At 37.5% G+C, this 134,331-nt stretch overlaps 10 protein-coding genes across 13 annotated transcripts; 6 read left to right on the top strand and 4 right to left on the bottom strand.

Annotated features, from left to right (window-relative positions):
* Nucleotides 1-4,543: 4,543 nt before the first annotated feature.
* Nucleotides 4,544-21,322, bottom strand: LOC135470533 (adiponectin receptor protein-like). Its single transcript, XM_064749537.1, has 7 exons — nt 21,182-21,322; nt 14,221-14,648; nt 8,449-8,737; nt 7,882-8,062; nt 7,407-7,594; nt 6,759-6,952; nt 4,544-6,403 (listed from the first exon to the last, which is right to left on the bottom strand). Exons 2-7 carry the CDS (start codon nt 14,512-14,514, stop codon nt 6,278-6,280), a joined length of 1,272 nt encoding a protein of 423 aa, XP_064605607.1. The 5' UTR covers nt 14,515-14,648; nt 21,182-21,322; the 3' UTR covers nt 4,544-6,277.
* A 126-nt stretch (nt 21,323-21,448) lies between these two features.
* On the top strand, nt 21,449-37,131 carry LOC135471332 (leucine-rich repeat-containing protein 74B-like). Its single transcript, XM_064750524.1, has 17 exons — nt 21,449-21,592; nt 22,325-22,715; nt 23,410-23,604; nt 24,769-24,831; nt 25,366-25,475; nt 25,697-25,804; nt 26,034-26,127; nt 26,612-26,742; nt 27,330-27,416; nt 27,776-27,891; nt 28,179-28,257; nt 28,479-28,568; nt 29,024-29,038; nt 30,716-30,820; nt 31,377-31,535; nt 31,747-31,808; nt 32,826-37,131. The coding sequence occupies exons 1-17, from the start codon at nt 21,530-21,532 to the stop codon at nt 32,857-32,859; spliced, it is 1,902 nt and encodes a 633-aa protein (XP_064606594.1). The 5' UTR covers nt 21,449-21,529; the 3' UTR covers nt 32,860-37,131.
* A 794-nt stretch (nt 37,132-37,925) lies between these two features.
* LOC135470423 (nitrilase and fragile histidine triad fusion protein NitFhit-like) lies at nt 37,926-46,194 on the bottom strand. Its single transcript, XM_064749353.1, has 10 exons — nt 46,131-46,194; nt 45,022-45,426; nt 44,458-44,667; nt 44,064-44,174; nt 43,607-43,708; nt 41,427-41,589; nt 40,936-41,057; nt 40,162-40,335; nt 39,709-39,777; nt 37,926-38,368 (listed from the first exon to the last, which is right to left on the bottom strand). The coding sequence occupies exons 2-10, from the start codon at nt 45,379-45,381 to the stop codon at nt 38,264-38,266; spliced, it is 1,416 nt and encodes a 471-aa protein (XP_064605423.1). The 5' UTR covers nt 45,382-45,426; nt 46,131-46,194; the 3' UTR covers nt 37,926-38,263.
* Nucleotides 46,195-46,250: 56 nt separating this feature from the next.
* On the top strand, nt 46,251-55,045 carry LOC135470576 (transmembrane protein 43-like). The gene is made up of 12 exons (XM_064749596.1): nt 46,251-46,363; nt 47,783-47,944; nt 48,445-48,579; nt 49,015-49,109; nt 49,844-49,893; nt 50,183-50,252; nt 50,668-50,738; nt 51,039-51,157; nt 51,964-52,047; nt 52,657-52,758; nt 53,233-53,350; nt 53,596-55,045. The coding sequence occupies exons 1-12, from the start codon at nt 46,349-46,351 to the stop codon at nt 53,808-53,810; spliced, it is 1,236 nt and encodes a 411-aa protein (XP_064605666.1). The 5' UTR covers nt 46,251-46,348; the 3' UTR covers nt 53,811-55,045.
* A 2,643-nt stretch (nt 55,046-57,688) lies between these two features.
* Nucleotides 57,689-79,983, bottom strand: LOC135470536 (exportin-T-like). Of its 3 annotated transcripts, none has more exons than XM_064749541.1 (27): nt 79,908-79,983; nt 78,875-78,975; nt 77,835-77,920; nt 77,492-77,545; nt 77,024-77,093; nt 76,346-76,564; nt 73,278-73,361; nt 72,797-73,066; nt 72,306-72,385; nt 71,537-71,732; nt 70,892-70,954; nt 70,296-70,367; nt 69,766-69,894; nt 69,418-69,486; nt 67,861-67,980; nt 67,557-67,651; nt 66,641-66,806; nt 65,632-65,774; nt 64,693-64,978; nt 64,137-64,326; nt 63,071-63,138; nt 62,890-62,938; nt 62,218-62,333; nt 61,749-61,796; nt 61,329-61,400; nt 60,517-60,570; nt 57,689-60,126 (listed from the first exon to the last, which is right to left on the bottom strand). In XM_064749541.1, the coding sequence occupies exons 2-27, from the start codon at nt 78,935-78,937 to the stop codon at nt 60,100-60,102; spliced, it is 2,889 nt and encodes a 962-aa protein (XP_064605611.1). In that variant the 5' UTR covers nt 78,938-78,975; nt 79,908-79,983; the 3' UTR covers nt 57,689-60,099. The 3 variants fall into 3 exon arrangements, with proteins under 3 accessions (XP_064605611.1, XP_064605610.1, XP_064605609.1); XM_064749540.1 differs by lacking the exon at nt 79,908-79,983 and adding an exon at nt 79,601-79,682 and having other exon boundaries at nt 76,349-76,564; XM_064749539.1 differs by lacking the exon at nt 79,908-79,983 and adding an exon at nt 79,601-79,682.
* A 257-nt stretch (nt 79,984-80,240) lies between these two features.
* On the top strand, nt 80,241-84,894 carry LOC135471116 (large ribosomal subunit protein eL20-like). The gene is made up of 5 exons (XM_064750182.1): nt 80,241-80,274; nt 82,192-82,371; nt 82,659-82,788; nt 84,159-84,268; nt 84,722-84,894. The coding sequence occupies exons 1-5, from the start codon at nt 80,257-80,259 to the stop codon at nt 84,812-84,814; spliced, it is 531 nt and encodes a 176-aa protein (XP_064606252.1). The 5' UTR covers nt 80,241-80,256; the 3' UTR covers nt 84,815-84,894.
* Nucleotides 84,895-87,948: 3,054 nt separating this feature from the next.
* On the bottom strand, nt 87,949-90,032 carry LOC135471816 (death domain-containing protein CRADD-like). Its single transcript, XM_064751171.1, has 3 exons — nt 89,930-90,032; nt 89,048-89,355; nt 87,949-88,531 (listed from the first exon to the last, which is right to left on the bottom strand). Exons 2-3 carry the CDS (start codon nt 89,343-89,345, stop codon nt 88,224-88,226), a joined length of 606 nt encoding a protein of 201 aa, XP_064607241.1. The 5' UTR covers nt 89,346-89,355; nt 89,930-90,032; the 3' UTR covers nt 87,949-88,223.
* A 263-nt stretch (nt 90,033-90,295) lies between these two features.
* On the top strand, nt 90,296-103,191 carry LOC135470044 (complex I assembly factor ACAD9, mitochondrial-like). The gene is made up of 18 exons (XM_064748755.1): nt 90,296-90,596; nt 91,020-91,113; nt 91,754-91,855; nt 92,450-92,556; nt 93,084-93,184; nt 93,658-93,808; nt 94,222-94,324; nt 94,632-94,705; nt 95,372-95,447; nt 95,950-96,020; nt 96,486-96,605; nt 96,809-96,937; nt 97,153-97,232; nt 97,542-97,668; nt 98,123-98,200; nt 99,065-99,193; nt 99,409-99,481; nt 101,995-103,191. Exons 1-18 carry the CDS (start codon nt 90,366-90,368, stop codon nt 102,093-102,095), a joined length of 1,947 nt encoding a protein of 648 aa, XP_064604825.1. The 5' UTR covers nt 90,296-90,365; the 3' UTR covers nt 102,096-103,191.
* A 966-nt stretch (nt 103,192-104,157) lies between these two features.
* Nucleotides 104,158-110,435, top strand: LOC135470924 (serine/threonine-protein kinase Nek4-like). The gene is made up of 11 exons (XM_064749973.1): nt 104,158-104,259; nt 106,012-106,163; nt 106,478-106,744; nt 106,855-106,858; nt 107,058-107,147; nt 107,320-107,417; nt 107,666-107,773; nt 108,022-108,173; nt 108,418-108,649; nt 108,872-108,994; nt 110,219-110,435. The coding sequence occupies exons 2-11, from the start codon at nt 106,071-106,073 to the stop codon at nt 110,237-110,239; spliced, it is 1,188 nt and encodes a 395-aa protein (XP_064606043.1). The 5' UTR covers nt 104,158-104,259; nt 106,012-106,070; the 3' UTR covers nt 110,240-110,435.
* A 262-nt stretch (nt 110,436-110,697) lies between these two features.
* Nucleotides 110,698-116,147, top strand: LOC135471558 (uncharacterized). 2 transcript variants are annotated; one of them, XM_064750834.1, is made up of 7 exons: nt 110,698-110,762; nt 111,078-111,144; nt 111,941-112,038; nt 112,219-112,415; nt 113,129-113,183; nt 114,076-114,157; nt 114,481-116,147. In XM_064750834.1, exons 2-7 carry the CDS (start codon nt 111,115-111,117, stop codon nt 114,607-114,609), a joined length of 591 nt encoding a protein of 196 aa, XP_064606904.1. In that variant the 5' UTR covers nt 110,698-110,762; nt 111,078-111,114; the 3' UTR covers nt 114,610-116,147. The 2 variants fall into 2 exon arrangements, with proteins under 2 accessions (XP_064606904.1, XP_064606905.1); XM_064750835.1 differs by lacking the exon at nt 110,698-110,762 and having other exon boundaries at nt 111,007-111,144.
* Nucleotides 116,148-134,331: the final 18,184 nt, after the last annotated feature.

Consider the following 134,331-nt stretch of genomic DNA (forward strand, 5'->3'; position numbering starts at 1 on the left):
TCTCTTACAGTCTTCTGGTCCCAAAATGACAATTTTTTTCTGATTAGCTTTCATATTTATGTTCGAATTCCTCCGGCACTTTAAACAAATTCCGAAGATCATAATTTGACTGACGTGTTACTAGGTACATGTACCTCTGTGAATGTTTATGTAGTCAACAGTTTTACATAGATGTGGTAACTGCTCCCCTCATACATTTATACAGCTTTGATTTATTTACTATTTGCATGTTAATCCTTACATATTCCTTTGGGAACTGTTGTGTTAGGTTGTCTTGGAAATGGGTGTTGTTCTTACGGACTTGGAGTGAACCATGATGATCTACAAGTGGTATAAGAATGTCGGTCTTCACGCTTAGATTAAACTGTATAATAGTATATACATATATGAAAAATCCACAAAAATCCACATGATTTTGTGTATATATATATATATATATATGTGTGTAGGTAGACGTATTGTACATAATATCCTCAGAGCAGTCTTATTCTCTCGCCGCGCCAGCCAATCAATCGACAGCATTTCCCTTAAGCACCCATGGTCTGTGAAAGCTCTGTTTTCTATGGTACCGCGTACTTGTTCAAGGTGCCAATTTTAGTACTTTTTCATTATAAGGTACGCTGAGCGGATCAAACTTAAACGTCTTGATTTTAAATGTTACAATTCTAAGGGAAAGAGAAAAATGCTATTCATTTTATGCTTGGGCAAGTTACACTAAAATTAACTGAGAGCGCGTTACTACTTTCCTGTGGCATTTTTGAGAGCCTTTCGTGTGTAACTGCAGCCATATGCATGACATATTCTCTGCCTTGTCACTTAATCCAGCATGTCACTTAATCCAGCATTATAGAGTAATTTCACACAGGTAACCTTGCTCGAATGAGAAATCCTTCTGTAGATATCAATATTAACATCAGAGAGCCTTCTCCTCAAGTATTAATCTATAGCGTCGAAACAGACATTCGTACACCGGCCGTCAACCAATAAGGACGTTCCAGGTCAATACTAGCAAGGTCAGTTCCCAAACGAGACGAATAACATAAACCACGAGAGAACTAAAAGAAAGCAGATACAATATGAAAATAGGACGGAATCATGCAAAGAGAAACAGTCAACAGTTTTGTTTGATGCTGGAAAGACGCAAGGCATGATCTAGGCGACTGAGTGAAATCAGTATTCAAATCGTGTAGGCCCCCTACCATATTATAGAGAATCAGTTGTCGATAACATAATACGTATCTCAGTTGCGCTTTGATAGCAACTGTTCATATATCCAACGTGGAACTTATTAAATGAAAGTATATAAAACCGACGACCTGTTTGCTGAAGGGTGGTTTTGGAGATGTTGAAAGCAACAATCGGAGATAAAAGGGTAGTTTTTGATATAAGGCTCATATATGCCTCGAAAACACTAGATGCATCACATGTGGGTCAGCATGCTGATTAATAAAGAAATAAGATACTTCCCCACATCATCATTAGATACAGCGCGGTAAATTGCAAATGTGAATGTACATCCATCTCACGCATGCCAAAGGATTTGCAATTTTGGCTGAGACCCAAATTTTTCGTTTGTCATCTTTTACCCGGTTGGATTTCTTTTTAAGAAACATCGACACCGGCATAGTCGTCTGTTCTTTCATTTAACTGTTCATGCTCTGACGAAATAACAAAAAATTCGTTTTATATAAAACGAATGTGAAGAGTGTGCTGCCACAGTGTTAGATAAGATATTAGTTGTCTAATCAGACCCATCTTTGCGTCAAGCCCCTTTACCCAATCTAGCTAACCAAACATTTATCTGTGATAGCGTCATTTTGGAAATATCACTGTGCAAGGTTTTCCTCAAGAAGAAGCCATAGTTCGTCCAATCTTCGAAAACTTGAACAATAATTAGAGCGTCGAGTTTTGAGAGAAATTAGGCTGAACTCTCACTGCATCGGTTAATAGATTCGCGAATCTGCCAAATACTCCAGTATCAAGCCCTAAGCTAGCAATAGTTTGGAACATTATGAGAGAACTATGAGGTGCAGAGAAACAACTTTATGAAGCTTGCATCTTTAATGACACTGACAAATCCTTTTTATAGCGTCATTTTCATAATACTTGCATGCATAAATTCCACTGAAAAAAGTGCTATTGTGGATCAAAAGTTTGCGTGGGGCATGTGACACACGTTAATCAATCAGTCGGGTTTTCTGGGCCCAAACAACTAGCTCAACGTGTTTTCGATCTTGCTCGAAACCGATGGTATGCCTCGATGAGATGTTGTGTAGTCCTTGTCCATCTTGGTCTAACTATGGAGGTATGTATATATACCTACATGGTTTAACCCATACATAAAGCAAGAGAACGTATTATAGTAGGTTGATCTGTTGCGCTTTTATCGCCACTCCTTTATACATCGATCACAAGTAACAAAATGTTTAGTCTTTAGCCTGTCTGCTGTGAATATATATCCAGTACGCTGCAGATAAAAAAAATCCGTCCTATGACGATGAAGAGTCATTAGATGTGTGTAAATATACTGTGTCTTCCTGTCGTAGAGCCAGTCCATGCCGCCAAACAGCTGCAACCACTAAAACATCATGCCCAACACATCAGATATTACTCCTTACCCAGTCACATTATACTAGTATTTCTTGTTTCCTTGCTCTAACCTCTGACCCGGGTTTAATCCCAGGTATCTGGACTTCTAGACGCAGACCATTAGGTCACCGAAACGGTCAGTCATTATTAGGCCGGTTAGGAAGTTTAGGAACTTATACAAGATAGTGGAAATTTTCATGCCAATTTCTTACTCATAAGAGATAATGTGTACAAGAAGGTAACGAGTTTTGCTTCGTAACGGTCAGGGATTAAAATAGGCGTCTCTCTTAAAGGACAAGGCAGGACCTGGCTAAAACATATTTCAATCGAAAACAGGACAATCAGGCTTTCTAAAGAGTATAACACTTTATTAATTTAATGAGATGTCATCATGTAGAGCATCATGACAATACTGCACAAATGGCTGGTGTGAGTCGAGCAAGCCATCTTGAGAATTCTATCAATTCAAACGCGTTATCAGATTGCGCAGCCTAAACTGTGACGTAGCCTTTACCCATTCACTCCAAGAAGTGACATATGATAACACAAAACTATACTGCATAAGACATCATTTTTAGATCGTTTACAACGATTTAGCTACGTGTAGGCTAGCTGAAGGCCCATTTCCCAAAGTGTTGTGGGACTGGCCTGTATCACTTGCGCACCACCACAGACTTAAAATCAGTTGATTTACAAGCCGCGTTAATATTCAACGATAGTTGACAAATTATGTCAGGCAGTAGCATACTGTCTCGGTCCAAAATACATTTTTGTCGTCCATTTTGTTGTTGTTGTAGACCGTCAACTGCACACACGTTGGCGTTCTTGCTAGAGGGCATTTTGACCGGACCCCCATCTTAAAAGCCACCGCTACAAAACTGAATCATAAAATCCAGCGACAGTCGAATGCCTATATCAGCCTAGGTGGTACGTAGATTTGTTTCCATTTGTTTCTGAATTTAACACGAATCTTTAGGTTTACAACTAATAAACGAGAAATACCATCGACGTTGGAGAGCTAGAGTAAACGTGACGTCACTTTGCCCTCGATAATGGAGACATGCTGAAGCTGTGTCAAGACAAAGTTTCACTAAACTTTTTCTGGGTTGAAAAATGTAAAAAAAAAAAAAAAATTAATGCCGGTTTAAGATACTCAGAAATGTAGTCTTTCATTTGGACATAAACATTAGTCAGGTGTTGTCTTTCACTTTACGAGTTGCCACAAAACTGGGCATGACGCAAAATAAAGCACTCGCGGACGTACAGTAGCGTAATTAAGTAAGTAGGTTATTCGCTTTATTAAACTTTGTTCATAAGCCTAATAATAGTAAGCGGTAACACAGCAACCCTCGGGGCTGAATTTCTAGGTCTACTAGATAACTGCTAATCGGGTGCATAACCGCGAACAAACGGCTCAAGCGATAACCCTTACTGTAATACCCACACGCCTTTGCGAAGGCACGGCCAGTCAGTGTTAAATGTTTCAATGCAATTACTGCGCCAAACACTGTCCGCTTTTGTTATACTGAGTGTATGTTCACATCAGATACCAGCGTGATCCGTGCGTGTTTTGTTTATATAACGAACTGCAAGATTTCCATTCGTTGTTCTTCCCCAAGTGCCATACCTACTCCAGTTAGCAATCATGGCCAATTTTGATGAAAATATTTTTATGCGTGGACTTAATTTATGGCTCCTCGGGTCAAAATTGAAAATCAGCCGGATGGCGTGGAATACCAATTCGCTGAATTTGCTTGTTTTGTCTGAGATCACTTTGTATTACTGAGTGTGGATAAGGGGAATACTATCTTGCAATGATCTAATCTTTGGTTCACTGCTTTGGTCAACATGCAGTATATAGATAACGCTAGAACCAAGGTATATTTTTGGGAAAGGAAACGCGTGATGAACCAAAAAAAAATAAAAAAACCCAACAAGACAGATATGTGTAATCAACACTTTAATTCCAACCAATGGTCCTGTGCAAAGATTAAAATCAAGACCACTTTCCCCCTACATGTGCTTTAACTATGGGATATTCGTTTCACAATCTCAACCAAAACACTGCCCTCTTATGCCTGCAGCTTTACTGGTTTCATCACGGAAATCGTATCAACGTTTACGTTATTTTATTGGATTGGATGGCTACTTGCCACTATATACCCAATCTGATACAACATTGGTACAATGAATATATTCAATCTTATAAGGACTAAAACAATACACTTTTGAAGTCAAATGCAATGGAATCAGATTTGCATCTCTTCATCAAAACATAAATACAAATAAGGGCAGGTAAATAGGAAGCCACCTTGATTTGCAACAGAATTTTCAAAAAGTTTGCATTCTTTTTTATGTTATCCAGTGATAGGCCTAAACAGAAATGCACATTAATAAAAATAATAAAAGAACCTGCATGACCGAAAGACTAGACAATGAATTCTCACAGGCTCTCAATAAATTTAAAATCACTGGATGACCTACAAACATTAAAAACAAAAGAAAACTCAAAAGGTTAACAGCACTTTAAATTATTATTGGTGGCATCAGACTTAAAAAATTAAGAGTAAGACTGCAATTTTTTTTTAATTGTGATTTTTGTCTCTTAATTTTCCTTTTTCTTTTTAAAGGTATATACAGAATTCATAAAATGTATCACCTATTAACAATTATCAATGTCTGGCATGTTCGGACACCATGACGTGGGAAAGAAACACTGCTGTCAGATATTCCCTTGAAAGACTGGTGGTCAACTAGTTATTTCAAAGATGCTAACGATCCAGATTCTCTTCTTACGACATATTGAGAACAACCGGCAGATATAATAAAGTTATTCATATTACATGGAACAACAAAATGCTGGACAGAACTTCAGGGCCATCCCCAGTGCTACTTGTACATGACAGTTTACAAATACAAAGACAGTTACAAAACAATACTCAATACCATTTAAGAGGAATTCCAGGCATTACAAAAGGAAACAGGTAAGTGAAACAAAACTGCAGCAATCAGGTCTGCTTTTTTAAAATAAAAACTAACTCCATGACTGATTCAAATTAATAAACATATAGTACAGTTGTGTTGGGATGTCTTGCTTGATCTTCATGAACAGCACATGGCAGAATGAACAATTTTCATACCAACAATCTGCTTGGTCAAGAAATCTATTTTAAGCCTTACAAAATACTTCTTATACAAAAGAATATATCCTGGGCAATTCATGCTATCTATCAAATAGAAAATCTCCTAGACATATTATTTATCCATATACGTTTAACATAAAATTATTTACAATGTGGCAAGTCACTTGGTGAAAATGTGATAAACAGTGAGGGCATGTATGGTTGTGAGGTTGATTCCTCCTGCCAGCTGTGAACCTTCGTTCGCTGGAACATGATCCTATGCTTCCACACCTAGACATATGTTGCACGCAGCATAATATCAGAACTGGCACCAAAGTTGGCCAGAAAAGATTCTAGCTTATACTGTCTTACACCAATTTCAGCACAGTTCCAAACCATTTCAAAACAGATACATGCTTGCAAAATCTTTCATCAAAACTTAAGCTTTCATGGACACTAAGATTCATACATTCTGCAATTAATCAGAAACACACCACAATTCTATAGCAACTGTGCAGCTTAACTCCAAACTATTATAATCCAGGTGCACACTTGCAGAGGTAACTTTATTCCAATTCTGCATCCAAGCAGTCTCCGAGTGTTAGTCTGTAGTTGGCAATTTCTGAGATTCCGTGGTAATGTACAAAGGCTGCTGCCACAACAAACACATGAAAGATCTGATGGCTCTGGCCCTAAAAAGATAAAATTTACACTCTTAGTCCATACGAATCTGATTCAAGCCTTGATTCTAGTGAATGTCAACAAAAATCTTGAGTCGTCTTCATGCAATGACATCTTTACTTTATGAACAGAACACATGAATTTTGTGTATCAATGTGCAATAATTAATTGATTACATATTAAAAGTGATAACTCAATGGACTCCGCTGTATTTTGAAGATACTAACACACCATAACAAAAGAAAGACAAATCGGATTTGAACTTACGAGTTATAAAAACATGTTCAAATTATGAAGAAGTCACAAACTAATTACAGTAATGGAAAGGTAGCAGACTGAAGTCTTAACTGATATTATCTTGCTTACCCAGATGTCAAATTTTCCAGGGAAGAGCCTCTCTGGAATGCGAACAGCATAAATGACGGCACCGGCAATGTAAAGGAAAGCCATGAGGACCAACCAGCCCAAAGAAGCTTTGTTGATGGCATGGTAAAATCCGTCTGTTATCACGTAGTGCAGAGCAGGTATCACCCCACTCAAGCCGAGGCCTATAAACATACCTGTCAAAGATATGTAGAGGTGAAGTACTGCATATATCAATTTCATGTGTACAATGTATAAAGAAAGAACTCTGTCATACTAAGAAGTCACACTGTATCTCCCATAAAGCTTATAAATCCAAAACATGTTGTAACATGATGGATTCATAAATCTGGAAATCACATTATCTGAAGAGATTTTTAACGGATGTGGCGTAATTTAAAGAAGCTGTATTAATCATTTACTCAACAGAATTTTACAGAATATTGAACACCATTATGTCATTTACAAAAACTCAAGAAGAAAAAGTTTGACACCAATTAGTGTTCATTGGTAAAGAACTACTTATCTCTATAATCTTGTACCAGAATTATCATACCCATCATGGGTAATCACAAAAATGCTTTATAAGAACTGATTGATTGTATTATAAAAACATTCCACAACAATGTAAACAGAGCGCAAGTATCTTACCTGCTCTGACAACTCGGAACTCAGGTTGACTGAACTTGTCCCAAAGGGACACAACAATGCAACATGTTCCCAGCACAAATATCAGCACTAGATAAGCTATCTTTGGTTCAATGCGACAGTAAAAGCTATAATAGAGCCATGGTACAAATGACCCCATTGTTAGAAGAGCTATGCCACAGTAGTCTAATCTGAAACAGAGCAAAGAGACAAAAACTGATTACATGTCAAAAGCTTTCGATTAGCTTCAGGTAACTGTTCGTCAACTGATTACGTGTACAGTTACTGGTTTGTCTGATAAGTGTTTTATGCACTACTGAAGGGAAATGTCAACAGGCAGGAAACCTTGAGGAAACCACCACATATTAAACTTAAATCCAGGTACATCAAGGTATACGAAAGTGCAGTCAAGTTACCAGAATTAGACACATGTACAAATGTTTATCAAATTGCAAAAAAAAAGTGAAATGACACTTACTTGTTAAACAACTTGCCAACTTTCTCTGAGTGGCAGTAGACAGTGTGAAATATCCAGGAAAAGCCTAGACAGAGGATTGCTCCTGCGAAGAAGGCTGAGAAAACAGCTTTCTCCTGCCACTGGATCTCCACGGATGGCCGGGTTAGAAAGTAAGTTGCAATGCCAAGGAAAGCAATCATACCTGAAATAGATCAGTCACCCAAATCATAGATATAAATGCATGTAGGATTGTATGAAATTCACTAGATCAAGGTTGATAGCTGACAGGAATTAATTTTATATGCTGGTGGCACAAGATATCTAGATTATGGCCTGAGTTAAAAATGTCACTTCATGTCTATAGATGCTTTCATTTGAAGAAGTACAGAGTTGTTTCAACAATCAGCAATGTCTTCAGTCTAGTTAACATGAATCACATTTACATCTTATGCATTTGAAAGACCTTGAGTCAAGAATGGATCAATGCAGAAAGTGAAGAACAACAGATAACTGAGTTTAATACTATAAGAATCTCAGCCCAAACACCTGGCAAATGTATATATATATCTAATGTGTATATGTACATACCTAGTAAATGTGTCCATATATTTCCTGTTTCAGTGTGTATTTTGAAGATGGACTTAAAGCAGGCACAGAAGGAGTTAGTTGGGGGTCTATGGCCACTGAGTAAGAAGTCGTTGTCACGAAGCCAGTTGGGCAGGGAGTGGTGGTGCACAACCCGCCAACCTGCCTCCCACACTTTGTGGACAAACTCCTCTGCCTGCTCAGCTGCACGGCTGCACACAGACATGATCTCTAGCCGCGCTGACCGTGCAGCAGACAACTCCTGGGGAGGCTCTCTGGGCTCACTCAGAGGCTGTGGACGAAACACAAACAATCAGGTGGAAGCAATTTAATAATGCCTTAGGTGGCTGCTTTACACTTAGACCAAACTTAACGTACATGTAACAATATGACTGAGCTCTATACATTTTTATTGGCCTGACCTAACTGATCAGCAGTCTCCTACACCTTTCGGGCATCCTTGGTCTTTTTAGGCCCATGGGCCACTACTACTACTCTGAAGGATGCTAATAAAATAAATGAACTGTAGGTTAAATGTAAATACACAAAGGTCGCCAGCCACAAATAAATGTTAGTGTTGTAGACATGCATAGGTATACAAGACCATACATGCTGCTAAAAACAACCCTTTTATATGAATATTAGGCACACAATTAATACACGTTTCGGGTAAATGGAAAAATACAGAACACAGCAAAAAACCACAATATGTAAGCACCTCAAAGATTCTTTTAAATGTATTGTGACGTATGTATGTACGCTTGGGGTTTAACGCCGTACTTAGCAATGTCTCAGCCATATGACAAGTGGGAGTCCTTAGGTTTGTGGACATATATGGTGTCTTCTTGTGGCAGTCTGTGCTGCTGCCACTAAAGAATCATGCCAAAGACACCTGACAAGTCACCTCATCGAGTCACATTATACTGACACTGCCCCAACCAGTCATGTTTCCTTGCTTTAACCTCTTGGTGATGAGTGCCAAGCGAGGCAGCAGCAAGTACAATTTTTAAAGTCTTTGGTATGACCTGACCTAGGTTTAATCCCGGAGTCTGTCTATTTCGAGGAGTATGCTCCAAACATTAGGCCACTGCAGTGTTCAAGTTTCTTTTAATAGATCAAAATTATTACAAATTAATGTGTATAAATATTCAAACATCATCATCATGATTAAACACATTGCAATATGCAATTATATTCATTCACCTTGATTCATTGTACTACAGGTATTCATATCTCAAAAAAATTGAAAATAACTTTCAACAGTATTGTTTATCGACAAATTTCTAATCTTTGCAAACATCTGGCTTAAAAAAAAGGAAGAAAAAGAAATAACAATTTGAAGGATATGTGTACTTGTTAAGAATTTTTATTTTATCTAACTCCAAATGACACCTTGTGTTAGTGATGTAACAACCAATCAAGAAGGTAAACATTCAAACTAGGATAAAGAATGTTTGTTTGATTAACCTAAATTGTAGTCGAAAAAAGGTGGTGAACTTCTTCCTTATACTGTATGCTTGCTACACAAAGGTAAATGAAGACATAGCCACCAGGAAAAATCCATGGCTTATGATACATGTACATAGAAACACAAAGCCCTTCATTTGCTGATTGTACCCTACCAGTTTCGTTTGGTAACGCTCTATTCTACATGTAGTTTTAGAGGTGGGAAAAATGTCGCTCAATGACTTGACCTTAGTATGTCCAAGCACCAAGAGTCGCCAAGTGAGATTCTATGTTATTTAGTTACCTGTATCTGACTGGTGTTTAAGACTAGACAAACCTTCTGACATAAAACTGCAGCTAAAGATTTATCTACTCATTTCATTGGTGTTTTACACCACACTCAAGAATATTTCATTTATACAACGGCGACAATATGGCAGGAGGAAACCTGGCATATCCTTTGTTAGCATGGTAACAAAGGGAATGTCACGAAAAGTCCACGTTAGAAATACTACTTGTATATCCCATGGGTACTGTATATTGTTAGCATATTCTATGGGTGGTGACCATGGAAAAGTAAACAGCCACTAAATGTGAAATTTGCCATGAGAAATAACATGTCATGTAAAAGATGGGCTGTAGCATGTTCCAGTGGCTTTACATGTATCTGTTACCAGTATTTATCATTTGTGCCAGCATGAAGCAACAATGAACATGGTGTCATGCTCAGGTAAAAGGGCTTGTTATGTGACAGAAGTATAAATAGTACAAACTAGTACACTTAGACTTCTTCATTTGCCTTTTATCATTTGTTGTAACTGTACATGTAATACCCAATGATTACCCAGAAATAATTGTTGCTGAAGTATTGAATATTTCAATGTGCACCCTATCCAGACTTTATACCCTATGTATGCCTAAAAGGTAGTACATTTAAATGTACAAGCCCAAGACAATATATATCCTATCCTAAGTTGACACACACACTATCACTGTAGTACGTGTTAATATTTATACATGTTCATGTAGGTCAGAGATTTAAAGTTTAAATTGGTACAGCGGAACTGTTACAGTAAAGATTCCTTTTAACCTGATAGAAAACAAGCACACTGATAACAGGTATAACCTAGAACAGTAAAAACCCAGTCTCTAATGTTAGCAGGAAAGAAGTATGTTTTCACTAACACTGATGGGATATCAACGATGTGGAGGGCAGTGTACTTCCTTATTTCCCAATAAACATACTAAATTATAAACTGTATAAACTTCTGAAGACCTCCAATTTAACATGTTTAAAGCAGGTCAGTACTACAGCTATCAAGATCATATAGAGCGTGGCATGTAAACCAGGGGCAAAAGGTGAGACTTTGTACCTATGGGAGACAGTACAGCTACATCATTTGTGTGAAACACATGTGTCTTGGGATCATACCATTATGAATGGACTTTACCCTCAGGTCCCATGACATCATGCATGGACAATTTTTGCTTTGGACTAACTTGTATAATCATCTTGTTAATCTGTCACAGAAACTAACCTACTTTAACAGGTACCATAACTCTTAATTTACCTCATTATAATCAAATGTTTTGACAGGGTCAAAACACATTTTTGTTTGGATGCGTCCTGTGTGAGTTTTATTCACTATTGACTGATAAACAAAGAAACTAACTCGTTTTATGGCCAAGTCCCCCTTTCTAAAGCGATATCCTATTGTCCCTGTAGCGTCGGACATTGTTCTACCAGATGACCTCTTCCAAACAGTTGCAAATTCCTTTTAGCAGATGCAAATCATGCCATTTGGTGGCCATTAAGTATAATTTTTAAAGAAGATATTGCTTGTATACATGTACACACATATTCAAATTTAAACATCTCCGTTTTATTCAGATTGACTTACAGTACTCATAGCAATCTTTTCCATGTGTGAACCCGATGACATGTCTGTGACTGCTGATTAACGAAAGCTCAATGAAACAATTTTCACATGCAAATGTACATGAGAGGTAAGAGAGTGTTTCTGTATCCTTCATCAGTTTCAAGCACAACAGTTTCAAGAGTTTAGGTTATAACAAAGGGATGAGCGGATTCTTTCCAAGTTCATGTATATATGACTTTGGTTCACAATTACATTTATTACTTGGAATTGGTAGACCTACATGTACATGTATACCTTTGGATTTTAGCACATCCTGTAACAGAAATACTGATATTTCAATGCTGCATACTAACAAAATATGCATGTGTGTTTATGGATAGTAGCAGGTATTTAGATGAACATGTATGTATATACATATGCATGCATCTACCACTGTATGTGATCAACTGTAACAAGCATGTATAGAGTACATGTATATTGTACAATCCATCAGGTATTTCCCTAAGCTTTGTTCAACAGGAGCTGGCCTACTTAAATAAACATCTAGAATGTGTTGAAACTATATGTGTGTATATGAAAGGGCTGGACAAGGTATCAGGAAGTGTTGAGACTCAAATATGAATGAGGATAAAGGAGTGAAGAGGAAATCCTCATAATTTTGCACAAGTCTGTATGTCCCGTGTACACGGATATCTGGAAATCCATTACACATACAAGTGGTATATATATATATATATATATATATATATATATATATATATATATTTGTGTGTGTGTGTGTGTGTCCTCACACTGAAGTCCCTTAAAATAATCTTGCATCAGTGACCTTAATTTTAGCCCACAAATCAACATGCCATCTAAGGTCTTCCTTATGCACTGGTCTGACTGAATCACCTGATGTTGATCTGTAAATGTAGATAAATTAAACAGGGTTCCTACAGGTATATGAAAATGAAATTCAAGGAGTTTTCCAGGAGTTTTTTGTCATTTTCAAGGTTAGTTTAAACATACGATGGTGCAAATTATAGACTATATTTTAAGTCTGAATTATAGATGCTTTAATTTGCATGCATGTATATTGAATAGTATGCTGTATTGTATAATATCTGCCCTTCACCTCTGTAATGCGACACATTCTTTGACCCGGCCTTGGCTCAGTAAAAAAAAATGAACGCCATATATCAATATGCAGGGCTTCCTCTGGGTCAGTATTTTTTTTTAGCCATTGGAGTAACACAGTCTGACAGGAGAAAACCAGACGGTGTTAACAAAAATGATTTTACGCGTTATTTAATGCAAACCAACTTGCAACAATGCTGAACCTCATTTGTAGATTTCTGTCAAGTAATTGCCATACAAGTTACAACTGTGTTATTGTTTCGTCAACATGAGGCCGTTTGAAATGAATGTAAGTGGATTATTCTCATAAGAAAAATTATGAAAATCTGCTAAAAAACCCAGAAAACTCTCATGGTAGTTTTTATATAACGTTTGTGTTTTTTTCTTAAGTAAATAAATTTGTCGCCAAAAACATTCACATTTTTTCAAATTTTATTGCCATTTCAAAAAACTGTTCTAAATTTGCAACAAAGGCAAGTGCCAGCAGAAGCCCTGATGAGAGAATTATCAGCGAGCTCCCAATATACAGACTCGGCGATCAGCAGACAATATTTAAGTTCGGGACAAACTAAGATTTCCAAGGAGTTTCCAGGAATATTTATCTTTTTTAAGGACTTTCAAGTACTTGAAAATGAAATTGTATTTTTCAAGGAGTTTCAAGGACTGTGCGCACCCCGTTAAAAGGATGGAGATCTCCAAACAAAGAGCTGAATAAAATACATATTGAACCATATGGCCTACACTAAAACAAATGTACACATGTCTAAAGTTCATTTTATACACAATGTGGCAATGCCTAGATTATTTCATTGTGCATGTTTTTACAGATACAAATTTGCCTCAGACTTGCATTTTGTGAAAGATATCTGAAGACTTTAAGGAAAAATGTTCTGTGGCTTAACAGTGCTCTTGAAATTTCAGTAGACACATAAGAAAACAAGAGTTCAGGCGAACACAAAATATGTCCCATAAAATGCAAGGAAAATGGCTGGTGGTTACCATGACAACCACGGAAATGAACAAATTTGAGTTGCAACACACCATCATCTGTGTATCTATGTATCCATGTATTACACAAGTACATGTAGGTGAATGCAATAATGATGCCTGGTCTACAAGTACCCTTAAGTGTTTAGCAAGAAACTGACAAATTTTCAAACTTGTGTCATTCACATAAGAGCCTTCTATTGCTTACTGTCCAACGCCATAAGAACAGTGGAAGATTTCAAATGTTGTGGTTTCCACCACCTGCCAGATGTCAAGGTATCACGAAATATACATGATTGGTGCATAGGGTGTTTGGTTTATTACTGAGCTTGTTACAGTGTACCTGGATGTCAGAATCCTCAAGTAGTTTGCCAACCTCTTGCTGTTGGAGTCCTGCCCGGCTGGTTGACGGCAGCTCCTCCTCAGCATCGGAAAACTTGTCACTGTCCAGAGAGCCTTGGTCGCCATCAATGGTTGATGACGATGAATGTTCAGGCTTTGAAAGAATGTTCTGTCTGGTGCGAGCAATGCTCTTCTGTGGTAGAACTGTCACTGATGGAAACTCCTTGGTCAGTAAGTCTACTGGAGCATCCAAGTCAGAGTCATCCCCTTTGGGGTGAGAATCAGTGCTACTCATGCTGAACTGTCACAACAGTAACAGCACAATGAATGGCCAACTGGATATGGCCAAGCCTATCAACTGCTCCTAAAAGGAGGTTGGGAAAAGGACAATTCAGACACACGTTGTGTAGATTATCGAATGTTGCTCATCTGTAAACAGAAAATATAAAAAAAAGATTTTAAAAAAGGCATCAGTTAAAAGCAACATATACAGTTCAGTTCCATGTTTTGTTATTACAACGCACAAGTGATATGTATGTATTATTTTGTGGGTGTCTTGAAAGTATACTCCAGCATACATGTATGTATTTGCAAAAAATGTAATGTGCCTGCATTGGGCTTATTCCTGAATGCTGCCAAGACTTCCACATCTGAACACAACACATTAAAAGCTTCTAGTATTAAGAAAAAAAGCATCACAAATGCAAAAATCGGTGATAGCTGTTGTGCTTCAGAGGAAATCCACATCTGTTTCTCAGGTGAAGTCTGCACACCTTGTACACAAGCATAACATGACATTACAGATTCCTTCAAATACATGTAAATGTATACATTATACAGTATCTGCTATACATGGCATTGGGTGATTTTGAAGATGGGTGAGCTAATAAAAATAGAGGTAGAAATTCAAGGAAAACAATACACAAAGGTACAAACTAATCCAAAACAACAATCAGAATATGAATCAATAATATACATGTATATGACCCGCTGTAAGTAGACCTAACTGATCCAATATGTATATCACTTCAAATTTCAAATATAGATGAAGGGTGTGGAACTGCTGGGTCCTATGGGTGGGGTGGGCTGGTTGTATACTTTAGCTACTAGTATTTTTGTTTGGCAGAACCCTGGACCCGCACCTAATCTGATATTAAGCCACACCCTCACACCCATCCACCCATCCAACACACACTGGAAATGGTACATGTATGATACATCCATGTATCCAACTCATACTTCACGGAGAGAAAAACACATACGTATGATGTACCAGTAAAGAATCAATTCAGTGGCAACACTGAACAGTATCACGGTTCACCAGTATCACTCATGCCCTAAGGATCATTAAGACGTTAGAACATGAGACTCGGCTACATCATTTTAGGACTGTCATTTTTGAGAAATGTACATGTGGAATGGAGATACCATGGTCAGGCGAACACTAACATCACAGGTCCAAGAGAAAACTGTAGCTTTTCCATTGTTGATATTGACATCAGCTTAATATGCAAGTACCATTCATGTCCACACCAAGAGTAAGGTACTGTACCATCTGAACTGAATCGATCTTGGTACACTATACAGTACCCTTACTACAGCTCCTGGTGTGCTTGGTCCAGTCAATACCAGGTGTGAATGTAATAACGATATGGGTACCAGTAAAATATCTGTACCACAAGGTGATAATGGGTAGCCAGGTTCCTGTCCAGAGATGTGATACAAGTACCCGCATAATTAGATTTTAGATACAAACCTACACTGACCAATTTAAGGGCTTCATAAAAACGCAAAATTTTATCAGCCTGCACAGTATAATAATTTCAGAATATGCCTGAATAGACACTTTGCAAACATGTGCAAAGGTTGAAAAATTAAAGTAGCACAATGTGCACGTTGTGGAATGGGCCACCAGGTTTACAGGTGCTGACAGGTGCTGTCAGGTGCTGTCAGGTACAGAATTGTCCAGATCACTCGCAGTCAAAGCCACGGCAATGTCACATTAGCAGTAGCATATGATATTATAACACTGCCTGGGAGGAGGCTATTCTGAATCCAACTGAATGATCTCTTATTAAGCTCATATCAGTGACATACATATATTAATGTTTACATAATGTTGAATTATAATCAAAATTAGAGACAATAGATAGTTAAAAGATTTAAGTCATGTCATGGCCAAATTTTTCAAAAGAATGCCCCCAATACCCTACGTGTATCCAGTACATTTACGTGTAAATGAACATGCAAACTAAACGGCTTTAATGAAAATCCTTGTCACCCTTTGAAATCATAACTACCAAATAGCTAGTTAAGAACGACTAAATAGCAGGGCACACTTTTCTTTTGTACTGCAATTCAAAACAAATCATAAAATACCCTCCATACTCCAATCTTTTTGCATATACACAGTTATTTAAAAGTGATTTGAGCACCGTTTCATTTTGATCTGAGAGACAATACTACACTGGGTAGATTGGCCAGTTTCACAAAAAATATTATTTTATCAGTCTACATGGAATACTTCCCTCAGAATATTCTTGAATAAACCTCCATTCTTAATACAAACATGTGAAAAGCTAGAGGAATTATAGTATATACAAGAAACTGCATATACTCATTCATACATGCTCACTGTCACACGTATACTTGTACATGTTTGCAGAGTGTCCCATGTTTCATCATTATGAGCAATAGTCTACATTTATCATTCATAAATAAGTAAGCCTGTGGATGTTAACCTGTACACTGTGAAACTCTATAAGAGCCAGTTCAAACATTTATGAACATTTTGCACTAATTCAGGTTTCCTCCACTCATAAACCTGGATGTTGGCAAGTAAGAAATTCTTTAATAAAATATTACACACCAACTGAATGAGTACTTTACAGTTCTTTAACAACAAAATTATACTTGGTAAGTAGTCACTATTCATCTTGCTTTCTACAAGTATTTGGATTAGATTTTAATTCTATGGCAAACCAGATTTATCAAAAATGTACATCTTCAGCCTTCATTTACAATATTGGATTGCTGGATTCATCTGACAGCAGTAGCAGTGTGTACTGTAAACTATGCTGACAAAGCATGTCTTCAGCTGTTCTGCTTTGGAAGAACATGTGCATACATGTATATATGCAAAAATATAGGCATAGATGTACATATGCAAAAAAAAATATATATATATATACAATGTATATATATATATATATATATATATATATATATATATATATATATATATCCATGATTTGAAGTTTACCCAAATAATGTCTACACAGAGCACTGCACATGTATACTGTACACACATAGAATTGCTTAGGCTGACCCAGAGAATTCTGATAAGGGTGTGGATGTACATGATATATGAGAAGGCCAGACCTCATCCCTCAATCCCTGTCTTCACATTGTACTTGCAAATGTTACATATATATATCCAACCCCTTTTCAGCTTCAGCCTCCTCTCCTCAGCTCCTCGAAATAGCCTTTCTTAGGTCCTTGTTTATACATGTACATCCAATACCCATTACCTCAGACAGCAAAACAAACAAGCACATGAAGAGCTAGTGCCTGCCATGTATGTGTATTCATCGAGCTCTTACCATCAATGTATTCAAACTGACTAAGACTCTTACCTGACCATGTTATTATAATGTAACTTTGCATGCCATACATTTTTCTTTAGTCCAAAATTTCCTATATGAAGCCTATATTTAATTTCGTATTTTCATCCATGCTGACAGTACAGGAACATATGATATCGAAGGAGCCATTAATGGTGATGATGATGAACCTGTCATGAAATAAATACTATAAATTGTATATGAACGAGATATAGACTTTTTGGTTGTGGTTAAAATTTGATTGCACATCAAAAAAATGTATGAAGTATTTAGTAACAATGTTACTCTTAAAGCATATTAGAACTGTCAAAACATCTTAATCTGACATCTGTTAGTTACAGTCACAGTGAGTACATACTATCCTAGATTGGCAACTTCCACTGAACCCTAGAGTGCATGTACCTTTCCCAGGGCACGTATACTTGACACCCAAGTGAGGAACATGATTCCACATCATTGGTCAACAACAATCAATAATTCTTCGCAATTCAGAGGTGAACGGCCATTCACACAGTCAGGAATCTAGCTCTCCATTAAGACTCAAAACACAAATGTACTTTTGGCTCTGCGTATCAATAAATCTATGTCACCACAAAGGCAAGCTTTGAGACAGAACTCATTACTAGCAGCAAACAGTTACATGCACATACATATACATGTATGTGAACCTTGTGCATTAATGCATTAATGACAGACTAAGCGAAAAAAAAAAGTGAAAACCAAAACAGTGAATTTTTTCTGTCAACAGAACCCTTACAAAGCTGTTCTTCCCAACATTTTGCTTTCTGGTCGAAACTGAATTGGTTAGTCTGCAGACCAGTACATGTATACAAAAGTGATATTCAAATTTTATTTTTGAATCCTTAGCCATAAAACGGGTTGTGGACCACAGATGTTATATCACTAAATTAAGTTATTATAGTTTATGTTCCCTGTTTATTTTAAATACACGTATTTATGATGGAAATCTGTCAATTTTGGGTTTTCATCATTCACCCAAGCAAAATGCGTGTGCACATGAAGAATGGCATGTGGCCAGGAAATAACTGGTAATTAACATGTGTGTTCACATGAACAAATGTGGTATACAGCTCAAGCCTGTACCTATAGCTGTTGAGAGAACAGCCATCCTGAAAAAGCATCAAAGTACATGAATTATTATGTGTAATACAAATAAATAAGTAAAAGCCCCTTTTCAATTTGTGTTTGAACAAGGCTCAAACTTAATATACTATAAAACAAGCAATCAAAATACTGGTATGGTGGTACTCATACGTTTTCTATTAAAAATGTCCCTTAAAAATATTAAAATACTTAGCACATACTGCCTGTGTTCTGGTTGTGCTATACCAATCAATGGACAGGATTTACTTATAGTACCCATGGTCTATGAAGGTCAATCTCATTTGACCTATACTTAATATAGTTTGATGTAGTTGTGACACCTGGATTCTCTTCTGAGCGCACTGACTTTTTCTTACAAATCAATAACAATATATACTTGTCACTGTCCAAATGAACACCAATCTGTGTAATTTTTAATGACAGTCCCTTTATTTTGAATTTAATCTCCGCGTAGCCATATACATGTATGCTGAAAATATGAAACACCCAACTTATACCTACATAGATGTACAAAACTAAATTCACTCTGAAATTCAATAAATACACACAGAAATATACACAATACTGAACAAGACTGCTTGCCAATCCAAATAAAAGGTGTCAATTTCCCAAATATCTCTGTATATCCCAGGTCATTTACACTCCATTTTAACACCCAGTTAAAACTCAATCCGCCCTAGACAAGAGGTGATTACCAGACACATATGCATATGAAACGTTCACGGTAAAATTAAATGCTTAATTAAGTCCATGGGAAATTAAAAGGTGCATAAATCGTACCAAATGCTCCTGTTTCATAAGCAAAAAGGTTGACATGGGAAAGAAAATTTTTGGCAGGTATAAGAAATGTCAGATGAACGCTGAACAACATTTTTAGAAGTACATAGTGGAAGGTTCATACATGAATTGACATACTTTTAAATATATTGCACAGTATTGATCATATACATGTATTTCTAATCAAAAATGGACAAAAGTATAAAATTACAGAAATATACAAACAGAACTAAAGGCACAAATCACTATGAGCTGTACATAAAAGTTGAAATCATTCCTTTCCAGCGGCTTGTGAACTTCTAGGAAGGTCTGTTAGCAACTGGTTGAGTCTATAACAGACACCTGAATTCAATGTCAGGGAAAGTTGTCTGTTCTATACATGTATATTATGATATTTCTAACCGACACAGCTACATCTGAAGATCTTGTGAATCATGAAATCATGAAAAGCTACCTAGTCCACCTGTCCATAACAACTTCATGACCCTAGGATATTACACTCACACACTAAGGAGTAAAGCCAAATGGGTAAGATGCCTGTGAGATACTTCTCCCTCAGGGCAAAGCAACGCCTGTTCCAAGACAATGAAATATTATGCTTCAAAAAAGCTATGTCTGTCGTTTTGACAGGTAGCACACCACATGCTGGGTATGTGTAAATTCCTGTCATTTCTCTGAAAGCATTAATTCACATCAACAGCCAGATTTTAATACTGCACATACCATCAATTCTTCTTTGGACTCTTCAGAACAAGTTTTCAAATAGTGTCTAAATGTTAAATCACTGTCCAACATGCTGCATACAAGAACTTCACATCAGGCATTAATATGTCTCTGATTCAATTTGAACAGGGTTATCAGGAAAAGTAAACTGCTGTCATATCTCATACATAATTCTCAAACAGTAAGAAACATGTTGCTAATAGAAGCTGTAGGCTCCTCTAAGGGTGGGTTGATACTAACCTAGTTGAGGTTCAAACGAAATACTAAACACACCTAAGAATCTCACAATGGAGACACACTCTGAGACCCCAAGACAAGCAATGGAGCAATACTAACCAGCTTTCAACAATGGCTTATGAGAAATCCATTAAAAAAAGGGGGAAATGTGTAAGTTGTTCTCGTTTAACGATTCAATGATTCAGATTGCATAGTCCATCTTCCTAACCTTGATTGAGGAAATGCTCTTAACAACTGTCTAGTCATTTTGGCTTCGTTCTGCAGGGTTGATTTAACTATTACCCATTTTCAGGCATGAATGAAAGATATTTCCTTAAAGGGAAAAGACAATCAGCTGATGAGAGAATTTATTTATTTGCCTGCATTGTCGAACTGAAAATGAATGTCGCACACTGGCTGTCCATTCTTCCCGTCTTGGAGAAAGTTCGCAATATTTCAACATAAAAACGCCACTTATGACAAAAATAAAATACTCACACATCTTGCCATTGTGTTGATTTTTAAGTAGTAGAGCAAAACACGGGATATAACGGACAAAATCTCCTGACTTTCCCCAAATTAAGCCACCTATTTGTTGTTCATCAGATTTCCAAAACACTGGCCTGATCTCATCATACGATAACTCTGAATGGACCTACGTCATGCTGTCTTCGTCACCAAAATGTGTGTACACAAAGACAGGAACACATGACGTAGAACACACAGTGATTGCGACGTGTACCGAACATGTGACAGCAAGTTTACATTGGAAACTGAATATGTCGAGTTGTGACTTAGTACAGGTTTGCGGTAAAGTACGTTATTTCATTCCTGTCAGCGCGAGAGATGTCAACCAGGCGCAACCGGCAAAGTCGGGTAGCTGCGCTACCCAAGCGAGATATGACGCAGGTTAGACAAAACCCTTCAGTTTTGATTGCTCTCTATTTGAATAAAGTAGGCGTACAGGGTACTGTGCTTATGATATGTACAGTAGGCCTATACTTAAAATCTAAACTGACATCTAACAAGCATAACGATAGCCTACATTAATACTGTATGTCAGTATAGCCATTCACTTAGCAGATTGTAGACTGGTGTTTTGCTTGATAGCACAATCATTTAACTGAATGCAATGTCCGTTAAAACTGCAGGTACGATATGACATTAATTTCTGAATTAAAAAAATTTCTTGTAACTTTCAAATGACTTCCCCCTGATGGATCATAACCTATAGAAAAGTCATTTTCGAAAACTTTGTAAGAATTTTGTGAAAGTGCAAGTGCACCCTAGGACATATATTTTATGTGTAATAATACTGTCTATATACTATATTGTGAATACTATCTAAATAATTCAGATTTAGACATACTGTTTGATATGGATCTGCTGCTTAAGCTATCAGGTAAGTTAACTCTAGTGAAATCTAGTTGCCATGCAGTTTCGTACAGCCCCAAAATTTATGGGTTTGAACTTACGTAGGCCTACAGGATGAAGTTTAGAACAGATTTACAGAATCTGGTTACCAGTTATGAAACTTTTGAACATCTGCAATACTTCAGGGTCTTGTTTTGTTCTATAATGTTAATTGTTGGAACTCAAAAATGTATGATTTAAAATTGAACTGTTGACATTGTTTTGCAGATAAAGGGAGGCAAATTGGCATATTTCAGCATAGGACCTGCCAGTCTCCAAGCTGTTCGTCCTCATTCTGCACTACCATCAAAAGATTCACAAAATCAGAAAGAAAGTGCTGAATTATATGGCCGCCCTAGAACTGCTCCCAGCACAAAAATAGTACATCGAGTGAAGGAGGAGATTTCATTGACCCCACCCACACCTAGAGAACGTAAAGGCAGAAGAAGATCTCACCAGAAACAGGCTCCAAAGGAGGCTCTTGACGAATCATTGGGCCTTAATCTTTTTGACTTCACGTCAAAGAGTAGCGATGACACATCAAGGCGGAGCAGTCAAATAAACACCCAACATTTCGACTTTTCTTCATATATTTTACGAGACTCTCCTCATGATAAAGGTTTCAAAAATATACATTACCACATATTTGTTCTATAGTTAATAACAAGGTTTTTCTTTGTGAATATTATAATATGCAAACGTTGATTGCTATGTGAATATGTGTGATATGAAGGATACTAAATATATAGGTCACTTTTCTGTTTGAATTTGGTTTGGTATAACCCAATCTTTAAGCTTGTATGAGTATGCATATGTGTAATTTGATTATTAGTATAAATTCACATTGGATGGATTCATATCTTCCAGGTATTGGCAGAATAAATACTTGTATTTAAGTTTAGACAGAATTATGACTATAATATATATACTGACATTTTCACATACAACAGGAGAGGAAGCCAGCATCAAGCCACATCTATTTATAGCTTAAATAAAAGTATGGTATTTTGCTAATGACCTGTGATAATCACACATTTTTAACTTGTTGACTTAATATTATATCCTCTAATAGCACTTTTCAGGTGTAACCAAACATTATTACACCAAGGTTTTATTATCTGGCTTACATATAGCATACTTATTTGTTACATGTTTAAGTTTAAGGTTTACAATAAAAGTAGCATGTTGATGAGGAAGAAACAAACAATTCACTGTTCTTTGGGACCACAGAATAGAGAAGCTCAGAAAAATAATCAGATGTGTGAAGAGGTTGAAAAATTCTGGTTACATTTATGCTGTTGTCTTTGTATTAGATCATAAACCGGTGACAACAGAACGTAAAGAAGCCTGGACACAGCCAATAACCACCATAGTTGTGTCTCCCCCAGAGGAGCCCCTAGGATCAGAACAAGAACCTACAAAGAAGTTCTCATTTGAGACATGGCTGAGTGGTCCTGATATTGATTCAGATGAGTTTGACACCGATTTGGAAGATGATTTTCCCAAAGGTAACTTTATGATGAATCAAACCGATGACGAAAGTCTCCTGGTATATGTGCAAAATTTGGACAGATTTGGATTTTAAAGTATAAAAGCAGTCACAATAAGGCTTTAGTCTTCCATGCCTGTTTTGGACTACTGTGTACACAGACATGCATGCTGTTTTACTGTACTGTGATGGCCAGGAGGCTACAGTAATCATCTTGTAAGCAAGAGACATGGGTTCAGTATGGTGTCAGGTCATGCATTAATTAGCAGAACATGATAAGGAATGTTTAAGTGTTAGAAGTTTCTTCCAGAATGATGAATTTTACTGAGGAATGTGGGGATAACTTGGCATTGACAATTACATAAATGACTTCATGCATCATTTGTGCTTTTCTCACAAGACTCCTTTGTGGTAAATTCTGGCTTTGTTCTTAATTGTGATGAATCTTTGTGTAACGAGTTGTGTCCATTGGTGGAGGAAATAGCAGAAAATAATAAAGACATCATCATGGCTGCTGTACATGGGCAAATTTATCCAGTGACAGTGAAACATGGAAAGTAACCAGGGGTGGGTACCTCAAGGAGCCTCACTGCTCATCATGACGTCCAAGGCAGGCAGAATAATGCTGGTTACAACTTCAAACAGCCATTTGCAGCCCTGAACTATTGCCACATCAGCAGCTCAAACTTGAGAGCGCAGAGAACTAAGAAGGAGAGGTAACGCCTCATAATCATTGTGATGACCTGTCACATTTGCAACCACTGATAAATACCTGTTGAAAGAACTTAAAATATTATTCTTTGTGCTCATCATCAGGGGATAGGACTTTCAGTCTGTATTCTGTGACTGGTTGGGTCTTCATATTGGGTGTCAACATTGTTGTGTTTCACCTCCTGTTGAGACAGCACTATGAAGATGTTGCCAATTTGAGTCTGTCCGAGGAGTCCTGGTTATACTGTGATTGAAATCTTGTCTATGACATCACATTTTCAAGGTTAATAAACACTGTAATTCTATTGGTGGAGAGAAAAAAACTACTCTTGTAATAGCAGGGTTAAGGAAGCTGTTTCAGGTTTTCATGATGATGTATTTATATAGCCAAAGCAGAAAAAAAATAAAAATAAATAAGTTTGTGTATCTTGTCATATAAATCTTACTATCTTACTGTTTTGTGTCATTGCAGCTCCTGATAAACCTATTGACCCAACAGGGCAATATATTTATGAAGAGGAATGCCAAAAATTAGGTATGTACACAATGTATTTGATAATGTACACATTATATAATATATATGGCATGGTGGCATGTCATGACATTTTATAGAAGCTTACAGTATGATCTTACTTTGTAGATGGTCAAGTCCAAATTCATTTTGTTCCAAGGGAAAAAAATGCTGTTATCTGCGTAAAATGATGGCACATCTGGTGACATAATTGCTGTATTTGATCTTGAAATTACCCACCTTGCCTGTTTCTGTGAGATGTGTTCAGCTTAGAAAGATGTTTTAAAGTTTGTTTGGAAGGAAGGATGATATCCAGTTTAAAACATGTGAGTTTCACCACAAAAGTAATATTTTATTACCCTTATTTACCTTTTAAATGTATTTTCTTGTGAATTTTTAGGGCAAATGCATTAATTGTTGATGTGGTTTTGCAGAAAGTAAAACATGCATGTGAATAAGACCCTTAGATTGTATTGGTAACTTCTGGTATTTTCTAAAAGGTAGCAAGTGGTTATGGTATTGCCATGTTTTTGACAGGTGATTGTTTGAAATTGACAGGTATAGTACCAGTGTCTTACATTGCACGTCACCTTGGAGACCGACATTTAGGGATGCGTCATCATTACCTTGGTGGAAAGAGAACAATCCCCATTGCTGAAGCCTTAAAGGTAGGACAGGCTTTTGTTGTGTAGTATTCTACCTTCCAATAGGCAAACACAATCCAGTTATGCCAGTGTTTCCAGCCATTCTTAATATAAGAAACACCTTTAAATACGTCTATTTCTTGCAAACTTTGTGAGCTAATCTTAAGCTAGATTCAAGTCTCAAATTCTGTCTCACAAGGCACTGGGGGTAAAAATCATTTTGTCTTCTTTTATTTTGTGTTCAGACAAATACAGTGACAGAAACCTTGGATCTGACAGACAATTACATAGAAGGATGTGGGGCTTGGTATCTGGCAGAAATGGTCAATAAGAACCTGTTTATTGTCAGTTTGGTGAGTTCTGAAAAAGGTGTCATCACTACATTTGCTCTCTTTTAATGCAACAGAAGCAGTTATACAGATTCACAGTATTTCTTCTCTTGTGCTTGTTGCTGGGAAACCCTATATACTAGATAAAGCTTGATCATGTATAATTTAAAATGCTGTGTCTTTGTTAACACTTCAGCTTGACAATTTATTAATATGTTAGTGTATGTATTTTTTTTTTTTTCGTCTCTTCCAGAATTTATCAAATAATTTTCTTAAAACTGAAGGTGCTAGAGCTATTGCTGATATGCTGGAAACCAACACAACTCTCAGATCCCTGTCACTGAGTGGTACGTAAGTCTAACTCTGTAAGTTTGAGCTTTGTAAAATAGATATGTGTACTTCATATTTACCATGAAACGCATCCACACATCTGATTTTGTCATTTATCTAGATTGTTAAACCATTGCAAATGAGTCAAAATTTTGTAAACTATTCAATCAAAAGCACGTGTTTAATATGATTGCCCAAGAAATACTTAAATATGTATGTTGCTTGTGATTCCATGGTCTGCAAAATATTACTGCATTCATAATGGAAATGTTGCAAACCCTACACAACCGAGTCTTGCATGGGCTGTGATAATTTTATTTTTACTAGTTGTTGGTAAGATCAAATTAGTCAGTATTAAGATAGATCTTGGTGTTTTGTTTTTTTCAGTGACCTGTGGTACAATAGTGTTTTGATGATGTTGTCTTGCTTCGTTTATGTGTTTTCTAATGCAAGTTTTTTTTTTTTTTTTTATTTTTTTTTTTTTTTACATTTTTGTTTCAGGTAATCAACTCACTGACCTGGATTGCCACTTATTTGTTGAGGCGTTGAAACACAATGTATCTCTGATGTCACTGGATCTAAGTCATAATGAAATAGGAGAATCTGGTGCCACATGGTTAGCTGCCGCTCTTGTAAGTGCAGTCATTAAAGGATTTGTGAAGTATAATGTTTATTGTACTACATATTAAGTCTATGTCATGTCCTAATGTGACACGAGGCGAAACATTTATTGGTGGGAGAACTTTAGAGGGTGGGGTGAATCTGTAAATACACCCAATGAAAACAATGCATGGAAACCAGAATTATTTACAATCTATCAGCATAGAAAATTAAGAAAATACTGATTTAAATCTGGTGCATACATCCTGATTACTGACAAAACATATGCATAAGCGCGCAGTGTTAAAAGTTATGAAATCCTTGTGTGCCCCAAATACCAGTTATCATCTAACAACTATGTTTGTAAATCCTTTTCATTTGCAGCCAGGAGCAGTGAAAAACTTGAGAAACTCTGATTTTTCGTTTCATTTACATCTACCAACATCACCTACATAAATTTTTATATTAATACTTGTTCAAACTAAAGTAGGAAAGTTAAACATCTGCCTAGAAATTAAACAGTTCAATTAATAGTGTATCTTGTTTTCTCAATGTTTAAGAGGTATCATTTGTATGATGATATACAACACGTTACATTTCCATTTGTTTTTGTACCCAGGCTGTCAATGAGGGTCTGACAGAACTAGACTTAAGCTGGAACGCTATCAGGCAGAAAGGAGCAGGAGCATTTGGACTTGCATTAGTGGTAAATATCTGCCTAGAAGCTTTTGTCAGGTATACCCTGTGAAAAATTTCTACAAATTTGTAAATTTACAGAATAAATTATTCTACTGTTTGATTTATCTATTAAAAAAGGTTTTGTTGCTTTGGCTGTTGGTCAGCTGAATGTTAGCAATTTACTGTATACACTTTCTGCTGACTCTGCTAAAACATTATTCCAGGAGGATTTGCGGTAAGTTAAAAACTTTTTGGGTCTGCTTTGTCTCCCATACCCATTGAGCTGTTGTGCTGATAACTATAGTGAAAGTGAAATACTGTGAATAGCAGGCATAACCACATTCATGATTGAAATTTTACAGCATATACATTGTATTTGTTATGAAGAAAAACAAGTTTCTGGAAGTGTTCGATTTGTCTTGGAATGGCCTTGGTACACACGGAGCTGCTGGCTTAGCCAAAGGTTTACAGGGGAACACCAAATTAAAGGTTCTAGACTTAACGTAAGTACATGTGCAGTATGCATATGCTTTCTGAAGTAAAGGTTTCAACACATGCATGAGTAGTACATTTCTTCAAGTCTTGGAACATATAATAAAATATGTTTATATAAATTTCTTGACCGGCAGCTACTTGGAATTCCAAGACTGCTTTTTCATATTACCAGTAGACCAGTTGAGTTATTTTTTCCACAGTTCAATGATGTTAGCATAATTATGCAAAACAACATTTATAAAGAAAAAAAAGAACAATGGCTGTGTTTGTAATTGATTTTCGCATATCGTTTTAGAAATAACCGACTGGACAGCAGAGCAATGGTGAAATTCTGCCCCTATCTCCGCAAGAACTATGGCATTGAGACTCTCTTGGTAAGTTTCATTATTTTTATGTTTTTTAAATTGTGCTGAAGGTTCTGATGACTTTCCATGATTAAAATAGCACTGCTATTCGTCAGTAAATTCAGTTGTTGAGATAAAATTTGAATTGTGGGTTAGTTAGGCCTGTTACAGTGATTTGAGCTTTAAATTGTTTTGTCAAGATGTACGCTTCCTACTCATGCTTAGTCTGATATTATCTTGCTTCTTTACAGTTGAACTTGAACCCAGTCACAGAAGCAGGTTTGGAGATTTTACTGAAAGCAGCCGTGGTGCATCCAGCTCTCAAGTTTCTCTCTGTAGAGGTAACATCAAAACGAGGCTTCAAAGAATAAATTCTGAATGAACATTGACTTTATGGTTATGCCTACGTCCTGATCACATGTTTATATACTTGTCTCCATCATGAATATGTGAGGGCCTCAGTGGTTAGTATGCTCACAGGAGCCTCTCAATGATGCTATTGTTGTGAGATCAAGTCCATCTCATGCTGGCTTCCTCTACGTCGGAAGGTCTGTCAGTAACCTGTGTGTGGTCCTGGGTCTTTACATCATAATTCTGGTCGCCGTCGTATGAGTGAAATATTTGCAAGAACGCAGTAAAATTCCAGTCAAATAAATAAATAAATAAATCTGTTGTGACAGCTGCACAGCTCGATTATATTCACAGTATTTTAAGAATTCATTTCCAAGGAAGTTTGATTCAGTGCCCAACAATTTGCCTACTCTAAGTGTTGTATTTTGTTCTGACAATTTCACAGAAGTGTGCTTTAAGGGTAAGGGATTTCAGTTCCCGTAGCTTCTAGCTTCTGTTGATGGGCTTGACTTAATAAATAAATAAATAAATAATTAAGAAATAAATTAAAATATTGTGCCTGTAGCACTATATTTTACAACACAGGTGCTTATGAGCAAAAGTCATTGATAAGCTTTATCTTATGTGTAAAGATTTCATTATCAGGTTGAGCTGAGCTTTAACAGGTGATGGATATATGTCCATATCATGCTTACTTCTACTAACTACAGCTTAAGTGTGAAAATGTATTTTGATGGCAATTAAGTACAATTTGAGACTAACAGTAACTTACATCCACATGTCATTGCTCAGTTGGGGTACATGTATGTTGCTTGGAGTTAATCCTTCTCAGGTGATGAGGTCAGTAACTATTCACACAGATTGTTAACTTTGCCAGTAAAGTTATGTGATATTTCTCATATAGTTGTAATGGCAGATGAAGAGTTGCTCTCAATAAATAAAATATGATTATACTTTTGTCTCAGTTCAGGTTGCTTGACCCTATTCTGAAATCTTGTCAAATCATGGGTGAATTTATCACATTTGCTTTAGACGTGTGGCATCCTAATTATCAAGTATGTGCAAATGACCTAGGATGATAAAACCAAAAGTTATTTAGGATATATATATATCTATATATATATGTATAATTGACGAAGTGTTCTAATTTGTAAAGCTGTTAAAATCTTTTAGACATTAGTTTTTAGCTGACTGAAAGTTGTTTTGTCATGACCATTGGCGTACATGTATTTTAACAATGATATGCTTCTCACTTATAGGACATCAGGCACAGGACATAAGCTTGAAATAATTGCGTTTTCTTCTGGTTACGAGATGTTTGAGAATTATATGTATACACTGGTACATTCAAGGCAGACTAAGTTTCCTTAGGGCTTGCCCCACAGTATAAAGGTGTGATACAAATACTATTGTATCTATAGACTATAAATACTATAGACTTAATACATAGTGTGTATTTTTTTTCCATTTTTAAGTTGATCAAAATAATGCGTTTAGTTAACCAGAAGTGTAATTTAATTTGTGTCTGTCTGATCCAGTTATCAGCACTTAAGCTACAGAAAGGGCAAAAACAAAATTAGACCTGTTGTGGACTTGAACATAGACCTAGATATTGTCCTAAGCTTTATAGTAGTGGACATGTGAAACAAAAGCAGTCCTTTCAGAATGATTATTTTCGCTTTGAATGAATAGTGTTAAATAGCTACATGCTGGCAACCATTGTTTGTTGAATGCACAGATCCTAGCTGGTTACAGTTACTCTTTCGAATGATCAGTTCTGTTTTGTTGTTAATTCACACTGTTTTCATACCCATCATTGGGTAGTGTGTGTATTGTTTTATAAAAAAAATCATTTTAATTTGTTGGATTGGTACGCATAAATGTTTTTTCAGGAGAAAAATATATTACCTTAACTTAGTTAATTTTATAATTAATTTTATAATTCTAATGAGTAAAAATTAACATAGAGTACAAAGGAACGTGTACATTTGAATGTTTATGTGTAGTCAAGCCAAGGGGCTGTGTTATAAAGTCATAGGCATGTATGTATAAGAACAGATGTTAACAAATGTTGAATATTACATCAAATTACCTTTTAAATGTCATTGAAGTGAAAGTTGATTAAATATGTTGTCAGGAGGTGGTTGTGACTCCGTCCATATTTGCCAAAATCTGTGAGCTTGAGGAGAGGAAGAATCTAATCATTGTTCATGGAGATGTTACTGGATACCAGAGGTTTACGGTGAGTTATCTGTCCTGGATGTAGAAGTGTAAGGTGGCACTACTTTATGTGTATGTACTAGAATTTTTCAGGGATATTTGGTCAGGCTCATGGGTGTAGGATACGAGAGTAAATCCAATCCACCTGAAAGAGCTGCAACTGAACCAATGAGAACTGGATTTGAACCTCTGACTGTGTCACAGATAGTCAGCACTTTAACCACCTGAGCCAGCTTAAGCGTGTTATAGAATTGAATATGCCCATATGTACATATCCAGGGCCATATCTATGCAATGACATTTGTAAAGACGTTTTATAAAATGTAACTTTTTGCTTTCTGAGAGCTTCTAAGTTTGTAAATTAAAAAAAACTTGTATGCAAACTTTTTTATTATTTATTATTTTTGTTCAGTTCACATGTACTTGTTAAGTTTAATTCTTGATTTGTTCGGGTACTCATTGGTTTGGGACGTCAAATGTTTTCTGTTTGATGAATTTGTTAGCTTCTGCCTGATGCCCGTATTAGTCATACTGCATCTTAAGAGAATATATACTGGAATTCTTGCCATTCATTGCAGGCGCACAGAAGTGTTGTGAAACTGTTTCGCCGCTTCCTTCAGAGTAACCAGTCTCTGCTAGAGTTGACTTTGAGGCAGCAGGACAAAGGCCGTGAGGGGGTTGTGTCAGTGGATGAGTTGAAGCATGCTTTCCGAGAGGCAGGATTTCGGCTCACAAATGTAAGTCTGCAGCAGTTAGTTAGACTGGAAAACATTGTTTAATTAATTATTCATTTACTTACTCAAAACTTAAAGGTAGTGGTCATGGCAATAATAATACTGGCTGCCATTGAATAAATGAAATACACAATTAGGACTTAGATGTTTGAAATTATGCAAATGTTAACCTTTTAAAAGGCAATTTTTTAAAATGTTTTTATGATATTTCCAGAAACAACTTGATCTACTCATAGAAGAAGGAGATCTACTTAAGAATGGAAACATTGATTACAGGTACAGGTATATTTAAGTACACCTGCTGTGAATTACCTCCCTGTTACTCAACAGCAACCATTATGTCACGCGAGATTAGGTTTTGAGGCGTGATACTTCGAGAAGTGGGATCTTGTCTATTCAAATTAAAGCATGTAATATGTAGTGGGTTATGTCACGACATAGCAACTAGTTTACAGGCAAAAGAATGTTTTAAAAAACAACATGATGTCAGCCTTTGAGAATCGCAGTAGTTTCGAGAGATTTTAAATTATGATGTTTTTCAGCTTAGGTAGAATATATATATTTGACAGGAGTTTCATTGACAAAATTATTGTATTTAATTGGGTGTTAAGATTCTTGAATTACTTCTGAATGGATTAAGGAATACATAACGTTTATCCCGGGCTTTCCAAATTGATTACAAAATTAAAATCTGTCTTAATGCTATATATTCAATTAGCTTATGCCAGTGTAACTCCAAAACGATTTTCTCAGCTTACTCCCTGACTCGTTCCCTCCCCCTGACGTCAGTTGGAGCTGATCGCTTCAGATGTAGGGGTAGGCACAGTACAAATTCATAGTCATCACTTACCTAGCATCATTGTTTCTGACACAGTAATTTATGTTACTGTTTCTGTTCTGTTTGTGCATAGTTTTGTGACGTTGCAACATCCAATCATAGCATTAGGACCTAACAACAACGTTTTCATGGTCATACTTTGTTGACATATTTCCCTGCTATGAACTTGTTACTATACACAAATGACCAATTGCAGGGCAGATAGCTTTGTAATGTATCTGACTTCAGGAACCATACTAACCTTACTCCTAGAAAAGCACCTTTTAAACGGAGAGTGACAGGGAGGTCATTCTTTGTGGCCCTATTGCCTGGCAGTTGATATTTGTTAAAGAATTGTCAAGTAACTGTGTATAATTAAAATATACTTGGACTTAGAAATATTCCTTTCTGTAGATGTTTACTTTAAACATGAATATGAAGCTATCTTCAGTAACAATATCTTTCCTCCTTCTCAGTGGCCTCATAGATGGAAGTGTATTTGGAAATTAGACATCAGCAAAAGTGGACGGACTCTCATGACTTCATGGATGGAAAAAAGTACAGAAATTTGCATTCTTAGTTCTCAGCTGAATAAATTGATGGGATTTAGTTCAATGGATTTGTCAAAGAAACAAGACCATGTGCTTGGATAAAGTAAAACTGCAGTGGTTAATGTGTAACTGGATCAAACTGTGATTCTTTAGATACGGTCTGGAGAGGTTACAATGTCACCACTAGGTGGTTAATATACCCATCCACTAGTATTGGATGTATTGTGAGGGGTCTAATCGATAGGCAGCATATTGGCGTTGGTGTCAAGTAGGACTTCAATTCATTGTTACAATAAAAAATTGATTGTAGTACAACATCTACATTGTTAGAATGTATCAATTTTTAATGTAATGTCTATAATGAACCAAGAAAGAAATGTTTACATCCATTTAATAGTATCTGAGTAGGGCTGCCGAACTTTTGCTGGGTCCCTGTTACCATAAGTAGATAGGTGAGAAGATCTGTACATTGATTATAAAATTTAACATAATTTATGTAAAGGATATGCCTTATATAGAAGTAACGAACAGTTTTTACGACTTTCGACAATTTTACAAACACTTCTATATTTAGCCTACCTTAAAAGTACGCAATAATTATTGTGTTATTGAGCAAGTTGTGGTATTGGTTTTGCAATTTGCTGAATGTCTTGAAAGAAAGTATGTGATTTTGGATAGTGTGGTACCATGTGAATACCAGTATGTGGTAGATACTTGAGTATTAACATGATTTATTCCAAGACAAACAAATTTAAAATATATGCATGTGTTGAACTGTGATATTTTTATGTATCTTTACCCAACAAACATTTTTACACCACAAAGATCTGTGATAACCATATGGTAATTAAAAGTATGTAAGGCTGGCATTTTTATGTGGCCAGGATAAATGAAAATCATTTGATTTTATGTGACAGACATTTTTACAGTGATAAGTACTTGTGATATGTAAAAAAAGTCTTAAATATTTATACTTGTTATGACTTTCATTCATGCATGACCAAAGCTGGAGAGATTAATCCAGAAAACATTATCTCCACTTTCAACCAATCAGCGTTGCTTCTGTATGTCTTTAAAGGAGTGTAGAATACTGTGCGCCACTGTCTTCTTCACTCAGTACTTTTGCACTGTAAAGTAATATTATTCATCATTATGCACAAGCTCATCTATTGTTTATTGCCACAAGGATTATGTAAGGTTTGTGTCAACATGAAAGCAGCTTTCAGAACCTATGGTGTTCTGTCTAAACTCACACTATTTAAATAACCATGTACCCTAATTCCTCTAATTTTTGGGACACCTTGTCTGCTCTTTTTAGCCAACCCAGATAGCATTCCAGCATGGGGCCCATATGAATAGATGGCTGAGTATTGCACTCTACAGTAAATCAATTCGTCCCATGATATTGTTTTAACTGTAAATGCTGGTGGATCACTAACCACATCATTAACATCACAAATGTGAATATAATATGTAGCCTAAGTGAAACCCGCATGGGTCCAACATGAGCCCCATATACACAAAGTTAAGTGGGAATTAAATGGGTTTACCTATGTGGGTTCAATATGGGCTGAACGTTGGAAAATGTTATTTTTTTACCCACATGCTACCCATAAGGGATCCATATGGGCTTTTAATGAGAAGATAAGTGGAATTTTCCCATATTCTACCGCTGTGGGCCCCACATGGGATATACATGGACAAACCCATGCCCATATGGGACCCATCTAAGTATGCTATCTGGAAATATACATGGAGCTGTAGCAGGAATATTTTGTTTTTTCTCTTTCATATGGTTAGTCCGTCCAGTGGACAACATATTCATATCTGTGCTTTTCCAAAAAAAACTTAGAAAGAAATGCTTTGCTTTTAGCACTACTAATATCTGTTCTAAAAATTTTAAAAACATGTAGCTGTCTGTCTTCTCCCACCTTGTCTGTGAATTCCAAAACAACTTCAATGATTATTGTTACAGATCAGTAACAGTGTTGAGACCATGACTAAATTTGTTTTGTGCTGTGTACAGTTACAGTATTGTTACCTCAATGGAGTACCAATTGCTGATTGGTCTCCTCAGTTCATCCATTTCCATGACGGAAAATGCAATTTCATTTTAGGTAATACCTCTACTTCAGCTCACTCAAATCCCATGGCGTTCCTCCTAAAGGACTTCCGGCTTCGGATAGTAATTTCAGTAATCAAAATTTGCCCAGAACATGTCTCCAGTTTTCTATATGATCCATGTTTTTGGGGACTATGCAGCCCCTGGACTCTCACCTGCTTAAACCCTCCATCCCAATTTCCATGATGTTCTTACATCTGATACTGGCATGGTACCCTGAACTTACTATTCAGGTCTGTTTGTTGCTGGGGTAAATTTTTGACATTTACCATGGCTATCCTTAACCACTGGCGAGTAGATCAGATTTTTTGATGTCATATCTTCTAATATGGACCTTTCACTTAACAAGGGCCAGAGTCAAGACGACATTGACTTGGTGCAGGATGTCGCAGCTGTTCAGAATTATTTCATTAAAAAATATTTTAAATGTAGTTAAATTTTCGTAATACTTTCTGAAGCTCTTCATTGTTTTAATTTTTGATTATGGGTTATACAGTTCATAATGTTACATGTACAATTGTAGGCCTACATGAAAGATGTGAACCTGCTATTTTGCTGCCCCAAGTTTTTGTTAATGAACTGTTCAGATTCAAACCTGCTCAAGGTCATCATGGCTATATAATGGGGAATTTGTAAAACTCTTTGCCGTCTGTATCAAGACAGTCCAAAACTGTGAACTCATTTGTTCTTTACTTTATTACGTCGCAATTATCGGTGTATGTGTGCTCACCAAACATATATGAAGTACACACGCACTGCAAAGTCACAGAAGAAAACGATGCCTTCAACTGTCATTTAGGCCATCTGTTTAGATCGCCCTAGAGTTTCCCATTGTGATTCACCTCTTTTAAGTCATATTAAGTGCAGCCAATACAAGCAGTGATACATGTTATTCTTTTATTTCTGCTTTCTGTTATTGAACTGCGCAAAACTTTCCATGCACATTGAATGAAGAGACATTTATATTGTATGGGTTTCAGCTTGATTTTACATTGAAAAAAGCATATTTTTTGTTTATGATTGCATGTACTTTGCAATCTTTTATTTTTACTCAGTCACTTATTACTCAGTAACTGATCTCATCAGCTACAGTACAGCTGTGTTTTTCCAAACATCTACTTATTTTTTATTTGATGTTAAAATGCACTTTTCACAGAGTCATGTACATGAAGCTTAATACATGTTACTGGATTTGACTTATTTGTTAAGATGTCATTTGTAACATGTTCAAAATGTTAATCAAAATTTATAAATCAAAATTACGTTATACATCTGTATTTGTGATAAATTTGTTTAGACAATCTTTTCTATTGCCTTGTACAAGTATTTAATGCATGATGTTCCTGAAAGATGTAATCTTGTTTTAGTTGTTAAATAGCCTGCCTAATGAAGCTAATGTGAAAAATAATAATTGTTACTTTTAATTATTGGGTTGTTAGTATCACCAGAAATCCATTATCTAGAAGTATGCAACTTCCTTACACACACAGCTAGTCTCACAACTTACACTTTTCTTTGATCTCTAACACATTACGTGATGTATCTGCGCAGACATGGATTTTTTTCTCTATTGTGCAGAAAAAGTTTGAAAAATGTTTGATGCATGGTGGGAAAAATGTTCCAAATGCTGTTGTTTTGAAATAAACGTAAAAAAAATTGCGACGGAGAGTTTTGTAAAAGGACAACAATGTCTTTGAAAGTAACTGTTTTAGAGTTATTTCAAAATTTAAAAAGAGACAATTGGTTCTTAACTGTAAAGCAACAATGATTAGCGAAATCATAGATTTTAAATTCAGAGTTTCGGTTTCAATGTGTGACCATTTCTTGTAGGAGCTGTTTACATTAGATTTCCTATGATTCAGTTCACAATTTCCACTCAAGAGGTTGACCTGTTTCTCCACTAGGTTGCTCAAGCTTCTACAGATGACGTAACATGTGTAATGTGTTGTGGAGACTGGCTATAGGGAGGTTGCATACTTCTATGTAATTAACTTCCGGTATTACTCAAGCATTTTTTGTCAGAAAACAATTAAATGTGTGTGTTTTTTTTGGTTTTATATTATGTGTAACAAATAAACAGTGCCTCTTGCTAGGCATAGAGAACCATGATTCAACTGCTTTAGTCTGGACGCTGTGTCTTTTCGTGCCTTTATGTCCATGCATGGTCGGAAGTGATGTCAGCAGTGAACTTACCAGAATAAAGGGACCAGATTAGCATCCCTCTCCCCCAACCCAATCCTAATGCCCATAAGATATAAGTTCTTATGTGACATGTATTGTCTCGCACCTACAGAGAACTCTTTCAGCACCCTGCAGATATTCAGAAGTTTCATGCAAGGCGCTGCTTGGTTTCCTCCCAAAATAATGCTGGCAGCTGTTTTATACATCAAGTAGATGTCACACACCTTTAGCATTGATGTGTGCACATGTTAAAGAAGGATATTTGGTTGCAAATGTACCATCTTCATGGTTATCTTACTTCAGCAAACCAAAATTTACCTGATGTGCACAGCTGTAATTTGCAAGATGCTTATTCAAGCATATTTTGAGGGCATTATGTAATAAAATTGTACTTTTTGTGAAGCCTTGAAATTGGCGAACCCAACCAATGTAGCATTGTCTCTAAAATCAGAATAGAAAGTTGTATAATTTATGCTTTAAGTTGATCTTTCACAGGTGAAAAGCTTGAACTAGGGTAATTCATATAGAGACCTTCCATTCAGTATTTCGACAGCAAAAACATGCAGGGTTTAGAGGAAAGGAGAAAAGCTGATCTCATTGGCACCCAACACTATAGTAGTGGAATAGACTTCATAAAGCCTTAGAATTCCCATATATGAATGCATTAAATTCTAATAAAATAAATAAATAAATAAAAAATTCCAATCACTTATCTGACTTTGGAATGCAGTTTTTTTTTATTCTTCGAGTTTTGCATGATTTAATTGGATAATCATATTCCTTCATAACCCATTTTCTGAATACATATGAAAACTACATGTATTTACTAAATTTACCAAAACAAGAAAATAATAACAATTTGAACACAGTACATAGTACAGGCATGATTAAAATGTACACTGGATAAATCTCATCTTTGTCCTCCACCCAAATTTTGAGAAATAATTTAAAAATTACATTCGCAAATAAAAAAAGTTTCTTTCTACTTACATTCTGGTTTGGATATATTTCTTTACACTTTCAATTAATATTCTGAGATGAATGCAAGGGACACAGGAATTCACTGACGGAATAATTTTCTCAGTCGAAAGGACTCTTCCGCCATGTCTTCCTCTGAACGCAGTTTGGATTTATCACTTGTTACATTCTTATCATGGGCATCCAACTGAAAAGACACAAACCCCAAAAAACATGTAAACTTCTTTATCTCAAGTGTATGATTAACTTACATGTAAATGCTGAAAATTTATACATAAATTTCAAATGTTCAAACATCTGAAGCAACCAGAGCCAGAGACCTCTGTGAAAATGTTCGAATTTTGTGATAAATTTTTGGTTGACTCCTTTCATGAAATTTTCAAAATCGATCGATTTTCAGTTTGCGCATGTCCATTAGCGCACAACTGCACCTGCATGTTAATCCTTGATATACAGCGTCTGCTGGATTAGTGGGATAGTGTGTGCAGAATTTCATTATTATTGAAATTTATTATTGAGTATGGCATACAACACCTATCAAGTAAATAAATAAATATTGATCGTATCTCAAATCCGTTCGCATGCTATGGAAAGAGCATGTCTTGGGCTACAATTCTGTGCAAATCAGATTTGGAATCAGCACCTTGAAATTCACCAGAATAAGGCAAAAAATTTAAATTTCAAAACCAGTTGTGACGTCACAACTTCAACCAATGGCAAGCTTCAAAAGTTTTCACCGGAAGTCAATGATGTTCTGGAACTTATTGTAACTACCAACGGTGTACGTGCATATCAAATTTCAAAACAATCGGTTCTTGTGATTCTTGAGAAGAAGATGTTTGAACGATTTCATATAAAATGCAATATGGCCGCCAAACCAACTGGGTTCCGTAGTGCACAACTTCAGGTATTGGGGAATTTTACTGCAAAATTTCAAGTTAGTTGGTCAAACGGTCTAAGGTGTATGGTGCTCACAAAATCTGTGGAAAAATAATAATAATAATATTAATCTGAACGATTTCAATAGGTGTCCTGAAGAATTACCTGTGTGGACCCCTAATTATCTCCACACGTGTATCACTCAAATGGAATTCTGAAAATGATACAAGTAAACCGATTTGCACTAGATCCTTGAAAAGCATTTGAAGTTTAGTTAATATACCTGAAAATCTGTCGTCGCATCGCCCAGCCACCATGCTTTATATGCTTTTCCAATGCAAATCTGTTTACTTGTATCATTTTCATATTATCATATGCCTGCTGTGAATCTACCACCATGAGATCAAGGTCAAAGGTTCGTCAGTCATACTGAATTAGATTTTCTGATGTTTGATTACCAAATTCTACTGCTTTTTCTGAATTTCAAATGATCAGAATCAATTTGTGTGACATAAAATTATCTATCTACACTTTGCTTGGCCCAGCACTGGTGATCTACTTTAATAGTACTAGTTGATATTTATCTCAACCAGACATGAATCGATATCAAATTCCAAAATCATCCTTACGACTATAGATCTGTCTTACCTCTTTGTAAATGTCATCATTGAAGGCAAAATCTCCTGGCTTTCTTGGAAGGATATGAACATGGACATGCTGCAAAATAAACACTTAGTGACAGTCTGGTAAATGTAGGAGATGGATTTACTTTAGTGAAAATTTTCTCCCTGTCAAAAGAGTGCGTGGAAAATATACTGTAGTAGGTTAGCCGAAAGGAAAAGGGATTTAATGCCAAGAAAGCTGAAAGCTTTAAAAGAGGAAAAGATTCGAGATTTCATTCTCAATCCCAAAGTGACTTTTTGCCCACAATATCAGTTTTGGTGCTGAATTTTCCAGCAGAATATCATCCCATGTTCCAAAGAACTCTCAGAATCAGGAAAAATGGGCATGTTAGCCATGAACGAATGGTCATTAAGGTTATTAGATGGTGTACTACTCACAGGCCAGACAGTGCAGGTATGAACTGTGTTTAGTTCATACCTGCACTGTCTGGCCTGCATGTTCTCCGTCCTGTACAGCAATCGTGAGAGACTTAGCCCCGTATTCTCCCTCCAATACTCCAGAAATCTTCTGAACACAGGCAAACATATCTGACACTTCAGGCTGTGTTAAGTCTGCAAATCTTTTAGCAGGTCGAAGTGGGGCCACCAATACATGTTCACTGTGTTAAGGTCGATCACCGATGTAAGGACTGTGGTTGCATTTGATATAAGAATCCATACAATATACAATTACATTTAAAACGAGATAATTTTTTGGTTTGTAAATGTATTTTCCTGCCTTGATCTAGATGTTAGAAGCAACAAAAAAAAAAAAAAAAAACACAGCATGAGATCTGAGCCATTCTTCTATTTCTGATAAAAGCTGTTTTAGGCCCTGGTGGCAATAGATGGTTGACTTTGTTCTCTGGTGTGGTCTTACATGAATTTACCTCGAAACACCTTGCTTTTACACGTGGAAGAGTTCACAGTAATTTGTTGGCTTGGCTAGACTCTTCTGGTTCCTTCACACAGATAAAATATACGTGAAAAATTCATGAGAATGGCATGAAACAAAATAAGGGAGAAAATGGTTACTGTGTTTTAATGAAAATTCTAAAATATTCCCAGCAAACGAAGTTTTAATCTTTTTTTTTCAGTCTGAATGTCTTGGATAAAAGGCAGGTTTGTAATATGTACTACATATGCTTCTGAAGAATCATACTTCCTTCTATTGCCTATCATCTTATTTATGAAATTACAGGGATGAAAGGATATGACCAGGTACTACAGGTTTGATATTGACAAAACCTATGCACAGCGCTGAGCGAAAAAACACCTGTGTGTTTCGTATTGAAAAATCTCCAAACTGGTAGCTGTCATCACTTTCAATCTCACCTGCACAAAATATTAAACAGAATGATGGTAATTCAAGAGGAAAAGGAAATATAAAATAACATGAAAAAGTCACTTCATTACCAACCACATAAAGTATCTTCACCCAGATTATTTATTTTTTTATTTATTTCATTGGTGTTTTACGCCATACTCATACTGCATTGGTGAGAGGCTCCTGGGTCATTTATGCTGCACCAAATGGAGGCCCCCCTTTACCCAGATAATAGCCATTCTTTCAAATATACACTGGTGAGAGTCATTCCTACTTCTTCACTTTTCTTCTGCACACAATGAGCAAGAAGGATAGTATTTTGTCCCAGTATTACAAATTTCTATGCAGCTTAAAAAAAAAGAAAGGAGAAAACAGACCTATGTGAGACACACAAATGTAACCGTAGAGGTCTTGACGCCGGTGCTGTTGTACTGGCATGTCCGTGCGCACCTTGTGCAGGTAATCCAGGTCTACCTCTGCAAAACACACATCCACTCCTTCATGGCACTGGGCAACTACACACCCCCAAGGGTCTACAATCTGAAAGAAAGTAACATTGTTCAACATCTTGTCTGCAATATAACATTCTGCCCACACAATATCACATTCTGTCTACACAATACTAGTTATTAACATACACGAAGATTTATTCAACATGCTTTTCCTTAAATCAAGGTAAGTTTTTACAACTTCCACCCACAGATCATCTATCCACAGGTCATCCCATAACTGTTCCATCCACAGGTCATCCCATAACTGTTCCATCCACAGGTCATCCCATAACTGTTCCATCCACAGGTCATCCCATAACTATTCCATCCACAGGTCATCCCATAAGTGTTCTATCCATGTGTCATCCCATAAAGAGTTCCACTCATAGAGCATCCCACAAGTGTTCTATCCACAGGTCATCCCACAAGTGTTCCATTCATATCTCATACCACAGGTGTTCAATCCACAGGTCATCCCATAACTGTTCCATCCAAAGGTCATCCCATAACTGTTCCATGCACAGGTCATCGCATAACTGTTCCATCCACAGGTCATCCCATAACTGTTCCATCCACAGGTCATCCCATAACTGTTCCATCCACAGGTCATCCCATAAGTGTTCTATCCATGTGTCATCCCATAAAGAGTTCCACTCATAGAGCATCCCACAAGTGTTCCATCCATAGGTCATCCTATAAGTTCTATCCATAGGTCATCCCATAACTATTCCATCCAAAAATTTATAAGTCGTCCCATAATAGCTGCATCCATAGGTCATCCATAAGTTTTCTATCCATAGGTCATCCCATTAGTGTCCCATCTATAGGTCATCCCTTATGAGCCCCGTCCATAGGTCATCTCATTAGTGTCCCATCTATAGGTCATCCCATTAGTGTCCCATCTATGTCATCCCTTATGAGCCCTGTCCATAGGTCATCCCATTAGTGTCCCATCTATGTCATCCCTTATGAGCCCTGTCCATAGGTCATCCCATTAGTGTCCCATCTATGTCATCCCTTATGAGCCCTGTCCATAGGTCATCCCTTATGAGCCCTGTCCATAGGTCATCCCTTATGAGTGCCATCCATAGGTCATCCCATTAGTGTCCCATCTATAGGTCATCCCTTATGAGCCCCGTCCATAGGTCATCCCATTAGTGTCCCATCTATGTCATCCCTTATGAGTCCTGTCCATAGGTCATCCCTTATGAGTGCCATCCATAGGTCATCCCATTAGTGTCCCATCTATAGGTCATCCCTTATGAGCCCCGTCCATAGGTCATCCCATAAGAGTTCATTCTATAGGTCATCCCTTATGAGCCCTGTCCATAGGTCATCCCATAAGAGTTCAATCTATAGGTCATCCCTTATGAGCCCCGTCCATAGGTCATCCCATAAGAGTTTATTCTATAGGTCATCCCTTACGAGCCCTGTCCATAGGTCATCCCATAAGAGTTCAATCTATAGGTCATCCCTTATGAGCCCTGTCCATAGGTCATCCCATAAGAGTTCAATCTATAGGTCATCCCTTATGAGCCCCGTCCATAGGTCATCCCATAAGAGTTCATTCTATAGGTAATCCCTTATGAGCCCCGTCCATAGGTCATCCCATAAGAGTTCAATCTATAGGTCATCCCTGAATAGCTTCTGTCATAGGTCATCGTACAAGTGTTCCATCCATAGGTCATCTCATAACATTTTCATCCTTATTTCATCCCACAGGTGTTCAATCCAAGTTATCTCAGAAGTGTTCCATCTATACTTATTTATTTATTTATTTATTTATTTATTTATTTCATTGGTCTTTTACGCCGTACTCAAGAATATGTGATCCATCTATAAGGCATCCCATCAGAGTTCCATCCCAAAAGGCATTTCAAGGATGTTCACATAATCAGATGATCTCCTGCTGGTTAACTACATAGTCATATTATCCCATGTGTGTTCATTTTCCAGATAACCCCAAAAGTATGCTATTCTTTTCATCATCTTATATAACATTGCTGGCTCATTTTATAATTAGATCATACCAAAATAGTTTATTCATTACATGTACTTCTACTTACCATAGCGTGCCCATATGATGTGCGCTTAGCATTGTGTTTCCCTGTCTGAGCGGCAGCAAGGACATAGCACTGGTTCTCGATGGCTCGGCTCCTTAAAAGGCTCTGTAGGAGAGGTAATGAAAGACTACAGCACACCGAGTAAAAGCAGAGCAGCAATGGCAGAATGACAGTTGGCTAATGATCACGTATAACTGCTGAAATATGATGGTCTCTTGTTAATTTACCTCATTAATATTCAGTGATTTTACTTGCTACAAAAAATTGACCATGGATTGTCTGTCATTTTACTGCCAGCACACATATTTCATTACAACTGAGGTATAGAGTTAGATAGGGAAATATATTTAAGTATCATGGCATACATCTCTTTATTTGTGTTCTTCTGATATTGGTTATTAGGTAATATGCTAAAAAAATTCCTCCAGGTCAGAGACCCCAGCTCTGATCTTCAGCTTACCTCCCAGTGTGCTAAGCCAGTTGTCTGAGTAAAGGCTGATGGGAAGGTCAGAAGCTCCGCCCCTTGCTGAGTTAACGCAATTGACAATTCTGGGAAGCGTAGGTCGTAGCACTGACTCATTTGTTAAGGTACATGACTGTACAATGTCTTGCTGCTCATGTGTTTTGCTTTGAAATCACATGTATACCACTTGTCAGTAAGTATGTATACTGTAAATATACATGTATGCTGTATATTTCCCAAAAAATTATACACATACATGTCAATATATTACCTACAAAGAATTAAGCATATATGCATGTTTACAACCTTTATATAGTTTGGCTCGTGCAAGAAACAGTATATATTTATTGTATAGTAAGGAACTCATCAACTTACCAGCAATAAAGGATACAATAGCCAGCCCAACTTTCCCAACAGGTGTAGGGACTGGAGGTACAATCTTTTGTCCAGGTATTACAAAATCACTCTCCTTCAAACAAACTTTATCCTTTATTTCAATGTCAAACAAATGTGTTTTACTGTAATGAGCTTTGATGTCCCCCTGATTATCCAAGATAATATGCATGTTCTTTATCGCTGCTTTCCCATCTCCTGGAGGACCCTGCAATGGAGTCCATAAAGGCAATTATCAAGACAAAGTTATATTGCATGAAACAGACAAATTTCCAGATCACAAACTTCATCACCCTTTCTCCACGGAAACTTGATTCTTTGTCTTAACTACATGAGAAATCCGGCGAATATTTTGAAAGTTTCACTCAAACCAAATTTATATCTTTGATTTGGCATTCTTTGGCTTAATGGCCTGAATAAATTATCACAAATATCATAAACAATATTTTGGCTTAATTTCCTAATTCCATGAAATTTTTCAAAACAATTTGCAATATATTCAGAGGGCCCAGTGAGATTCCACAGTATGTGTTCACAAACTAGATGAATTTTGCATTCCCACCTTGTGATGAAATCCACCTAAAGACAGCCAGACATCCTGCTCCTTAGCCAAGTGTCTGTACCGTGTTATAAGATCTCCCTCTAACGTCTCTGCCATGCTTAAGGACTTTTCCTTGTCTTCTCCAACATAATCAAAACACTCTGGCAGAAATACCATCTTTGCACCTCGCCTTTTTGCCCTGGTGATGAGTGATTTACCGACGCTGAAGTTAGCCTCCTTGTCAGAGGTGCAGTTCATCTGACACACTCCCACCACACACCTGCGGCCATGCCCGACCATGTCAGCCATTCCACACTTCTGCTGTCTGCAAGCTTCCACAACAGTCAAAGCTCGTCTCCCAAGGTGAGAAAATATCCTCATAGATCAATATATCTCACCTTTTCCCACCTAATTTAATAGTGTGAACTAAAGAAAAAAACAAAAGAAAAATACACAACATGTACATCATATTAATGACACTACAAGTGCGTCACATGTGAGTGTTGAGTGTATCTCACCATACTTATATCATTCTGACTGCATGGAGACATGCCTGTGCATGCAGATGCTTTCCTGTTTATACTCCAATATCTCCTTATGCAAGGATAGGCCCCCTAAAGGCAATTCCTTCCCAAAATATTTTACAAAATACTATATTCTACCATTATCATTGCTAGCAAACATCCTGGTCCATTACCTATAATCATAGCCCAAAACAGGCTATTTGTATCTGACCCAGCAGAAAAATTTCACGCCAGCACTTTGTTTTCTTACACCCATAAACATGAATGCTGTCATATATTCAATAGAAGTTAAGACAATTTAATTGTTTTAATAACTGGTTTTATTTGCGTTACTCCAGAATATTTCCCTTAAACAGCCGCTAGCATCGCAGTGGGAGGAAATCACGAAGAGCCCGCGGGGAAATCACGAAGAGCCCGCGGGGAACCCACGACCACCTGCAGGTTTGTGGCAGACCTTCACACTTATGAGCAAATGACTATGTAACTATCAGTAAACATCCCACATACAGTTTAAGAATCGTAGCAGTTACCGCAGTTCCTATAATATCATAGCTGTATGATCTTAAATGAAACATATTTATTGGCTACTGAACTAAACATACTTACACTTAAAACATATAAAACATTTTCATTCACGGACACTACGCTTTCACGGGGTTTTCCCTCACAGAGGCTACGTCATATGATCAATCTAACCAATCACTGCCTTCTTCGTTCACTTCCGGAGATCCCAGAAAGCGAAAGCGCCTCAACACTGACATAATCGTTATAAAAGTTCACATTACCACAGGTTCACGGGTAGTTTTGACACATATAGAGACATCATGTACCGTCAGAATGTATGTAACAATACTTTGAATATATTGTCACCGTTGTATTATCAGCCTTTGAAATGTTCATGTGTAAATCATGCCACAGATTTCCAGTTGTTCTTGCTGTTAACTGTTTACAGTAACTAATAACTTTTTTAATCGTTTTTACTTTATGTCCACAATCTCTTTACTTTATATAGGCCTACTCTAATGTTCTCTACTGTAATGTTTTCTACAACACCAAAAATTGTAGGTAAGAAAGCCGGCCTCCTTCCTCATAGTGCTCAGTTCTCATCATATTTAATTCCATAAGGAAAATTTCACTAATCTTTAGGCCTATAACTCAATCCTGTCAGTTATATTTGGTATATATGCATCGATGTCAATGCCTGTATCTTTAAAATATCTTTTAACGGTAATCTAGCAGATTAAACTGTCGGATCAAAGGAGAGAGTGTTCTGAATTCAAATGTTGTGTGCGATTTAAAAATTTCTCACATGGGACGCTCTTTGTTAAGGAACTCTTTCTGGAAAAAGTAATCAGAATGTGCACATTAACTTCTCTCTGTAGTACGGTACATAGGATCTAAAACTTTAGACTTTAGACAAAAATTGATATTTCATGCAATTTTAATAGCTCCATATTATTTATCACCTCTCTTTCCCTATGAGCAACCAGCATGTTCAAAACTAAGAATTGGCTGGAAGTGCTATGTGTCACTGATGTACTATATTATAGATATGTAGCAGGCAACTATATACTGTCATTGAGATTCCTGTAGTTCACCTAGATGGACTAACTAGTGTGGCTATTGTAGTATGCTGACATTCATTGTAACTGTGTCCAGTACTGTAGGGAACAGTATTACACCTGTTTTTGACACAAGATTCAATCTTGCACTTTCATTGCACTAATGGTGCCCATTGTCAGCTTATTTCAGGGCATTATATTGAATATTTCTTAATGAATGAATATTAAAGACATACTTCTTAGCTCATTATCATCTTAGATCAATGAAGCATCGATCTATGTGAGCTGTCTATCAAGTGTCATGGCTCCAAGTCACTCATCTGAAACTATCATTTTGAATGTCCCATCCTTCAACCAGTGACATGGTGCATGTCAAGAAGAACTTCATGTGAATGGTTGGATGCTATTAATCTGAGATTGTACTGTTTGAGGCTTGGCAAACTTTTGTTCTCTCAAGGATGGTTTCTAATTAAGCAACCACAGGGCGTGCTGAGACAGAGACCTAACATCAGAACAATCTGAGATTATTGGGCTGTTGAGTTATAGTTTACAACCAGTTTAAAATAACATGCATATTTTAACCTGTAAAATGTATCCTCTTGGATGCACAACATGTTGGGGTAAACTAAGGAACATGTAATAAACAGTGGAGATTGTATTTTAGTGGTTTTACTATTGTACAATATTTTTCTGCAGTACCCCAATGACCCAGGCATGCACAATAACATGGATTCACATACTCGGACAAGCTATCGACGCAACCCAACATTTTTTGAACGTGTAGGAAGTAGTCTGTTTGGAATACTCGCTGGAATAGCACTTTTGGTGGCAGGATCTGGTCTACTCTTCTGGAACGAGGTGACTATTTTATTTTACAATTGTAATGTAAATGTAATAAATCTAGTTTACATGTGTATGACAGCAGGCAGTTTTATGAATGAAAGAAACTTCAGTATCTAGTGTAAACCACTGATTGTTGGGAAGTTGGGAGCTTACTGATGAACATTGCCATATATGGCCTACAGATTTGCAGACCTATGTCCCTATTGCAGATCTAGGTGGATGTGCAATTTCAGCAAATGGAAGCCTGCATGAGCAGGTCATCATGCAATATTGGTTGGTTATTGTCATTAAGGACCTATGAGTAATAATAGATGAATGACTCTAATTATAAGTGCCCTTAAGGTTTGAAGGAAAGATTTTGTTACACAAAGCTGGAACATTTTGCAATGCCAAAGCTACCAGTACTAGGGCATATTTGGTAACATAAAAATCTACAAGTAAAATGTTGTTAAGTCTAATTCCAGAAGAGAACATCTATGAAGTCTAAAACATAAATACTGATTAAACTGTTCCAGGGACGAGCTGTTCAAACATCAAAATCTTTGGATGAGGGCTTAAGTATAGTGCAGTCTCTTCGCACATCAGAAGTGGCATTTGAGGAAAACAGCGGAAAGTTGATCTACCTGTCCGGTGGCCTGAAGACAAAAGAGGTGAGTCCTGTGCAAGGTGACATTTATGCTGTTTCAGTTTAAGATTTGATTTATTAAAAAAATAAAACATGGTTAAGAGGATTTGAATAGATTCTTTTTACAAGGAAATAAATCGATATAAAATAAAAAAAATGCTACCACAATTAAAATAATTTGTCCGTTTGTTCAGTGCAGTTAAGTGAAAGTAAACATGAGTAAGAAATATAGAGAGAATTTATAGAGTATCAGCTTTAATTGCATTGAAATATAATCAGGACAATCAGACCTTGATTTCTCATGTTCGTGTAGGAGACCTGTCTGTAATACTAGAATGTAGTTGCCACATTTAACCTTCATTTTATGGACATCTAATTATCAGCCTCCATGCAGAAAAAAATTATTTTACTTTATGCAGTTTTCTGTCAATTTTGTGTACCATTCTATTAAATTTTCTAGGTATTAACCGATACCCTCTATGATGTTTCCATCTCTGCTGTGAAATTAAAGCGACAGGTGGAAATGTATCAGTGGGTGGAACAAGAACACAAAAGGTATATTGTCGACATCACAGGCAAATTCAGAGCCATTTCAAACTTTAAATCTGTCAAATGTTGTGTATGTCACAAGAAGTTTAGATATTGCTTCATTTAACTTAACATACATGTAAAACTTATAAGTTGTTCCTAAGTTTGACTCCTGCTCAAAATATGCAATAAAATACGGATTTTAAAAATATGTATTTAAATCAAATTTTGACTTATTAGCCAAAACTGGTAAATTATGTTGAATTGGTGCCAATCATTCAAGCTTACTCACTGACACACAGCAGTGAAAACATTGTCTAAATAACATGGGAGTTAATACAAAAATCTGGTTCATGGCCTCATTAGTCCAAACTTAAGTTTTGGTGACGTTCACATTTAACAGATATGCTGTGTACATTGCTCTGTTGTCTTTCGTACTGTAATTTCTGGCTATTATCTGCTATACTTCTCTGAATATCATCCGGTGTTGTTCATTTCCCTATGACTTCCCATGTTATTTTTCACCTCGTCATCTGCTTGCTGAGGCCTCTTCAGAAAGTCTGTAATGGTGACTTTTTAGAGGTACGCAGATTTGCACTGGGTTTCGTTACTTTTCCATCCAGAAAATGCATCATATGTTTTATGATATTGGAAGATGACAACATGAGCATATATCTAAGTTATACACTTTTCATAATTGATAATCTTGCAACTTGAATGATTGATTAACCATACATGTGTATTTTACTGCCACTATTCAGGGAGGTTAATGAGGGATCTCACACAAAAGAAGATATCACCTATTCTTACTGTAAGTTTCACCCCACATAATATCCTTATTTCAGTAATGATTCTTGGATTTTGACAGTGTTCTTGGCGCAGAACAAAGTCAAACTGATAAAGCAAGAATATTTACCTTTAGTTTTTTTAGCGTAAGCCAGTAATAAGCTTTGTATGTTTAAAAAATTTCTATCCAGTAGTGAAAACTCATTAAATATTTAAATTGTAACTGTGTAAAATTATATGCATATTATATGTTACATGGTATATCATATTGAAAAAAAATTAAAGACCATAATTATCAAAATTATCCTCTTCAGCCCAGGAATGGAGGTCAGACTTGGTTCGCTCATCATCCTTTGATAATACAGTTGGACATCATAATCCCAGGTAATGATCATTGGGGGTATTTAGTTTCCTCCCACCATAATGCCGGCTGCTGTCGTATAAGTGAAATATTATTGAGTTTGGCGTAAAACACCAATTAGATAAAAAAATAGATTGATGGTGTTCAATTTAAGAAATCCTAAATTTACAGCTTTCAGGTCACAATTATAAACATATTAGGTGTTGGAAAATGATGCCATTTAAGCGCATGGCAGGAAAGAATTACAGTAGAACATATTACAAATCCATTGAAGCTCATAGATTGAATCGTATGAAATTCCCAGTGCTTTCGTTTCTGTTATATCAGTTTAAAATAGTATTACAGGAGATTTCTGCATGCTAAGACTGTTGTGTTGTAGGATTTTCTGTTTTCTGGTCACAAAGTGTGTGAAAGTGTGCGTCTCACCTTTGATTTCAGTGAGTTTGCTGTACAGCCCAAAGAGTATGTAGCCTCGGGTGTCTGGGTTGGAGCATTCGAACTGTCTAAAGGTATTGGTGCTTTTGTTATAAGTATATGTACATAAATGTGGTATTTTCTGGGTATTTATTCATATTTGAATTATATAGATGTAAAGCTATGACGGCTCACACCATCCACATTCAGACCCATCTCCCAGGTTTGGTGTGACACCACATTCTGGCCCATTTTCCAGGTGTGATGTGACATCCACATTTAGACACAGTTCCGTGATGCAATCAGTTTGGTGACATGTTTTCTTTTCTCTAATCTACTTTGTTACGAGAAGTACATGCTCTTTAAAAATTGTGATAATTTTGCGTTTTATGCAGGTTTGGTGGAGAAAATCAATCAATATAAAGATATAGAAGCCTCTTCACCTTCCCTCCAGCCAGGTGTACAACTTTACATGGGATACTATTACCATGGTAATGACCCATTAAGGCCACAGGTAAGGAAATGACCAATTCAGTGAACTATACATGTAATGGATTTAACTTTAAATACACGGCCATCGGAGGCTCAGATGATTAAATACCTGCCTCACTGTGACCTTCATGACCTTGACCAGCAAGGGCACATGCTGTTTCCATGGTGCTTTAAGTCAGAAGGTTTATCAGTTAACTTGCGAAGGTCGGTGGTTAACTCCAAGCACTTCAGTTTACCACGACCATTAACATGACAACAATCATTCAAACCACATGTGCAATTCAAGTTCAAACTACATGTGCAAAGCAAGATATATTGATGTTTTGGGAAAGTGGCTGTGTTGGTGTCGGTGCCTTTTTTTTTCAAGCCTGGATAGGAATTATGCAGTTGGAATGTACATATAATTTTAGTTTTATCTACATTATTCATTTATTTCTTTATTTATCTTTCGATTTATTTATTATTGTTGTTGTGAAGATTAGGGCTGTATCTTGAAGCATGTTGATACCCACAAAATTTTGTGTACACTGACCTAATAGCTGATATTAACATTTATTGAAAATCACCATCTAGTTACACTGATTATATTAATATTCACTTATTTGATGACAATCAGTTTAAGGATAGAAGAAAGCACTGATGTGCATGTAGCTCTTGCGAAACAAATGTATATATATACCTGTATGAGGAACATCTAATTGGTACAGATTTATGTTGTTTGATGATGTATCATCTAGGCCTACATGTATGTAACCATCAGATCAGATTTTGCCCTCAGATTTTAGGCTTTGAGCAAAACTAAAACATGTATGTTTATTTTTTGTTTAGGTTGGCGATTTAAAGGTTAAATTTTCCTATGCTGGGTTGTCACACAGCGGTGACCAAGAGAAAACTTCTGCAGAGGCAGACATGGTGAGTTTAACTACTTGAAAGTCCAGCAATATATTGAAATGTTTTTGTCTGGTTTAATATATATAGGGACAGCACCTCATGAAGTTGCTTTTCAGACAATAGAATATTGTTTGCATACCAAATATTAGGAACCATTTATTTTGTGATACCTTTCCTCTGAGTAAAACTGGAATTTAAAGAAAGAAAGAATGAAAATTACTGGTTTCTATCATTTGGGTCTGAGACTCATCATTGGTTTTCTTTCCTCTACATGTACATGAAAATGGCTGTGTGCTTGATTTTCTATGCACGGTTAAACACTCAACTCCATGCCACAGCAGTGTACCGATACCTCAAGATTTGTTTTCCTGCATTGAATTAGTTTTGTGGTTTTCATAGCAAAAGACTTGGCATAAAAAGTTCTCTGTAATGAAATTCATATTTTTTGTTTTCATTGATATTATAAGTGTTGATGAGTTCTTTTTTTTTTTTTTTTTTAATTCTGTGGTTATCAAAACCCTGTGACAGTGGCTATTGAAAACCTTTGTAGTTGTTGAGTAATCTTTCTGAAATTCAAAACATGATAGATGAAGTACTGTATACAAATAAATGTATATCTGTTTTATTTAGGTCAGTATTATAGCAAAGCAGAAGCACAATCAATTGGAACAGTATGAAACTCAAGCTGGGGACATTCTGGAGCTCCTATACTATGGAGAAGTCTCACCAAAGGTATTCATGTCATTAAGACAAATTGTGAGACCAGAAATATGAGATTAACTGTGTGGATTCAATCCCAGCCTCATGTACTGTTAGTTTCAAGATTCCAGTGGAGCTTGATTACAATATTACTGAAGCAGTCAGCAGTCCTTGTAGTGCCTTAAGGTGATCTAGCATAGAGCTAGGTAGATAGCTTTCTCTGTGTCTTTCTGTCTGTCTGTCTGTCTATCAATCCATAAATCAAATTATAATAGGTGTAAGAGATAGGTGATTTGTTTTTCCTGAATGTAGCATTTGTATCATGACTGCAGGAATAAAGTTGAAGGGTATTGTTGTAAGTAAAGGTGTATTTTATGGAACACTTTGATGCAAATGCCTGGTACCAGCTTACATGTAGTGTGAAAGAGAACCAACTCAATTGTTCAACAGTGAAAATGACAGCCAATTGGCTCCATTTATATCAACATTGATATGTGGTTATTGCAGGAAATTTTCGGAAAGGAACATGCGCACAACACATTCATCACCTGGGCAATACGACTTGGTGGGTGGCTGTTGATGTTTGTTGGGTTCGGGTGTGTGACTCGCATAATTGCTGTTCTGGGTGAGTTTCAATTAGGATCTCAGTCATTTGACGTGAATTGTATTTCTGTGTATTTAAGACTTTACTGTTTTTTAAACTCTACAATGCTGTGAAATATGTTTCCATGCAATTTGAGAAATAGTTTTGTTATAAACCTTTAGCAAGTAAAATGTGGCTTAGTACCTCACAATCAATAAGTAAATTTTTTGGTAATTAAAAAACTATTAACATTGCCTGTCACAAAACATGTTTTTTTATACTTTCAGTTGATTGGTTACCAATTGTGCGGGAACTGGTTGCCATGGGAATGCATATGATGAATTTAGCTCTGTCGATCAGTTTGTCCCTGACTGTGATTGCCATTGGCTGGATTCGATACCGACCCTTGCTGGGCATTGCAATATTGGTGATGGCTTCCACGCCATTTATTTTATCAAAGCTAAGGGTTAGACATAATCAGAGCAGTCATAGAAACGTGTAGCAGGGGGATTGAGTAGGGAATTTTATAAGAAAGTAAAAAGAGAAGTAACTGTCTATAAAATGAATATTGATTTTACACTTTGAATTTGTTTTCATATTGGGAAGAAGCACACTTAGTATAATTTTTGTGGTGGTTATTATTATTTTTACAATCCATGGTCTCACAGAGTCAAGCATGGTAACATGCTAAAAAATTCTACCATTGTGATACCTATACTTCCATATAAATTGATTCTTGCAAAAGTACACGTGAGTATAATTGGGCAAGATAGGATTTCGATTAAATGAAGACTCATGCACTATACTGGTGCACAGTCAAATCAGGCAAAGTGTCAATAAAGTCCAAAGTGCCGAACACCAAAGCTGTGTAGTTTCTCAGTTGACTGCACAATATGTTAAAACTGGTGTGAAAAACAGAGATTTTGTCATGGGAATGATAGTATAATGATAGTAAACACTTGGTACATCATCTGTGTAATCCAGGAGGATGTAAAGTAACACAATGGAAAAATGGCTCAATTCTTTGACATTTTGATAGTTGCTTATTAGGCCTAGACCCAGCTTTGTATATCAAAGACATCAAATATATTGGCAGTAATTTATTTGTGTTTCTAATTTTTTGTAATATGGTTTGACTTTTTCACATAGGTTTTGAATTCTAGGTACGAAGTAACGAGGCTTGTATCATGATGTTATCAAGTGTGGGTTTAACATTCATAATTAATAAAGAAATCCCAATGTTGCATGTACTTGTATTTTTTTATTTGATGTTTGACGACACACTGAAGAATATTTCACTTATGCGACAGCAGCCAGAATGATGGTGGTAGGAAAATGGACAGAGCCCAGGGGAAACGCACGACCATCCAGGTTCCTGGCAGACCTTCTGACTTACCGCATGAGAGGAAATCAGCATGAGCTGGAGAGATGAGGTTTATCAAGTAGTTAGATAAATCCGAATGGCATGCTTATTATGCCTCCGTCCTGAGAACAGAGACATATAGTCAAGAGTCATATGGGCAAGAATGAGACAGACACTGGGATGAAAACAGAGGAAACTATTCATCAATGTATTTTGACATTTTCGGTGTTTCTGAATTAAATTATGATGCATTTTTTGTATGAATAAAGAGGAATTCCTCCAAAAAAGAGGACAAATCTCATGCCTGTATGGGTCAAGTTTCCTGTACTTTCCTCAAATCTTGAGAAATAATAAAAGGAGAATTGGCTGACTACCAGATGACTATTATTTTATGTCTTTAAATTGATATTGATGTCTTTTGATCTGTGTCTGCGTGGTCAAAATGTCTTTTTGTAATGGGACTACATTAATAAACCATTAAGAGCAGGATTACAAAAACCAATCTCTGCATCGTACATATTTCAATGCCAGTGATTTGTCTTTCCATCTGTATCTCTTTCATTGCATCGGAGTATCTTTTTGCACTAATATTTGACATACATATGATTGTCAAATGTAGGGAGGAAGGTGCACTGATGTTCACATTTGAAGATTATAGGCCCTTATATGTTACTCATATTTGATTGGAGTTCTCTGCTTGCTTGCTTCACTACTGATGTTCAGAAATTGTGAAAAACAAAAAAAACAAACCCAAACCACATACTTAATAAGAAACTTTGTTATCTTTGTTAAAAATCACAATAGTTTCTGGAACAGATGCATTATATACAGCTGATAAGGTTCAGAAATTTACGTGCAGAGCTTAAGCCAACTGGCTGTACAGAAAACATAATCTTGCCAATACCGGTAATATCAAAAACTGCTGCTTATTTACACACTTAATGTCAATCACAGATGAGGTAAGTTTCTAGTTTAGCCAACCTACAAATGCATGTATGCAGGTCAACGAACATTGTAATCCTGTTGCCAAGGTAAGGAAACCGGTAGGCCTACACATGTACAGCTACCATATGGTGTAAATTTTACAAAATGTAAATGAAATTTGGCAGACTGGCTATTAAAGACTCATTCTCCCATGACAGCCTTTATGACATGGTAAACAACATGTACAAGTACATGAGCTTGAGGGTTTCATTCTGAAAACACAAACTGAAAAGCATGATGTATTTTAAACAAAGTTTCCCACATGTACTAAATGCTGTCTTCACAATTTTTTCATATTTCTCCTGGTGTAGTTTTATACATATTTGTGTGCTCACTACTCCACCTTTTAATCCAGGATTAGGATTATCACTATCTTTTTTTTTTTTGGCATGTTATAACACTACCCAAAAGTCCTTAAAGGGATGCAGAATCTGTTTCTGATTGGCTGGAGCAGAGACATGCAAGTCCAGTCTATGTCTATCCTTAGCTGAATTTTAGAGATGGCAGATTTATTCAAATGTGAAAAATGCTGTAGGGTTTAACTCAGAAATCTTATCTCCACCGTCGGCCAATCTGCATCCCCTTAAAGTAGCTTTATTGTCGGACCCACATGTACACATTTGTATGCTCACTACTCCACGATACAATCACTTCAGCACAGATTACAGAATATTGCTTACCGCAATGTCTAGCCACAGTACATAGTTGTAGGATACAATCCCTGACCACAGCTTATAACTGTAGGACACAATCCCTGACCACAGCCCATAGCTGTAGGATACAAGGCGTACAAGCCACCGCCTGTACATGTCGGATACAATCCCTGACACACAGCCTGTAGTTTTAGGACACAATCCCTGACCACAGTCTGCAGTTGTAGAATACAATCCCTGACCACAGTCTGCAGTTGTAGGATACAATTCCTAACCACAGCCTGTAGTTGTAGGACACAATCCCTGACCACAGCTCATAATTGTAGAATACAATCCCTGACCACAATCTGTAGTTGTAAGATACAATTCCTGACCAGCCTGTAGTTGTAGGATACAATCCCTGACCAAAGCCTGCAGTTATAGAATACAATTCCTGACCAGTCTGTAGTTGGATACAATTCCTGACTACACCCTGCAGCTGTGGATACAATCCATGACTAAAGCTTTCAACACAGCTTGTAGATTTAGGACACAGTCCCTGACCACAGTCTGTAGTCGTAGAATACAATCCCTGACCACAGTCTGTAGTTGTAGGATACAAGCCCTGACCACAGCCTGTAGTTGTAGGATACAAGCCCTGACCACAGTCTGTAGTTGTAGGATACAATTCCTGACCACAGTCTGTAGTTGTAGGATACAATCCCTGACCACAGTCTGTAGTTGTAGGATACAAGCCCTAACCACAGCCTGTAGTTGTAGGATACAAGCCCTGACCACAGCCTGTAGTTGTACGATACAATCCACGACCACACTCTGTAGGATACAATCCCTGACTATAGCCTGTAGTTGAAGGATACAATCCCTGACTAAAGCCTTCAACTGTAGGACAGAATACCTGGCTACTGGTCAAGTTGGTTATCTTCCATGCTATGAAACCATCAGTTGTAGAATACAATCCCTGACCACAGTCTGTAGTTGTAGGATACAATCCCGGACCACAGTCTGTAGTTGTAGGATACAATCCCTGACCACAGTCTGTAGTTGTAGGATACAAGCCCTGACCACAGCCTGTAGTTGTAGGATACAAGCCCTGACCACAGTCTGTAGTTGTAGGATACAATTCCTGACTACAGTCTGTAGTTGTAGGATACAATCCCTGACCACAGTCTGTAGTTGTAGGATACAATCCCTGACCACAGTCTGTAGTTGTAGGATACAATCCCTGACCACAGTCTGTAGTTGTAGGATACAAGCCCTAACCACAGCCTGTAGTTGTAGGATACAAGCCCTGACCACAGCCTGTAGTTGTACGATACAATCCACGACCACACTCTGTAGGATACAATCCCTGACTATAGCCTGTAGGACAGAATACCTGGCTACTGGTCAAGTTGGTTATCTTCCATGCTATGAAACCATCAGTTGTAGAATACAATCCCTGACCACAGTCTGTAGTTGTAGGATACAATCCCGGACCACAGTCTGTAGTTGTAGGATACAATCCCAGACCACAGTCTGTAGTTGTAGGATAGTTGTCCTGACCACAGTCTGTAGTTGTAGGATACAATCCATGACTAAAGTTTTCAACTGTAGGACATAATACCTGGCTACTGGTCAAACCTGGTTATCTTCCATGCTATGAAACCATCAGGATACAATCCCGGACCACAGCCTGTAGTTGTAGGATACAATCCCTGACAACAGCCTACCACTATAGGATACAATCTCAATAGCCTATCAACTTTTCGGCACATCAGGCAAAAATCAGCAACACTGATTTCATTTCAATTAAACAACTGTATAAAACATAACATGATGAAAACATGTCCGATATAGCCTAAACTTAACAAAGAATTTGTAAAATGATTCAAAGTAAATCTGTGCATAACCTAATATACATTAAATGGGTTCATTTTAAAGAAAAAACAAAGATACACACTATCCAACAACATGCATACTAGCAGCCAAACAGAAACTGAAATAACATAATTATAAATTTTTGGGTTCTTTGGGATTTACAGGATTTTTCACTGGCTAACAAAAGCACCATTCTTGATGTACAAGTAATCCGTATCAGTGTTCATGCACATCAAGTTTGAATACTTGCTATTTGTTTTAATCAATGTATAATATCATCCCTAAAAATCTGTATTCCAAGAAATACAACATATTGTTTCATGCCTAATTCAAGTTTTGAACGTACATACAGCGAAGATTTTGGAAAATAGTGTATCTTGATGTGAATAACAAAAATGTTGAAATTATTACAGCTGACCTCATTCAAGGTAACGTTTGTAAAAGTGCTATTTTTTTTCATAACAGAGGACAACCTTTTTCAGAAAATAATATACTACATAGTCATTACAAAATTCATACACTTTTTATTGTTTAAATCATTCAAAAGTGTAAAGACCTGTAAGATACTTACTTTATATTGCAAATATATCTGGAGCATTACTTGATTTAAGTTATAATGAATTATAATTCATTCACATGAAGTTACCAACGAGCAGTGCTGACAAAACAGAATGTCGTACTTAGGCTTTATCAATTTATTTCAACCAAAAAGGGCTGAACACCACTTGAAAATATTAAATTAAATATTAAATTAATTCTAATGTTCACATTATGTAAGCAAATATGTGACTCTGAAATCCTTTTCACAGATAATACATTTCTGCCAACACAAGTAACATTAACTGCTTACTGGTGAATGACTTTGTTAAATATGTACAAGAAAATAACTTAATTCTTTTGTATGGCAGTTGTTTCTATTTGTACAGCAGAAACTATGAGTGAACATCTTATCCTTAGATTACTTAATATCTTGTAAGCAGATACTACCCTGCTACAGATCATTTTCCTTGCAATCAGTGAAATGTTACGGGCACTTATCCATTTTTACGTGCCAGCCAAATGTAACTCTGAAATCATGTACACAAATTCTCAAAACAAATCAAATAGGTGTGCAAGACAACCGGAATACCAATAATGCTAGACACTGAGACTATCCATAAACTGATTTAGAGGATTTCTTAGAATTTCAAGATCTGATATATCTGGGTTCAATACTCAGAAGAGACTTTAACAGTATATGATAGTATTTACTAATGCCCTTCTAGGGGAGCCAATGGAAATTTCCCCTGGGTCTAGTGGTTCAAAGAAAAACACAGGTTATAGCTTCAAAGATTGTTGGTTCCATCCAAGCACTGTTGTGTTGTCACATAGCCTTTCAGAAGTGTCTCAGCTTCTTGTTCCTTTTTAGAACAACTACTGAGATGAAAAGTTCACAGCACTGACACATGTTCTGTTAGTTACTCCTTACTTGCGAGTAAGTGTGATGAACACATGCATTACACAGTTTGTGGATATGACTACATGCACGTCCTTTGAGTTCTGTTTAAACAGTGACAGAAAATAGAATCTCGTGACAGAAAAACAGCGAATGACCCACAATCGCCCAGTAATAACAAAAAATTAGAATGTGACACATCATGGACAGTATTAGAGGAAGTGGTAATAATGTTTTGATTAATTTCCACAGCTCCTTTGCATAGCACATCAATTGTTTTTGTGAATGAACACATAAGCCAAAGCCCAAACATATGGGTTGTGGCACTACATGTATAAACCCCAGATAACTGCAGAGCTCTAAGAGGTCTTGGCACACCCAGCTCGATCCTTGTATCAGTCACCAGTGGGCTTCACAGATTTGGCAGGCCATGACAATTGTCCACAACACGAGAAGGCAGGACATGGTATATAAACAGAAGCTAAACCAGAGATGTGGGTCATGATTTGGCACGTGCAAAAAATACCTACAATGAAAAAGAAAAACAATAATTACACTGCCAGCCTATACACATACAGGTATTTTACATGTAAAATAATTTGCTTATCTTATACATATGTTTGATAAAAAGGTATATATATATATATATATATATATATATATATATATATATATATATATATATATATATACATACATACAGGAATTCACTCGGCTCTGACAGCATGTACTGCTTTTCCAACAAATGAGCAACATGCTGTTATGTTAATGGTAGATGCAATCCAGGAAATTCATGTCTATGGATTATACTATAATCTTTTTTCTAGGGCTGTAACTTTCTTAATGATAAAGAAAGGGACACAGAAAAATGCCCTTGGATCTAACATGTACTCCTGGTAAAACATATATCTCTCACCTTCAGAAAGTTCTTGTAGGTTTTTAGGTCTGCTTTTAAAGCTTGACAGTATTCCTACAACATACATACAAAAAGAAACTTAATATTTAGATGGCAAGTAAACGTATATGACCTTTAGATACAATGGTGTTGTATGTAGCATGATCAACTGGTTTAACCAAAAATAATGTAACCATCAGTGACACATAGTAACCATCACTGACGCTTAGTAACCATAACGGATACATTGTAACCTCACCGATGAATTATAAGCACCAGTCATTGTTACCATCACTTATGCATTGTAACCAAAACTGATGCACTGTAACCATAACTGATGCAATGTAACCACAACCGATGTATTGTAACCATCACTGATGCATTACAAACATCAGTCACTGTTACAATCACCGATGCATTGTAACCAAAACCGATGCATTGTAATCATAGCCTATGCATTGTAACCATCACTGATGCATTACACTCATCAGTCACTGTAACCATCACTGATGCATTGTAACCATAACTGATGCCCTGTAACCATCACTAATGCATTGTAACCATAGCTGATGCATTGCAACCATCACTGATGCATTGTAACCATCAGTGGCTACCCTGCCATCATCAGTTTACGATACTGGTATGATCAGGCTCTTCCGAAGAACAAATAAAACCTGTGAAGTTTAATCAAATTATCACACAAACATATTCTTTGAATAAACCATGCACACTGCTGCATGCATTTTTTTTCAGTCAAAGAGCATAATCTTGTCTACTTATGCATCTTTCACCAACGCTCATGGGCAAGACCTACAATGACAGACTTGTCTTACCTGTGATCCTTGTGGAGAAATGTTTAAAGTTGGGAGATACTCTGTCTGCAAGTATGTTACAAACGCCTCACCCTGTGAACAAAATTCATATTTATTTATTAATCTGACTGAAGTCTTACGCCGTACTCCAAAATATTTCACATATATGACGGCGACCAGCATTATGGTGAGAGGAAAATGGGCAAAACTTAGGGGATATGTGGACTTCCCACGTATGACCGGAGCAAGACAAAGTATATATGCAATTATATTGAACGTGGCAAAACTGAATGGTCTGTTCAGCACAATCCTAAAATTCATTAAATTCAATTCATGTACTCTGAATATGTACTTGAAATGGATTGTTCTTGTACCTCAAGCTCTGTCATCAGAATATAACAAATGTACCTTTAACAGGTGGTAAAGTACAAATGAATTTACCTGTTTATCCAGTATGCTCTTCATACAGGCTGCGCTCTCTCCCAATGCCTACAAATACATACATAAACATGTTTTAAAAATAATAAAACTTCACAATAAACCAAAAGCTCAACAAGCTCAATGACTGCAAGGAATGGACACTGATCAAGAGGTCAAAGGTCATTTCCGCTGATCACAATCTAATCAGCTACTGGGGACTGATGATTTAATGATACAGTCCTGTCACAGTAAAGTACCATATGCGATACAAGAGTGGTGATATGATACATACCACAATAAAGTACAACATGCTAAGTATATAGGGCCTTGTCTGAACATGCCAAAGGGTATAAGATGAAGTGGTTTGGATCCTGTCATTACAGGTTAAATGGGAGTCCAATTTACTAAGCCGGATGAAAGCCTTGGTAGACCTACTATTTGGTCAACAAATGAACAGAAAAACACACAAACATAATAATAATATACCCACCAAGATCGTCTGAGCATCTCCAAGTTCAAAGGTTGGTTTTACGGGAGCCATGAAACAGGCTGGGACTATGTTTTTGTACATGAAATCTTCAAAGCCTTCCAAACCACCTTTTCCTCCTGCAATGCATAAAGACGCAGAACAATCATGGATTGATTCATTTATACATGTAATTATTAACTTGAGTTGTGTTCAATGCTATACTCAACAAAGTGTAGAAAACAAAACATTTTATGTAATAAACACAATGCATGTATTTTGTTTTATGCAATCGTCAAAAGTTCTCATCTATAAGATACAGGTCAGTGTTATGGGTCATGGAAAACCTCTCGTAAATTGCAGTAAGACAACAACCAGAGCACGGGAAAGCAAAATTCCCAGTCCAAGGCATTTTAACTGAAATGAACCCACACCTTGTGTGTCCTACTGATTGAAACTGCCTTGACCACTAAGCCATGTCCTGCTCCCTCCTCCTCATGTATTTATTATTTGATTGTTTAACGCTATATTCAAGATCCTCTTGATATAAGGCCAAACAACACCAAGCCAGAGTTTGATCCAAGCATGCACTCTTGCCCAGTGCTACAGGTCTGAGGCATAGTAGACTAAAAAGCAGGTGAAAATTATAAATATAATCAAAAATATTTCTTTTGGGTGTAGAACTAACATACTTACCCCAAACATCCACCATTCTTTTCAGTATTCCAAAACACATCTTCTGCCCCTACAATTAACAAATACAGTACCCATGAGAAGTATTATTTAAATACATCATTAACGTCAAATTATTACTACTTGGTTTGCTTGATGACATTAACAAGACAGACAAACTGACTGAACAAAGCAGTAAGCTCACCTGAGGGTCTGGGTTGTCCATAGCACCTTGGATCAAGGTCATCATCACTTGCTGAAGGTCACTGGCCTCTAAAAAAAAACAGAGAAAGTGTTGTGTGACAGTTGCTCATTTACAGGTTCACTTAGTTCAATTAAACTGAACATTGAGGTCTATTTTCCACAATTTCTGATATTTACCTGTGTCAACTTTAGCATCACTCATACGCATTTAAATCTATTTCAGATTATTTATATGCAGAAAGACTGATAGTATTTCACCTTTCTCTTCAAAATCGAATGTGAACATGCAACACACTGGGTACATCCAATATCAGGATTGTATTTGAGGTCAAGGGCAGACAACATGCATAACAAAGCAGATACACACATGAAAATCGATAGCCTTGACTGGAACCCTTATAATTAATTTTGCCCTCTTAACTGACTGGGCAAATTGTTCTTTCTATACTACATCCATGATGACTGATAAAATCATCGCTAAAGTTGCCACTTAAGACTGGTTGCATTGTCTTATCTTGTTACGTTGATTTCTGTATCTTTTGAAACGCAGTTTCAAGATTTTAGTACAGTGGACTTGCCATGAAAGCACAAGTTACTTTCATGAGAGAAGAAAATATTTCTGTGAATTTCAACAATTTCGGAATGGATTTACACTTGCAGGAGTGGTAATAAAGGTCCTATTCTGTATAATGCATAGCAGAAATCTGCGTGATGCAGTTTTGGAGTTGATTTAATGGCCTACTTTATTCCACAAAGTGCCTTGTTGAATGGACCTACCACGTTTTCGAATTCAACGATTGAACGTTGAGGCAGGTAAATATCAGAAATTATTGAAAATAGACCTCAATGTTTAATTTAATAGGACTAAGGTCCACTATACATGAGCATGCATTCTGTGGCATGATAAACAGAACTATTTCCTCCATGCAACTTTCAGAACAATCTATATATTAATCAAGAATCAATGATCATTAAATTCAGAAGGTGAACTATACAGAAATTAGAGCAGATTGAATGAAAGAACTTGTGACAGTCCAGTAGATTAAACACATGTGTAGTGTATTTACCTTGGTATGTAAAAACTTGAAAGACATTTTGTGAGACAATGGTTGAAATCAAGAGAAAGTAGCTGCGCTGAAGGAGTCGTTTGTCCTCTGTAGAAACCTGGTCACCTTCCTCAACCGGCTCGGACAACACCTGGAATATCGTCCTCACCAGCGGCATGAACACTTTTTGCAGAAATGGCACAAAGGAATCCTGGAAAAAAACATTACTTAGATATTCATGTATATATATGCACTAAAAGACAGAAAGATCTCTAAATGAATTTCCCTGATGTTAATTATGTTGTTGACCTGCAACACAAACAGAAATGTAAAAAGAGGATACCATGAGACACATATATTACATTGAAATGTTGAACTGAAAAATTTCTACATGTAATAAGCATACAACATTTGTAAATTAAAATAACATTCAAACCTATGTTAATAAGCATGCTTGGAATACTGCTTTTGCAAAGGTGTAAAAAGAAAAAACGAGGTATAACCTTATAGATAAGAGGACTAACAAATGAACATATATTAAAACTATGCCTGTAGTTTTGCACAGCAAAAAGCTTACCTTAAATTTCATGATGAGTTGATTCATAAGTGGAATGAAATCATGGAGTTCCTTGGCACCTGCATACTTGAGCAAGTTTTCCATGGCGACAGGTATGTATGGGAGAATCTCCTCCCCCAAGCACACAACCATTCGGTGCAGGAACTGACGCACCCCTGCATGCAGAAGCTGTCGGTGTACAGGTGTTGATAACACCTGCAAGAATACCTGTAGCACTTCTGTGAAGGGCTTCACACAATCACACAGCTTCATAGTCTGCTGGCTTGAGAACCCTTTACTCACACGACTGGAAATCAAGAAAATTCATCAAAATTTTTAACCATCTGAACTTGTTTGAGTGAAGCATTTAAAATTTACCCCAAACAGTCAATTTTTTAACTTCTCTTCCTACTTTATTCACTGTTGTTGTTTTTCACTCCACAATTAGTCCCTTTCACCATTACCAGAATGGGGATTGCATCTCATTGTGTCCTTTTGATTGTGTATCATAATCAGCAAAAAAGACCAGCAAAGATGGAAACAAAGGGATATTTTCATATGGCTGCACGCCATTTTCAAATAAATTTACTGTGTGTAGAAGGTCACAGAATATAAACAAGAACACCATAATTATTTATTTATTTATTTGATTGGTGTTTTACGCCGTACTCAAGAATATTTCACTTATACGACGGTGGCCAGCATTATGGTGGGTGGAAACCGGGCACAGCCCGGGGGAAACCCACCACCATCCGCAGGTTGCCGACAGACCTTCCCACGTACGGCCGGAGAGGAAGCCAGCATGAGCTGGACTTGAACTCACAGCGACCGCATTGGTGAGAGACTCCTGGGTCATTACGCTGCGCTAGCGCGCTAACCAACTGAGCCACAGAGGCCCCAAAACACCATAATTAACAATGTTACTTGATAAATACAGTCTCAACAGTAGCCAAAACCAACCTTGCAAGGCTCATTGCTGTATGCAGACACTGGGCGTACAGCAGCTGTTTTGTCTCATCTGTTTCGACACAAGCCTTGGCGAGCAACCCTTCAAATTTCTCCACAATGGGAGCCAGGATCCTTCTCATCAACTCCTTCTTTTTCTGCAGTTAAATGTCAGATTAGAAATTAAATAACTTAAACAACAAAATATAAACATTCAGCCTATTAACTAAAGCAAGCTGCAATGCCCTTAGCAAATTACTTTATTAATATAATTCCCTTACAAACATATCTTGTGACGAGACACTGGATGACAATTAACTTCAGGTGAATTGATTTTCCCTGGGCTTGACCCAGTTTTCTCTACTCATGAATTAGCCCTGACGGGACGTCTCTTCATCGTAAAGGATCACGGCCCTGATGCCACCAATGCTACCTGCCATGTAACCATACCTGCTTTACGTGCTGTCCGTCACACATCGATGTTGGGGCGGATAAAAAGTGTACGTACTCGTAGTTTACTGCTGACCATGACTGCTAGGCACATAACACAACTGCCATGTTGCTCTCCCAAGGTCTTACCTTGTGAAAAAATCATTCACTTGCCCTCGAGTCCTTCCGAGGTCAACAAAAACAAACCCATGAAACATCGGCTCTTTATGTGAAAGGGCCCAAGGGTAACCAAATGATTTTTTCATGAGGTAACAAGGGTTATCAAGAACTTGCGAAATCAACATGGCGGTTGTGTTATGTGCCTAGCAGCGATGGCCATGCAGTTTTCGTCTCTGTTGGATTTACTAGAGATCGGAAGAGGGGGCATCTGGTCAAGATGAGTATTTCAGTCAGCTACGAGTACGGACAGACATTTTCTATCCGCCCCAACATCGGTGTGTGACGGACAGCACGTAAAGCAGGTATGGTTACATGGCAGGTAGCATTGTTGGCATCAGGGCCATTATCCTTAAGGATGAAAAGATGGCCTGTCAGAGCTAACCAGAAATCTGACAAACACCTGACAAGCTCTTACCTCTGTTGGCAAAGAGCTGTGTACGATGAGGAGACCAGCTGTCTCATACACAAACAACTGGTCCTCACTGGATAACAGGTGCTGGTAGCCATTGTCTGGTGAGTTCAAAATCAGCAAGTCCTGAAGTCTCTTCAAAATGTCCTCAAGGAAACTCTGCAAGTGGTGCCTACAGGACAGCAGAGAAATGTATAATAAATATTCAGTCCACACTAAGTATAAATTAGCATTATCATGAATTGTGTTTAAAGGGTAACAGAATTGTTTCTGATTGGCTGGTGTGAGAGATAGGCATGCCAAGGCTATGCTTAAGCTAAGCTGAATTTTATTTAATTAGGTATTGCAAATTTATGAACACATGACCACAGCCGCAGAATTAAACCCAGGAACCCATATCTCCACTCTCAGCCAATCCACTACTAATTCAACACCGGTGGACTTTATGAAGTCTCCGGAGGACTGTCCATAAAAAATAACAGCAAGTTAACAGCCTAATTAACAAGAAACAGTGTAATCGTAACCTCAGTAACAAAAAACACTCTAACAACATCAGTAACAAGAAACGATGTAATAACCTCAGTAACAAGAAATGCTACAATAACAACCTCAGTAACAAAAAACACTTTAACAACATCAGTAACAAGAGCACTGTAATAACCTCAGTAACAAGAAATGCTGCAATAACAACCTCAGTAACAGAAAACACTTTAACAACATCAGTAACAAGAACACTGTAATAACCTCAGTAACAAGAAATGCTACAATAACAACCTCAGTAACAAAAACACACTTTAATAACACTGTAACATAAACTCCAGTTGCAAGAAAACACCGTAATAACATCAGTAACAAGACACACTGTAATAACATCAGTAAAAAGAAATAGTATCACTACAGAGAAATATTGTACTGTACTCACTTCAATCCTTTGACAAATCGTGAAAATAAGTACGCCACCCGACTCCTAACCTGGGCACTTGGATTTCTCAATCCTCGTTCATCAAGAAAACTCATCTATAACAGATAGAAATTGCATTTTTTTTTTACTTCATTGGTGTTTACATAGAAAATCTTGCTCACACCATTAGCATGTATCAAAATAAGACATAAGAAGTTCCACATGAAAACATTAAGCTGGTCATAATTACTGAAACAGACTGACAAAATTACAGATTCAAGTTCAAGAACTCATATACTATTAAAATCAATCAACCAAGTCTTACCAAGACATCTGGAATATGCTGTGGCTCTACATTGAAGAACTTTTCGTATCTCACTACAGTTTCAAAATAGGACAAAAGCACCATCATGTGTCCTTGGCAGCTCACTCGACTTGTGACAAGCTGAAATGTCGAAGAGAAACAAATTTGACACTTGCAGAAGAAAAAAGAACAATAAATACTTGTGAACACCTAGTACAAAAAAAAAATTAAAAGCCAATGGTTTGAGGTGGAGAATAACAGGTACCTTGACAAAGTACAAAATCCAATACTAAGAGGAAAAGGTCAAAAAAGTATCCCTACTTACTCGATCACTGCTTAACACTCAGGAAAATATGGTACAGACCTGGGTCTGGGGAATTCAAAATGATCAATATGTATATGTGTATGCATACTTGGGGTTTAAAGTCAAACTAAACAATAATTCAGTCACATCACGAAGAGGAGTCATTTGGTGTTTATCCATGCTGCCAAAATGCTGCCGCCACTGAAGTATCAAGTATCATTGTTAAAGTCTTTGGTATGGCCTGATCCGAGTTTAATCCTGGGTCTCCCAACTTCAAGTCGGATGCAATAACCATTAGGCCACCAAAGAGGTCAAAATTTTAACAAGCTGGATTGGGGCTCACGTAATTTTTGACATATGAAGTGACCTAATAGATCATTTTCTCTATTCAGAATAACCAATCAGGAAATGCTCTGTTTCCACATGTGTCTTACTCTAGACAGTCTGGGGGCTCCAAATGGTAGGACCAACTACATGCATGCAGAACACTGAACATTGATTCACAGTTGTGCTTATCTATATAGGCGTGATCAACACAGCTGCCAACAAAGTCTCACCTAACAGCACCTTCTTTAAAGGGACATAATGATGAAAGAAATTCAGAATTTTTGACTTGGTTCAGTTAAATATAAAATTGTGTTGCATCTGACTCCTAACTAAACCTCCTTGGCCTATATTTTCCGAAAAATGTAAATTAAGAAACTAATAAAGGGAAATCAGTCACTGGTCTAAACTGTTCACCCAACGAGATAAACGAGGCAGAGCAGAGATTCCCACAATGTAATGTTCGCTCGTCAATCACACACGTAAACAATACAATAGATTATAAGCAACTTGAAAGTCTAGTAATCCAAATATGATCGTCCTTTCTATCAATATAAAGTATTCATAATTCCCAATGATCTGTATGAACTGAAGTTACACCATAGACCACATAATTACAACACAATACTGTGTCTGACAAGTTCACTGAACATCACCCGTCATCTCGACAACAAGGGGAGGTAACTGACGTAAAAAATCAGGCTTTCTGAATATAGCAACTTGAATGAGTTGATATTCAAAGGGAAACCCCGGATAAAACTGAACATTCGATTACTAACTCAGTCGGACATGTGTAAGCAGACATCTGGAATTCTCCATTTTAGGTAGAGTACGTCTAAAATAACAGGACAATTTTTTCAACATCAGCGGTATGTTCCTTTCATTGTGTACTGTAAGGTGATGCCAAATTGTTTCTCTGACACTGGCCTGCATTCTTCCCTCCAACTTACCAGTCTCATCATCTCTTGTAAAACAGTCACCTTAGTTAGGTCTCCGGTGAAGTGCTGGCTGTGTGAAGCCTATAGGCAGCAAGAAAGACAGAGTGTTGTTAAATTCAGTTATGCCTGTCCCATTACTAAGCAATACACACACGAACAAAACTCAACACTTGTAATCTACACATATAACACAAAAAAAAATACATTTCAGAAGAGAGGGAAAATATCCCGGTAATTTTAGGCAAATCAACAAGACAAATTAGTCATCCAATATAACTTGAAAGACCATATGCACTCATAAGGCAAATGTGATTGGTGTGGCAATGCCACTTTCACACAGAACATGAAAACACCACTCACTGGAACTGCCTCCCCCAAGAGATGGAGCAGGTAAATTGCCACCTCGATATCGCTGACAGCAGAGGTTTTCCAGTGGGACAAGGTCCGAGTGTTAATGTTGTGTACAGTTACCAGGATCAACCCAGAGTCCTATCAACAAGAACAACAAAATCCACATATATACAGGAAAATATAGTCACAGTCATTTTCTATAACATTAATTCAAGACAAGCTTTTACAACTTTATAGGCTTCATATTTTGTATGGTTTGTAAGTAAGTGAAATTGAAAGTGTGTGGTTAATTATAGTATATGTTGTATTGTATATTCAGACTTCAAAGCCACTACACCTCCGACAAAATAAATGTTGAGAGTGTTTGATACTGAATAGCTAATCATGGGAAATGGGAAAAAAATCACTCAGAGACAAAGATGTCATTTGCTGATTACTTTACTTAAGCAGAGCCAGACATACATATGCTGGACATTGATTTTTGTAGTCTTTGTAACATGTAGACTTTCTTGCGTAAACAACTGCATATATGCACTTACCAGCTGGGCTAAATTGTTAAACAGAACTTTAATTTGTTTTCTGTATTCCTGGAACATGGCCTCATCTTCCCCCTGTAAATGAGAGAACCTTCAGTTACATTTTACACGCAGCACCTTCTTGTTGTGTGCTTGTATACACGATACTGATTAAAACAGTAATTTACCAACTTCGATCATTTTTTTAAATGCCATACTCAAGATTTTTTGGCTTACGAAATGGCCGCCAGTCTAATGAGTGGAGTAAACAGGAGTGTCCATAATAAACCACAGGCCATTGGCAAGTTAATGATGAACTCTTCTACATATGACATATTGGTGGAAGGCAAGTGGTATCAAACAAATATGCACAATCACAGTACAATAAGAGAATACCATCAGCAATATGTTGCCATTAAGGCCTAATCAACAACGGAAGCATAGGAAAAAATTCAGTCTTACAATGGGACTGAACATGTCTCGAATGACCTATCAACTGAAGCACCTTTTTAAACAAAGCTTCTGATAAACTGAAGAGACTTTGTCATATGAATCCAAACGTATGGGCAGAATCTAGCTGACTGAAAAAAGCCTCAAACATCTGTGGATATTTCACCTACCTCTTGTTCGAAGTTGTATGATTCATCATACTTCATCTTCTTTACAAGGACACAAAGTAAACGCTGGAACAAGAAACATATATGTTTGATTTCCTAATGAGAGCGTGTGTGTCTGTGTGTGGTGTGTCTGTGTGTGGTGGTGGTGGGGAAAGGGTTGGGGTTGGGGAGGACAATATTTCCAACCATTTAAGACAACACCTCTGTATAAATAGACCAGATAAGATTTGCCAACTCAACACGGCAATTACAGTACTGTAAATCGTAAGATTCCAAACTTTTTCAACATTCAAATTTGACTGTTCTGCAAGGGCTGAGCTTACAGTTGACATTAGAATGTTCAACCTTTCAAGGCTTATGGTCGTTTAATTGCCACTACACATTATGAAAAAGCACATGTTGCAATGAACTATCCAAAACAAAGAGATATCAGCCCTGAATAGAAAAAAAAATGCCTTTCACTGGCAACAGAGCAAAACAGTACTTCATTTACCATTTTTTTTTTTAATGTCCATTCCTGGCATTAATGTAAGATAATGTAAGAAGCCATTCCCACACACCATACCACCCCCATGTTTTTCTAGGATTCCACAGAGTTTGCAGTGTGACTTATAGTGAGATGCTCCGCAGCTTGACAGTAATTCTCACCTCCATATTCTCTCGCTGTGTAGGGCTGATAGGATTCATTTGTTTCAGGACATTAATGTAATCTTGAGCAAAGCTTATCACAGCACTGGAAACATCATCATCCTCGTCTCCAAGGAATGTTAGCAGAAGTGGAACTTTGTTCTCGATTGCCTGGAGTGTGAAGTTGGCATTCGGGAGGTCTCCAGCTTTGACAAGTCTGAAACATGCACAAGAAAAACCAGGCAATATTGCTGTGTGTACTGTGCATGTACCCTAAATAACCTAAAATTTCGCCCACAAAAGTGCATTTTGAGAGGCAAGTAAAGGTAACAAAATATTAGTCTTGGTGCTGAAACTTACAATTTTCCTGTAGAATATCATCTCATGTTCAAAGCAAACCTCAAAACACCTTTCAAAAAACCAAAAGAACTCCCAGAATCAGGAAAATTGAGCAAGTTAGTCATGGAAGAAATTTATGGCCATTTATAGTAAGTCACTTTAATAAGACCTTTGACTCAACACTTATGACACGTACTGTCTCAGTCTTGATGATGACATGGATAGGCAGAAATAATGAAAAAAATTGCACTCTAGAATAAAAAAAAGCATTTATTTAATCCATTTTAAGTCTCCTGCATCAGATTATAATAACTGTATCATGTGTATTAAGAAAACTCTCACGAGAAGGGTGCTTGGATATACCCCAAGTAAATTTACACTTGGCTGGGCAATCAAAGACAAATTCACAAACATCACATGGACAAAAAAAGTCCAATGTTCACATGCTTACTTTTGCCAGCTGACAACAAGGTTGGTTCCCATTCCGTTCACAAGTTTTGCTAGCTTTGCCATATAATCTCCTTCTTCATCCTGGACAAATGAAATAACACAAATAAACACCCACAATATTGTTTATACCATAGCATTATGTGAACAAGAACAGTCAACTCTCTCTACAATTACATGCATTTATACAACTAATTATTCAGTGGAATGGTTAGATATGCAACAAATCATTGACAGTGCTTGATTGATATCCTGTATATTTAACCATTCCACTATATACAATTGATATAATTTGAAATAAAATGGTTAGTCACTTGATAATGATCCCGGCATGTGGGTTGAAAACTTGTGAAACCTTTTACATTTATGTGGTGCTTCCTCAAATTCATTATTATTGTTGAACCCACATACATTTCATTTTAATAAAACTGTCAACAGAAAGTTTATACAAAGGTAGTGTTCTTAAATCTCAAATCAAGAGAAATTGATTTTTACCTCAGATACATTCATGACCCCTGCACTGTCCAAGACGGTAGCAAATGACTCCACCAGTTTAGTCTTGGCCACTGGGTCCATTCCTTTGCTTATGATTTCATGAATGCAGTCACATGTGCTCTCTCTCAACAACTTGTTCTTCATAAACTCAAGCAACACCAGCACAAGCCTATCGTTAGCAATCAGGCTTATATCCACCCACGATACATATCGTCCAATCACATCCAAGCACATACACACAATCTGTGGATGGGTCTTTTCGTAGCTAGTCTGACAAATGCAATTGAGATACAAACAAAGCAAATGAAAAAGTGAAAATTAACAATATATTAAAAATCATGATATTTTGTGTAGCTATGCAAAAATTACACGAAAAAATATACACAAATAAAACTGAAAAATTATCATCCTGATACAAGGGACAAGATGAAAATGAATATACTTTAACATATATACCAGTAACTGATCGTAATCCACCTACCAAAATCTGATACCATGAGTCGACTAGCTGTCCTACGCACTGCTCCCGAATACTGTCCTTTATCATTGTATTGCGCTCTGATTCCTAAATTAATTAAATTCATAGATATATTGTTAAACAAATAACATATGACTGACTGAAAGTGCCCAGCACAATATTTGGATTGACACCAAGAACACATGTGATTGAATGTCACTGTAGAAGGATTGAAAAATTAAAAAAAATCAAAAGAAGTTGTCACTTCAGTTTGTCAATCAGTTAAATTCACAACTTAAATAGAAGCCTACCTGCACCAACATTGCTTTACTACTAAACCCACTGCCCAGAGCAAACGCCCCACTAAGAAACGCATGTACAACATGATAGTAGCAGCAGTGTGGAATGTGCTGTACCTTCTCAATAATTACAGACATTTGCTAATTGAGACACATTGAAAGTAAGCAGGTAGATCAGAGAAGTTTTCCATTAAGCACTCACCGCGGGAGACATCACCGTCCCAGCTGGTCCAGCTGGAGTTTAGTATATGGAGTATATAGTCTTTCCTGACAGTTTGTATAAGGCTACTCACGATGTCATTTTACAGTATATGCGCTTGTTTAAAAAAAGATAAAAATATTGATACCAGAACATCAATCTACTGAAAAGATATCTGTGCTCTATTCCTCCCCAAAACACTTTCCATGCCCTTTTTCGAGTTGTGTTCTACAAAAGTATGCTAACCTACATTTAAGTTGACGGTTGTGTTGCATTATTTACAGAGAAGCATTAAACACCCCACCACATTAGGAACCAGTTGTCTTAAATCTACGGACCGCTTGTCTTACTCTTCACTTGAGTGGGATCCATACAAGAATGCAACATGGATGATTGCCGTTTGATCACTGAAATAACAATGCTACCTTGCATATGTGGATAAAACACCCATGATCATAACGCACGCATGTCGATTTGAAAGCAGACTTTCCATTTATTACAGATCACGTGTCTACTCTGGCAGACCACGTGTCTACTCAGGAGCATGACATAAATCTCTCAATGAGGAGGGACAAGTAGGGGCTGCACTCTTTTCAGATTAATTTTAAAAAGATAGTTTATAACATATTACCATGGGCATTTCAAGAAAAAGTTAGTAATACATGTACAATCATGTATATGTCATTAAATTAGCTAAACAGAGCTTTAAACTTTACCATACAAATGCCTTCAAAACCCACTGAAATACATACCAGACGACCTTGAGTGAAGATCAAGTAGTACGTTTTGCTGTGAATGACATTTATTCAGTGTCCTAATAAATGTCTAGATTAAAGATAAGAATTGTCAAATTCCCATGTGTATTTATCTACTAATCACTCTAAGGTATGCTCAAACATTACGAATGATGCACGGTATGATTTTTTTTTTTTTTTTTGATTGGTGTTTTACGCCGTACTCAAGAATATTTCACTTATACGACGGCGGCGCACGGTATGACATGGCGTCTGTAAATACATTACGGGTACCTCAATACCCGTTCCTCAAAACCTCACTCAGTTCATTCAGACTTCAATTAAACTGAAGTATCCTGACAAACTCCTCAGTTGAACGTGAGTGAGACAAAATATGCAATGTGTATGTGTATTACAAAAATCAAGACCCCATACACAACACCTGCTACAGGTACTGGTTTGCAAATTACTACCAGATAATTCACAACAAAATGCAGGATTAAAATATCATAGAAATTCACAGTTTGTATGTATCCCGCTGATAATATATTTTTAAGGAGCTTTCACAAATCATCGGCAGGCTTACAGTTACATAAAATGGGTAATGAATGTACGGTTTATCCCCTGTGAAAAAACTTTTGAACCAGGTTATATTTTTGATGTGGCAATTTAAGCTTTTAAACATGGCTTGATGAGCAGAAGCCAACACCATACACCTCTGGTCACATCAAGAGTCCCAAGAATGAACACGAACTATTAACACTGGTATTCTTAATTAGATTCAAAGCCAAGATTTCCTCGTATTTGGGCAAACACGCATTACACAATACAGAATTCAACACAGAGTGGATTCTGACACCGGCCGGTAGCTATAAAACCTCCACAACTGTCCAAGCTTGGTAGTCTGGAAACGTGTGTGTGTTTCTGATGTTGGGCTACATGCATGAAGTATGTCACACCAAATATCAAGGTTGATATTATGGACTGGGGGATATCGTCTAATAAATAAGTAGCTGTGTATATAAGTCAAACCGTGCAAAACTTTGATTTTGTTTAAGGGTTTGTATCCAATCATGTTGCTGTTGTCGCTGTTTCTCCAGAATTATTTCCAGCGTGCGTTCATGTAGTGTTTTACTGCCAGCCAGTTTCTACAACGATGTTTAAAATAAATTTAATTTTTTCAGATAGTCTTCATGTAAGTTGTAAACGCTAGTTCTTATGTATGACAAATAAATAGCTTTGAAATTTTGAGAACCTCACACCATGTATATCCAAGGAGAGATTCCATTGGCTGAAGTTCTGATGAACATAGCTGATCAATACATAGGTTACAAATGTGATGTATCCACGTGTTACAAGCGAAAATTTCGTATAAATTCTGCAATTTTGTAGTTCATATAAGTCTACCAAAGTGTGCAGAGTTTTAAATGACATTGGTATGATTGAAAAACAGCCATCCAACTTCACAAAAACTTAAATCTTTTCAAAACCCGGCAGTGTCTCTCAGCCAAGCTGGTGAGGTTCACTGAGGTGTGACGGAGATATGAACTACTGTCACTGATGGACTAGTGGTAATACCCTACCCCCCACAGAGCATGTACAACAGGACAACAGGCCCTGTAAGGCATCATGTTATACAGTTAATAAAAATGTGTCTGAAATTATTGAGGAAGTACAGTAGTAAATGTACCGTAAGCATTTTACTGATATTGGCTTGTTTCATAGGTAGTACAAACCAGCACTGGAGATAAAGCAAAATCTGCGAAAATGATACGCAATGATGCTTAGCAGAGGCACCTAAATACACCTATGAAATAGAGTAGAACAGTTTCTATAAAAATGTGGATGAAATACACTCACTACCTGGGGAGAGTGAACAATCTCCCTGTCCACGACTTCTGAGTCAATTGCCAGCATTATTCGGAGGTAGAGATCCACCGTTCCCGGTCCAGTCAATGACTGGAACAGGTCCGTGAAAAAGCTTGACCATCGCTGCGGGTAGTCAACAACAAAAGCCAAGGAGAATATCTGGGCAACTTTGTTCAGAAGGTAACTCTTGTAGGTCACTTCAGGGTCAGCCTGAGGATGAAAAATAAACTAAAATTTACCAAGCTATTCACATAATAAATTATTTCATTCATTTGTCTGTTGTTTAAGGCCACACTCCTGATTATTTTTGATGAGGAGGAGAAGAAAGAGTGTCTGGTTAAACTACAAACCTCTGGTAAGTTAAAACATATTACTAAGTTTTTCCATGTGTGAGGTACATACTTGCATGACCTAATGGCAGCAGACTAGTGATTTTCAATGAACATTAATCTGCACAGTCAGCCACATGGGTACTGTTGATGGCTTATCACAAAACCCCATATATGTTTAAATTCCAAGAAGGCAGAAACTGAATCTGCACTTTGTTTTCCTAGTGACTGAAATAAAAGCATCTTAACCACTCTGTCAAAACCTCCTCATTCATAAACAGTTTACCCATGACAAAATTCTGGTACAAAAAAATATTTATTGTTACCTAGCGATACTAACCTGTACTTTGAGTGCAAGCAATAGCAATGCTTTAATGTTCTGCTGATCTTCAATGGTTGCCACCTTATACCTGTGAAGAAATAAGTGCTAAACAAATATTATAGTTGAATACTTTGACATACTGCTAAATAAACAAAAAAGGTACGGCAAAAAAAAATCATGTGCTTATATTTAAATATACATTTGCTTGAATCACTAAGCTAATGAAGATCTAAGAACACCTTTTTAATTTTAATAAAACTCTCATATGGCAAAAGGAGTAACTTAATTGTGGGCTAAATAGATCCATGTAAATAGCTTATGTACTTTCTAACAGAGGTGATTAACTATTTTAAATTCACACAGACATAATACACTTGTACACAACAAATCTCAGCTGTCAAGCCACAGAATGTTTTATCTCTTTGTCAAGAATACTAGTAGCTTCTACATACATCCTAATATGATATGGCTGCATTGTTCCCTTACCTGTGCTTCAGGAAATCCTCAATGACTTGAAGACAGAAGAATCGTATTTCATTGCTACAAATATACAAGGTAAGCTCTTCAAAGCAGTCTTCCAATCACACCAAACTGAACTGTATTCCCCTCTGTCACTGACATCCAAAATAATATTAAATTATTTGTTTTGAGAACAAAGTTATTTCCATTACTCCATAGTTCAGATTTCAAGACAAACATGAAGCTATGGGCTACTTTTCATAAACACTATGTAACACATGGAATAATACAGGTTTACAACTAAACATGCCAATGGTGTTAATATTAGAAAATATGTGAAAATTGTGTGTCACAGTAGTGTCAAATTTACCTTGGCCACTGTCCTGTTGTAAAGTTTGATGCACAGATTTTCCAGCCATCAGGTGATGATTTTAATTCATTGAAATACTGCAAAACCTGGTACACAGAAAAACAAAGAACATAATGCTTGTGACAAGCTCACATGATTGATAGAAGAGTGTGAAGGATACCTCTTATCACTTTGGAGAAATGATTATGATATTTATTACCAACCCATATTCAACCACCTCTGCAACCAATATTTTGAAACATTCCAAGTGAAGTATGAGGTGCAGAGAAATAATTTGCACAGTTTTTTGAAGACTGCATCTTTAATGACACAAACAAATCATTTTAACATCATTTTCATGATAATTGTATGCATAAATTCCACTAAAAAAATTATTTAGTAGTTGAAAAGGTGGAAGTATTCAGATATATATTACTGTACTTTGAACTACTTTATGTGATACATACAAATAGAATAATAAATACATCATCCAACATAACATCAGACAAGAAATATTATTGAGTGCCAAAATAAACAGTACTTTGTGGAACATTTACAACTTGCATGCATTAATGGAATTACCACCTTTTTCATTACACGTTTTGTGCTCACTAATCCCTTGGAGCCTTTGGAGGGGATTTCCAATACAACAGTAAATGACACAGGATAAAAGGAGTTTAACCAACAGATTAGACTCAACAGAACTTGTTTTAGGTAAGCAAACTTGGCTAACAATTAGCAGTACTGGAAGTTAATAAAAAGACAAAATTAAGTTCATGAACCCTTAAACACTTTCTCCATCTTGGCATTAGTTCTACCTGTCTTGCTTTTTCCATTAACAGGTATGAAGTACCAGTACTGAATTTGAAGCTAAGAAGAATGTAAAATTTGAATCAAAATCTCAGCGATGTGTAAACACAAAATAAACCTACAGAAAATGCTTGTAAATGGAATTACAACAATGTAACAGTCTAACAAAAGAAAATGTCCACCAAAAAATCCATTCAGACTCTTACAGGTTTTCCAACAACAAAAGGACAGGCTCCACTGTTCATACTTACTCTCTGTTGGGCATGGGGATCCACGCCAACACTCCCCAGTCCTCGCAACACATTCTCATCCATTACGCCTGGAAACCAGACCGGATTTATGTAGATGCTACCTGAATAAAACAAACAAATGAGTAAGACTGATGGATACTCCTCAAGACTGCCAGTGAATGTAAACAGCTGTGCACTGTTGACTAACTAAAATGAAGTACGAAAAGGTAGTGACAGAGAAAAGAGAATAGGATACATTACGATATTTCACTGGAAGCTGAAATAACCTGTACTGATGATCTTAAAATTTGAATGTTCATGATGTAACTCCCATTGCAATCCCTTCAAAGGCAAACAAAGGCAAACATAGTTATACCGTAAAGCCTATAGCATGTCAATACTGGGCTGTAAGTCCATTTACGTCAGATATTGTGAGAAACCTAAATGGAACATGCTTTAACATAGGCTTGGTTCCATCCTTAGCCTCACAAACTTTTGCCAAACTTAATGTCAGAGCAATATCACACTACCTTTGACCAGGGGAGAAGGACTTTAAGTGCTTAAATATATGAGAAACAAGAGCCTAGAGGATAAGGTGGATAATTTAGCATAAGCAAGATGTTTGGAAACTCTTAATTATTCTAAATGGAGTGTCTTCTGACTAGAACTGCAGCATGCTATCAGGCATGTCCCAACATCTTCGGTGAGTTCTAGTCATTTAGAACTAGTACATGTCGTTCAACTAACCTGCTAAAGTTGACATCCCCTCAGTTTTCTTGTCAAAAATTCGAACGTTGACCACTCAAAATATTTATGATTTGACTTGTATCCCCCCTTGCACATTTCTCATAGTCACCAAACTGTACTGGTGCCTTTCACATTGTCCCACAGTAATTTTGTGCGAACTACACGTTTTTAAGTCAGCCAAAAATCAGACATGTGCGCCTCAAAAGGAGGTGTTCAATAGAGTTCAACTTAAACTTACAAGTGATTGTCATGTATCATTTACTGTACAGCTATCGATACCCATTACACCACTCCAGAAAACACTTACATCACTTATGTACGATACAGTTGACGTTAAATCACATTTCATATGTTTTCAGCCACGTTTCATCATCGAATGACCGCCATGCTGGTTTGTAATTCTCGTTCTGCGTGAGAAGACACCCAACATTAATTTGCTTCCTTTTCAAATCATTTCACTTTTAGAATACTATGGGTTCGAAAGCTTCATTTTTATTAGAAAAATATTTTAATCGATATAAAAGGAACTATCGCAAACATAATGGAAACTCGTCCTTTGACCCGTTAGCGTTTGATATGCACTGAGCAAGCTACGAGCTAAATGAATTTGGAGCACTCCTGTCACGTGATCGATCTTTTTCCTCGTGGCCGCCACCATGAAAGCTCGTGGTGATGTAGGTTCTCTCTTTAGTGTGTAATTAGTACGGTTATGCTGCAGAAATGTTTAGATTTGGATGCGTAGTTGGTGATTTAAAATCATAATAATGGATGCACCAAAAGCTGTTGAAGCTTTTATGTATCTTGAATACCGTAGAGCAGCTGATTTTGTTCAGGCGCTTGAGAAAAATGTGGCTTCCTGTACTGTAAACATGCCGTCAAAATAAAACTGCAACAACTACACTCGACACCCGACCAGCAAAACCCGACATACATACCATAATTAGTGAACAGTTCGCTGCTTTATTGAGCCTAGGTGTTTTTGTTTGTTGATAAATAAATTTAAATAACAAGTCTGCGACGATTTTGATCCATCAATCGGTATGGATTAGGTGTGCATGTGTAATATGACCATGTATAATATAGGCCTATATATTCACTGCTGCTCTTACTCAAGTGATATGATGTTTGAAATGGTGGAAAGATCTAGCTGTTTTATTCATGCCTACAGGACTTACTTGTGCCCACCAAAAGCTGAAAATCTTGTCTGAGTAACATTCAAGTTAATACAAAACCGGAAGCTCTCGTATTGATCCAACATACACTGGGAGTTTGGGTTAGATTACATGTTTTGCCATATGCCCGTGTTTGTTACCGTGTAGCCTGTTTTAGGTCTACACTTAACCTCACGTGACACGTGTGCTCATTGATTTGCATGGTGGAATCCCTAATAGTATCCTCTTAATTTATTATCCTCATCTATGTAACTAAGTAACTCGCTGCTTGGTGGTTACATTGACTGCTAGAGCTTTCTCCGTACAGAGTATTGGGGTGTGGACAGCCATTTTGAAGTGTCGCATGACCTACATCTGGGTGTGAAATGCAACAGAGTTTGGGTATTGAAATCCTCAAGAAAACTTATATTTTGATTGCCCCAGCAAGAACAACTTCAACCTTCCTAATTCAATCCAAAAAGGCATAAAAAAGAACTGGTGTTTTTAGTGCAGTTAAATTTGGGTGCCGTCAGTGCAGAGTGCGTTGAAATGGGTCCCATCGAGTAGGAGTTCGCAGGCATGTGGCGATTTGTTTGAGAGGTGGCGATTGACTCAGTGTTATGATGATTGTCAGAATTCTAGATGGACTAATGCTTAGTGTTATCTAAATAAAGCACTGACACATATGGATATCACCATGGAAGAAAAGAAAACAAATTAGTCATAAGCAAAGGTAGAGTGTACTTTTTTTTAAATTGAGAACACCTTCCAGTTACCCAACACTTGGGTATGCAAAGGTCTTGTACGGCCTGGGTTCTAACCCCAACTTCCGGTATATGCAGGAGTGCCACCATGCAGAAATCTGGAAAACGTATTCTACTGTAGGGCCTATACTACCATCATATGTGTACTGGGCAGTTGTAAACACTAGGTTTGTTCTTTTGTTAGTTGATGAACCACTTCTCAGATGCTCATTGTGAAAAGCTGCTTCTTCCGTGGTAGCAACCTCAATGTTCAAATTCATGTGTAATGTATATGTATAGAGAGACAAGATCAGAAAGAAAGTTTCACTGATTTTAGAAATATAGCATTTCTCCCCTAATTTTCGTGGCGCCACCAATAGTTTGTTGGACATAATCCATCAAAACATCAGAGCTCTTTTTAAAGGCAAATTATCACTACAACATCAGCGTTACCATACATTTTGCATACATTTCATTGTCTTTCCTGGTTAAAGATTGACATAATTGTCACAAGACTCTCAGACTTGGTGCTAAGGGGAAGTATGCCTGAAGCAATGACAGCAGTAGTTTATCATATCTCATGATCTCTTGAATGTAGTAGATTTTCACTGGCTTTTATTGTTTCTTTTAGGTGAAGGTTAAGGTTATATTGAAGACTGTAAATACTGTTGTTTAAGCACATTTCCTTCTATTTCAGTTGAAGGAGTACAAGGTTATTGGGCGCTCCGTCCCAACGGACATTGAACGGGTGCCACCCCTTTACCAGATGAGAATCTTCGCCCCTGATAAGGCCACAGCGAAGTCTAGGTTTTGGTACTTTGCTGAATTTTTGAAGAAGATGAAGAAAACCCGAGGTGAAATTGTGTGTTGTCAACGAGTAAGTACATGTATTGCTTCACAAGCTGTGAATTTCATATGCTAATTAAGATGCGACTCCAAAACTTTTAATGTAAAAGTTTGAGCTGTTTTATATATATAAAGTGAAAATTGCTTTAAAATAGCAGAGCTATAGTTTACACTTTTGACCATGCAAAATGCAAAGGTATGGCTTTGGTACTATTTTAGTACAAATGTTAAATGTTACATTTCATAAGATGTATAACAGATTGTATTAGTTATAAAAGAAAAAAGCAGTAAAATATAATCTGACTTATGTTTCTAAAGGTGTATGAGAAGCGCCCTTTGCAGATAAAAAACATAGGCATTTGGCTGCGCTACACGTCCAGAAGTGGCATCCACAACATGTACAGGGAGTATCGTGATCTGACTGCTGCAGGAGCCGTTACCCAGTGTTGTAAGTCTCATGCACGGATCAAATGTCACTTATGACTTTGTCTAACATTGCCTGAATTCAAATGCGAACATTTCACAAATCACACTGTTATTCAGTTCAAGTGGGCAATGTTCAAAAACATTTTACTGTGCTTTGGAAGCAAATGTACCAGAAGTATTTAGCACCATAAGCTTCCCTCCATCATGATAGTTTCGGCCCACTGACAAATCACCTAGTCTTCTGCTGTGGTCAGGATCTCTGGCGGTGGCAGTAATTGTGACTCAGAGCATCTTCCATATTGAAGCTAATGGACTTGCTCTGTATTATCTGTCTTGTTAAATGTCAACGAGTATGACTTAACGTGATATCAGTTTTTGAGAGGTGAACATATGAGATGTGGGACCTCGCCTATTAAAACATGCAGTATGCAGGTTATTTCACTACAGTGACAAATATTTTCAAGGCAACAAAATGTAACAAAACATGATACAAGCCTTTGAAAAATGTCAAATCTGGAATGATATCCATGTTTTTAAGCTGCAGAGTTCGCCAAAGCTGTCTGGTGTATTTAATTAGGGCCACGATTTTTTAAAAATGGTAAGGTTTATCCTGGGCTTTAAAAAAAAAGTTTACAAAATTCCATTTTTGGCATTAGCCATTTTCTGACGTCGTACCTAACCACTGCTTATTCCTATAAACACACCTTTTAAGCGCGAGATTGACTTCAAGAAGTCGCAAGGGAGGTTATTCAGTGTGGCCTTATTTTAGTGAAGTGGTTGGGACAAAACCGAGCAATGCTCAGTGAGTTGTCATTAGCTGCCAAGCAGGTTTAAGACTATTCTGGCCCATTGAAAACATTAAATGACTAATACTTATGTAGCGAAGCTGTATGAATGACCCTACTGTACATGTAGTCGCAATGTATTTGTTTAGCCAAAATTTTAGTCGCATATAAGATCTGTTAACTTTTGAGCCCTGCACTCCCATTTTAATGGAAAGAATACTGTTCCACTTCTGGGGATGGTTAGTCTGTTCACCGCTTGTGACGAATGACAAAGGCCTTAACTTATCACCCTTTGCTCATTTCTTTGTGTCAGTATTTTGACATTGTTGCAGTCAATTAAGAGCCTTGTCTGTTTCATAATCCGAATATTTGATCAACTTTGGCTCGAACCTAAATTACTTAAGAAGTGATAAACTGTCAGAGTACATGTTTGTTAGTTCATTCGTTGTCTAGTGCTGTGATCTGATGTTTATGAGCCTGAAGAACTGGTTGACTGGCAAGTAGGGTGGAGAGATCTGTTCCAAAACGTTTCTTCTACTGTAATCCACTTGTAGTTGACTCTTCTAGATGTTGCAATCTCACTAGCGAAAAATTTTTCTGTTTCCAGACCGTGACATGGGTGCCAGACATCGGGCTCGTGCATCTTCCATCCAGATCATTCGTCTGGAGGAAGTACCAGCATCCAAGTGTAGAAGGGCAAACATCAAGCAGTTTCATGTAAGTCACAAGGTGTTTTTACAACCCATGAAAATTGACTGGCCTTTTATGAGTTTTGAACAGAAAGGTTGTGTGAGTTTGGATCTCTCTGATGAGAGAGAGATTTGTAAGTTTAATTCAAAAGATTTGTACGTTTGTGGCAAAGGACATTAGTCTCCACCATAAAGCTGAGTGCGACCAAATATACATGTACGTGATCTTGATAAGAATGAAGAAATATTCCTTTGTAGAGTTTGGATGGGAGAGTTTAACTGACAGTGGTACAAAGTTTATCTGCAAAATGAGTTCCTCTAAGACAAAATTTAGCATACAAAGCACAGGTGCACATTAGTTTGGCAAGAATATAATTTGAACATCTTGGGTGTTTGAAGGGAAATTTGGGTATTGCGTTCATATATTATTGTGACCCATCTGAAGCCTCTTTTTGTAATTGTCATTACCTTCTGGTTACAGAACAGCAAGATCAAGTTCCCTCTGCCACACAGAGTCAACAAGAGGCTCCACCATCCACGCTTCACCACTGCACGCCCCCATACAACCTTCTAAGGAGGGAATCCTCATTTATAATGTTATACTGTATACTGCAGTTCAACGTGAATAAAACGTTAACATGGATGGGAATTAGACCTCTGGTGTTCTTTGCTTTTTTTTAACCAAGAGTACTGGTTGCTGGAGTATGTTAGTCCAAAGTCAGAAGGCTTGTCTCAAATCATACATGTGGCTGGACAATTCATGATATAGAAAAGGTATACTCTGTAGGTCATGCATGTTTATTCATAGGATTGGTGTTTTACTCAGCCAGCAGTATGGTAAGAGGAAGTCAACGACAAACCGCTGACCCTCCACAGCTTGCTGGCAAACTGGGCGTTCCACTCATCATACACATAGCTACTTGCTCACGTGCAATCAACGTCATGACTGGTTTTAGAGACGGCCAATGATACTGTGTGCTGGATAGATGAGCCAAATTACTAGGTAGCTTGTGTGCATGAAAGGGTTGGTTTTTTGTTGTACTTTACGCAATGTGGCCTGGTGTTTAAGAGTGTGGATCGAGTTAAGACTTGCTTTGGAGTGTAATACCATTCTCTCTGGATTTAACACCAATAGGGCTAAAGGTCAGATAAATGTTAATTCCAGGCTTAAGTCTTAATACTCTAGAACAACTTGACCCAGACTTTCTCCACACCAATTCTGTTTGTCATCTATGAAGTCCTTCACTGTAAGAGGACCTATTATTAAGGCATACTGGGAACCAGATGTGGCTGAGTGTCAAAGTTCTTTTGTCTTTCGATTACTATGACAAAGGGTTTATACCCCACTCTTATTTGTTCTTGAGGCTTGACAATAAATGGTTGTTGAAGCTTATGTTCTGTTGGTACACTAACATTCATTGACATTAATTGACATCTGGTCTTCTGGGAATATTTTTTCAGTCACTTGCTGAGTGTCATTGGGGTACCCCAGATACTCTGAGTTTTCTTCCACATAAATGTATATAATTGATGGCCAATGTATGCCAGTGATAATTCTAGAGTATGGCATTATAAAGCAATCAAATATTAAAGAATACTGGGTTTGAAAAAAAAAAACGTGTAGGTGACAGAGATCATTGGAAGAAGCATTTAAGGAGTATCAAAGTGATGTCTGTCGCGCAAATGATGGCTTCGTTTTGATCAGTCTTACAAGTAGACGACAGGAAATAAATTCTCTCAGTTAACCTGGTTAAAGTTTGAGAACCACCAGGGACAATGGACAAACTCTTGCCGGTAAAATGTTGTACATATGATTGAGTCTAATCTGTCTACTTGCCTATTGAATCTTAGAATTACATGTATCTTCAACAGAAGGGTAACACATGCACTGAAGTGCCCTGTGAACCGAATGTATTTAAATGAGCGCCTCCTAGTTCCTCATAAGTTTTAGGTTCAGTGACAGCCTTGGACAGGGAATTTCTTCATTCCCTCTGCTTTCATAATTAATGACACACTGGTGACAGAAAAGTGGTTGACTGCAACCGTTTGTCCTATTACTCAGCATTACATCTTTCAAAGGGCATTTGTCTTCCACTTATATGGTGCACAAATGTGTAAGTCACGCGTGGAAAGTTTGTCAGTAAGTTGGAAATCGTACCCATAAAAATGTCTGCCATGTGAAAAGTTGTGAGCATGGAATTAAGAAACATGTAAATGAAGAGCCCTGTTGAATTAGATGACAAAAACTCCCAACTGCTGGCAAAGCTCATTAACCTGTGCATGTATAATGTTGTCCTCAAGCTTCATGACAAAAAATAATAAAATTAGGTTTCAAGCCGAATGATGAGTGCCTTAACAACAAATCAACTTTTGGAGCAAGATTGCTTATTTATCTCTATCAGTTTATCATACTAATGCCATATTTCCAGAAAGTTCTGCTATCATTTATAGCAACCACTTTTGTAATACACACCAAAAGTTAATAATCAAACACAACTGTACATCACCCAGTGACACTGGAAGATATGTCAAACATTTGTTGTGTATATACATAAATTTTGGAATTTATTACAAAATTCCATGATCTAATCAACTGTCGAAACATTGCATTTATTACTAACTTTTTTCCTTCAAATTGTGCATCCATATATCGACACTTGACGCCATGGAGAAAACATGACGAGTCTAATTATTTTCATAATTTTCAGATCTATTACAAAATGCAACATTTCAAATTGGATTCATTTATTTATTTATTTGATTGGTGTTTTACTCCGTACTCAAGAATATTTCACTTATACGACGGCGGCCAGCATTATGGTGGGAGGAAACCGAGCAGAGCCCGTGGGGAGGGGGGAGGGGGGGGGGGCACGACCATCTGCAGGTTGCTGGCAGACCTTTCCACGTACAGCCGGAGAGGAAGCCAGCATGAGCTGGATTTGATCTCACAGCGACCGCATTGGTGAGAGACTTCTCGGTCATTGCGCCACTTCAAATTGGATGGTCAAATAATACACTTGAGCCAAAAACAATAAAAAGGTTCTGAGTGTTAATCAGGTCTAGTGTAGCTGCCATTCCATCTTTACTTAATTACTGCACCAAAACCCTATTTCTTCTAAAATTTGGGACACCTGGTCTGCTCATTTTAGCCAGTATACATGTAATTCTAGTAGGAAGTTCCTTTTCTCTCACATTGTTAGACAATCTAATGAACAAGATACTCATATCTTTACTTTTCCAAAAGGCTAGTTAAGAAATGTAATATTCTACTTTCAACACTACTAATATCTTTCCCAAATTTTAGAACAATTAGGGTAACTCTCGCAGGCATCAATGTTTTTAACACATTTAAATCAGTCTGCAGCAGTAGTGGTTTCTTCCTTCCATGTTAAGTCTTTCTAATATGTATGTTACAAGGAAATAACAACTAGAGATCCCTTATTTCACTGTCACCAATATTTCACATATTTTAAGTAATTATATTACATTTAAAAAATGCAACTATTTTGAGCTGTTTGTAAAAAAAAATTCAACCCTAAAGACCAGCCTGCAGAACTGACAAGTGCAAGAAGAAAAAAAAGAATAAATAAGGCAGCAGTACAAGTTAAACTCCAAATACAGAAAACATGAAAAAGGTAGTACATTATTCCAGAACATTGATATCAATCTCAATTATTTATTCAGGGAATTTACGATTACCTGTCCAGCATGGTATAAAAGAGTAATGATGATTTCACACCTGTCTGATTATATTCTCATACTATGAATTCAACAATAAAAGGTGCTGTGGGACTGTTGTCAGATAACAGGTTCAGTCTCATTTAAAACAATTTTCCTTTGTTTTCCTGGTGGCAGAGAAACACTCTTCATCATATGTGAAGTGCAAAGTGAAAGATTTCCAAATCACAGGCCTACACTACAGTCATATGTACTTGGAAATTTCACAATGTCACTGGAAGTTCCAAATCCAGATAAAATTTCTTTTAGGAAACAATCACAGATTCATAGTGGGATCTCTCCACATCACAGTCCATCAGAGCTTGGAGCAAAACCTTCCATGTAGCTTTTTTACCGTTGATGCTTCTCCATTTGAATAACATTTTGAATATCAAAGATGGAATGTGTCCGTTCCCAAACTGCATTTTGAGCTGATCAATCTGAACACTCTTCAGACCTAATGATACTGCAATCTGCTCCCAGTTACTCCCTAAGTTGCAGGCTAGTCTGTTTAGTTCCTGATCATTGGGCATTCTTTCGAGAATCTCTTCTGATAATCCATTTAACCAGTCCTCTGAAATAACAAACAGAAGAAAAAATAAATTGTGTACTATAAATTTCTATGTTACCTGTAACTATCATCACCTGAGCTGATGATGAATAAGGACTTTGCTAAATAAATGTTGCTATTTACATTTACCGTTACCTTTGAAGATTAAATAATCAAAACTGTAAATAGTCTTGTAAGGCTTGTATTGCCTTTTCGTTGTGAAAATACTACTGCTCTATATTTGACTCCATTATTTCGTCAGTAGCCATATACTGCACCAATTAACATGAAAATAGCACACATCTACAACATGCTAATTTCTTCTTGATTATTGTTTAATGCCATACTCAAAATCCTACCATTATAAGGCCACACAATACTAAGCCAGAGCTATATAGAAGCATTCGATCATGGTTGAATAATTTAATGGTCCTATGCACGCTGTAACCATTGACTGCTTTAGTGCCATCAGCAGTGGTAGCAAAGCAATAATAATTTAATAATAAAGTTGATAATTATTAACTATGGGATGACATTTACCTCTTCGGACAATATCCACTTTGGTTTCATCAAGAATTGTTCCAAGAAAACTATGTCCAGATTCATCAAGAGCCTGTCGAAAGCATTTGTAAGCATTTTTACCACGCTTTGAAAGCCTCCTCAGCAACTCTCGTGTTATCATGCGATTTGTTTTTGGTTCAACTACCAAGATTTCATCCCAGTCATCCTGTGTGAATATTCCCTCTTGAAACAAATATGGCAACACATCCTTTGGCATTAAGTCCTCTTCTAATGCCGTTTGGTTCAGCCTCAGTCTTTCTCTGTCCTCTTCATCCATGATGTTTGGTCTGTGAAACAAATTCAAAACACAACCCTATTTAGCCTTACTTTTGGCCAACACTTTTAGAGCAGTGTTTTCTTTTTTTATGGCATAACAGGACAAAGTATCATTTTGTAACTGTAAACAAGATTGAACTCTTATATGCTATTTGAACAGTGGGGCATTTTGAACATTTTTGAACAGGGTAGCAGACACACAAAATGAAAAAAACCAACACCTCTAGAAGGAGTGGAGGTTGTGGGATAAATGTTTCTATGGTCATTTAGATCACAACTTACTTTCATATTCGCATACATTCAGGGTCATAGCTGATTGTACACAGATTTAAATTTAACTAAACTATTGCCTTGCTAGATACCCATCACCCGAAACAACCATTTCCACATTTAAAATGTCATTTTCCATCACGTCATGTCAAACACATAGGACAGGGGAGACTGCTTCGTATCTGTCAGAAAAACAAGGGAAGTATTATAAAAGGCCCGATTTTCGAAAAGGGTTGGCAGACAACATCGAACACTCGGCTGTCAGGTCCACTATAATTAAGCTTACGCCATACATACCGATTTTAAGGTACTTACCTCGTGGTTATATTACAATTACGAAACCAAAATTACAAGATTACAAAATAATTCAATCAAGCGTGTTCACAACCTGCAATAGTTGGATGTTTTGGTCAAGTTCAAAACCCAGTAACGAAGCGGAAATTCTGATGTTTTCCTTTTTATTTATAATACGGTTCTTTCATAACAGCAAACTTTTGCTTTACATTATGACATTGTTACAAATTTTCTTGTTATAATTAAAATAACATTTTACTTCTTTCTCCACTTAACAATATAAACAGAATAATTGCAATAACTGTCCGTATTCGAATGTATATTTCTAGGTTAAGAACTTGTTAAAACCTGGACTTTGGCCTTTCCCTGTCGTCCGCTTGCTGGAAGGGAGAGAAGAAATCCGAAAGTCAAAGTGGAAAGTCATTGCTCACTGCTGTTGCATTTGAGTGCATTTAACATGTTTCGTAATTTTCCAAGAACGATACGTAATCAGTTTGTCGTAGCTGTATACAGACAGCAGGGTCGATTTAGCTTTGCACAATGCAAACGTTTTGAGAGCTCTCAGGTGGCACCCAAAACAGACGAAAGTTCTGTGGCCAACTCGGGACAAACAGCCAAGGCAGTCAGCAAAGAACTGAAGGAACACACACCTTTCACAAGAAATTTGTTTCTTGGAAAATTTGACGAGGTATATCTAAAGCTATTTTAGAGGCAGCACTTGAAGGGAGTAAATGTCATTTAAAAGTTTCAATGTAGATGGTTTGGAAAAATATATTACTTATTGAACATGTAGCCTACATGCCAGTTATATTAAAGGTTGAGGTATATTTTTAACAGTTTCTGATGAGGCAAGTAAATATCAGAAATTATTGAAAATCAACGTTGAAATTAATTGAAATGCGATTATGCATGCATACTATAACACAGATCTGCACAACTTTACATGGCTCCATTTAGATTTATCCAAGGAAATTTGGATGACCTCAGGACTTGAGTTAAACTTAGGGACCTATAAGTATAACAGTAATTCATTGATGATATTTAAGCCATGTGATCACAAGGCCATGTCATTTGTAAACCAAGCTATTACGCTCATCATTTCTGTTTGCAGTCTATGCTGGTGTTTCCAGAAATCTCAGAAGTTGAAGATGTACAACACCTAAATGAAATGATTGCACCAATTGAAAGGTTTTTCAGCGAAGCCTGTAAGTACGAGTGATAATTCCACAGTGATGTAATCAAAGAAACTGGTGATTGATTAGGCCCTAATACTATTATTTAAAATCTTGAAAAAGGGGTACACGTGGGTAATCACGAAGGACTTTTGCTATCTTCCCACTTTTGCCATCTTCCCACTTTTGGACATGCACATAATTTGCATTTGGTGACTGAGTGGTTAGGAGATAGTCCTCAATCCTGTTTTGTCAATTACGAGCATGTTTAGCATTGAAAAAATGGCGGGAGGTAGACTCTAGAAACTTTTATCGCAGTAAGTAAATATCGGTGTATGCTGATCGCATGGTCGGGGTGGAAAATTGGTCTTCAACATCAAGGTGGATACAGAAATTTTTTGTTTGCACAAGACTTGTTTGATAACATAGACAACCTTGGTTGAGTATGAACTTAATATTATTAGTGTTAAAAAGGTCAGTGGAAGGCACTCCAATTTCATGCATTAAATTGACTGCAGTGCTGTAAATTGAACTGTCTTGGGTAAGACATAAAATAGATATATGATCTATGAATTCAGTTAAGTGTTTACTCTCTGTGCTTTGACAGATGTACATTGTGAGGTTCCATTTATATTTTATTGCTATGTTTTTTGGGGTTTTTTTGTTGCTTCAGTGGACTCTCAGGCAATAGATGTCAATGCGAAAATTCCAGAGGAAACACTCCAGCAAATCAAAGACCTGGGATTGTTTGGCCAACAGATCCCAGAGGAGTATGGTATGATTCTTTTTATCTACCCTTGCCTAGATTGCCCAGTATTTAACACTGCCTGATGGACAGAATATATTAATTCAACCTCATAAATCTGGCCTTGTTACAGTTTGTTAGCAAGAGCACTGCTGTTTTTCTTCTGAAGAAAGAAAAAAAGAAAGTCATTCAGTTGTTTCGAAAAATGGGCCATCTTTTGCCTATTCATTTTTTGTAAGCCTTAGAAACTTTGACCTGGGCATTTTCTTCCATTTCTTGGAATGTTAGTCTTGTTTGTTTCTCAAGCTGATGCATCTTGTTACTGATCAATGGTGCTTGCTAATTACATGTTTTACTAGCATGAGTCACATATCTTCTTTACAAGCGCTGTGAGGGTGTAATGCATATGTTTTCTTTCATTTAGAATCCCTAAAACTTGCAGATTAAAATTATGCTCCCCAGTATAGGTAACAAAGCAGAAGGACAGTATTAACCACATTTATGTTCATGAACCATAAGCAGAAATGATCAATAGTATGTGTTGAACAAACTGATGGTGACCAGTGTTTCTTTATGCTTTTGCACAATGCTGTAGATGTGAATAACATTTGTTTTTGTTTGCAGGAGGATTAGGTTTGAATGCCACCCAGTTTGCAAGAATTGCAGAAGTAACTGCCCTGGATGGATCGGTGGCTGTGACTTTGGCTGCTCACCAATCGATAGGGCTGAAGGTTAATAGTTCACTACAGAATGTACATTTCTTCCACAGCTCAGTATTTCTTAATCCTCTTACAACCTCATGTCACAATATTCATGGTAATGTAGTCATACTTCCAAGAGGATTATAACAGAAATACATTTTTTTTTACAGTTTACAACATGGCAGGGTCCTTTTTCTTTATTTATTTTTTATTTTATTTATTTATTTATTTTTGTCCATTAATCAACTTACATCAGTATACATATTCATTGTTCATTTGTTTATAATAAAAATATACTAGCAGCTAGCAGTAGTCTTACTATGGCATGCTATGTTTGGTTTTCAGAAAAAGTTTTTATGACATTTCTAACAAATCAATCCAATAAGGAAAAGAAAAAGAAATGTTACAATGCAGACTGCAGAAATTCACCTGGAAATATGCAAATTGTAAGAATTTACCTGACAAGGGTTTTCTTGAGATTAAGTGAATTATAATTTATGTAATCGATAACGTAAAAAAGAAATTCACCAGTCCTTTAACATTTGCATATTTTTCAGGGAATTTTGATTTTTGGAACAGAGGCTCAGAAGGAAAAATACTTACCCAAACTGGCAACAGGGGAACATGTGGCAGCTTTCTGTCTCACTGAACCCTCGAGGTAAAGAATAGATTTAATGATAAAGTTGTCTACAAATTAAGACGTACATTGTAACCCTCTGTTCCACTGAATTCCACTGGTAAAGTTCATTCCATATAATTAAAGTGTATGAAGAGGTAAGGATATTCGATTCTACCATGCAATACTGTCCACCTGGGACGTACTGATAGAGCAGAGAACATAGTTGTACATACCTAAATGACCATAAGTTTCATCCATGACTAAGTTGCCCATTTTTCCTGATTCTGGGAGCTATTGATTTTAGAAAGGTATTTTGAGGCTTGCTTGGAACATGGGATGATATTCTACTGGAAAATTGTAATTTTCCACACCAAAAATAATATTTTGTGATGTTTATGTCTCTAAAAATGCACTTTTGTGCCTGAACGTTTTAGGGTTTTTGGAAATAATTTATCAGAAGTATTGTATGTTGGTATAAAGCCCCAATGGATATGTTCTTGTCTTCTCCACAGTGGAAGTGATGCTGCCTCCATTCAGACACGAGCCACCCTCTCTGAAGATGGAAAGACATTTTACCTCAATGGAGGGAAAATCTGGATCTCTAACGGAGGAATTGCAGATATCATGACTGTTTTTGCAAAAACAGAAATCACAAATGAAGAGGTAACCATGGCACTTGGTATTGGGTGGTCTCTTTGTTTATTTATTTTCTTTTTCATGTTTTTAATTAGTTCACAGTAGAATAGAGCTATGATAGTTCCTAAAAGAACCTGGACTGAATTTTTTGATCTTTTATGAATGAAGTCTTTCAGATATTTTTATGATGTATAACAATATTTAACAGTTATAGCTGAAGTGTCCTAAAGCATAAACTTAAGTAGTTCCTGTACAAGGAAGGACATTTTTCTGAACTGAGAAAAGCCTTTCACTTCATGGCATTATTTGAGACTATACTAAAATGCTGGAGAAAAAAAATTGGTGTAATTTTCAGCAAAACAATCCAGGTTATGAAGATCCTAATTTGACCCTTCTTTTAAAGTTCAAAGGCTATGAAGATTATTTTGCTGTTGCACTAGGGTGAGAAACAAGACAAGGTCACAGCCTTTGTTGTGGAGCGTGCATTTGGTGGAGTATCTTCTGGGAAACCAGAAGATAAACTTGGAATCCGAGGATCAAACAGTAAGTCATAGAAGAACTTGTTCACTTTAACAAATTATTAAATTCTAATCCTGCTTATTTTGGTACTTAGTTTTGAATGTACAGAGGATAGGAATATTTAGTCTCTACATTAAGGAAATATACGTCTTAAAACTTGTACTAATGCATACAAATGTTGTTATGGCTGAACTGTTTTCTTTCATGTCTTAGATTTTACCCTTGTGTTATTGTAAGCTATATATGTGAAGGAGCTTGATTGTGATTTCTTCAAACATCGTCATATTTCACACTCATTATTTGATTTTTTTCTTCTTATAATTTTTTTCAGCTTGTGAAGTTTATTTTGACAACACACCAGTTCCATTGGAGAATGTCTTGGGGGAAGTTGGCGGAGGATTTAAGGTGGGAACTGTTCATTACTGACAGGACTTTATAACATACTGCTACTGTATGTTAATCACACACTCACCAGGGGGTCTGTGAGTTTTCTGTTAAATTCATATACATCACAGCCACTCCAATGCAGAACTCAAAAAATTCCTTCCCTCCTGTATCCAGATGGTCCAAAGCTGTGGACTCATTTGTTCTTTCCTTTATTACGTCACCGTTATCAGTGTTTGTGTGCTCAAAAAACATATGAAGTACACACGCACTGCAACATCACAAAAGAAACCTGTGTGTTTTACTGTCATTTGAACCTTCTGTGTAGCTTCATTAAGTGCCTTTCCCATCTAAATTAATTGACCCTAAGCTGTGCAGCCAATTGGTCATCCCTGCCTTTGTGATGAGGTTTTGTGGGCAAACCGGTAGCAATGGTCAGAACAGCTTTGACTCCAGTAGACATTATGCAGGAAAAAGTACCATGTACGCTTGTCGCAGAATTGTCGTATATTGCAAAGCCATGATCATACTGCTTTGAACTAATTGACACTGTTTTCAAAGCTTCAGTAATAATTGATATTAATTTGTTATTTTTTGCATTCTGATTTTTTATGTTATTATTATTTTACGGTACAGGTTTGGTATTTCAAAACTAACACATCTATTTACCATGTAATGCCACTTCAGGTAGCAATGAAGATATTGAACAGTGGACGATTCAGCATGGGTAGCTCTGGAGCTGGAATTGTCAAGAAACTGATTAGTAAGTGGAGCAAACTTTTTAACTTTAGGATGCACAGTGTCTGCTGTAGTGGTTACAAGTTACCAAGCAGGGTTGTGTCCTAATGCTACATACCCTAAATGACCTAAAAATTTGACAACAAAAGAGCATATTTGAAGGCAAATAAATGTCATGAGGTATTACTTATGGTGCTAAAATTTACATTTTCAAAGATGGATATCATCCCACCTTCCAAACAACCTTCCAAAGCACCTTTCTAAAATCAGTAGAACTCCCAGAATCTGGAAAAATGAGCAACTTTAGTCATGGACAAAATTTTAGGTCAATTAGGGTATACTCATTGATTTAGAAGCTTGCAATTCTAGTAGCTAATGCGACAAAATTGTTATTTCTCTCTTGTTGCATATTCTAAGTGGTAGTGGATACTTCTATTAAAAACTGTATTTGTTGATTTGGTGAATGAGCTCAGCTAAATTATAACAGTGAATAGCCTTCTGGTTGAAACGTACACATTGTTTTGCAGACATGACTTGTGATCATGCCATAACCAGAAAGCAGTTTGGGAAAAGTCTGTGCGAATTTCAAATTATCCAGGTAATGATACACATTTTTTTTTGAATGCTCATTATACCCTTTTTAGTACCACACAAATCGTTTGTGTGTTCATAATTTAAAAAAAAAATGTTTCATATTCACTTAATCATATGAATTGTATAAAACAACTGTTTCCAGTGGGAAGGTGGCATATTTTTTAATCCCATGAGTTGATGCTAGTGTGAAGCAGGACCTATAGCCATTGCTACATCAATAATGATTGTGGCACAATATCTGCAGTGTTACAATGTATTAGTTTCTGCTGTAATGTCATTTTGCTTTTCTTGTGACGTCACAATGATGAGCTGGGAAACAAACATTTGAAGTCAATACAATGGTGTCAGGGTCCAGCTGCCAGGTATTTGAGACATCTCCATACCAGACACAAAAGTTATCTAAACCAAAACCTCTTCCTTGATTCCTTGATGATAGTTTGTAATGTGTGGACATATGTTGATCTTACAGGAGAAATTTGCACGGATGGCTGTGAAGGCCTATGTGATGGAAAGCATGTCATACCTGACTGCTGGGGTCTTGGATAGTAACCCAAATGCTGACATGTCACTGGAGGCAGCCATGGTTAAGGTAGGGTATACTATTCTTAAAAAGATAATTATGAGTATTTAAACATTTGTTTCACTACAAAACTTTGATTTTTTTTAAATCTAATTATTTCATTTCTGACTCCCTGGATGTATTAAAGACATGTTGTAGTTCAGTTGGCAGTACCTGTATTTGGAGTTTATCCAAAAATCATCTGTTTTTATTTTATTTTTTTCTTCTTTCAGATCTACAGCTCTGAAGCAGTATGGGAAAGTGTTAATGAAAGCCTACAAATATTAGGGGGTCTGGGCTACATGAAAAGTTATCCGTTTGAGAGATACCTAAGGGATTCCAGGATATTACTTATCTTTGAGGTCTGTGCAAGAAATATTGGTTGGATCTGCTGCTTAAAGTATTAGATGGTTAAACTGTGTAACACTGAGTTGAATAAAATGTTTTACTTGTTAAGTAAAATTATGCGTTTTGTTATGGAGATGGCAGTGTTATTTTGTAATAAGTTAAACAGATGTGAAATAAGTACATAAAAGAAATGAATATAGATTGACCAGTAACTCATGTTGTTTAACAGGGCACAAATGAAATTCTGCGGATGCTGGTGGCTTTATCAGGTCTGCAGCATGCTGGGAAGGAACTGAAGGAATTAGTGAAGTAAGTTCTCACTTTTAGAGCAATTTCTTGTAGGATATGGTCCTGTGATTATTGTTTAAGCAGAATCGCTTGCAAAGTATTATCTGTAACTTGCAGTATTTAGAGATAGATTGGCCTAATACTTCCATCTATAGTCAAACTTGGAAATGTTTTAGAGATTGTGTTCTTTTGATTTGTAGAAAACATTGATTAGTGGCATTCAGAATAGGTAGGAAACTCCTCCCAAACCATGACATTTACATGTGTATTGCAACAAGTGGTTAGCAAGCATTGCAGATAAAAGAATTCAGTTTTCTGTTTTTGTTTTAGAAAGTTACGGAATCCTCTAAACAATCCGAATCTGGTGTTTAAGACATTGGTGAATAACATTCGACAGAGCAACATGGAGCCTTCGCTGACCCTAAAACTGAACCTTTACGTCCATCCTAGCCTACAGGTAAGATCCAAAAGGTTTCCCTTGATTCTGAAAGTAGTACCCCATACCTTGAGTGTGAATAAAAGCTGCTGACACTACAGTCACATCAAGTTGTCAGTCATTCAGTTGTTGTCATTATAGTTACACCTGGATGTCGGCTTGTAATCTGCTGAATTCAAACCAGTGCTGTGTTATATGCACTCCTGTTTTTTTTCTAAGTAGGATTGGTGCTAAGCATAAAGGGATACTGGCCAAGCATATGTCAGCCTTATCTTCTCAACCTTAGTAGTTTTGAAGATGGCTGTGTGTATTAGTTCAAAACAATTATTCTTTAGTGATACTTGCTGAAAGAGAGAAGATGGCAGGACCAGAGAAATTGGTTGGCTTTCATGGTTGATCTTCTTAGGGTTTCTGTACACATGGAGGAAGATATGGTGCCAGGCCCTTGTTTCACTGGGATCTTTTGTGTTTACAGAATGAAGCTGATATATTGGAAAGGAACACATTGAGATTACAGAAAGCAGTAGAACATGTGTTGAAGAAGTATGGCAATGTAAGTGGATTAAATAAACTACTATGTATGGATAAAACTGATCTGAAACATTTTTAACATGTGGAAGTTCCAATTCCTAGATCAACCAACTTTCTTTGAAGATTGTTTTTTTTTTTGTTGTTGTTGTTATGCTGGCTATAACGTGATGTTGATTACCTTGTACCCAATATTACGGTACATGTAATGGTTATGAAATGGGCTGACTGAAAGCTTGTTAGAGAAGACATCTTCACAATTCCAAGGTGTAAAATATTTGAGAAGAATTATACTGTCCACAATGATTTCCATGAACCAGAGTGCTTATAAAAAGTGACAAATGCTACTCCAAATCAAGTTTTAGAAAACATGACAGTTGTAAATCGGCAACATTAACTCATGTCATCCAGTTGCCTGTGCAAGTTTGAGTTTGCCTGTTCTGTTTCCCAAAAAATAACTTCTGAAATGTGGCTTGTAATGCTTGTGTTGCAAAGGGATTTATTGTATACCTAATTCTTCAACCTGTTCAACTGCCTCTTAACCAATATTTTGAAACATTTTGAGAGAACTATGTGGTGTAGAGAAATAATTTGCAGTTTTATGATGCTTGCATCTTTAATGACAGAAACAAATCATTTTAGCATTATTTTGATAATAATTGTGTGCATAAATTCCATTGAAAAAAGTGCTTTAGCGGTTGAAAGATCTGAAGATTTACAATACGTATATATTTTTTTTATTTGAGAAGCAACAGCCAAATTTGAATTTAAGGGGGTGTTTAAAACTGTACATGACAAAAGTCACAGCAAGTTACTTCTGAATAGCTGTGAGATGGGTGTTTTGCTGTATAAATTGCCCACACATGACATGTGATTGCTCTTGCTGCAGAAAATTGTTGATGAGCAGCTGGATGCGAAGAGATTAGCAGAGGTGACAATAGATTTATACTCCATGACAGCGTGCATTGGCCGGGCATCCCGGTCCTACTGTATTGGGCTGAAGAATGCAGATCATGAGGTGAGTCAGCATAAACTAAGATCAAGAGGACACTTTAAATAGTGCAATAATGTTCCTGCTATTGGTGTTTAGCTGAGGATGGAATGTAATAAAGCATATCCCAAGATGTTGCTCTGTTACACCGTCTGTGTGATATCTATCCAATCATTTTTGTCAGCGAAAACGACATGCCATAACTTTTAACTGTCTTTATTTTAAATATATTGCTTTTGCAGATGATGATTACAAGAACAGTTTGTCATGAAGCCAATCAGAGAATAGAGCAACAGCTAAAGCAGATTTATGCAGGTAAGTGTTCCAAGGCTAACATTAAGATCTGCTTTGATATGTTGTAATGTACATCTTCCGGGCTAGTTTTCCATGCTTAAAGGACAAGACAGTAACTGGCTAAAACATATTTCGGTGGAAAGCAGGATAGTCAAGCTTTCTAAAAAGTAACATACCCTATTATTTTAATGAGATTTAACCAAATAACATGTAGAACAAAATGACAATACTGCAGAAATGGCAGCTGTGAATCAAGACAGCCATCTTGAGAATTTTATCCAATCAAACACACGTTTCTATCAGGTTGCGCTGTAAAAGCTGTGAGGTAACCTTTACCCATTCACTCCTTGGAGTGACATATAATAACAAAGAACTACTGCATAAGACATTATTTTGAGATCGTTTACAATGATGTATACACGTGTAGCCCAAGGGCCATTTCACACAGTGTTGTGGTATGGGTGTGTATCATTTACAGACCACCACAGACAACTCAGTTGATTTACAAGCCGCGTAATATTCCTACTTATACACTCTGGTCAAATTATACAAATACATATTTGTTGTTCATGTTAATGTTTAGTCACATACTGTTGCTAAATAACAAATGTCAAATGGCTACTACGTGAACCAGGAATACCCCCTCCGTGCAGCTACAGGCCACTCGTAAAAACTGTATACATGACATGACCTAATCAGCAGTGGAATTCAAGCAGTGGAAAAAATATACTTCCGGTATGTCCAATTTCCAAGAAAACTATATTTTCACTTGGTCCTTCATTGTCGAAGTCCACATCTGTAATCTGCCTTGCACTACTGCTTAGGCTATTATACGGGAAATACCTTCGACATTAGAGAGCTAGAGTAAATGTGACATGACCTTGCTCTGGGTAATGGAGACACGCTGAAGCTGTGACAAGACAAAGTTTCGCTAAATTTTACTGGGTTGAAAAGAAACTAAAAAATATTTAATGCCTAAGAAAGTTTGAATGGCAGTCTTTCAGTGGACATACACATTAGTCAGGTTCTGTCTTTCACTTTAACATTATGTTATAGAAAAGTCATGTGTAGTAATTGTGTCATTAGATACACATGATGGTAGTGTTTGTAAGAAAGAAAAGATGATAAACAGTATTAATGTTCTGCCTTGATATTTTACTTCATGAACTCAGTGATTAGAGTAACAGTTTACCACAAGCAAGAAAGCAAATAAATCAATGCCTTCACTTATTGCTTTTGGAGGTCCAACACTACCATACGTTCTCCATAATTTCAGACGCATGGTCAGAAAATGTATTCCATCATACCTTGCAAGGGCTGTTGTCTTAAGTCGTACACTCTCTGTGGGGAGTACGGGATTACCGGTAGTCAATCAGTGACAGTAGTTCACATCTCCATCACACCTCAGTGAGCTTCACCAGCTTGGTAAGACAGGGACAGACACTTGGCCAGGTTTTGGATTATTGTACATGTACTACTAACTTCTTCTTGAAATGCCCATGACGATATGTTACAAAATATCTTTTTAAAATTAATCTAAAAAGAATACAGTACCCCCCCCCCATACACACACCTTCCCCTTCCTCACTGAGACACAGCTGTCAGATTTGTGTGATGTTCCCACCAAAGTAGTCATGTGGTCAGTAATAAATGGAAAGTCTACCTTCAAATCAGACACGCATGCTGTATTTGTCTTGAGTGTTTTATCCACATGTAAGGCAGCATTATTAGTTCAATGATCAAACAACAATCATCCATGTACCATTCTTATGTGGGCCCCACACACGAGTGGGGAGGAAGACAAGCAGTCGGTAGATTCAAGACAATCCTCTGGATATAATGTTTAATGCTGCATGGTGTTGAAAGATTCGCTGTAAATAATGCCATGCCTCAAGTGACTTAAATATAGGATGGCATAGTTGGTAAATCACAGCCTGGAAAACGGCATGGTGAGTGTTTTGGGTAAGGAAGTAGCAAAGATCTATTTTCACTAAATTTATGTTCCGGTATCAGTATTTTTGTCTTTTGTTTGGAACAAGTATCAATATTTTTGTCTTTTTTTGTTTTTTTGTTTTGAAGAAGTGCGTAGAATGAAAAAAAGACGTCATGAGTTGTCTTGTATAAGCTGTCCGGAAAGGCTTGCTTTATACGCCTGGGTACGCCTATACTCCAGCTGAGCCAGCTGGCATGCGGATATCACCCTCTGTGAGCGCTTTGTGGGAGACTTCTGTGTCGCACTTACCTTCAGTGTGCCTCAATTAATTGTCTGTAATTATTCAGACGGTGCGGTATATGAAAACGAGAGGGTCTAGATAATTCATTTTTGGGGTACTAATTCTTACCCAACTAGAAGGAAAATCAATCCTTGCCAATCTAGTAGTGAGGTTAGAAATCTTGAGTGGGAATTTAAAAAAAAAAACACACATATCTGACATTCTTCTCCCCATATACTTCACATGTTATATTTCCCTGACCAGATAAAGGCCGATTAAATGATTGGAAATGGATTTTACTGACTTTACTTTCATTTCCAGGTAGTACAGAGAACATGGATGACAATTACAAGGCAATAGCCAACATGATTTTCAAGAACCATGGGTATGCTGCAGAGCATCCGCTGACACGGAATTGGTGATGCGTCCTCAAAATGTTACCATGAATCCATGTCATCCTTTGGCAGTTCGGCCTTGTTCTGCCTTCTTGACACTCTCTCATCATGATACCTCCATAAACATGAATGAAGCACAAAGAAATGGGTTTTGCTCTTATCTCATGTAATCTGGGAAATTGTCATTTTACATCTAATGTCCAGTAGTTAACAAATGTGGAGATTTGTCCATTGTGTGAAAGTTTGTGGTAATGAAGGAAAGCATATACACTATTTATGGTAATTTGTCTATATCAGTTCTTTATTTTGATGATTTTAATCAATGTGTTGTAAAGTTGTTATCTTTTTCAAATTGTATAAAATGGTGAAAGTGCAAACAGCATGACATTTGATAGGTTAATCTGTTACATGAACAAATTTCAGGAGGTTTTCTTTACATCTACATGAGAATCTTTATAGGAAAGATATTGTGTCTCTGTATTATCATCTCTTGCAAGCTTGTCAGATTTTCAAGAATGATATGCTGTTAAGTTCTCGTGAATTAATTTTTAAAACTTCAGTACTATTCATGTAATGAGCAACATGTCCACAGAATCGTTAAAGATATTTGCATTCTTTAAAAGGAGCAAATTGAAAACTCTTCTGAACAGCTTTAGATGGATCAAAAAAAAAAGTCATATGACAAGAACTTCAAAGTTCCCTGCATTTATATCTGTCTCTGTATAGTATGTGATAGTCATTTCAATCACAGAAAGCTCAAGTATGAGAAATACAGCTTACATGTGTAGACAATGCAGTTCATGACTGCTTCTTGGTGAATATGCCTAAACCACTCTGTGATATTTTTATACTACACTAATCTGGCTGATCAGTGTTACTAGGCCTGTAGATGAAGATGTAATATTTGGGATATGCACTGTGTACTTTGTAAACAAGTGCTATAGTTTACATATGGTGAGGCCAGCTGTACAAGAGTTCTGTGAGTGTGAAAGTTGTTTTGAGTGATACATGTTCTCTACTTAATCAGATGGGCTATCATGATTTGTCTAAATTGATGTTTGAAATAAATAATTGCACCTGTTTCACAGTGAAGAAATAAATGACATGATTTGGAATTTAGAGTTTGGAGTTCTTCTTGTATTCAGAAAATAAAGTGTCAAGATACTATTACTGAAACATTTCTATTGTATAATTTTATAAATGTTAGCAATACTTCAAATTTCTGGAATGCTTTTGCATTTATAGGCATTTTTAGGCTACACTACTGGCTGAGCTATCCAATCTCAGGAGACTTATACCCAATTATCAGTTAAGTCTTACATGTACGATAAAATTTAGCTCCCACTGGTTCGAAACCCCTGCCAGACAATCGCCCAGCCGGACAAAAACCCCACCAGATGAAAGAAGTGATCAGTGAAACATAATTATGATATAATGTCGTAGTTTGCATGTTTGCGAAATTTTAAACTTTTCCCAGAAATGACATTTCAGATTCATATGATAAGAAATTATAAAAAAGCAAACATGTTGTGTGTTTGATTACTTTCAAGTGTCGATGAAGAAAGACCTTGTGATATTTGAAACACATTGTACATACCAACATGCTTTAGGCATCGCCAGGAATTTTGTAATGGGGATCGACTGTTCCAGTCAAACAGACGAAAGTGTAAAGGCCTCACTGACAAAAAAAAAGTACTTAAAACCTTGAAAATTGTATCATATTTTTTCACAAATTTTTATACTGCAACTATTACACAAAATAAATCATTCTAATGTTATGATATGTCATGTCTTCCAAGAGCATGCAATACATATATAGGGGACCCCACATCTTATTGACTGTAGCAAAATTAAATGTGGATATTGTACCGGTAGGCCTTTTTAATGAATTTTTATTTTAATGAGTTGATAGTTGGAAATGACAAATTCCAAGGGAAATATTTCTTCATATTAGTGTAAGTGTATAAAGCAATAAAATGCTCGTAGGTCTATCCATTCAACCTGGCCTAGGCCAGGGATTCATGTACCTGAGATATGGCGCTGTTTGTTGCTTCCCTTTGCATAGTGATCTTTAATGTTAGGAGGTACATAAAGGTAAAGAGAAGAAAGCATTTTTTCCGGCAACACAGTTGACAGCGAAATGGAGTTTGACATTCAACTATCTTGCAGTTGTTTGATTTGTGTTTGTCTGGTATGTCACCATTTCGTCCTCTTTGCTCTTTCATTTTGGTAGTGGGGAAAAGCTGAGAAAACTATCATTTGAATGTCAACTCGAAAACACTAAGGCTACTCTCTCCTGAGAAAGCTTCGGCTCCATTGTATTTGTAGGCCTACGTAGGCCTACTGTGGGCCTTGCCAATTCAAAATATGTAGGCCGGCGGGCGTACGAGTATTTCGGCTTATTTTCGTGTTACACATGCGATTGTGGATTCTCTTATATATACATTGAACACATATCTCTTAAAACTTTTGATTCGAATTACAATACACTTATACTCTTACTTATAGATACTGTGCATACGACTTGCTATATTATTGGACGGGGCCTTTATAGGTAAAAGGTCCACCCCCCACCCCCCTCCCCTCACCCCCACCACACACACACCATCACCACCACACCCACACACCACCACCACCACCATTGTGTTTCGGTTTTCAGAAAGTCTGACCATGTCACTTAATTGACTCTCATCTTTTGCGGTATACAGATTGAAGTCTGCACTATGCATCATTTTGAAAATATTCTGAAAGCTTACGATTATGCAGAAACATCAGAGTCACCAGCTTAGGAGAACCTATCACATAACAAAAATGGCAAATAACATCACAATCGGCTAGGCTAGGCTGGCTACACTGTTGTTTCCATATAATCGTAGGCTTTCTATAATTGCTAACAAAAACTTTAAAATGGCCACGATAAGAATGACAGTAAATTCAGTGACGTGCTAAGACATTCGGATTATCAAACCACTCGAGTGGCATGATACTGCCTGTTCACCTGGCCAGGCTTGAACAATATCTGCACACCAGATTTATTGCAACTAAGCATTCAGAGAGGAACCCGGCAGACTTGGGCAGTGGGCTCACAGGAATTCCTCAGTCCAATATAGCAAGTCACTCTTCCCCAGGAATCAGTGTGAGCCCCCCAGCGCAAACTTTTGAATTACCTCACTCTTCAGGTGGCAAACTAAGGTTTATCTATCGGCAGGGTGAAGCAGGATGTTGAGCAATGGTTTGCATTCCAGATTTAGCCTGCGTAAGCATTCAGAGAGAAAACTGATGAACTTCTTGAGAGAAGAGCCAACATCTATAACAGACCCAGTCTAGCACAGAAGTTGCTATAGACACACAGTATCTGTATAATGCTATCCATTCAGTGCTCCGTTTTCAGTTCATGCAGAGTATTTTTCAAAAAATGTATGGCACACTATATTTAATCCATGGTGACTGAATATTTAACAGGAGAGTCCCTGGCTTGGTTGGTTAGTGCACTAGCATAGCCTAATGACCCAGGAGCCTCTCACCATTGTGGTCGCTGTGAGTTCAAGTCCAGCTCATGCTGGCTTTCTCTCCAGCTGTACATGGGAAGGTCTGCCAGTAACCTGCGGATGGTTGTGGGTTTCCCCCAGGCTCTGCCAGGCTTTCTCCCACCACAATGCCGGCCGCCGTTGCATAAGTGAAATATTCTTGTGTATGGTGTAAAACACCAATCAAATAAATAAATCAATGAATACTTAACACACCATGTTTAGTGGTCCATGGGATGACAGGCTCATTGAAATTGCTGTCCTGTAACACCCCTCATTCAGGTGCCACCTGCTATTATCTGACCGTAAATGGGCCTGCACATGGACCACTAAATTATATCCAAAACACCTTGCATACCAGTGTCAGTAATTATGTAATACATCCCTGTATTTTTTTTTTTTTTTTTTATTTGCAGACATCTTGAAGGTCTGGCTCTGTCCCGGACAATGATGGTTTAAGAACAGGAAGGAAGCCATGATAGCTGATGATTATGATTTTGTAAAGACCATAGGAAAGGGAAAATATGGAGAGGTCTGGCAGGTCATCCAAAAAACAACTAAGAAATTGGTATGAGGCATTTAATTTTTACATCATATTAGCATAGCAAAATATTCTCTGCTTCTACACTGTATGATATCAAAGGTAAGATATTTATTTGGTGAAATCTGAAGTGCAAAAAGAAAATTCTTGAAATTTCCAATGAAGTCTTATGACATGCATATCATACTTTAAAGCATGATTTAACCTTACATGAATTTCATACCCAGATATTTCATGTTCAGACTTCCTTGTGGACTTATACATGTTTGTTAGGAAACACTAAGCATGTATAGTGATGACATCATGACCTAAAAATACTTATCACACCTGATTTTGCGCAGTTTGCTGTGAAGAAGCTGGAGCTGCTGGGACAGACAGAAGAGGAGCATGGAACACTGCGGCGAGAGGCTGAGCTGTTGTCAAATCTGTCACATCCTAATATTGTGGCTTGTCATGGTGTGTTTGAGGTAGAGGGTAGCCATCTTTGTATTGTAATGCATTACTGTGATGGTGGGGACCTCCATACACGCCTTCAGCAGCAGGAAGGAGAATTAATTCAGGAGGACCAGGTCATGGAGTGGTTCATTCAAGTCTGTATGGCCATTCAGGTGAAGATCAAATGAAATTAGTTTGTGGTTTAAAAAAAAACACACACACATGCTCACACACAACTGTCAAGAGAGTTGACTTAAGCACTTCATGGTGTCTAGTAATTTAGCTTGGTACAAATTAGTTAGTGATGTAAAACCTCTTGCTTTATTATTGCGAGTTCTTACATGATCCACAAGTAACTTAATACAGGGCTATCAGCAACCATTAGCTTAATGCCACAAAAAATACTGATTTAGCTCACCTGCATGACATGATTTGATTGTGGTGTCACTCTTTATATCAGTGTTTGTTTCCACTTTCCCTTTACAGTACCTTCATGGCCACACATTCTTCACCGAGATCTGAAAACACAGAATATATTTTTGACACAAACAAAATTTGTCAAACTAGGGGATTTTGGTATTGCCAGGTAGGTTAACAAAAAAAAAACAATACTCAGTGAGTGTTGTATATTTGATATAAGAGGCAGTGTGTAAATTATTTTCAGTCCAAGTCAGTGATAAACTGTGTGATGATTTATTGATATGAACATGTATATGATACTCAAATACATGTGGTATCATCATTTCAGGGCTCTCCAAAATGGTTGTGATATGGCAGAAACGTTCATTGGAACTCCCTAATTATATGAGCCCAGAACTGTTTGCCAACAAACCATATAACAGTAAGGTGTGTACTTGTTTTATTTTCCCAGAAGAAATTCATCTTTGAATGTTAATCTGTGAGATGATCACATATAAAAGTGTTAATGAGTTACAGCTCGAATCAAAGTGTGTCTGCTTTTTTTTACACAAATTTTATTATTTAAATCATGTTATTAGATAGTTAGGTAAATAATTTCTAATGTTATTACATGCAAATATGTATGTTCTAGTTAATGTTTCTAAAAAGATGATAATTTTATTTTACCTCTCCAGACTGACATGTGGTCCCTTGGTTGCTGTCTCCATGAGATGATGACGCTTAAATATGCCTTCACAGCCTCCAGCCTGCCTGCCTTAATGAAAATCATCACCAAAGGACAGGTACTTGTATACTCACCCACATCTCTTGATAATAAAACTTCTTAATTATCTAGGTTACCGAGTTTAAGTTGCTTGCTGTTCCAGTCTAAATGTCGGTTGTTAAGAAAAAATCCATCAATACAACCAGTTTGGTGGTGTTCTTCAGAATGTTTTATATATTGTATTTGATTAAAAAATTTTAGTAGCTTTTTTTGATCTTAGGCTGTGCAAGTTGTTCCAAGATTATGAGTATTTTGTAATATTTTTAGATTCCTGCACTTCCTAAAGAATACAGCAAAGATATAATGGTGCTATGTAAACAGCTCTTGAACCCAAAACCTTCACAACGACCTTCTGCTAACAAAGTGCTAAAGATGCCATTTGTTGTCTCACACATCCAACGATTCTGTAGAGAAAACAGGTATGTGATGAAAAATATGTTGTTTACTTTATCTTAAATGCACGAAAGCTGTATTCATATCTTATAGGTATTCTGTGCAACTACCATAACTCTTGTTAAGCTTAATTGATTGTTGTTAAAACTGTATCCCATGATTCCTTACAACTGGTTGTGACTGATAACTAAACAATGCTGGAGTGGAGCAGAAAGGGAAGACCTCTTTCCTACCATGGACATAAAATGGAACATGTTCATGTTGTTTCAGGAATGCATCAAATGGAAATAAAGAAACCGTAGTGATTCAACCTGAAGTCAAGGAAACGCAAAAACAGGAAGAATGTGGGCAAGTTGTTCAAGACATTGCAGGGATAGCTGTGGGATGCAAGGCAAAAGTTTGCTCCATGGAGAGGAGACAGGAGCTTCGCAAGGATGAAAACCCTTTGCCAAAAAGTGATAGAGGGAGTGGGACACATGTCAATGGGGACACTAACCTTAGGGTGAGCTTGAGACTGTGCCTTTCTTTGTATTCATGCAAGCACCATTTTGGATGGAATTTTCATGTCTCACATACTATCAGTGAGATCACTATGGAAATCATGTGTGATTGCATCTTTCATTTTGTTACATTTACAAAAGTTGATAACATCACTGGCGCTTTTTTTTTATCTCCACACTTTAGTTGAATTCACATATTCCTTTGATAAATTTATTAATTTTAGGTGGAAGACACGTGCACAAAAGTTAAACCGACAACAAAAAAGAAACGCTTTCTCAAGGACAGAGCTTTGGCCTGCCATCCTGAAGGGAAGAGTGCTCCTCCAACTAGACCCCCACCAATAAAGGTTGGTCTCCTGTGGAATCTGTTGTTAGATGAGGTATCTTTGATGTCTTTCATTGTTCAAACAGGATATGATTTCTGTGAAATACATTTTGCTACCTGGGCTTTGATATGTCATTTGTGGAATTAGTCATTCAGATAGAACATACCCTTAATTTGTCCTTATATAATTATGTCATAATAGAATTGTGTACTATTTGTCACTTAACCAGTATTGTTTTCAAAGGGTTTTCTGGCCAAGTTTGGAAAAATAATTAAAATTCAGCATTTCTTACTGTTAAAAGCACTAACTCAATGTTTCGTCCTTACAAAAGGCGAGAGTAACACACCTCGACATTCACGGTACATGTACTTGTAGATTCATTGTTTTGCTTTAAACCAGAAATGTGAAATGTGTTCAATACAACCAGCAGTCTCTCTGAATCCTGATGTCCACTAGATAGTTTTGATTTTTGTATTACATGTATGATCACATTTCACTGAAACTGTTTTAGTGTTTGCTTGTTGCTCCAAAGATCTCTGTAAAACATATTTTTCTTCAGTTTTTTAATATCAAAACAAAAAATGTTTTGCTGCACCCAGATGTTCATACTGTCTTAGCAGTTAAACCGAGTACGGTATAACTTTAGCCCAGTTGGTTTTATATCAGAACAAGACTAATATTAAGATTTAAGCCTTTTAATACACTTTTGAACAACTGGTCCCTGTTGACCTCTAATTTGTTTGATTGGCTATCATTATAAAGTTGCTCTTAAATACTCATTTTGATGCACCTAAAATAGTGTGGGACAACATTGAAGGAGATGAACCTGTTGCAGACATCTCTCTAGGAAACATTCACAGTATGTGATTTGTTTTGGGCAATGATGCAGGATAAGCAGAGTCTCACAGTACCATGAAAGCTTCAAAGCTTACAACAGTAACATTGTCATCAAAATTTTATCATTCTGTTGAGAAGCTTGTACAGTGTACAGCTTGACAGACCACCCCAATATTGTAAAATTAGGAATTGACCATTATTTTAGAAAAAAATACAGTGTATCAAAACAATTGTTGAAAGTGCATTTTATGAAAAAAATGTTTCATTGAGCATGAAGAGGAAACTTCTTGGAAAGTGCTATTAGAATGTCTGTAGAAGGTGTCTTATTCAGATGTACATCTGTTAAGATAAAGTAGGAAGTTGTTTCACTGCTCCATATGTATGTTTCTTGTATATGGCGATATCCAGCCTCGGAGCAAGAGCCAATAAAGCCTCGGCCACTGCCTATTCCACCAATCAGCGCCTTGGGAGAACCTGTCCACAGGAAGGAGGTCCGACGAGTTCCAAGGGCTATGACAGATCTGCTGTCAGATTCAAGCTGTGGGAGTCAGCGGCAGGGATCATCAACATCAGCCTCAAGCCTTGAGGAGTCGCGTTTTGATGCCGAGGAAGAGGATAGGGCTTTAACTACAGCAGGGTAAATGGCATCTCGGAATGGAATCTCAGGACATTTCTGGGTTGGCATGTCTACCCTAAGCATCTGGTGTCTTTATTTCCCATCATTCATTTATTAATACTCTGGTATAGCGTTCATTAAGTTTTGATCCTAATCCTTTTGATCCTGATCCGAATAATAAAATTTGCTTCATATGAAGTTCTGAGCATCTTAAAAGGATTTGAAGATGGAATTCATGGGTGACATTAAATAACTCCTCCTTTTCCTTTCAGAACAGCATAAATTGCAAGGCTCGTCGGAAAAGACGAGAGAAAAATTTAATGGCAATGTCATCTTGTAAGTTTTTTTTACATTTGTTGTACTGTTAATGCAGCTTGTATGAAATGCAGTTTTTGTGTGAAATCCAGCAGATTTAAATAGTACAGGCTATGATTGTTAGATTTTAGTGCTTCTTCATTTTTAAGTTGTAATAATTAATAAGTTTAAGTGTATTGAATGTTACAAATGCAAATTGGATAAATTTTTATCTTTGAGCTGACCTGCCATACTTTTGGACACACTGTTTCATTCCATGGTTCATGGTATAATGAGCTTGCTGAATGGGTGTGTTTTTGCCGTGATGGTTTTCTTGTTTATGACTTTTTTTCTCAGCCATAGAAATGATTCGGCTTCAAGGTGTGCCTGAACAATGAGAGAATCTCCTCCACAGACATTGCAGGTAATCTCATGTTACATGTAAAAGCAGCCCTAAAGACAGAACTGAGTGTGTAATGTATGCTCTTAAAATGTATGTTAGATGAAAGTGTAATGTACATACATGCTGTTGGAAGTGAGCCAATACATGGAATTGAAGTGTAGCTATGTAGGGAAGTGTGTAATCTATGTCCCTAATACATGGTGAGGGAAGTGTTTAATCTATGTCTAATACATGGGATTGAAGTGTAGCTATGTAGGGAAGTGTGTAATCTATGTCCTAATACATGAGATTGAAGTGCAGCTATGTAAGGAAGTGTGTAATCTATGTCCTAATACATGGGAGGAAGTGTTTAATCTATGTCTTAATTACATGGGATTGAAGTGTAGCTATGTAAGGGAAGTGTGTATGACTTAATACATGGGATTGAAGTGTAGTTCTGTAGGGAAGTGTGTAATCTATGTCCTAATACATGAGATTGAAGTGCAGCTATGTAAGGAGTGTGTAATTTATGTGCTAGAACATGGGATAGAAGTGTAGTCATGTACGGAAGTGTGCATTGTGTGCCATAATGCATTGGATGGAAGTGTATCTACTAGTATGTAGTGAAGTGGACTGTGTGAGTTCCCCTAACATCAGATTAATTGCACCCATTTAGTGCAGGGTGTAATATGCCAAAAGCACATCCATGTAGTGAAGCATGTAATGTGTCCCTTGCATCAAATTAAGTGTAGTCCCATGGTTACATGGTTACATCATTTGAAAATCAAGCCGTTATTTATTATGTAAATATGCCATTATAGTTGACTTACCATTTCAGACATCTGGACCACAGACCATCCCAAGCCTTACTGTCAGTTATGATTCCGATGAGCCAAGGCATAGCCATCCAGTATTTCGAAATGAAGACAAGAAAATGTAACTACTGTTTAAACTGCTTAATGACTTAATGAAAATCTAAAAATGAGACTTTGTTGGTTTCACAGTTTTAACAATAATCTATAAATCCAATGCTACACAGAATGTCAATTGAATGTTTACCTGTATGCCTTTTTCTATCAATCTTTGTATTTTTTTCCCTCTCACTTCTTATTCCAGAATGGACAAAGAAATGAAGGAGAGCACTGATATGACATCAGTGATTGGGCTGTTTAACAAAAACATAATCTCAGAAAACGGCAACATGACACCTGTCAGTGGATCCAGGTATCAGACTCATTTCGCTACAGCCCATGGTGATGGAAAACATGGGACCACGTATAATAGTGTGACCGAGAACAAAAATGATTGGCTTGGTAAGTACATCACAGTGTATGAAAAGAAACTTGACTTTTTTGGACCACAAAATTAGATGGTCTGACATGTTTTATACACACACACAGAAGTGAAATGAGAATTTCCTTCACTAACATCAGAAATATGTGGGTTAGTGCAGTACACGTACATATAGACCACAGAATGTGAAATTGACTTCTTTGGGGACAAATGTTTGTAAACATATTTAAATTTTTTATACCTTTTATAACAATCTGCCGTTGGGCTACATGTATATGAAAGTCATGATTTAGTTCAATAACACACAGCAAACTTTGAAAATCCAGTACCTAGAAGAATGTGCTGTGACTTTAGCACATGAAGACTTATATGAGACAGAATAGTTGAGTGGGGTTTTTATTCTTCAGTTGAGAATTCTCAAAGTGTTCCAGACCAGATATGATCTTTAATGGGCCCTTGATTGCCTTTGTTCAGTGGTCTTGCCATAGTTTGGTCCCATGGGTTTGGCTACTTTAGTGAAGAAGTTTGTCAAGTACATTTTGGGGTTCAGGTATTTCAACCCACAGTCCTGACTGTAAAATATTTATAACTTAAATAATATATTGAAGTAAGATTTTCTTGAGAGCTGAAAATCTTACATCTTACATAGCTGAAATTCTTAAACCATGAATTAATTAAATAAATGCTCTTCAGTGTGGCTATTTTTTTTTTGTTTTTTTTTTGTTTCTGGAAGGTGAACCACCTGATATCCACAAGACAAAGAGAGCACAATACCAGGCATTAAAAGAGTAAGTGACCATTAGCATTACTTGGAAATGTTACTGTTCATGTTCAGCCATTCCTTATTCATTAAATTGCTCTGAAGGATCAGGTGTTTCTGCATGGAGAAACGGACATGTAAAAGTCTGTCTCTTAATCAACTTTATTTATGATCTGATATTACTTGTGCACTATAAATACAGGTGTTGAAGACAGATGTGTACATAAATTGATTCACACTGCTTGCTCACTCAGCCTATGCCCTTTGACCAGATAGTGTATGTATTGGCCTCGTTATTACTCCTGCCACTAAGGAAATAAGCCTAGGTAATTTGAAACTGTTACTACTAACTCATCGGCATAACTCCTACATAAGGCGACCTTGTATTACAGATTTCACAAGCGACTTTATAGGGTTGTTCTTTGTTTCCATTGGTCGAGAGATGGTCACATCGTATCCTGCAAAACATCATGTACAACAATCATGCCCCCAAGAAATGCAGTGTCAGGCTGACAAAGTAATATTCCATGTTCACGAGGCAATATCCAATGATCTCGTGCTAATATCCAACAATCACGTGCGTTTATTCCATGGCAGTTATCTACCTTTGTTTGCTCTCCGACATCTGCTTGTTCTTAAAGTAAATCAAGGGTTTAAGGTTATAGCTCCGTTATCGACATACAAATCCAACGATTTAAACAGAGCCTGAAAAGGTACACTGTTTTTTTTTGTTTTTTTTTTCAGTATAATGAAACATATGTTGCATGTTGTGGATATGAGGAATTGTCAGCTCTCAACAAGTGATATTCCACTTTGGCTTCGCCCTCATTGCCCTCGATCTGACAGTTGCTCATATCACATCCCACAGGATGCACTATCTGTATATTATGTGACAGTGCTATTATTTTTCTCGTTGGCAGTGATTGCACAAATGCAATTGGTCCCACCATGTTACATCAGGCATGTCAGATATTAGAATCTGAGTCAGAAGAAACCTGGCAGGTATGTTTGTTATGCATAAAATACTATAGTTTTAGAAATCTTCAAGTCCTTGTTTTAGAGACATAATATGAATGTAAAAAAAAAAAAATCCAAAGTTTCATAATGACATGTCTGACATAATGTTAATAATCAGAGATACTTATTTAGTGTATCTGTCAAGGTATTAGCAGAATGATACAAATATGGTGGCAATAGTTTTCACAGTAGAATTTAAATCTCACAAGTTTTCCTGAGATTAGAATTTCTTTTTTCTTATTAGGTCCTCAAGTTGTTGAAAATCCAGTGGATATAAAGTTGTTGTTTTTTTTCTTCGTTTGTTTTAGATGAAACTCATGGATTTGTTGGGGCCACAAATATATGAGGAATACGCCTTGAAAATATGGCAGCTTAATTTTTTGAAAGGCAACATGAGTTCTGTGTTACAATTCTGTGATTTTGCAAATGATCATTGATCATGCCTTGTGAAGAGGTACTTTGTGGTTAAAAGCCTTAAATTGTCATGATAGTTCCCATTCCACTCCTGTATATCCTCAGAATTGTATTAAGTTTGTAAATATCTGGTCTTAATAGAAAATTTAGTTGCTGTATCTGATGCTATCTGATATGGATGGCACAGTTCATCCAAGATGAAAAATATTTTGGGCATATGTGGTATGAGAGAATGTATGTATGTGTTATTTATTTTGTTACATAATGTGCAAGGTTAAGAATGTGTGGACGTGCAACATTTATTTATCATGCCAAAACTTTAATTTTGTTCAAGCACTCACAGATAAAACTACTTGAAGAAACATATGTTCTTATTTCTAAGGATGAAAGATAATTACAGAACAATTGAATTCCATGTACTGCTTGATGTGTATCTAGAGGAGTCTCAATGCCCAGTTTCATGAAATGCACTTAACTACATAACCCCTTAACTTCCAAGACAAAGTATGTTGTAGAGATATAAAGTGCACCAAACTAAGGGCTACTTATCACTGCATATGTTTCATGAAACCCACCTTAAATAGGTCAAGACCATGAGCCTCAGTTGTGAACCTCAGGAACTAGCAAACTGCATTATGTATTAATGAGATCAGTCTTTGAATAAATTTGATTAATAAATAAGCAGATGAATAAGTAGATTCTGTTCTGAGGAAATGCATACCGTGTGTATTTGACCTAAATTTTGTGCTTAAAAAATCATTTTTAAAGGTCATGAAAGAACACTCTGGTGCTGGAACTAGCATTTTTCCGTAAGAATATCCTATCCTACCTATCCCACATCAAAACACATTTCTATGGTTAGTAGAACTTTCAGAATCCGGAAAAACAGGTGATTTAGTTCGTGGACAAACATTTAGGTCTAGTTACTGTACCTCGGTGGTGTTTCAGCTGAAACTGTGTTCATGTATCTATGCAAATTTAGTGTACTGATATATGTATATACATATGTATTTATACTGAAATTCTCATTGAACCTGTCTATACAACTTACCAAGATTTTTTTTATTAATTCATTAGAAAGTAATGTGTCAAGAAATTTAGTTTATTTATTTGATTGGTGTTTGACACTATACTCAAGAATTGTTTTCTTATGTGAACGTGTGCAGGTTTATGGGTGGAGGAAACCGAAGAGCACGAAGTAAACCACCAACCTTTCCTAAGTACCTCAAAAACTTCCAAACGGAAATTTGTAGCCAACACAGCAAGAGCTGGATTCGAACGGCTGCACCATTGGTCTAGGAACTTCATTTACAATGAATCAGCGCTTTAACATCTACATCTGTATCCCTTTAAATTGCCCTTTAGCGACTCCATCTTTTTGGTGCCCAGAGTGGATGTCATGACCTCAAAACTTTGTACAGTTTGTTTGAATTACCACGCCCTGTGGGGTGTTACCTGAATATTACGCCCACCTGGCCCCAGTTATTTAAAACGTCTGAACACTTAATACTCGACTTAACTTTAAACCAAGTCTTCAGTTTTGTACTTGGCCAAAAAATAATTGTGTAAAAATGTATTAAATTTGAACTAAATCTTCTGATGTTCTGCTTAGTTTGTGTACAAATATCTTGGTTGTTGGGTTTTGCTAAAATCGTAAATATGTGTAACATGACTTGATGTCGGTGTTTACTATTAGCTAATACACCTTTTGAACAACCAGACCAAGTTATTTATATGAACATGCAGTGGGAAAATATATTTTCTCTCGGACTTCTCTACAAATTGGGAACCTGCGCAAAATGCAGTTCGCCCCCCCGAATGTGTTCTCATGAAACACCATCCAAAACAGATGCCTGCTTTTCATTTGCATTAGGCAAATTAAATGTAAAAGTCACGTTTAGATCCTCGGGGATATAATCATCAGCATGTTCGTCTGTAACATGTAACCATTTCTTGTAAAAGTTTCTACTGCAATTTTTACAGGATTTTCGTGGACATGATAAGATTGATATACGGATAGGATTGTGCTGCTTGGGTCAGTTTCATCAATTTTCACCGTTTCAATGTGTAATATAGATTTTATGGACAAGAAATGCTTGTGAACGCAACGTCTCTTGCGGTTTTTAACGCATTTTCGTGAACTCTGCAAATCTGCACGTGTACATAATTGAAGATAGAATTAGTGAGGAGGACCGTGTATTGTTTGTCATAACTGAAGCAAAGAGAGGTGAATATACATAAAACTTCGGGCGCATGAAGAGTATGCAGAAAAACTTACTGTTTCATTTGAGTTTAAAATTATATTTATCGAGGTCTTTAATTCTGTGGAGCATCAGTTTCCTATTCATGGATTGGAATGGTTTTTGATGGTATCCCGTAATGGTCCTAAACATATAACATCGCGGTGCTGAAACAATCGTTTGCTGTCCTAAAACGAAATTGTCTTTGGAACTGCTTCGAGTAGCTCATAACTGGTATGCTAAGTGTGTCGCCTACAGATGTGTATGCCTACAGATAAATGTGTACAAGTTATACATGGTTTGTTAGTGTAAGTGGAAATGTATTTGATTTCAGTTTCTTTGCTTTGTCTCTGGTGTTTCTGTTTATAGTGGGCCTTTCCTCTCTGACTTTTATGATCACTAGATTGAGACGTTTGCAGAAAAGCAACAGGAACAAGAAAGATCCTAGCGAATGCCTGACTGTACTCGGAGCTGCAGGTTCACGTTTGTCGCGAAGACACCATGTCTTTCCAGTCGTAAACCGACAGAATTAACGAAAGTTTCCTTTAAATTCATACATTTATTTCTATCCGGTGACATAATAAAGAAAACAAATAGGCATAATAATATGAGGGTAGTGGTGGTGTAAGTGACAACAAATCGGCATGAAATTCATCTGAGGCGAAATCAATCTTCAGCACTAGATTTGCATGTTATCAGATAGACTCGGATTCACATGTCAATTAACTTCCAGTTATAAGCGGAATTACACAGTACACGTGCCAACTTGCTGCGTATTCGTCCGATTAGCACGTGTGATCCATATATCCCTATCCCGCTATACAAAGCAGGACAACACAGGTACATTGTTCCCAGTAATGACCACTGTACTGTTGTAAGGCATATGTTGTTAAAATAAATAACAGTTTATAGCTGCATTTTACATTTATTTACAACTGTATACATGGTTCAGTTCTGCAGCTTCTATCTCAATAACTCTAAAACATCATGGAGATGACGCACTAAGGTGATATAATTAAGACATAACATAACACCACTCCTTTTCACACTCACGTTCATGCTTAACACATTGCTATTCTATCTATTTGATGGTATCGAGGTTATGATTATTAATGATTTGGTAGTTGGCAGTTCACGATTTGGGAGAAATGTTAGTCGTTTCATGATCTTCCGTAATCCGTCGGTTGTCGGTGGCAGAAGTGGGATGTAATGTGGTTTTGGCAGCGAAGAAGGTCCTCTGGCTGCTTGGCACCGTAACTGTCTTTGGTGTGCTTGTTTCAGTGTCTGATACATGGAGCGGTACGTGTGGTGAGGTCAGATAATTAGGCGTTGTGACACCTTCCAGCGGCCTCAAACTCAGGCCTGACACGGCTCTGGAAGTTGTTGCATGTTCGCTCCGGGAGTCCCAAGATGTCATATCCTCATCTTCCTCAGCAATTACAGAAACTGTGGGAGTTAAGTGGCCGCCTAACTTCTGTTCGTGTGCGCGAGAACCTTCGCTCTGATACTGACCAGGCGATGAGAGAGATGATAAATCAGATGTAAATACTACATAAGGTATTGTTGCATCATCACTCGATGACGGTATTTCTTGCATGCTGCCGTATTCGCTCTCAGAAATGTAGGTGACCGAAGTGTTAGAGATATGACTGATTTCCACCACGCAATCCAAAGGTGGAGGTGGAGGAGACAGTGGTGGTGGAGGTAGAAGGCGCCCTGAAACAGAAAAGTACATGTATTTCTTTGCTGTGGTATACAGATAGAAAGAATCCGGTGTAACACAAAATATGTAAGATTATTTTAGTTAAGGATCATAGATTTACCAATCATGAATGGGTATGTGTACTACACGGTTCATTAACGCAACTGAACTACATAAAGCAGCCGCCACAATGCCTGTAATTTGGTACGGTAATTGATTAACTATAGCGAACATTCATGAATACGAATACTGTTTTAAATACCTGAAAGACTGAATATTTTGTTGGATGGGTATCTGCTTGAATTTATGAGATTGCTTCTAGGCACTGGCTGCCTGGTACTCCCGTGTTCTACGTCAGCGTCACACTGAAACTTGCGGTTGAACATTACATGTAGGCAAAAGCCTAAGATTGCCATAACGCCCACCGACATACTGCCCGCAATAATTATACTGGCCAATTGTCCAGGTCTGAAAATAAGCAAAACAATATTTTACATCAAACGACAGAGGGACTTACAGCAATGATCAATGATTCATTCAATTCTAATCCAACTTAGCGTCTGTAAACGCACCCGCACCTTTTGGGAAACTTTCTATCGATACCATTTGGGACATTATACAACTGTAATAGCCGTCGCTTTCGTCTGTTTTGGATTTTGCTTCCCCTCCAACGTACGCTCCTACTACAAGGCTACAGTTCTAGAATTTGCATCGCAAAACATATCCCTCGGGGTTTGAGATGTTGGGGGGCTTCTTCCCCTCCTTTTTTTCGGAAACGTTAGCTTAAACCACAACTAAGATATGTCATTTTTTATTCAGGTACGAACAGATTCAGTACGTTTTCTTTATTATGTCGCGCCAACGTTAGGAAATAGACTACATTGTAAGGTAAACGTCGGCGCCGGATGAGATCGGCCTCCCGGCCTTTCAAGTGAAGCCTCCCTGTGTTATGGTCTATCCGATCACAGCATCTATGTTGCTAAGCACGACACAGACGCACATTTTGTACAATGTACGAATATTTACGGTCTGTCCAACATGGACACATTTACGTTACAACCTTGACAAGACATTCTTTTGCGCTGCATATGGTCTGTATGTCACGTAGATGACTAAAGTAGCAACCGGATGTCACACTAAAGAGCCGCATGACATATGGCATGCATGCATATGAAACGCCTGCGTGTTACACACAGGGCCCGCACGGCAGGAGCGTATTTCAAACACACAAACCGAATACCGCACGGGGGAAAGACATGACATGAAACAGCAGCGTAGGAGCGACGTGTGAATTGTGTCACATATAGCAACCACATGTCACATAAAGGAACCACACGTCACTTGTAGGAGTCGCATGGCGTCCACCTCCAAGTCGAGGGCTTTGGGTCAATCCTGGAGCCACACATAAGACATTAAAAGAGGAAACAGAAACTTCCTCGCTTGGCGTTCAGCATTGAGGGAATAGTGGAGCGTTAAACCCCAAGCACTCACTCACTCGCACTTGAAGACGGGAGATCCCGGGATCAAACCGAGGTCAGGTCATACCAGAGATTTTAAAAATGGTATTTGCTGCAGCCTCGCTTGGCGCTCATGCAGCAATGAGCAGAAGGAAACATGACTGGTTGGCTCAGTGTCAGTATAATGTGACCGGGACGGTTATGGTGTCTTCGACATGAGTCTTCAGTGACGACAGCACTTTGGAGGCATGGACTCGTTTGGAGGCGTTATATGTACAAACACAAGATGACTCCTCGTTGTCATGTGACTGAAAAATTGTCAAATACGACGTTAAACCCCCAAGTATACATACATACATACTAGTCTTAAATACTCTGTGCCTTTATTCAACATATATGTACATATATAGTGTTGTGAAATATCCACTTATAAGAGTCTGCCTGTCACACGGACTAGGCAGATATGGACATTCATAAATAAAAACAAATAAGCGAGACTGTAAGCAATCCGGGTGAACGTATGGAATGTCCCATCTGTTTGCAGCAGTTTTGAAAAGTAGTTATGGCTTAGTGTAAGCGAACTAAAGCCTCGTGTGAGCGTTTCTGATTATATATATATACAGCTTTCATGCAGGTGGACAAACTTACCAGTAAACACTTCTCAAAACAACCTTTGGCCACAAAAGACATTAGTTTACTTTGTTGACACACCCATCGGGCGCACGTTTCCCCGCGCAGCCCTCATCGTTAAGAAAGTGTTCGCTGCACTGCTAGGTTCATTGCTGCATCTCATGGTCGTCCTAATTTGGCACAATTTACATCGAATTTTGCTTCCAGGGACCCCTGCACTCGCTGCTGCATTTACCTCTCAGACTCGTAGTAAACGCGCACCTCATCGCACATGCAGAGTTTGAAGTTTTCCGAGCAGTTGTCATGGAAAATTCATCTACACACTCTTTACGCATGACGACTAGGCGTGTACAGATGCTAAATTACGTTAATGTAAAAAAGAGTCTTGTTTTTATGTTTTAAAAAATATAGTGGCGTAGAAACATTTATTAAAATTAGTAAAAGTTCCTTTTAGCTAGCTGCAAACTATATAGATATTGTATGTTCGGGTCGGGCGCTTTGTATACAATGCTGTAGTCCCTGTAATCGCTCACAAAGCAACATTCATGGGCACTGTTGATCCACTACTTTCCTTACAGTCGTGTGATCTCGAGTTGCGGAAAATGGATGATGTTCCACAGTTTATTTATTGTTTATTTAGCATTATTTATGAACATGCATTGATTTTCACTTAACCCATCAATCTAAGAACTGTTACCACTGATTAAGGTAACTCTTTCAGATCACTGGTGTACCGAAGAAGTGTATAATATAGGTCTACCCATAATAGTATGGATGACTTAGTTCTGACTAGCGCAGCTTGGAGGGGAGGGAAATGGCAGCTCTGACATCACGGCTGCATTTTTTCGGTCGCTATGGTAAACCACCCGCTCCCCAGCTGCGAATTCCTGTGCCTCGTGTTACGAACAATCACAGTTCCCACGTCCATACCCGTATATATCGAGAGGAGAGAGAGGAAAGTACTTCACCAATCCGGGAGGCAAGGCCATGTTGTGTAAGAGAGCAGTAGGAGAGAGAAGTGCACGAGCAGGGCATGAGCTGACAGGTAGCCACCTGTTGTTGCACACGCATGGATAACATACGCCTGTATAATACACCTAATACTACAGTACAGGAGAATTGCACACATAAAATGTAAGAAATATCACTATCTTTGTCCTGTCTTTGTCCTGAACTAGGAAAATAGTTCGATTTATTTAGAAATCGATTTATTCTAGAACTTTTTTCAACCGAGTGAAATGGTTTTAAAACATCAAAATCTGTGGTCTGTAGTGATCAAGATGATATAAGTTACATGTCATACATATCTTTTGCTTGAAATAGTTCATTTCAAGCACCATTAGGCGAATGCATTCATAAGTCTATATGTACATGCATTTTGAGAGATGAAATCAAAGCATTTTCACATTAGGTGGTAAAAAAACCGATCTGAGGTGATAGGTCCAATTACTTGGTTTTGAAAATTCTAAAAAAATTGAACTTTGTTATGGATAGAGTTAAATGACTTCATAAGGATTTGCCAATTGAAAATAATAGGTCAAGTCCAAAATTGGAACTAAACAGCGCACGTCTGAATCGTTCAGAAAGTATTTCACATTAAACCACATGCAGATTCGCACAGGTAAAACATTTATTGTTAACTATTTGAACATGCAGTTACTCACTCCATCATGTAAAGAATTTCCGCTAAATCAGACAGTTGATAAAGTCACGAAGTGTACTCTTGATGACTTTGGCATAAACCCTGTGTATGAAAATGAAACAATTATGATAATTAAAAAATCTATTTTAAATCAAAATCAACCGAGGCACACATGTAGAACGATCAAAGGCGGAATCGTAAAGAGCATATCGGGGTGGTATAGACATCTAGGGACTTAAATACTGAATTAACACAGTTAAGACATTTCCTCTGAGAAAAGTATTAATTCAGCTGTAAATGCAAACATTAGCTTTCCCTGTTCCTTCCCATATACTCATGGCATAATGTGTTCTAGATGAAAAATCTGTCAACACACAGAAGAAAAAAAACACAAAAACATCAACGTACCTGTAAGTGAAGCTTTGCATGACTCAGACGGTGTACATGTACATCTCACAATGACACTTGTCCTCTTTTACAGCCACACAGAACATTATTTCCTTTCTCCTATGCACCCATCAGCTGTAACTTCTGGCAAGGAATAAAATGACTAAAATTCTATATTCGACACTCTTATATACAACAGTCGGGCAAAGGGGTTCACAATATTGCCTGACGTAACACCTTCCTGTAGGTCAATCATCCAGCTGAGGAAAATGGTCAAGGACACATTTTTGTTTTCAAGTGTAATTACTTCACATGGCCTTCGAGCATCGAAGCTTACTGCTCCGCTGTGGCTAATGACCTCCCCAAAGGTTCTCATTAGATTCTCGATCATGGCAATTAATAATGCCCGTACTGCCATTAATCAATTCAATAGTTGTCATTATTTTATTATCGATTGAAACTAGCTTGCAGGGTAATTATCACCAAGTGGATTACCTTCTGCTCATACCAGTTGTCGCTACCACGTGTTGTATCATTCCAAGTTAGCTTTACATAATGAAAGAACACCGAATCACGATTTATCCACTGATACCAAAACCTAACAGGACCAAGTTGATTCCAGTAGTGTATATCAAACTTAGGATAAGTTTGATTTATGGACCTCCACCTTCTTACATGTGTCTTTCAAAGTTGATTTAAGATTTATGAATTAAACTCGCACCAGTTGTCATTGTTCCACAATCCTGCTTAATAACAACTTGGTGTAAAATGGAAAAAATGACTTCCTATTAATGAACAAAAATCCCTTTACGACCTATTCGCTATATAATTTACCTAGGCCCAGATTTATTGCATCCTATATAAATAAAGAGTTGTATTGTCTCTAAGTGTTGTATGTTTGGGGGGGAAATGTCGCAAAAACATAGGGCGACGGCCAATTAAAATTGCAATCACTTAGCAAAGTCTTAGGCAGATATAGTTACATAAAATTCAAAAGATGAAATACTAACAGCGGACGCCTAAAGATGTGCATTTTAAAGATATACTTGTTTTCACTTGTAGTTTCAATATGGGCAGTGCAAACCGGAGTGCCCCGCGAGATAAACCACCGATCATTCCCTAGTTTAACGTACAGATATGTGAAACCAAGGCTCCACGAGCACATAAAGCGGGCGGTGGTAATTACCAAATTTTGTCGGGTGGCAACATGCGTAAATCAACATTGTCAAAAGTTTCTACCCAGAGCGCTGATCTTGCTGTCTGTGTTATAAATATCTGTGTGAATAAAGAGTAACTGATATACTTTTCATATCATGTCTTACCTTATATAGCTTTTTATTATGCATAACATGAATGGACCTTTCAATGTTTAAACATTAAGTTTTGTCCGACTTGTGCCACCATAACCTTGAAAACACAATACCCCTTGAAATTGTGCATATACGAGGGATGGGTATTTTGTGCACCCTGATGGGACTAAATCTATGTGTCTCAAAATGGTACAATCAAATATTCTCATATAGACTGGATTGTGCAAGTGAGTAAACCAGGAAAAGGTATCGTACCAAATCGCATAATGGCATACACGCGTTATCCTATGATACACCTGAGAGTGTAACATTTCGGGCCCCGTGATCACGAAGCGATCTTAGTCAAAATGTCAGTCATTAAATTTGGCATCTTCCTATCCGTCATTTTAGCTAAAATATGTTGTACGATAACTTACCCTGAATTTATGCTGTCAACCAATATTTTGCCCTATATGCTTCAAAAATAACAATTTTAAGGTGATTTGAAATTTTGACTTAAGTCTAAGATTGCTTCGTGGTCCTAGAGCCTGATCTAGATAGCTGTGACAGAGATTACTCAGATCATAAATAAACTGAAGTATATAGAGAACCTAACCAGCCATAAATTGCCGATCTGATTAGTTTGTGAGCACTAGCTGGCGAGACTATTTGCAAATTATTTCACTAGTGATTGTATTACCAATGGTGTATCGCCTCTCCATTCAGTTATTTGAAATTGTAATCGATAATCTATCTGAAATTCTAGCAAAGCATGCAAAACCAGTATATATTGATAATATTGGTATTCTCATGGGTAGATATTGTGCTTCTCATCTGACACACCTGTGTCTGATTAGGCCTAGATCTCTTAGGTAGCGAAATGGTTTGAATGTCCGCCTGGACGTCGGGATGCCAGCTATCAAGCCCAGTTCATAGCAAAGACTTTAAAAATCGTACTTGTTGCTGAGAGGAAAGGGCAAGAAAAAAAGGCCTAACTGGCTTTGCGTCAGTATAATGTGACTGAGTGAGGGGGGTGGGGTGTCTGGTGTCTTCGACATGAAATCTTGGCCTGCCACATCACTTTGGCCTGCCAGAAGAAGACACAGTATATGTACACACTCCTCGTTGTCAAATGACTGAAAAATGGTTAAGTACGGCGTAAAAACCCAAGCATACATATATACATACATTAAAAAGTATAATCTTTATCAAGCTTGACATTTACGAGTGGGTATATTTTTTTATCTGCTTGCTCTAAACAAGTTGTCCTTAGCAAAGCAATGGCGTTGGAAGCGGGAGTACCGGGTCATGATGAACCCAGCATTTTCAAATGTGATGGGGCTAATATGTGTTAAGAGGTTAAAAAATACACCACACAGAATATTGGATGGCGGTAAATTTATCAGAATCGACTGTTAAAAACGCCTTTTTAACGCTTTTTGCATGCACCTTATGAAAGGCCCCGTCATTCCGTCAAATGATCTCAGAAAGAGAGCGGGACATGGGCAAGTGGTTGGGAAGCACTATCATTTCAATAGCTTGGACACACAAGGTGCGGGCTCAATGAGTAATAATAACACTCTAAATAAATTAAACAAACGTTACTTTTATCGATTGTGAAGCGAAAAGTGTATTACAGGAATAAACTATTTAACCATTTTGCATTGTGATGGTAGTATAGCTTTATTTCTGTTACAAAAATATGTGGATTACATTGTGGACCTTATAAGCACTGCCAAGCAATTGCGGTAGTTTCTATTCTGCGGGTATCTAGGGCGTTTCTGTTTGTATGTTGTTTATGGTGACATCATCTTTACTGGTATCTTACATTTCCGCTGACTGTTTGTGACAGTACTTTTTTGCCCTGTCTGAGGTGTAGCTGCAGACTACAGTTCGTGGCGATAGTGTATGTGCTGGTTACTGAGGTGTTGCTGCAGAATGCTGTTCGTGGCCATATTGTAGCCTGTTTACAGGTTCCTGGTTCGTGGCTGCAGGCTTTGGTTCGTGGCGATAGTGTATGTACTGGTTACCGAGGTGTTGCTGCAGAATGCTGTTCGTGGCCATATTGTGGCCTGTTTACAGGTTCCTGGTTCGTGGCTGCAGGCTTTGGTTCGTGGCGATAGTGTATGTACTGGTTACTGAGGTGTTGCTGCAGAATGCTGTTCGTGGCCATATTGTAGTCTGTTTACAGGTTCCTGATTCGTGGCTGCAGGCTTTGGTTCGTGGCGATAGTGTATGTACTGGTTACTGAGGTGTTGCTGCAGAATGCTGTTCGTGGCCATATTGTAGTCTGTTTACAGGTTTCTGGTTCGTTGCTGCAGGCTTTGGTTGGTGGCGATAGTGTATGTACTAGTTACTGAGGTGTTGCAGCAGAATGCTGTTCGTGACCATATTGTAGCCTGTTTACAGGTTCCTGGTTCGTTGCTGCAGGCTTTGGTTCGTGGTGATAGTGTATGTACTGGTTACTGAGGTGTTGCTGCAGAATGCTGTTCGTGGCCATATTGTGGCCTGTTTACAGGTTCCTGGTTCGTGGCTGCAGGCTTTGGTTCGTGGCGATAGTGTATGTACTGGTTACTGAGGTGTTGCTGCAGAATGCTGTTCGTGGCCATATTGTAGTCTGTTTACAGGTTTCTGGTTCGTGGCTGCAGGCTTTGGTTCGTGGCGATAGTGTATGTACTAGTTACTGAGGTGTTGCTGCAGAATGCTGTTCGTGGCCATATTGTAGTCTGTTTACAGGTTCCTGGTTCGTGGCTGCAGGCTTTGGTTCGTGGCAATAGTGTATGTACTAGTTACTGAGGTGTTGTGGCAGAATGCTGTTCGTGGCCATATTGTAGCCTGTTTACAGGTTTCTGGTTCGTTGCTGCAGGCTTTAGTTCGTGGCGATAGTGTATGTACTAGTTACTGAGGTGTTGCAGCAGAATGCTGTTCGTGACCATATTGTAGCCTGTTTACAGGTTCCTGGTTCGTTGCTGCAGGCTTTGGTTCGTGGTGATAGTGTATGTACTGGTTACTGAGGTGTTGCTGCAGAATGCTGTTCGTGGCCATATTGTGGCCTGTTTACAGGTTCCTGGTTCGTTGCTGCAGGCTTTGGTTCGTGGCGATAGTGTATGTACTAGTTACTGAGGTGTTGCAGCAGAATGCTGTTCGTGACCATATTGTAGTCTGTTTACAGGTTCCTGGTTCGTTGCTGCAGGCTTTGGTTCGTGGTGATAGTGTATGTACTGGTTACTGAGGTGTTGCTGCAGAATGCTGTTCGTGGCCATATTGTGGCCTGTTTACAGGTTCCTGGTTCGTGGCTGCAGGCTTTGGTTCGTGGCGATAGTGTATGTACTGGTTACTGAGGTGTTGCTGCAGAATGCTGTTCGTGGCCATATTGTAGTCTGTTTACAGGTTTCTGGTTCGTGGCTGCAGGCTTTGGTTCGTGGCGATAGTGTATGTACTAGTTACTGAGGTGTTGCTGCAGAATGCTGTTCGTGGCCATATTGTAGTCTGTTTACAGGTTCCTGGTTCGTGGCTGCAGGCTTTGGTTCGTGGCAATAGTGTATGTACTAGTTACTGAGGTGTTGTGGCAGAATGCTGTTCGTGGCCATATTGTAGCCTGTTTACAGGTTTCTGGTTCGTGGCTGCAGGCTTTAGTTCGTGGCGATAGTGTATGTACTAGTTATTGAGGTGTTGTAGCAGAATGCTGTTCGTGGCCATATTGTAGCCTGTTTACAGGTTCCTGGTTCGTTGCTGCAGGCTTTGGTTCGTGGCGATAGTGTATGCACTGGTTACCGAGGTGTTGCTGCAGAATGCTGTTCGTGGCCATATTGTGGCCTGTTTACAGGTTCCTGGTTCGTGGCTGCAGGCTTTGGTTCGTGGCGATAGTGTATGTACTAGTTACTGAGGTGTTGCTGCAGAGTGCTGTTCGTGGCCATATTTTAGCCTGTTTACAGGTTACTAGGGTATTGCTGCGGGCTTTGATTGGTGGCGATAATGCAGTCAATATACATCTGACTGAGGCATTGCTCCAAACTGTAGTTCGTGGCAATAGTATATGCACTGGTTACTGAGGCGTTGAGGTAGACTTTAGTTCGTGGCGATAGTGTAACGTATATACATGTTAATGAGGCATTGCTGCAAACTGTAGGTTGTGGCGATAGTATGTGCACTGGTTACTGAGGCGTTCCTGGAGGTTTTAACAGACATTTGTTACTGAGGCATTGCTTTCTGTATGTTGTTCGTAGCCAGTATATATACTTGTTAATAAGGCGTTGTTGTACGCCGTTTTTTAGTGGCGGTATAGTGTATGTACGGATATCTGATACACTGTTGGCTGTTGTTGCTGGCGGCAGTGTCTATACCAGGTGTGTGTGGCGTTGCTTCTTGGTTATTATTACTACCGGTACCGGTAATGTCCGTGCTCATGTATGGGGCGTTGTTCTGGCTATTATTACTACTGGCAATGTCTATACTGATATCTGAGGTGTTGACAGTTGTTGATAGCACTAGCGTCTGTACTGGTGCTTGAGGCGCTGCTATTGACTGTTACCATGGTTATGTAACTGTTTGTGATGGTTTCTATACTGGTGTCTGGGATGTTGTGGTCGGCTGTTGTTGATGTATTATGCGATATCCAGGTATCAGGACTTGCAGGCGTTGTATTGTTTGGGTGGTCCTTGTACTTGTATCAGGCGATGGTATATGGAGGTATTGACTTTATTGGTTTCAAGTACTACCGCGTTGTTGTAGGCACTTGTCGGTGGCGGTAGTGTCAGCACTGATACTATATATCTTGGCTGTTACTGGTGGTAGTTATTATGCTGGTATCTGAGGGACTAATCCTGGGAGATGTTTGTCGCCATAGTTTCTATACTGGTGGCAGAGTAGTTGCTGTTTGGCTGTAATTGATTGGAGTAACATCCACTATGGTGTTTGGTGAATGGTTCGTTGGGCGATTCAATTCAGGAGGAAGTGGTACTGAATCACCAGTGGTCGGAGTATGTGGATTTCCAGAGCGTAGTGGTGCACCGTTAGTACTTCCCTCAGATGTAGCTTGACACCAAGCAGGAACTGAAACATACGAAAGTGTACATGTAAGGGCATGAATTAGATTAAGCTGCGCACATCTATAAACATCAAGGAGGTAGTGTGTGATCATTGCTTACAACCTTGTGTACTGGTACATTATTACTTTTTAGCGATTTAGCTTCCCCGAATTGTTCATATGTGTGTTTAAGTTTGAGATGAAAGATGACCTGATGTTATTACAGTTGTATAATGCTGCTGTCAATGCCTTGGTAGATCTCATTTCGAATCACATTTCTCTCTACATAATCGACAACTCTATGGCCCACAGGCATTTGGCGGATAAAGTATATAGAAATTACGTTTACTTCCATGGTGATTTCTTCTGACTTGACTATTTTTTCTTATTTGTAATAAAACGGTAAGAGCAGAGTTTAAAATGTGATAACGGCAAACTGTAACTTCTTTTGCTGGCCTAAGTTTCTCCAAAAAGTGTCTCTGATTTATTATTCTGTGTAATTTCGCTCAACACGGGACTAGGGGCTGTATATTTATCGTACTGAAAAAGATAGCCATTTTGATTATTAATTTAAAATTTTGCATGGTACACAACTTCGATACTGACTTAATTCATTCGCCTAGAACATTAATTTACGTCTTCCCATCATCACTGAAACCTCTTGCCTCCTTATTTATGCACGAATTCGTCCTAATTTTTTACCTTATATACTTTTCTAGTTCTCGTTGGTAGTTTTGTTGAATTTGTTTTGGAAATTCTCCTATCATCCATTTTGGTTGACGGATGTTATACCAATGTATGTTTTGATGGCTAGATTTTGATATTCTTTTTTAAGGCCATGTGAATACAATATTGGGTGGTTCACCTGAAGCAGTATGTCTATTCTGATTCCCGGTCCAGATATGTATCAATGGAGGAGCCCGTCTCCCTTTCGACGCATTGTAAAGGGTCAACTTCACCGTGCAGCAAACAGTGATTGTGATGATAAGAGTGAGCAAAACAATGGAGGAGACAACCGCCACGGCAATGACCCAAACGCTGAAACATATATACGTAAAACATGAAATCTGGAACGTGAGTTTTCGTGTCGATCATACACCTGGAACGTTTTTGACTATTTATTGATTATTTTGTTTGGTGTTTTATACCGTTCTCAAGAATATTTCACTTATACGACGGCGGCAAGCATTATGGTGTGAGGAAACCGGGCAGAGCCAAGGGGAAACCCACGACCATCTATAGGTTCCTGTCAGACCTTCCCAAGTACGGCAGGAGATTTTACGGCAGTATAGGACTCAAGTGCGATAATGGGAAAGAAAACAACAGTAACATCTCTACCTGTCCACACATGAAATAAAGACAATGTTTACAAACCCAAACAATCCATATTGTGTCAGAAGTTTATCACCGATAGAACTGATCCAGGTAAATCGAATGCTCAGATACTCAAAACAGAAACAGCCGGCTCGAACTTTTGTCCGGAAGATTCAGACTTGAGGCTATACGATAGGCGGAAAATAAGGCACTACCTGAGATACGACGACCTACAAATGACCGTCTTGCACGCAAATAGTTATTATTTCTAAAACTCATTTTGACTGTATTACTCGTCATATATATTTTTACAAAGCGTAAACAATATTTTTCCCCTTTTCTCAAAGACCAAAGTCCGAACAGCGAATTAAATTCCTTCTGATAATATACAAAGTCACAAAAGGGGGCAGTCGGACTATAGAAATCTACGCTGGAAGTTTTTACTCACCATAAGTCAAACAATCAGCTGTTGGAGTTGCGCGATTCAAATTTGATAATGCAGTGGAGTAGTTCTTATTTCAGAATCTTAGCTGACTGCCTCTCTTTGCATCAATCTGTCCTAAATTCGTACTTTCTTAGTTCTTTGGTGTTGAATGATTTTGTTTTGGAAACTGGTCATGTGATTGTTTTCCCAAAACATCCATTTTGATGAAACTGGAAGATCTGGATTCACCAGAGAAAATTATGTTGGGGTCCAAGATAATTGGCCACTGGCAATACTGTTTGCTTTGTGGTGGTGTTAGAAAGCTGATAGATGGGCGACTGTGGCTGTTCAGTTAACTTGGATCGCGACTTAATTCTCTCTTGGTCCGACGTAGCCCAAATGGCCTAATAACCGTGTTCTACGACAATATGAAAGTATAACACCAACAACAGAAGAAAAACAACAGTGACCGGTAGGAACATGAAGGGTTAAACAAACTTATGTAAGTCTCCTGATACCTTCTTCCTTTCAGGACATCTTACACCCATCTAACAAAATGGATCTAATCGTGTACCACCCATTGGTTGGCTGATTATGTCGGAGTCCCAGATAGTTCCACCAGTGGAAAGCTTACATGCATCTATTTGTGCCCCTTGACAAGAAACAAGTACCTTTTCCATTGGCTGAGTAAGTCGGACCGCCTGATAGCAAGGAAAGTTCGAGTTAATTATTGTTATTATTATTATTTTTTTTTTTTTGGAAGGCGAAAAAATTTGCATGTACTTGGGAGATAAATATCGATTTTTTTTTTTTTTTTTGAAAGTTAAAAAAAATTTGTTTTCTGACGTCCCTTTTACGGCTCCGTAATGTCATACCATAACGAGATTGTGTAATGAAGTAGTATTGCATGTTGTGTAGGGTTTGTTGAGGCCTCCGTGGCCGAGATAGCGCTGTGCAATGACCCAGAAGCCTCTCACCAATATGTAGTCGTTGTGAGGTCAGCTTCACGTCATGCTGGCTTCCTTCCGGCCGAATGTGTGAAGACGCACCAGCAACGTGAGGATGGTTGTGGGTTTCCCCAAGCTTCTGCCCCGTTTTTTCCCACTACAATGCTGGTCGCCCTCTTATAAGTGAAATATTTTAAACGTCTCTCATATCCCCTTGAGACTATACCGGATAGAAACAAAAAATGCCGTGGTCTTACATGAAATCGTCCTCGTCCCAGCAGCAGTATTCATAACCCGGGTCACCACAGCATTCGGTGCATTCTGTAGGTTCATAGCGAATAGTGTAATTGACGGTGTAGTAGTCGATGTAGTTGAAATAGCAAAGTACAGACTCCACACTACCGACTGAAACGAGACATAATGACAAATTGTAATGCAGGAATTATAGATTATATCGTTAAAGTTGATGTGCTGTTCTTTCAACGAAGAGTGTAAAATAGCACGAATACAGTATAAAGTCGCGTATATTTTGGAGACGGAATGGTTGACTTCAGTCTATATGAAAACACTAACCATAAAAAAAAATGTATAAAGATAACCTTAATGTGACGTGTTGATTTATTATTTGTATCTATTTATTTTTTATATTATATATTTTTTATATTTATTTCTAATGTAATCATCTAACATGTTACATCAGACGTGAGCCTCTAATTGTTATGAACACGGCCTCTTTTTTCGTATACATACCCTTGCAGAGCAAAAGAGTTAATGTTGTTACTATCCAGAGGAATCTATCAGCCGCCATGACGTTCACTTACATGTATACTGAAGTGAATTGTCTGATTTTCTTGTTCATTTAAGGTTGTAAAGTCACTCAGTGCGAAGGACGATATGGTCTACTGCGTCACACATGACCGTATTTCAACACGCTAGTCACCTTTCATAATGCGGTGTGATAATCAGCTTGCAATGCGTGTCGTTGACAACAACATATACATGCAAGACCTTGCTCACTGGCGACCAAAATGCACAATCAATACATGCATACACGGATAACAACCGGGCGTTAGACCATTAGTAGTACTTCTCCTTTAGTAAGTTATCGTAAAGACACACTCTCTCACAAAAAGTCATTGCACTCAATTTAAGGTGAAAAAATTGGCAAAAATTTATGTTTACAACAGCTTTCTTAACTTTTTTCCTTGAGAAGAAGTAAGGACAATAATTTATGTTTACAACAGCTTTCTTAACTTTTAACTAAAGACTAAAATTAAAGTTATGTAATATAACCCACTACCGCAAAAAGGTGTATATTATAAGTACAACTGTAATGCAGAAAATGCGAATTAGGCTGGAGTAGAACCCATCTCTTCCGACCACAAATCGATATCCAAGGAGGCCATATGTTCGAGTCCAGCTAGCGTTTGCCGGGCGTACACCTTTGCGTCATGAAAATTGCTATGTACCTGGCTTTGGAGCTTTTCCCGAGGCTCGTTCTCCTCAACATCGTCGCCGTGTTTGTATCAGCTTCAAGCAATACAATTAAAAAGGGGTGTGTAGTTCAACACATACATACACCAGGCCATCCCAAGGCAATCAGAACCATTTGGACGTCAAGCACGTCCATTAACATATGGCCGGACGAGATGGCTAGCTTAACTATACGGATGAAATATAGTATTTATTCTTCGCACAATTTTCGTAGAAATCATATCCGAGCAACACTTTACTGGCATAAAATGTGTTTTGATCAATTTAATAACAATAAGCCTATAGAACAGGCACATATTTTTGAACAATCTGATTCATAGTGCAAGGGACGTAACTCTTACTTGAACACAGTATCACTGATTCGATTTTAATGGGCATTGAGTGGATAGGGAAGTTCATACAATGTTTGTGGACAAGCCTCTTAATTGTGTTTAAACCTTCGCTCATACATACAGATAAGAGTCGGTCAGAAATCGAATTAATTGTGTGCAAGTAATCTTTGTCTTACGTCTTCATGGAGCAATATATACATGTATATGTAACTATAGGTCGACTAATGTGGAAATGTTTGGTAGTCGTACCATATATTCTCCTCACGGTAAGGCATCCCCCCAAAACCAAGCAGAAATAAGGAAACAAGTTTGTTTATGCAAGTTGGAAAGGGTTATCGACAATGAGACAGGCTTGCATGAGCCTGTCTTTTCAATGGACAGTTTTGACAGCAATCCAGTTTGAATATTTTCCGTCACAAATCGTGAAGCTATTTCATAACCCAGGCTGTTGCCACTCGGAGGTATTATAATGTGTTGTGTATTATTGATTCCCTGTTAGAAACTGGCAAAGGCGCTTTGAATAAAGCTCATGAACCCTTACAACATGTGTATGAGTGGACCATGCGTGTACTTGCGTATAGCAGCATGGAGCATTTAATACACTACACGATCTGTGACTCCCGTTCACAAAATATATTCTTTCGTAGACGTCTTTATTGAACACACACTGCTTATAAGCTATTCGGTATTCATATACATTTACGTCAGTGAATCCATGAGGTAGTTCTGAACTTTTTACATATATAATTCTTGGCTATTTCAGTTGACACCATGGGCGTGGCGATTGGTCCAGACCCATGTCACTGGGGAATGTTACATAAAGTTGAAAGAATACACCAGCATGATGTCCTTGAAAGACCT

Source organism: Liolophura sinensis, chromosome 7 (assembly GCF_032854445.1).
Source record: "Liolophura sinensis isolate JHLJ2023 chromosome 7, CUHK_Ljap_v2, whole genome shotgun sequence".
In the NCBI taxonomy this organism is placed as follows: domain Eukaryota; kingdom Metazoa; phylum Mollusca; class Polyplacophora; order Chitonida; family Chitonidae; genus Liolophura; species Liolophura sinensis.

Excerpts from the sequence above, each read along its gene's own strand:
- LOC135470044 (XM_064748755.1), top strand. The coding sequence starts at position 90,366 with ATGTTTCGTAATTTTCCAAGAACGATACGTAATCAGTTTGTCGTAGCT. Across the intron at positions 96,606-96,808 it reads TGGAGGCAGCCATGGTTAAG|ATCTACAGCTCTGAAGCAGT; the intron begins GTAGGGTATACT and ends TTCTTCTTTCAG. Across the intron at positions 97,233-97,541 it reads GAACTGAAGGAATTAGTGAA|AAAGTTACGGAATCCTCTAA; the intron begins GTAAGTTCTCAC and ends TTTTTGTTTTAG.
- LOC135470536 (XM_064749539.1), bottom strand. Across the intron at positions 62,334-62,889 it reads AAGAATGGTGGATGTTTGGG|GAGGAAAAGGTGGTTTGGAA; the intron begins GTAAGTATGTTA and ends TATGCATTGCAG. Across the intron at positions 60,571-61,328 it reads TTTCTCCACAAGGATCACAG|GAATACTGTCAAGCTTTAAA; the intron begins GTAAGACAAGTC and ends TGTATGTTGTAG.
- LOC135471332 (XM_064750524.1), top strand. The coding sequence starts at position 21,530 with ATGTCAACCAGGCGCAACCGGCAAAGTCGGGTAGCTGCGCTACCCAAG. Across the intron at positions 22,716-23,409 it reads AGACTCTCCTCATGATAAAG|ATCATAAACCGGTGACAACA; the intron begins GTTTCAAAAATA and ends TCTTTGTATTAG. Across the intron at positions 31,536-31,746 it reads CAGGATTTCGGCTCACAAAT|AAACAACTTGATCTACTCAT; the intron begins GTAAGTCTGCAG and ends TGATATTTCCAG.
- LOC135470924 (XM_064749973.1), top strand. The coding sequence starts at position 106,071 with ATGATAGCTGATGATTATGATTTTGTAAAGACCATAGGAAAGGGAAAA. Across the intron at positions 106,164-106,477 it reads AAAAAACAACTAAGAAATTG|TTTGCTGTGAAGAAGCTGGA; the intron begins GTATGAGGCATT and ends GATTTTGCGCAG. Across the intron at positions 107,774-108,021 it reads AAATCATCACCAAAGGACAG|ATTCCTGCACTTCCTAAAGA; the intron begins GTACTTGTATAC and ends TAATATTTTTAG.
- LOC135470423 (XM_064749353.1), bottom strand. The coding sequence starts at position 45,381 with ATGAGGATATTTTCTCACCTTGGGAGACGAGCTTTGACTGTTGTGGAA. Across the intron at positions 44,175-44,457 it reads GGAAAGTTGGGCTGGCTATT|TGCTACGACCTACGCTTCCC; the intron begins GTATCCTTTATT and ends CAAATGAGTCAG. Across the intron at positions 43,709-44,063 it reads CTGGCTTAGCACACTGGGAG|AGCCTTTTAAGGAGCCGAGC; the intron begins GTAAGCTGAAGA and ends CCTCTCCTACAG.
- LOC135471116 (XM_064750182.1), top strand. Across the intron at positions 82,372-82,658 it reads AAATTGTGTGTTGTCAACGA|GTGTATGAGAAGCGCCCTTT; the intron begins GTAAGTACATGT and ends ATGTTTCTAAAG. Across the intron at positions 82,789-84,158 it reads AGGAGCCGTTACCCAGTGTT|ACCGTGACATGGGTGCCAGA; the intron begins GTAAGTCTCATG and ends TTCTGTTTCCAG.
- LOC135470576 (XM_064749596.1), top strand. Across the intron at positions 52,048-52,656 it reads CTTCTGCAGAGGCAGACATG|GTCAGTATTATAGCAAAGCA; the intron begins GTGAGTTTAACT and ends TGTTTTATTTAG. Across the intron at positions 53,351-53,595 it reads TCGCATAATTGCTGTTCTGG|TTGATTGGTTACCAATTGTG; the intron begins GTGAGTTTCAAT and ends TTATACTTTCAG.
- LOC135471816 (XM_064751171.1), bottom strand. The coding sequence starts at position 89,345 with ATGGATGAAGAGGACAGAGAAAGACTGAGGCTGAACCAAACGGCATTA. Across the intron at positions 88,532-89,047 it reads AGTGGATATTGTCCGAAGAG|AGGACTGGTTAAATGGATTA; the intron begins GTAAATGTCATC and ends TTGTTATTTCAG.
- LOC135471558 (XM_064750834.1), top strand. The coding sequence starts at position 111,115 with ATGAGAGAATCTCCTCCACAGACATTGCAG. Across the intron at positions 111,145-111,940 it reads CTCCTCCACAGACATTGCAG|ACATCTGGACCACAGACCAT; the intron begins GTAATCTCATGT and ends TTACCATTTCAG. Across the intron at positions 112,039-112,218 it reads CGAAATGAAGACAAGAAAAT|AATGGACAAAGAAATGAAGG; the intron begins GTAACTACTGTT and ends TTCTTATTCCAG.
- LOC135470533 (XM_064749537.1), bottom strand. The coding sequence starts at position 14,514 with ATGAGTAGCACTGATTCTCACCCCAAAGGGGATGACTCTGACTTGGAT. Across the intron at positions 7,595-7,881 it reads GTTGGCAAGTTGTTTAACAA|ATTAGACTACTGTGGCATAG; the intron begins GTAAGTGTCATT and ends GCTCTGTTTCAG. Across the intron at positions 6,404-6,758 it reads CTGGAAAATTTGACATCTGG|GGCCAGAGCCATCAGATCTT; the intron begins GTAAGCAAGATA and ends TTATCTTTTTAG.